We start from the raw sequence: 144,179 nt of genomic DNA, 5'->3' as shown, positions 1-144,179 counted from the left end.
GCACCGATGTAGCTACCACTCGCTTACACGCTAACCCAAGCCTTAACATTCATTACGTAGCTGATTAAAATCATTAACACATAAACAAAGTACTCGAATTTCACTTACCGCAAAACCGCATTCATGCACCGTCTGTTTAGCGAGTCACAATAGTCCGATATATAAGCATGAAGAACAAAAAACCACGGCCGGCTTCAAGTTGTGTTCCCTGGATGAACTGACCAGGCAGAGTCCCTGTAGCTAGCTTCACGGAGCAGCTAGCAGAGAGACAAGAAGCTAGAAGCAGCAGTCACTTGACAGAGCTGTCACTCAATGTGACCACGCCCCAATATATGCATAACTTTAAGGCTTAATATTAATTAAACAGATGAGTTGAGAAAAAAATGCACCCCCCCCGAACCATATTCATGAAGGGGGGATCTAACTATACAGAGAATATGGTTTTTTGAACCACGATGTAAACATGTTTATTTCTGCTGTAAAGTTGGGCATTTTAACATGGGGGTCTATGGAAATTGCTCCCTTCTGCAGACTGCTCCTACTGGCTACTAGATGAACTGCAGTGTGTGGCACTTCCGTATTGGCGTCCTGGCTCTTCCCTAGAGTTTGCCGCTTGTTCTGACGTCAGAAACGGGGAGCTCCGCCTATATGGGCAACTCTCCACCTATCAGGGGAATGAGAGGTTGCAGTGGCCTCGCCCCCCTCCGTTGCAGGGGGGGCGTGGTCAGCTGCAGCTCATTTGCCACAGAATCAGCCCTTGCAAAAACAGGGCTGGAATACAGCAAATAGAGCGAAATGAGGCATGGCTCAAATGCATCCGTTTGGTATTTTGAAAAAAAAACTTCACAGACATGTTTTATATAGGTATGGCCCTACAATATATTATTCAAATATAGCATGATAGGTCCACTTTAAGTTAACATTTCACTGTTTTTATTAAAAAAATGTAGGCGGAGCTTCGGGTTCCAAGAGGATTATTTGTAGAGCAGGTCCACCGCAGAAAAATAATAATACCTAGGATAACAATAGGTTCCTCGAACTTCGTGCTAGGACGCCGTTGGGTCCTAGCGCTCCACGCTCGGGCCCTAATTAAAATTGCGGTCACAAATGTGCACGCAGTTGTGGGCGTCCGAGCGCCAGTCGGGGAGGGTCGCCGGTCATCCCGGCGTCAAGCGGACGCGCGCGAGTCCTCCGAAATGAGCCGTTTGTCATTTCTCAAGTGTTCAAGTCCTGGACTCCTCGGTCCTCTGGCAGCGACCCGGAAACGGATGTGGGCGCGCCGTGTCGAAGGAAAACAAATGTCTCTAAAGGCTCGTCGAGGAACGATTATCGCGGAGGCTGTCTGGAGGAGCAGTAACCGTGGCGTGTGGTGCAGTGGGTTGTGCGTTGGTGGTCGGATCAGGGGGTCACAGGTTCAAACCCCACTGCAGTCAATATGTCGTTGTGTCCCTGGGCAAGACACTTCAACCCAAATGGCTCCTCTGGGGATCGCCCACAGTATTGAGTATGTAAGTCGCTTTGGATAAAAGCGTCTAACAAGCAGTGTTGGGCAAGTTACTTCCAAAATGTAATATATTACATATTACTTATTACTGTCTTTTGAAAGTAATAAGTTACATTACAATATTACTGTCTCTGAAATGTAATGAGTTACACTACTTTTGAGTTACTTTTGAGTTACTTTCACCAAAATAACCGCAAAAGAATGGCTAGGTATTTTAAATGCTAAAATGTAGTTTAGTGCAGCTCATTATACATCCAGTGAAGGGCAATGTGGTAGAGCATAACAACTGTCCCTTAAGGCTACTAGCAACTTGTATTACACGGCTTAGTTGAATACTCGATTATGATTGTAAATTCTTAACATGTGACACGTTGTTAATACAGTAGCACAGACCACTGTCAAGGACTATAATGAAGGTTGCTAAGGAGGATCAAGAAAGAGAAAGGAAAAGAGGTTAAAAGACGGAGCTGGACGTCAGATAAATCACCAGAAGAAGGCAAACAGGAAGTAAACACTAACAGGACACAGAATGGGCTCTGTAGTGTGTTTAGTATATGGCCATGTACAGGCCCGGTTCCAGAACAAAATGACTCAGGGTGCCTCTGAGATTACAGGGGGCGCAGCAGTAGTAGGTTTACATGAGCAATAGTGGCCGGCAACAGCAATGAAAAATCGCATTGATGGTCCCCAATGAACAGATTATGGCATTTGCTGTTTTGAAACCAAACAAGTGAGAACATTTCAAGTGAGTTAAAAGTGCAATCCTGAAATATTTCATATAGTCCAAAGTGGACTATGGCAAGGAAAAGCACAAAAGCTTAAAGCTTCAAAGCTGTAATGATAAAAGAAATGATAACATATTGTAAATCAAGGCAAATATCATTTGAACCAGCTCATGGTTTGAAATGGCAAACATTGAAAGGCAAAAGTATTATTAAAACCATGTAGGCCTACTAAACATCACCTTGGTTCCATCATATACTCTGGGAAGAGAATATGTACTGTGCTTGAAAACTGGTATTACATCATCATGTGAGGTTGACTTTGTGACCTGGAGAACATTTCAGCTGCAACATTAGCTTGTTGATAAGCTTGGGATATGAGATATTTTTGTAGCCATTCGTGATGAAGGCATCTGTGCTATTGTATGCATTATTTTTGACCCAACATTTCTACAGGCATGGCAGAATATGGCACTATTTTCACATGCATATTCCATTGTCTATTTTTATACCACAAGCTGCAAAATGACCGCCTAACCCCACTGTACAGGCGGGTACTTGTTTAGATATACCTGCGCAGGCTCTGTTTTGCCGTGGTATCCTGGCACCTGCGGGCCGCAGAGGGGCGGCGTAGTTTTGGGCGACAAAGACTGCTGGTCCGGGGGCGAGGGCGGCGAGTCAAAGCTAGAGTGTGGGGTATTAAATCCAGTTTTCCACTCATCCCCCTCCCTTATTCTTACCAGATGATAAGCGTTGCGTAAATCCAGTTTTGTGAACACTTTAGCGTTCTGCAATAGGTCAAAAGCAGAGTCAATGAGAGGGAGGGGGTATCTGTTTTTTACCGTGATGTCATTCAGTGGACTGTAATCGATGCAGGGTCGGAGAGAACCATCATTTTTCTTCACAAAGAAGAAGCCCGCTCCGGCAGGAGAGGAAGACGGTCGGACGAGTCCTGCCTTGAGTGAGGTGTCGATGTAATACTTCATGGACCCCTTTTCTGGAGCTGACAGGGAGTACAGACGGCCCTTGGGAATCGTGGATCCTGGCAACAAGTCTATAGCACAATCATAAGGCCGATGGGGTGGTAGTGCACTCGCCCTAGCTTTACTAAAGACTTCCTTTAGATCATGATAACATGTGGGGACCTTTGATAAATCAGGGTAATCAGAAAAATAGTCAGAAAGAGGTTCGTTTTGACAGTCTGCTTTAGAAGTGGAGATCTTCCTCAGTATCAACTTACTCTGATCGTGTACACACTTCTGTTTACACAACATTCCCCAATCTTGTACTTTTCCTGACCGCCAATCGATGACAGGATTGTGCAAAAGTAACCAAGGGTAACCTAAAATGATCGGGTGTTGAGCTGATTTAAACACATGAAAAACTATGTTCTCAACATGAGTGTCATTGATTGTCATTCTTACAGGTGTGGTGCAATGAGTCACTGTGAATAGTAGGCGCCCATCTAACGCGTTCGCTTTTAACGGCGAAGGTAATGGCGTCAACGTCTAAGCCTAAGAGCTAGCTCTTTATCCAAAAAACTCTCATCTGCTCCAGAATCTACAAGTGCCCCCTGTTCAATAACCTGATTACCTTCACATAGCATAACTTGAGTTAATGTGCGTGGAGGAAAGTCAAAAAAGTCAGATTGGCTCACCAGTGTCTTCCCTTTCACCGGCGAGCCTGTTCTTTTACTGGACACATGGCTTGTTGATGACCCTGTTGACCGTAGTAGAAACATCTTGCCTCCACTAGGCGGCGACGTCGTTCCTCCGGTGAGATTCTGGCCCTGCCGAGCTGCATCGGCTCCTCCGAGTCAATGGGGGGCACTGTGGCCTCTGAAGCAGGTGACGAGCCGAATGATGTCCTCCGAACAGGATGAAAAGCTGTTGAGAACCCTCTGGTTCCGCTGGACGAAACGGCAGTCTTCTTTCTTTCTCTATCCCTCTCACAGATGCGATTGTCAATCTTAATAGCAGCCGCTACCATAGTTGCTAAGTCTGTGGGAGGATCCATAAGCATTAAATGATCCTTAATTTTCTCTGATTTTTTCCGAAATATGTCCCTTAACGCTGAATCATTCCAATCGCAATCAATAGCCATAGTGCGGAACTCAATTGCATAATCCGCCACTCGGCGTTGATTTTGCTGAATGTATGTCAAATTCTGTGCGCTCTCTACAGCTGGTGTGTGATGTGCAAACACTCTTTTAAACGAGTGGATGAACTGAGAGACAGAGTTGCAAGTTGCAGAATTTTTCTCCCACTCCGCCGTAGCCCATGCAGCCGCACGGCCGGACAGATGAGAAATGATAAATGCAATCTGAGCATAATCAGAGCTATATATGTAGGGCATTAACTTAAAGTGTAGATCGCACTGAGTCAGAAAGGATCTACAGTCATTGGAATCTCCGGAAAATGTATCTGGAGGGGCCAAGCGAGGCAACGGGACAGCATGAGATCCAGGAAGCGGCGCCGCTGTAGTAGGAGGGGCTGCCAGCTGTTGAGGATGAGCCGCAGCATCAGGTAATGCCGGAGCAGTGGCCCCGGCGTCCAGGCGTGCCAGCATCCGATGCACCGCCTCCGCCATGTCGCTGATTTGGGTGTTGATAGAGGCTTGGAGTCCATGTTGCTGCATGTTGTCATACACTGCCTGGTGTATGACAGAGAACTTCTCCTCATGATGGTGTAGACGTTCGCCCTGAAGTCGTATCGCTGTTTTAACTGGTTCTGCATCTGCTAATTCCATGTTTTGGCCAGATTGTACTGTTAAGGCTGTACAAGGGCGTGGAATCAAATGCACGATGCAGAGACAAACAAAGTATCAAAATAAAGTGTTTTAATGTAGACAGGTCATAACACACTGAATACATAAAGCAACAAAACAAACACTCAATAAACTGTCTAACCTATACTATCAAAAAACGACTTACTTAATCCAACTCTATGGACGATATGGACAATGACAAAATGATCTTACGCTGGAAGGCTTGGAACACGCAAGACAATCTGGCAACGAGACAGGAGAAGACGAGAACTATATATACTAGACAGAAAACACCAGGTGAAGACAATTAGACAATCACAACAGCGGGAAAACAGACAAGGCAGGAAACGTACTTTAGACACATGAGGGTAGACAAGACTATCAAAATAAAACAGGAACCTATCTAAACACATAACATGAAACCTAAACTAGGGAACAATCTTAGCAGAGCCGTCTACGCACAACAATAGTTCAGGCGGGAGATGATGAAGACATGTATAAGGGTTTCTTTCACAGAGTTAGAGAGTTAGGACCGGAGTCTGGAAATGTTTTTGAGATGGTAGAAAGCAGATTTGGTGACAGATTTGAAATGAGCTTGGAAGGAGAGGGTGGTGTCCAAACACCCAGGTTGCAGACTTCAGTGGACGGAGAGATGGAGCAGCCGTCAATGGAGAGAAGCAGATCTCAAACCTTCCAGAGCTGCACCTTGGGAGCCACAACCATCAGCTCTGTTTTATTGCTGTTTAGAGCAGGTTTGATGACATCCAGTTTATATGTCATGTAGGCAGTTGACAATGTATTGAGGGGGGAGCTGAGTGGACGGTTTGGTGCAGAGATAGAGTTGTGTGTCATCAGCGTATGAGTCAGGGTACGGCTTCACGGGCGGTCATTCACGGGCCATGCACCCCCCAAACGAGTCACTGTGCCCCCCCCACACTTTGCCGTTTTTAGGTTTTGCTAGTGAATTGTCAACTATGTACCTCTGTCGCCTTCAATGATGGTGCCGGCCGTCAGCGAACCGAGCCAGAGCCGAGACGACCGACCGTTCTGTGATTCTCCAGATTCTACAGATGGCCAGTCTGCCCTTGGTATAGATAGTTATCTTAAGTTATCTCAGTGGGTCTCAAACGGTTTGGTTACCATTTATGTAAACAAGTATTTCCGAGGAAAACAAGAGACTTTACAGCATGTTTTGAAATTGAAGTTGCGTTGGTGTTTGTGTGTTGGTTGTTGACGGCAGTGTGTGCCCCCCCGTGGTAAATGATTGCCCCCCCATTCGATTTGTTCTAGAGCCGACCCTAGTATGGGTGAAAGATGAGACCATGGTGGCGGATGATTTGATCAAGTGGGAGCATGTAGATGGTGAAAATAAGGGAGCCAAGCACAGAGCCTTGAGGTACTGTCACGGTTTTAAGTTTGTGTGTCTGGTAGTGGGTGTTTTTCTGTTCTCCTTGTCATGTTTTCCTCCCTATGTATTGTCTGGTCTTTCTCCCCATGTTTTTCTGTCTGTCGTTAGTTTCCCTGGTGTGTCTAATTTCCTGATTGTTTTCACCTGTCATCCCTTCTGTGTCTCCTGTGCTCATCAGCGTCAGCCCCTGATTGTTCCCACCTGTGTCTTGTTACCCTGTGTTTAAATTCCCCTGTCTCCCAGTGTTCAGTGTCAGTTTGTTTTCGTCTCTTGTCATGTTCAGGTCTATGTGCTATTGTCTCTTGCTATGGTCAGGTCTATGCTCCTTATGCTCTTGAAAAGTTTGATTCCTCACTACGTGAGCGCTTTCTTTTTTTTGTTCTCTATTTTTGTCATCTCGGCTAGAGATTTGATAGTTACCTTTTTTTGTTGTTCAATGCTGTATTTGGAAAATAAAGTATCTTACAAATACTTTACCTCTGTCTCCCGGGTCGTGCAATTAGGGTCCTACATCCTAAGTGTCTGAGTTCGAAACAGGTACTCCTTGGTTGACTGGGGCTGATGGGGAACGGCAGTCACTGATGGTCACAAAGTGTTTCCGGTTCGAAAGGTAGCACGATGCAATGCTGACCTTTTCTTTAAAAGCCAACTCTTTCTTAAAATAAAGATAAGATAAGATGGAAAAAAGTGAGATTCTTCACATGTAGTTTATTATACATGATGATGAACATTTATACATGAACACATTTTTTTTTTTAACAACTTTATTTTTCAGTTTATACATGAACACATTTGATGATTGTCTCATTGTAGGTCAGCTTTTCCTTGAAAGAAATTCTAGTCTGGGTGGTGTTTTGTCAGGTGGCAGAAGTACCAATCTCTATCAAACAGAACCTAAACATCACACAGATATATATATTTCATAAAAAAAGTTCCAAATAAAGGGGCAGACGTTGTTGCAACAATAGTTACAGCTGTGCAAAAATATTTTCTTTTTCATTTTAGACTCAATTCGTATAGCAATCGTGGTGAGGATCAAGGGTGGGACAGCCGAGAAAACTGCACCATGAACTGGTCACCATGAGCAAAGAGAATCCATATGAAATAAGTTCTCGTACTCATAGCATAGGACTAAGATAACGTTTTGAGGAACATAACCAAGTGGTACAATTATGTCCGAAAGGGCTGAAAAACGTTTGCGTGGGGAAATGATCTGTTCTCAACATTTCATGTGCCAAAACAGCAGACAGGAAGTAGTATGATCCTTTGCCGCTGTTACTGTACCATTGTGTTTACCACAATGTAACCAAACTTGAATGGCAAAGTTTACTTTCACCTTTCATTCCCACACTCTGTATCTTCCACAGACATAATCCTACAAAAACCTGTTGCTTGGAGCAGTTTCCTGTTGTGATTATCTAAATCTTTCAAATTGGCACCATCCCATAAACCCTCGAGCACTTCCATTCACACCCAATTATTTCTGTTATAGCTGGGGATTTCTATAACGCCAAGCCCTTTGTTTTCTGGGAGCATTTTATAGGACTTTGCTAACGTTTTGAGTAACTTTATCAAGGTGTACCATACTGCCCAAAAAGACGGAAGAATACTTAGTGTAATTCGTTTTTTTTAAGGTTTCAAATATTTGCATGGGAAAATTACCTGACCTCCACCACTCGAGTGAGAATATGTCAGCCACAAGAACAAACAGGAAGTGTGTTGATCTTCTGCAGCATTTAGTTCAGATTTAGCATTCAGTGTTCTTTACCACAATGTGCCAGCATGACTCGAGTGGTCAATTACACTTCCACTTTCGTGTTCAAACTTTGGTTCCCTGTAGATGAAGTTGCCCAGGTCTTGGAAATATGCTTCTTTTTTTGGTAAACAAAACCTAAAATGTGTAATGTAATGAAACATTTAGAACGACAATAGCAATGACTTTTATAAACAAGTGAATCCAGCTGTTTCAGTTCCCTCTTACACAGTAAGCCACACTATTCTGCAGGACACTCAGATGTTGTTCTGTTGGCAGATCACCGTGGTATACGATGCTGCACGGCATACCAACTGTAAGAGAGGAGCTTTTTACAATTTATTTTTTGTAGGCCTTTGTGTTTAAAACAGGACTTCAATAGTTGCATTCAGACTGAGAGCCACGTGAATTTTAGCTTTCAAGCAAATTTCAATAATGAACCTTTTCTTTGTCCTTAAAGGCCAACTGTACTCTAGCAACTGTACAACGTAAGCTGTTAGCTCGCCAGCCACCATGAATGTGTGTGTAATGTAATGTCTAGTGTGTGTGTATTGTAATGTGTAATGTGTGTTAATCATGTATGACGTTAGCCCTTTTAGTTTAGCCTGTTAGCACGCCAGCATTTGATTATTAGCACTAAATAAATCAGCCTACATCTGAAGCAGATAATAATTTGCAGGTAAAATGTGGACTTGATGGTGGCGTTGAATAAAAACTTGGGGTCAAAACATATGATCACCAAAGTGGTGAACCGATCAGCTATCACACTGACATTGCTGCTCAGTGAGCTGCTAATCCTAACCTACTGTAACATGAATCACTTTTTTCATTTATATTGAAACAATTTTCTCTCCTTACAAACGCATCTCGTTGTCCCATTATGAGCAATTCTTCCTCATTGGGCTCAGCACATTACACATGCGTACAAATGTACAGAGTTACGTTTATTGTTTAGAAAAATGTATATATTGGTGGGAAAAGGTTTGAATTGAGTAACTGTGTGTGATAATTGCATGATGTTTGCTGTAGAGGACAGGATAGGAACAGTTTTCTCTGTGACTTCAAATGTATTCATATATATATACGTAGGAGAATATTTTTATAAAAATACATATTCCACTGCACAACAATCCAATTGTTGTGCTACAAAAATACTTTCATATCAAATTATAATAATAAAAACTATGAAAGGCAGCCACAGAATGATTTAATGGAAGTGGGAATAGGACTAAGTAAAGCTATCAGTACCATGATGAAATAAAACTGCATTCAGAAGTTGCAAGTAAGAAGTATTAAATGTCAAATATATTTTTCACATTCTTTTTTTTACCGTTGCATCAGTACTCATGTGTTATACTGTAAATATCTAATGTATCCACGTATTGCTGGTGTAAAACCCTTCAAGAAATTGTTCAACATTGAGAAAAACTATTTGCTGAAATGTAAAGAGCCAGGCTAGTTATCCCACCCACCCCCAGTATGCTAAGCTATGCTAAACCTGAGCTCAGTCCCTTTGCTTCATAGAAAAAGTTTAATATTTTTGAAAATACAAGGATTTGACATTCTTTCAGTGTTAGAGATGTTCAGATAGATATCAATCTCATGTCTGTGTGTCAAATACAGAGCTGGAGTGAGGATGTGGTTAGCCTAGCTTAGCATGAAGACTAGAAGGAGCGGAAACAGCTAGCCTGACTTTGTCCAGAGTTAAAAAATACTCCTACCTACTTAACATCTTGTATCTTAGACGAACATGCTAAGAAGAAAACGTCTGGGTTTAAGTTCAATAATGTGCTGGAATTATCTGTTCAGCAGCAGATCTCTATGGATAGTGTGCAGACAGAAATAACTGAGTTATACTCTATTCTTTGCCAGAAAATGTTTCAAGCTAGTAACTTAACCACTAAAACGACAAATCAATTTTTTTTATATTTCGATGTCTAGAAGGATTAAACATGTGTCTAGAAGGATTAAACAGGCCACTGTTAGCGTTAGCATCCCCTTCTTTTCAGTCTTTATTCTAAGCTAGGCTAACCATTTCCTGACTCCGGCTCCATACTCCACACATAAACATAAGATTGATATTAATCTTATCGTGACTCTCTGAATAAAATAGGCATATTTCTCTAAGGCACAGACGTGATACTGATTACATTCTCTGTTAACTCTCGGACAGAAAGCAAATAGGAGTATTTCCTAAAATGTTGAATAATTACTTTAAAAGGGAGAAAAATAACATGAAAGAAAACACAGACTCAGCACTTGTCTTTACTTAAAATACAACAAATGGAGAAGTTTGTTCATGTTCCGCCTTCTGGAGGTTCAAAGCATTACCAATCAAGCCATGATATAGCAATCACTACAAATCAAGCACAGAGATTTAATGTACAGAGATTTGCATCATTGGGTGCATATTAAAATAAAATCTTTGAAGCCTACACATTTCTATCATGACACTGGCTAGTTTAAACTCTAGCAGTGCATCTTGTTTATAATTTGCATTGAACAAAATTAGTAACTAGTAACTACAGGTTAATGTAGTGGAGTAAAAAGGACAATATTTCCTATGAAATGTAAAAGTATAAGGTCTCACAAAATGGAATTACTCACAAAAAGTACTTCAAAACTAGTATACAAAATGTGCATGGTTACCTTTTTATCTTATCTCTTGTCTTTTATCTCTCGCTTAACCAACCCAAACCTGCATTACTTCCCACAACACAGCCATTTGAACCATTGATTGTGTTATTCTGTTGTTAAAATAAAGTCTTATTTTCAATGCCACTGTATTGATGTACAAACTGCTCTACATGTCATTTGTCAAATGATTCAGCTTTGGAGGAACATTATTAAACTGTCAGAAAAAGGCTTATCTCACATGACACTGGATGATTGTTTCTGGACATCAAGATGTTCCACAAGAACAAGAAAGTGATTTTCACTGAAGTTGATACTACTTTACAGGAGAAGGGAGCCTATCTATTATTGCCAAAGACAACTAAAGTGCATGCTGCTTTACCCACTAACTCAATGGCTTGTACAATAAGTATAATACATACATTAATATAACACGTAACCCTATAGTACTTATAGGGCTTGCAGCACAATGTGTTAGCATTTTATTAACTTGTATACAAAGTATACAAGTATCAAATTTTTCAAACAAAGTGCTATGAGTAACCAAAATTACTTCCAATAATTAAATTCAGCATCACATTCAACCAATGATGACATCACTTTTTACTTTTGTTTGTGTGCTATAGGCATTACTTTTCAACGTAAGCTCATGTTGTGAATTAAAACGTTTGTTGCTTTTTCTTAAATTTCATAGGCTAATAGACAAACATGGAAGTTTAGCAGTAATGAAATTTGGCACTTCTTCGAGCTTCCCTCAAGCACACAATGCATCCACATCCAGTGTAGAAATATTATGCATAAAATCCAGTGCATTAACTGAACATATTGTATGTTCAGTTATTTATGTTCAGCTTACTATATTATAAGTAAGCATGGCATCCAGCACTCTGGAAAACTGGAAACTCATCTGAAACTAACAAGGCTGAAGATACTTTCCCTGATTAATGGGATTTTGGGGCGCTACTGGGTTCTATAACCAACATGTTAACCCTTTTTAGCTAACCTTAATTTCCTTATAATCAAATACATCCTCTTTGTTACTATCCATGACACTTACATGCTGGTGTTGTGTGTCTATGCTAGCTGTACGTTAGCATAAACCCTTTATAAATGGTACATTGGTTAATTAGACAGTAGTATGCAGTTTTTCTTGCTGTTACTTTGGTTATGGGTAATACATTTATTTAGTTATGCTTTATTAAGCAGTACTAAAACGAGTTTACAAAGCTTTTGGATTATGAGGTTGTGAACAATCTTTAGGGATCCTCTAACCATTCAAATGACAGCACAAATAGTTTGTTCAAATGCCAAAGTACAACCATTTTCTGGTGAGGACGTCTATTGACCATGTGTATCATGCATGACCTGTCTTGTCAGAGCGTGACAGCTGTAGCAATTACGTTGTTGCTATACAGTTTTAAAAACCTGGATATGTGGCGTTTGTTTCCCATTTCCTATCTATTCTGCTAGTTTCTTTAAACCAATATATCTTGATATAGGTCCTTTAACCTTTAAGAAGTAGTTATTCTTTTAACCTAAACCACAATATACCAAACCTTAACAGTGGTGGCAGATGAGGACACATTAAAGATATCTGCAGATCTAGGCCACTGCCTTCAAAATGGCTAGGTAACAACACTAATGTACCCAAAATCTGTACATGTGGAAAAGAAACAACAACCAAAGCCCAGAAGATATGTGGCCAAGCGCTAAAGAGCAATTTAAAAACCATAAAATGCGCTGTACTCCAAATGGGGTTTTCACAATCTTGTAACCAAAATGTTTTCCATATTACTGACCCATAAAGCATTTTATACTATTGACCATTATTAAACTATAAGTTAGAATGTATAGACCCTTAATTAAAAAAAGACAATAAATGGTATTAAAGAGGTTAATCCAAGACCTCGGTTGGCCTGTGTTAGCTAAATTGAAGGAAAGTGTTAGGCTGAATGATTTTTTCTTTTTAGTTTGCAGTATGAAGAGTTTTAATCACAGAATTTCATGAAAACCACATTTGTTGGATTTATCTCAATCGGTAGAACTCAATGGCAGAAACGTGTTTTTAATATGTGAATGCTTCAGGTTTTACACCTCGGAAGTTCGTAGGAGTCTCTTCACCTTTGGCTCTGATGTTAAATAGTGTTATATAGGCATGTACATTTAGGACTTACAGATGTAATGACCAATTTGGAACATTAACATGCAATGAAACAAACAAATGTACAGCTTCTGCCAAATTCATTTGCATGCCATTGTCAAATTGTTTGGAAGCCATAATAAAAGCATCCCAAAGATGCTTTTTTTCACATGTGATGATGACTGAGTCAACTTTATAGAATAAAGTAGCTTACATTAGAGCTATAGAAACTTTCCTCTTTGTTTTTTTTAGGAGCACAGTAGCAAAACAGTTTGTAGAATTCAAGTAAAAAAAATGACAAAACTCAAATTGGCAGCACAAATTGATTGAAACTGACCAGGCCAATTTATTGACGTTGCCATGACCCTAGCAACTTGAAGGGTAAAAAAATGGTTTGTTTGTACACAAAAATACTTCAAGCAATACAATTCAAACTTTAAGGCCTCAGTATGCTTCAAAGAAACGTATTTTCTAAGTGTCTAGAAGCCCGGGGATCACGGGGAATGTAAAACGTTATCTTTACGATTACTAAAAAGAGAGGCCATGATGGCAGACTTTATAGTGGTCATTTATAACAGGTATAAAAATGTTCCTCCTACATCCTACTTCCTTTGAAGCATACCAAGGCCTTTAGATAGAAGAAAGTTTTTACATGAGTTTGTTGACTTGTAGCTGGGGAAGAAAGCCTACAAAAATGCCCCCTACCCCCCCTTTGAAGAATATAATATCAGGACTCAAGAACGCATAGCATGCTGAAATGGTGCTAAAAGTGAAGTGGTGGTAGAGCACATTAAGTGAACATTGAAAATAGAATGTTTTATTTTTTTGAAAAGGTGAGGTGATCAGTGATGTGTTGACAGGTTCTCAGACGGCTTATTACAGTACCTACAAATGAGGCTTCATAAGCTTTTTGGCCGTTTAAGTGTTAACATTAAGTCTTCATTCTCACAAACTCCAGTGGCTTTCCAGCAAAACGTACCGTATATACATGTATTACATATTATTATGACAAGACAACAACAAATAAATGTATGAGTATATTTATAATAATCTGTCAAAGGATAATCCTACTTGCTATGTTAGGGTTATGTGGAATTTAACAGAGGGTGTATTTGATTGTGGGGAAAACATCTAGCTAATTCTACAGAGTTTCAAAGATTACACAGCTGGTTAACTATACTAAGGGTATGAGATGTGTGTATGTTTGTGTGTTGGGGATGGAGAAGGGCTGCATATGTACATTTCTTCATCACTGCATAAAGGCTTTTCAAATCTTTATCTTCCTAGACATCTTCATACAGAAGCACACAAGGCAGTAGAGGACATGGGTTAAGATGATTGTTATTTCCTTAAAATCAAAAGAAAGATGAACACGCTTTGATTTTGTGTGACAACAAAATGAATGGAACCTGCCAAACTGATTTCTCATGATTGTTTTGAGTTGGGGCTGACAACTTGCCAACAAGAAACCTGAGTATTAGGGTCTTGTGGACAAGTGAGGATTACATGGATTTACTTAACTGTTTTGGTTAAGATGGACCTGAGCCTGGAAGTCACAAACTGGATTTACCAATCAATTAACATTCTGGCCTTCACCTAATATCATGATGGTGAGTAGTCACTTTGGGTTAAGACAGAGTTACTACCTTAAGTAAAGATCTCGTCTTGGTGTGTGATGTGATGAAATGATATCAACAGACAAACTGTTGTGTGCCAACTATTATGTGATAACTGACGGACTAACCCTAACCCGGACTGTCATAGTTGAGGCAAATCTCCTAACCCTAACCAGTCGAGCTACTTTCCAACCCTGAATGAATGGCGAAGATCGAAAGGAATGAGATTGCCGATCCAAGCAGCAAGGGTTTTCGAATCAGTTAACCCGGTTCACCCTGCCTCAAGGACACCTTTCTTTATTCGGGCATGTTTCATTGGTTGGAGACACCAGGTCAGACAAAGGTCATTCTGATTGGAATACAAAGGTTATCACATCAGGGAATACCTTGGAATCCCACAGGATTCCCCAGTGGATGCAGCTAATGGAAGGTATAATTGGACTACCATGCTTAGACCGGAACCAGGATGAATAAATGGAAATGATCAGCTCACACACTAACTAAACTGAAAACTAACTGGTTCCTACCACTGGGATACCATCTCTAGCATTTTAAATGAAACTAGTCTAATTGTCTATTCAAAAGGGAATGCTATACATAATTTACGAATGTTATAGGGAAATATTTGACTAATTTTAATTTTTTAGGGAAATCCAGAATATGAGCTACCAAATCAGAATGTTAGCAAAGGGGTTTTGTCTTAAAGTAGGGCCTCTTTTGGCATCAATATCAATATCATATCCGAATCAGAATCATGAGAACGCAGTTTGGGTTAAGACCAAATAAGGTGATCACAAATTAACAGAGATTTTTATAAATAAATTACAAAAAATAGTTTGTGATCACGTGAAAACAATAATCACACCCATGGTTTCTATCCTTCTATATCCTCACTTCACTCCTGGCAGCAAATGATAGGGCATCTGTATAGATGAGTGGTGACTTTCTTTGGTTACAAACATTACGGTAAAAATATATTATTCCTCCTATTTTGCTATGCTCCCTGGAAAATGTCGAAGATTATGGCCACTCTACTAGCCTTTGCTAAAATATTAATCTTTAATGGATTTTTCCTTCCATACTTTTTGACGATTTGACTCATTATTAGTCTTAGAAAAAGGCCCAGTCATTCTTACACCTATAAAATTGTATACCAGAAGAAGAAAGGGGTCGAAGTCAAGAAAATAGTTGGTCAAGGCAACAGGGAGGTAAAATAGTTGTATACAAACTGAGATGTTTTCCCAACAAGATTCTTCTCTCTGGCTCAGATTAATGGTCGGGTGTCCCACCCTCTAAATGGGCATTTAAAGGGAGATTTAGAGAGTGTAACAAGTGTGTGTTTTCTGCGCTATGGATGCTTGATGTCATTTTAATGCCAAAGGGGCAATTAAGAAAATGTAAAAAAAAATTGTTAAAACATTTAAGGCCTGTTAAGATGCCTTTATAAAGTTGAAAATGTAGTGGCTAATGGACCTCCAACAAGTTCATTATTTTCTCTATGGCGACACACTGGTATTGTGCTTATGGCCACTCACCAAAAAAACAAGTCTACAGCAATGCTAGCAGCTTTGCAAGGCTGCACAGGCACAGCGATGCTTTGAGCTAAATGCTAATGTTAGCATGCTAATATGCTCCCAATGACAGTTAACATGATCATTTTTAGCAGGTATAATATATAACATGTATCCCATTTCAGTGAGGCATGTTATCATGCTAATTTAGCATTTGCTAATAAATAAAAAATAAGAGCTGAGGCTGATGGGAATGTAATTAGTTTTGTAGGTATTTGAGTTTTAAACAAAATGAAAATGGTGATCTGATTTCATCTGCCAGATGAAAAGTCATTCAAAGTTATTACAATCTATCCCGAGGAGACATGCATGTGTGTATTAAAAGTTGGACTAAATTGTCGGCCAATCTGTGTGAAATGCTGAAATATTTCACTGCATAAGTAAAAACCGTATGCCTACTGGTGCCGTTATGAAAAGTCAAGGGATTATAGAATTAGTTAACTCTACCACATTTCAGGGCGATTCATTTAGCAGGCTTATTTGTCAAGATACTTCTGTCTGTAAAAAAGTGATGGACCAACATACAAACCAACATAGCCATGCAGTTAGCATTTCAATAGACACGTGCCAATTGTTCAGAAATGAGTACTGTCCTTGGCCGTGGTATAAACCACAATATTCTGTCTAGACAATAAACTAGAGATTAGTGTGCTCTAACATGTTTGAAGTTGTCCTAACTCTGGTCTTACTCTATAGTCACAGACGACAGTATTTTTCAAAAGGCGTTTGCCAGCTAAAGATGGTTAAAACATCAGTAGATTCCTGTTAATTCAAACAGTTGTTTCAGTTCTCCTCCTCCCTGCATTAGCTGAAGCCAGTAGTAAACTGCACAGTAGTCTGTTAAAAAATGTCAAGCATTAGCATTTTGTTTGGCATTATGCTGGCAAACTACAAAAGTAAGCCTCAACTTCACTTACAGCTTCAGAAGTTATTAATTTCTGTTAAAATTTTATTGCAGCATTTAAGTGAAAATATTAAATTAGTAACATATATATACAGTAAAAGATTTAAAACAATAAAAAAGACAAAAGCTAAGACATAAGCTTGAACATGACGAAGGATAAATTGGCAGCCGTTTTGTGACTGAGCACGTTCATTTAAAATGACAGGCTTTGTTTGTTGTTTCTGCAGAGATTTGTTGTTGTTGTTTACAAGGAATAGCCTACTAGTTGAAAGATGCACCAATCAACAAAAGAGTGATGGGATCTGTTAATTACCCCTATTTGATCCTGAACTATTCCTTTCATTCTAACGTAGACTCAACCTGTCCGTAGTTTTAATAAAGTGCCTTCAGAGTTGTGCAGATTTAGTAACCCAACTCAGCTCGTGTACATATTTAAAGGTTAATATTTACAGAAAGAACATAGATGAAAGGTTTGAGATGCCCTAAGGGTAATAGATTTGTTTTCTTATAAAAGAATAGCATTTGCATGTTGACTGTTTTTAGGTTTCAGGGTACATCACTGCTACCGGTGTGAGAAAGCCTTCCCAAGCTCATCACTCTTATTATACCTTCCCCAGTCATATGACATACAGAGGGTGGACATATTAATAAAAGCCCCTGTAATCATAGTCAGGATAAACTAATAAAGTAATGATTCAACTCCATATTTAAATGTGAGGATTGAGTTTGTAGTGTTGTTGCTTTGGACTGCATCAGTTTCCAATCATTGGATTGTATACATTTAAGCAATGTGTTGGGCCAAACACCCGCCCAATAATCATCTTTCAATTCAAATTGTGTTTGACTACTCTTGGATGCCCTTTAAATTGGGTTGAATAAGAAAAAAAATGTATTTATGCAATTGAAGGTGTTATTTGGACCCATGGAAACATCTACTGTTAATGTTTAAGCCCCTTCTCTTTTTTGGTCACAAAGTATCAACCACACCTCAAAACTATAAGGCCTTACAAATTGTACCTAAAAATATGAGGTTTTATCAACACCTCAAACAACAATTGAATATCATAGCCTTTACAAATGTATTTGTAACAGACTTATTGTATCTGATTACTTCATGTTATTTCATGCCCACCCTCTGTATATATTTAGGTATCGTCAAATGAAACTGCGCTACCAGCAAAAACTTGTTTTGTTTTGTAGAGCCTACATTTTGTTTGCCTGGTTTCTACCTCCTCAATACAAAGGTTTTTTTTGTTTGTGTAATTGAGTTGTGTCCACTCCTTGTTGTTTTGCCCCTTGTCCTTATTCCTTTCTGGCTCCAACGTCTCCTACTCCTCTCCATCCACCTCCCGTAGCTAGATGACGTCTGACTCCACCACGCATTGCTCGGTGTACTCCTTCACCAGCTCCACGTTCAAGATGTTGCGGCAGAATTCCATCATGGGCTTCCAGAGTGGCGGGTCCAGGAACATCTGGCACATCACGTGACCCTTCAGAGTGGCAGTGTGGCGCTGCAGGTGGCACAGGAACTGCTGCCGGACATGATCCAGGTCCTTACCGAACATGTCAATGTTCAGGTAATACCTGTTTTAAAAGAAGTGTGGTCAATTGAGTGAAAATAATTTCTTGTTCTAAAATAACTGGAAATCTTAACCCTCCTGTCGTGTCTGTTTCTCCCCCCTCACTTTGGTGTTCCCGGGAAAATGTGACCGTTCTGTAACTTTAACTTCTCTTACATTGAAACAAGAACCATTCAAAATCACCACATTTTATTTAACACCATTTTAAGATGTAAACAATGTCTCAGACTTCTAGTTTACATTAATGGTTGTGTACTATCTGATGAACAGTCTAGAGTTACCCATTAATTTCCTATGGTGGTCATTTTTGACTGGGAACACCATCATTGTTACAAAGTTGACTAAACCACTCAAAATTCAAAGAAAGTGATGATCAGCAGCTTTATATGTTCAAATGCCGACTGTGGAGGATATCATAAGGCCTGGAGGCAATCAAATATAAAACACAATATTTATGATTGATGAAAGAAGTAATCGGTCCAATTTGATCCGAACACCACAGGAGGGTTAAAACAACTATGTATATAACAAATTAGCAACTTTGGCAACAATGGCATTATTGTAAGACAACATCATTGCATATTTGTCTGCACAGTAGTTGTCCCTGAATTTCAATGATTATAATAAGAAAGAAAGAAGAGTTACCAGTCATCTCCAATGGGCACCCTGAAAGGGAATGTACAGAGGCTGGCCACAGTAGGGTTGGCCACATCATCGACCATCCAGTCAATGTCCTTTTTCAGTACAATAGCCATGTTACTGGGTAGAAGCTTGAATGGCTGCCAATCTTGAATGATGGTGGCGTTAGGAAGGACCCCATGCATCCGATCAGAGGTCAGATACAGCTGGCGGATGGCTGTATTGTCGAGACGCACTGGAGGAGGTTTGAAGGAGGTGGACAAAGAAGATTGAATATCTCCAAGACCAAGATCAGACAGACGCAGCTTGAGTTCTTCAGCCCTGAAGCGCACCAGGAGAATACCCTATAGAGAAGAAAGCCAATGCAGGAGCTGACCATGGACTATATCGTATATATTTACATCAATAGTAAAACCAACTGACTTAAATTGAGGCTTATAAAGCACAGGCCAATACATAGAAAGGCTTGTTGCTTGTACCTGCTTGGTTATGAGGCGATATTTCTGGAAATCCTTGGGTCCGAGCTGATCGTCACGGGTCAAGCGGGTTACTTTGACATCAGGGAACTTGGATTTGACCAGATCAGAGCAAAAGCGCAGCAGAACCCCAGCCACACCCTTACCCCTTTCCTGAGGGGCGACACGTAGACCTTCCACCAGCATCGTCTCCCCATCGTCAATCACAACCACTGACTCCAGAGCAATCTGTTGAGTAGAAGAAGAACATTCAACGTTCAATGTCATTGAGTCGGATAAGACGTAAACACAGAAAGAGGTCTCCCAAAATACTCAAAACTGGTTTAGTATGCAGTGTAGCATAAAGTATCTACTATCAATTGAAAGTGCCACCAAAGAGCTCAAAGTATAGTTTCTAGCCAAACAACATGTCAGCATCCGTGCTTGGCGTGTACAGGTTACGATTTAAAATTCAGTAATTATATAATAGTTCCTAACCCAAGTAACTCCCCTTTACTACGAGGTTTGTCTCGATTGCTGTCAAGTTAGAGGGGTTAATCATATTGGTGGGCTCTACTTTAGAGAGACTGGTCTGGGACATGTTAGCATGGCAGTTAGTCTCCAAATTAGGACAAAGGTGACTCCCAGTAATTCGCAATGGTTTCATTTGAATACTGTGTGTTCTTAGATAGTTGGAGAACAGAAAGTTCCCAGTAGGTTTCTGCTTATTAAACGCAGTTGCTGAGAAATGAAACCAACGAGGAATGGCCTTAATTATGACAAATGTAATTTTTGACTTTTTAATTTTAAGTCATGAAACTCTTACTTTTGCACAGAGAAATGTCTTGGGTAGAAAACTATTTTCCGACTTCTGTAATTCAAGAATTCAGCTTTTTCTACATCCATAAGTTGTTATATTACTTATGATCAAATATTTGTATTGAACTTACCACTTTTCCCTGTTTGCGGGCCAATATGACGGTGCGGTTGGTCTCCTGCAGCCAGTCGGTGTATCTTGTGGGCAGGTAGTCGAGGCCTCCATAGATACCCTGGCTCATGCCCATGATCTCATCAAAGTCCTCCTCAGTGGCAACAGAAAACTGAAGGCCTGCCTGGGACAGGGCCTCTGGGAGCTGGAGCATGCTCAGGCTGGTGTCAATCTTCATCTTGAAATAACTGATGAGATACAAAGTGGGGGAGAGGTTATTATGGATTGTAGTTATTTTCTTAAACAAGGATTTGGAAGAGCCCAAGAGCTGTCCTAACCCTGGTGGAACATTCTGGATGGGGCTAAACAAGCTTCTTCAAAATGTGCCTGCTTGGATAACAGGTGTTTGTGTCAAATCCACACCAAATGAGACTCTTGCTCAATTATAACACATTCAGTAATGTTTCTGCCACTTTAAATAGATGTAATGGAAAGAATAATCACATTAGTAACTCCCGGCACAAATGCTTTACGTGTTATGGCTTGCACAGGGTAAGTGAAACATACTGTAAGCAGCCTGTGAAAGCAGAGTAATAACAGTGGTAAAACACAGACAGACAACATCTATACACATTTATTTTTTCACTTATTACATACTATAGGAATCCAATACAGTGGAAAAATAAATAGGAATTAAATCGATGAGATTGGTGTAGGAATTGACAACTAAAAGCAAAACAATGCCAGTGAAAAACCTTTCATTAAGAGTGAACCAAACACAAATGACTGCCAGGAATGATAATGGCCAGTAACTGAATGAGATTGAGCAACAGATGAGTAGAAAGCAGAATAAAGATTTATACAGGAAAACATGAATGGATGGATCAGAAGGATAGAGAAATGCAAGAAATAGGGAAATAAATTACAGATGAAACCAACTGGAGAGGCAGAAACAGATCAATCACAACAGACACAGGAAGTGTAAGATTGTCACCTATCTTGATCCCTATGTCTTTTATGCTAAGTCTGGTAAATCCATACCCCTCAGCTCTCTAATCCCTACACTAATACCCTCTCCACATTGTAATCACTGGTATTTGTCCAGAACTTGGCTAAAGAATGTACAGAATTAAAAATACAAGATAAAATAGAGAAAGCTTTGAAGACATTTGTTTGGTCACATATATCACACAACCTTGAAGCCTACAATGCTGTTATTTCACCCAGATAAGACACATCAAGACAAAGTCAAGATCGAAGTGTTGTGGGCGCTAACCAAAAAAAATAAAATATTGAATAATATTGAAGTACACCGGTGCCAGGTGTTAAGGCTCTGCACCGAGGAAAACAAAAACAAGATGCTTGCTCTTACGAAGTTTTTTGCATTTAATTAGGTCGAGATACAAGGTATTAACACATGATGTAGTACAGTGTGATCAAATCAAATAAAACAAGCTTGTGCAAAAGAAAGACATGCAACATAAGAAGCCATATAAAAGAAACACAGTTTATTGGACATAAATTCCAAAAGCTGTCAAATTCTGAAAGCTTCTTCCGTTGATTGGATGTTTTGAATAAAACACATTTTAGTGCCGTTAGCAGTTTTGGATGGTGATTCCACCTTTCATAGTAGGCAATAGGTAAGATAACTCCTTCTTAACCTGCAATGTATGTATTTCACTGGGAGGGAATAAAGCATGGAAGATTCACAATAAGTCTCTCCAGTTTTCACCCCCGAAGTAAAGGTGCCATAACCAACCAGCTGGATAACACTGCAATGGTTCTCTGTGAACACAACACATTGTACTGTTGTACTTGATGTCACTCAAGACCAATCTGCAGTTACTGTTACCAAAGTTCAACCACAGGTCTTTGACACAAACTTGAACAGTGCAACCCATGCTCATAAACGTTAATGTTTCGAAATTGGCTGCAACATTGAGTGTTTGCATTTGCACTGATGACAAACAATTATAAATGGTAACTAGCCCTAGCTTTGATAGCTGTACAGAGATTGGAAGAATACCAACAACAAGATTGCAAATTGTAATCCAACAAACAGTTTGCTAAACTACCTCATTCAGGTCCTAGTTACTGAAGCCAAACCATTTATTGTCCATAACTGAGGCTTCTGAGACAAAAAAGACAATAGCAAACAAAGACAACCATCCAACTATCCAACTTCAGATCCCCAACCTGCCTCTCCAGAGCATAGACATACAGTATGTGTCAAAACAGAAAGGAATACCGATAAGAAAAAAGACCGAGCCAAACAGTCCAAGTATTGGCTCAATGGACAACAACAAAGCTTTCAAATAAATGCAACGCTACTCCTAACCAGAAACAGATACAGGACACCAGGCACACACTGTGGAAACACATTCACAATCAAGCCTTTGTTCTATCGTTATATGAACCCTCAAAACAACTTGTGTTTTCACATTTGGACCATCAATGGTAGCATGTACCGAGGCAGTGTACTACCCCCTCTGTTTTTCTACTTTGGCTCCTCCCCTTCCCGGTAGGTTTATTTCCAGCGGTTACTATGATAACAGGTTCAGGAAGAATGGGACCACTATCAACCTCCTCTTCTGCATAGACCTCATCTGAGCATTTGTGAACACATGGTTGCAAAAAGAGAGAGGATTACTGGGACTGAATGGCTTGAACCAACACACAGACACACAGGGCAGCTTTATTCTTAAGGATTTCACAATCACAAAGGGGGCCTAGAACAAGGAAGACATACAGAAAGAGTATGACTGTACTGAAGTGCACCACTAAAAAATGTATACAAGCAAGACACAAAAGTCATTACATATCCATCCGGGTAGTTAAGTTGAACACCCTGACACTGTGCAACCTCAGAAAATAAAACGGCCGGGGTTAAGTGACTACCAAGGCTAGTGTCCTGTGGACCACCTATGAATAAATCGTTATGGTGCCTTCCAAGGACAAACTGTTCCAGAGTGCAGCTGGTAAGGGCTATACTACAGCAAAGAAAATATGACGAGAGAGGAGACTCAAGGATATTTCCTAGTCACCAAAACGAAAGAGCAAGAGGAGTCACTAATCACCAGAATAACAGAAACCCTCTGCCGAATAGGACCCAAGGTGCGGACTGGGTCATTCAGTTGGAGAACAACCATGTAGAGAAACTATGGTGTTGAGAATGCTAGAGAAACAAAGTACTGAAACTCCAAGATGAAACCAAGATCTTTCCACCCCCAGGTTGGATGTGGTTTGGTCGGGCATAATCAAACAAAGCAACCGCAATTGGATGCCGGGCAAAATAAGCTGGCGAGATCACCTGGAAAGGGTGGTCTTGGCTTGTTTAAACTCTGGAACATTTTGCAACAAAACATGCACTTCCTTATATGAAAAACAGCTAAGACAAACATCCCTACGTTTCCGAAGTTAATCAAAGCTTACTTGATGCAAAAGAAAAAAGAGGGAGTGTTTTAAGACAAATCTTCCTTGAAATATTTCCAACCCATGTCGGAAACCTAACCTTGCTTGCACATGGTATTTGTTCACAACTTTTGAAGTGCAAATGTTACTGAATCAGAATAATGCCAACATAGTACAGGTCTGAAAATGCCCTCACTGAAGGGTTGAAGGGTTATAGAGAATACTAATTATGTTTCAAGCCTTCGTTACATTGATACCAATTTGTCCAAAGAAGTGACAAAATGATGAAAGGTTTTTGAAAATGTTATTTATTACAAGATCTAGAATCCTTAACATTTTGAAACACAACTTTTACCTCCTTTTTGAAAATACATGAGACACGTCTACAGTCTACGAGGTGGTAAAGACTGTAGACGTGTCTCATGTATTTTCAAAAAGGTGGTAAAAGTTGAGGTAAAAGCTGCAGCTCAACGTCACTAAAACTAAGGAGCTAGTGGTTGACTTCAGGAAGCAGTGTACCGCCCCAAGCCCAATTACCATCGTGGGCATGGATGTGGACATTGTGGACAGTTACAAATTCCTGGGTGTCCACATAGACAATAAACTGGACTGGAATAAAAACACTGACGCCCTATATAAGAAAGGCCAGAGTCGCCTGTATTTCCTCAGGAGACTCAGGTCCTTTAACGTCTGCAGCACTATGTTGCAGATGTGTTATGACTCGGTGGTCTCCAGTGTCATCTTCTTTGCTATAGTGTGTTGGGGCAGCAGGGTGAAGACAGCTGATGCCAACAGACTCAACAAGCTCATCAGGAGAGCAGGCTCTGTCCTGGGAGTGGATCAGGAGTCGTTGGCAGTGGTGTTGGAGGGGAGAATGTTGAAGAAACTTCTCAACATTCTGGACAACGGGTCTCACCCCCTGCATACCACACTGGTTTCCTACCGGAGCACTTTCAGCCCCAGACTGAGATCACCGAAGACCACCACACAGCGCCAGGAGGCCTTTCCTCCCAGTGGCCATCAAACTCTTTAACTCTTCACCCTTAAGTACAGGGAACTGAGAACTTCCACACCAACACTATATGTGCAATATCAATATAATTACCATCATTACAATACACTCGCTGCTATATAACTATGTGCAATATTAGTATTATAAATAATATGCTATGATAACGTGCAATTACGTAACTGCCACTACGTTTTATTTTTTTGCACTACTAAATACTGCTAATAATTGCATTGATTGCATTTTTAATTGCTCTTTTTACTGCACTTTTAGTGTACAGTTGTGCTGTTGTGCTGCTGTGGTTATTGTATTCTTGTTACTCTGGCACAACAATTTCCTTCGGGATAAATAAAGTATCTTATCTTATCTTATCTAAAACAAAATTTATAAAAATACTAGTTGTTGACGCTAAATGCAACAGGAGCACCATCACCAACAATATTTACATTCTGTATTCAATACAATAATCTACACCTTCCAGAAAATAGCCATTAGTTGGCAATGGTAGACAGCAACAAAGATTAAATGGACGATCTTCTTGAGCAGGACAACTTAATATTTGCCTGACTGGTGTAGACAGAGTGTAACTATCACAGTTTAACAAGAGAAACTGAAGAGTACATAGTGCTCTACAAAAGCTAATTCTTTAGATGTTTTGTAATAATGTCTAAAACCCCACCCAACATTCCCCTTCCTCTAACAAATGGAGGAAAATATAATTCTATGTTCTTTGTTAATTTGCTGAGATTGGTTATTTGTTGCTAATATTATTACCCTTATTTTGTATTTGAGCACTGTCTTTTTGATTCCATTGAGTGGATGTGGTTGGTCCCTTAGGGGTGTTTCTGGTTAGGAGAGGTTAAAACAGAAATGCTAGTAATATTCCAATGATCTATCAATGGGCCATGTGAGCTGTAAGGGCATTTGTAGAGAAAACACTGTCTGGTCACAGCAGACCCACACATACACACTCTGGACTCTGGTATTTTTCCATTATGCTTTGATGATTTGAGATGGGGTGTCAGGCTTAGCTGGGTACTCTGGTACTGCCAATGAGAGCGATGCTGTTTTGTTTTTGTGTTTCTCTCTCACACACTCATTGATTTACTCTTGTCCTATTAACTCTCTTATGCTTTCGCTTCCTCCCTCCCTCTCTTTGGCTGGCGGTGTACTCCAAACTAAATGTAATTTGGCACATTTGCAAGAGACTGTTGAACTGCAATCAAATACGCCACTGCAGGCGATTGCCAGTTTTATTTGCTGCAGATTGGGGTCCGGTCATTTAATGATGCCTGTGCCAGATGGGGGAGCTTTGGAATTGGGTTTGGGAAGGACACAATGGACACAATTGGTCCTTAAACCAAAGGGATGCACACAAATAAGCGCATTCCGTCACATTACTTTGTTGGTGAATTGACCGGCATACCAGTACATTTGGCACCAAATTGTACCAACAATGACAGCAAAGAAGAGCAGAGAATATAGCAATAGATTGATGATTGAGTTTCAGCAATGCCTGATAACCCCAAGTCCCAAAAGTAGCATCAAAGAAGTTATATAACGTAACTCCAAAGAGTTCAAACAATCTGATGGTTTAAGAGCAAAACTCAGAAAACTAAGAGTTACAGCAACAACCAACTGGCGATCAAAATAAAACCAGCCACAAATTCTTGATGAACTTGCCATTGTGTCTCTGTATATACACCAGATTTTATTTATTTGGAGTACGCAGCCAGCTCTCCTCTTTCACTTCTACACAGAAAAAGAACAGGTCTCTTGAACACCTCAAAATACAAAACTCAAAGGAACACACCATGTCTTCAGTAGATTATCCTGTTGGTGTGATGAGAACATGGACACCAAAATCATTCATGTCTCCAGGGTTGATCCTTGGCTCCAGTGCTTCATGCCAGTAGGCTCCATGCGGATGCAAACACATAAGCAAACCACTCTGTTGTGCGATAGCAGGCTCCATGTCATTTTTCCAACGTTGCCCCGCCTATACATGAAACAAACCATTGACACACAGGCACCAGAAAATGATTAGTTGGGGAATCAGTCAATCATAACTCTGTGCTTGTTGCCATAAAAATAAGACAGCTGTGCAATATTTGACACAGTTCAGCTTACACTGGTTGTTTCTGTTTGGGTATTAGTTATCATTAAAATACATATGCAAAGCAATTCAACCTGTTTTAGTACAGTTTGTTTAATGCATTTGCTTTGATTACATAATATCACAACCATCACCATTTCTTGACATTTGATCTTTTATAATATAATATGCTTTTATTATACACTTAGCTTAATTACTCAACAATAAGCTAAACGTAATATCCATGAACAGATAACTTAACCCTAACCCTAACTACAGTTTGCAGCAACTGTTGTAAAACATCATACTTATGTGGTTTTGGACTATATTTATGTAAATATCCTCTCATCTGTGTGACTCTTATTTGGATTTTTTAAATATTAAGGTTGATACTATATAAAGCTTGACACAGTGACTACAAAATAAGACCAGACATCCGAAATGCAAGTAGGTAAAGTTAGATGTGATGGATTAACCATTTCAATATTTTTATATGAGAAATATCTTCTTTTCTTCACTCATAAGATACATTTAATTATATTTAAATAGCTATCAAAATATAAAAATGACCGTAAAGCCATGACTGGAAGCTGACTAGATATAGTTTACTGACCTACAGTATACCTCACATGCTGTAACATTTCCACTTAACTGTGAAAAAATAAAATATGTAAATCAAAAAAGGCCTCTCAAATGACCTTGTACAATGATGCACATAGAAATCTTGTGGGCCATCCATTATATCTGCGAGATGAACGGCTCTACAGCGAAACACTATAAAGACAGAGGTCATGGTTAATGGCAACTTTTAGATGGATTGATATGGAAACAAATCTCTCCCTCCTCTGTAGGGGTGACCCACATTGTTAATGGATTTCTACAAAAGGGAAGCTTAAATATTATTATATTAAAACAAATAGCATTAAAACTCCATGGTTTGAGTTAATTATATGAATTTTTAAAATTCTAAAGGTGCCTGCATCTAATGACTGATTCACAATTGTCATATATTGCTCTTATATGGGGAATATTACATTTTATCCTTAACAATTTTCCCTAATAAGGTTACTTCCAAACATTTTAAGAAAGATATTGTTGATGGAAAAATATGCAGTAAATATAAACCTTATTTAAAATCCAAAGAAAATGACCTTACTGTATTATCTAAAAATCAATACGTTCCATGTTAAGTGAGCCAACAAATACTGGGTCTCATTGTGCAGCAGCTGTTTGATTTAGGTCATTGTGTGGAGAGAGCTATTATTATCAACTATGTTTAACATGTACATGATACAATATTGAATATATTAAACTGTTAAAATGACATGTTTTGGTTATAATATTTACCTTTATTCGTACCCTTACTTTAAGGATAAGAGTTCTTTATTATATATTGTTTGGCATTGATATATGGATATCTTTAAAGTCACTTAATCCAGGATTCAAATTACTGTTTTATTCTGGTGCCATAAAATAATTATCTCAGGCTGTTACAGTCTACCCTTCAACCCTGCCAACCCCCCAGCATTTCCCATCCCCAACCCTGCCCCCCACCACACAAACACACACACACACACACACACACACACACACACACACACACACACACACACACACACACACACACACACACACATTCAAACAAAATAAATACAAATATAGAAACTTTTATGAGAGCTCTAATTAACTTAGTTAGTCGTTGTCTGTTTGGATCAGACTACAAAAATGAACTCATCCAACATGCGAGGGTCAAAGTGGAAGACAACCAATTATACAGCTAAAGGCCGTCACGCAAGTGGCCAATGGAAAGATGATAATGTCCAAAACGTATCAGTGGGTTCCATCTTGCCATGGCAGCTGGCATGCCCAGAAGTATGTCATTTCAGTTATGAAAGACTTCAAGATAATATTGGGCTTTCTCGATGATGGGTTGGAGTTATGGAAGGCAAACGTGCAAATCACAACTTCAAGCGAGGACGAGAAAGTTTCGGTTAACCGCGAGACAAATCACAGCACCAACACATCAAATGTGGCAGATCATCTAATTTCTCTGCAAAGTGTTTTTAGTTAATTCATATTGTTAATTGTTTGCTATAGGTCAATAGTCACCAGTTGAACTTAAGGTGATCTTTTCCCTCTCTTCATCCCCAATAGTTAATAGTTAATTAAGTGTTCCAATTCTAATGGAATTTATTTATGTGCCCGCAGTTTTTGGACGTTTTTTTAAGCTGGGGCAACCAAGCCTTAATGCAGTTGTCTAAGAGGAACTGAAAGCCTAGGTAACAAACGATATTGCCAATTGCATTTGCAGGACCACAGCTGAGAGCCCAGTTATGAGCTGTGGCCCAATGAATTTATAAAAACAAATTACTTTGTTGCAGGTGGTAGGACATGTTCTACGTTCCCCATGGCGAAATGTAACAACAAATATTATAAAATAGTAGAAAGAAGAGTCAAAATTGTTTTAGTGTTTACATGTTTTAATTTTAAGAGCCTAGAATTGCTATTTTAAGTACAAAGTTGTATTGCTTATCCACAGTTCTTCTAATGCTATGGCCTCTGCGTCCATGGCTCCGTTCATCTGTCTTTCCCTGGTAACACACCTGCCACGGGCCAACGAATGGGGAAGGGATGTTTGTCCTAGGAATAAAGATAGGAAAGATATGAATTTTGACATTTGTGCGTAAATAACTCCGAAATGGGGGGAAAACACAATTAATCCATGTTGCCCTTACCTTGGCAAGAACTCTAAAGTCCGTCACCCAGCACCAGAGGAAGCATTTACCCGCTTTTAGAGGCATTACTTTGTCCGAGCTCAACCACCTCAGCACATGTGCTTAATGGTTTAAGACCTCCACCTGTACAACGCAGCATCAGTCATGAATAATGCGTCATCTGAGGCACAATGCATAATTTACAACGGGGTAGCTTACCAGTTGCTGCGGCAGCTTTCTTGTAAGCTGTAATTCACTGATGATCGTTTGACATGAACACTTTTAGCATTTCCTGACTAGAAAAGTTGAATTATTTGCGATTTATTACCAGTTTTCCATTTTATTTAAAGTTTTAAGTCATAAAGCTGGCCCTTGGCTGATCCTTTGACTTCCCCCAATTCTAAACAGAAAAATAATAGGTCTCTTGAACACCTCAAAATACAAAACTCAAAGGAACACACCATATCTTCAGTAGATTATCCTGTTGGTGTGATGAGAACGCAGTGCTTTCTTATGCACTGCGAGAGCAGCTTACTACTCTTCATTAATAGATTAGAATAAGAATAATGCAATATTTCTTTTCAGCACTGTAGCCAGGCTGACAGAGAGCCACAGCTTGATTGAGCCTTCTATTCCCATAGTACTCAGTAGTAATGAATTTATGTGCTTTTTTAACGATAAAACTGTTACTCTTAGAAACAAAATTAATGACTTCTTGCCTTTGACCAGTATAGTGTTATCAACAGCTCCCGGAAACGTAAGTTCTAATATTACACTAGATAGTAAATTAGAAGGCTTTTCAGCCATAAACCTTGAACAATTAAATTCAATGATTCTCTCTTCTAAACCATCAACGTGCATGTTAGACCCAATTCCAACTAAGCTGTTGAAGGAAGTTTTTCCATTAATTAGCACTCCTTTATTAAATATTATGAATATGTCTTTATTATCAGGCTATGTTCCACAATCATTCAAAGTAGCAGTGATAAAACCGCTTCTTAAAAAGCACAACCTCGATCCAGAGGTTTTAGCCAACTATAGACCTATTTCTAATCTTCTGTTCCTCTCAAAAATTCTTGAGAAAGCAGTCGCAAAACAGTTGTGTGATTACTTAAAAAACAATGATTTATTTGAAGATTGTCAGTCTGGGTTTAGAACACATCATAGCACAGAGACAGCTCTGGTTAAAGTCACAAATGACATTCTAAAAGCCTCAGACAAAGGACTTGTCTCTATTCTTGTCTTGCTCGATCTCAGTGCTGCATTTGATACTATCGACCATGATATCCTATTGCAAAGACTAGAGCACTTAGTTGGCATACAGGGAACTGCTTTAGACTGGTTTAGGTCCTATCTATCTGAACGCTCTCAGTTTGTACGTGTTAACGATGAATCTTCCATGCAAACCAAAGTTAGCCATGGAGTGCCACAGGGCTCAGTGCTTGGACCTATTTTGTTCACATTATATATGCTTCCGTTAGGCAATATTATAAGGAATCATTCTGTACATTTTCATTGTTATGCGGATGATACTCAACTATATTTATCAATCAAGCCTGATGAAATTAATCATCTAAATAAAATTCAAGACTGCCTCAAGGACTTAAAAAACGTTGATGACTTTAAACTTTTTGATGTTAAACACGGCCAAAACTGAAGTTATTGTACTCGGCCCAAAGAATCTACGAAACAAATTATCTAAAGATATACTAACTATGGACTCCAGTGAGACTGTAAGGAATCTTGGTGTTATATTTGATCAGGATTTATCCTTTAACACTCACATAAAATCAATTTCAAGGACCGCCTACTTCCATCTACGTAACATTGCAAAAATCAGGCATATCTTGCCTCAAAACGATGCAGAGAAACTAGTCCATACATTTGTTACTTCAAGGCTGGATTATTGTAACTCTTTATTATCAGGGTGTTCCAAGAAGTCAGTTTAGAGATATCCTCGTGGATTCATCTTCTTATTATAGACACATGCATTTCCAAACATTTGGATTACCTATGTTGCAAATGTATTATCTTTTCAATTTACACATGGCATCTATTGCACGTCTGTCCGTCCTGGGAGAGGGATCCCTCCTCTGTTGCTCTCCCTGAGGTTTCTCCCATTTTCCCCTTTAAACTGTGGGTTTTCTCCGGAAGTTTTTCCTTGTACGATGTGAGGGTCTAAGGACAGAGGGTGTCGTATTGTAATACTGATATTCTGTACAAACTGTGAAGTTGTCAGGGTTGAGTTTTGTTGTGTCTAGTTGCGGACCCCCTCCACCCACCCAGTTTGAAATGTTTGACTTTGTGTAGGGACGTCTGGAATCCGTCCCTAGAGGGGGGGGGGGGGTTATGTCAGGGTTTGAGTTTTGTTGTGTCTAGTTGTGGGGTTATTTTGCTGTTCTGTTCTCCTTGTCATGTTTTCCTCCTTGTTTCTTGTCTGGTCCTTCTCCCTGTGTTTTCCTCCCTGTCGTTAGTTTCCCTGGTGTGTCTAATTGTCTGATTGTTTTTCTCCTCCCCTGCCCGGCTGTTTCTCGTCTCGTGATTACCCCTCCCTGTATTTAGTCTTGTCTCTTCCTGTGTTCGGTGTCGGTTCATTGTTTGTTTTTTCCTGTCACCCTCCATGTTGGTCACGACCGTGTTTTGGGTATTGTATTTTCCTCGTGTTACCTCTGTGCTATCCATGCCATGCTATTTTGCTGATCGGCTTTGAATTAAAGCTCGCTTTTGTTTGTAGACCTTGGCCTTTTTTTTGTAATCTGCTTTTGGGTCCTACCTTTCCCAAACCGTAACAGAAGTCCACTGAGACAAATGTAGCATTTGTGATATTGGGCTATATAAATAAACATTGATTGATTGGTTGGTCCCTGTTCTCCTCGTGGTTTGAGATCTCCCGCGATGACGTCGTGAATTCAATTCCGCTTTATATCACCCCTAACCAAACTGCAGAAAGGATCTATCCACCATGAGAAGCAGTGATTATGGAAGCTGAAAGTGTACTGCCATCAGACTGCCACCTGGAATGAGTTTATTTTGCTAATTTTAGGGACCAACATTTGTTGGGACAGGTCCATTTCAATCACAGCAATTTAATCTACAAAGCAGTGAAAAGTACTCTGTGTGAGCACAAAATAAATTGATGCTAATGGCTTTAGTCAAGAGCAACAAACTCTTACTGATATGTGCTGGGTGCAGGCTCAAGGGCGTATGGCACTCTCAACTCTTTCCAGGACATGCCAGGGCCCTGCCTGCCAGTAGCTTTGCCGATATCTGTGTTGATAGGTAATAGATTAAGAGTGATGAATCAGCTTAGAAACAGGAAGTGCTCAAACGTTTGTGTGAGTTTATCAAATTTAGCAGTGATTCCATGTCAGCCACAGCTTGTCACAAAAAATCTTACTGATGGTGTATCTAACAAACTTAAACTAGCTTTATTAAATGTCAGGTCTCTGGCAGGAAAAACATTTTTAATCAATGATTTTATCACTGAGCACAATCTTGATTTTATGTTTTTAACGGAAACTTGGATTGAACAAAATAACAGTGCAGCTGTTCTTATCGAATCAACCCCTCCCAACTTTAGTTTTATGAGTCAGGAAAGAATGCATAAGAAAGGGGGTGGAGTTGCTATTTTGTTCAATGATTCCATTCAATGCAGGAAGACATCTTATGGGAACTTTGCTTCTTTTGAATATGTGGCCCTTCAGCTGAAATGCTCCTCTCGAGCTCTGTTCCTAAATATCTATAGACCACCCAAATACTGTGCAAGCTTTTTTGATGACTTTACTGAACTGCTGTCTATAGTGTGACTATAGTGTGACCGTCTAGTCATTGTTGGTGATTTTAACATCCATGTTGACAACCCCCAGGACAGAGGGGCTAAAGAACTGTTTTGTGTTCTTGATAACTATGGACTGACTCAGCATGTGACGGAGCCCACGCACAGTAAGGGGCACAATCTGGACTTAATTATCTCAAAGTGTATATCTCTAAGGTTGTGGTGACTGATGTTGCACTCTCTGATCATTCCTGTGTTTTCTTTGAGAGCTCTATTTCTGTTCACAATTTTTTTCAAAAAGAGGTAACCACAAAGCGATATTTAACTGAAAATACTAGGGAAATGTTTACTCAGAATTTTTCTTCCACACTTGCCCCTACTAACATCTCAGTAAATGAGTTAGTAGATCATTTTAATTCAAACATTTAAAATTGTATAGATGCCATTGCTCCAACTAAGGTCAAGGAAGTGACTGGGAAGAAAAGATCTCCATGGAGAAAGGCCATGACCGTGAGAGCAGAAAAAAGAGAGTGTCGAAAAGCTGAACGTAGGTGGCGAAAAACAAATCTCCAGGTTCACTTTGAAATCTATAAAGAGAGACTTGGCCTTTATAATTTGGAATTGAAAAACGCACGACAATCTTTCTTCTCTGACATCATTACCAAAAACAAAAACAATGCACGTGCCTTGTTTGCTACCGTCGACAGACTAACTAACCCCCCAGTGTCAGTAGCCTCTGAATTTCTATCCACCAGGGCATGCAATGATTTTGCCTCCCATTTCTAGGTAAAATCATCGAAAAAGTTGTTTTTCAACAGTTGAGTAATTTCTTGCATTTAAATAGTTGTTTCGATGTGTTCCAGTCAGGCTTTCGTCCAAACCACAGCACTGAGACTGCTCTTGTAAAGGTCTTCAATGACATCCACTTAAACACAGACAGTGGTAGAACTTCAGTATTAGTATTATTAGATCTCAGTGCTGCGTTTGACACTGTTGACCACAACATATTACTCGACCGACTAGAAAATTGGGTGGGACTTTCGGAAACAGTTCTAAATTGGTTTGAATCCTACTTAAAGGACAGAAAAAACGTTGTTTCTATAGGTAAATACACATCTGAGTTGACAAATATGACATGTGGGATACCTCAAGGCTCCATCTTGGGGCCTCTTCTCTTTAACATCTACATGCTACCACTGGCTCAGATAATGAAAAACAACAAAATAAGTTACCATAGCTATGCGGATGACACACAAATGTACGTAACCATTTCACCAGGAGACTATTCTCCAGTTAAAACACTGAGTAAGTGCATTGAACAAATCAATGACTGGATGTGTCAGAACTTTCTCCAATTAAACAAAGATAAAACTGAGGTAATGGTTTTTGGAGCCAAGGCAGAACGTATAAAAGTTAGCGCTGAGCTTCAGTCTGCAATGTTCAAAACAACAGATAAAGCCAGAAATCTAGGTGTAGTCATGGACTCTGACCTGAGTTTCAACAGTCACATTAAAACAGTTACTAAATCAGCCTACTATCACCTAAAGAATATATCTAGGATTAAAAGACTAATGTCACAGCAGGATTTGGAAAAACTTGTTCATGCTTTTATCTTCAGTAGACTGGACTACTGTAATGGTGTCTTTGCAGGTCTCACTAAAACATCTATTAGGAAGCTGCAGCTGATTCAGAACGCCGCTGCTCGAGTCCTCACTAACACTAAGAAAGTGGATCACATCACTCCAGTTCTGAAGTCTTTACACTGGCTTCCTGTGTGTCAAAGAATAGATTTCAAAATACTGCTGCTGGTTTATAAAGCATTGAATGGTTTAGGCCCAAAATAAATTTCTGACCTACTGCTAAATTATGAACCATCCAGATCTCTCAGGTCTTCAGGGACTGGTCAGCTTTCTGTCCCGAGAGTCAGAACTAAACGTGGAAAAGCAGCGTTTAGTTAAAATGCTCCAAATATCTGGAACAAACTCCCAGAAACCTGCAGGTCCGCTGCAACTCTGACTACTTTTAAATCCAGACTAAAGACTTTTCTTTTTGCCGCTGCTTTTAATTGAACTATTCACATCTTAAACTGCACTGTATCTTTTATCCATGTATTTTTTTCTTTTAATGTTTATTTTATTAGCTTTTCTTTTTAATGACTGATTTTAAATGCCATTTTCTTAATGTCTTTCGTTTTTTGTAAAGCACTTTGAATTGCCTTGTGTTGAAAGGTGCTATATAAACAAACTTGCCTTGCCTTGCCTTGCCCTTAGTCTGACATCCAGAGGAGGAAGGAGCCAAGAAGTCAGAATGGACATCCTTAGGATAGTCTCTAATGCCTAATTTCCATTGCTTGCCTCAGGCATGGCTCAACTCGACCCGGCTCCTTTTCTCTATTGTGTTTTCATCTGCAGATAGTACCCACCTAGTGTAGATGAGAATCTCAGCTGATCGAAGCAGCTTTGTGCAAAAGTGCATCACATGCTTGATCTTTTTATTTGAAATTGAAGAGAGAAATGTCTGCACCTCGTTAATTGTATCGCGTAGTTCCCGGACTTCCATTTATTTAATGTTTTCTAATCGCTATCGGCAATAGTTTGGTTTGTGACTCTCTGACCAATCAGTTGTCAGCAGCTTTTAGTATCATCCTCTTATTACACTAAGCACAATCTCGACTGAGGTGTTACCAAAAAAGGGCCAGCTACTATCCTCAACATTTGAGTGACCGAGATCATGTAAGTGTATTTCAAGTGTACTATGTATAAATCTATTGAGCTGTACTTAAATAAGGTTTTTAAATTGTTTGACTGATAGAGATCATGCAATGTTATTATTTGTTTATTGATTGTTATGAACCTGCCTGAGGACCACAGATGGAAATGAGCTATTAGCTATAATCTGGCATATTGCATCTCTTCTCTTTGCTGAGATTAATGTATTTGTATGCATGGCCCTTCTATAAATAAATACATACATTTGCTAATTGAAAAAAAAAAAAGGAGAACCATACGTGGAAATGCGACATAAGTGAACACATTTTCACCTTCATTGATCAGTTTACGGGGGAAAGAGGTAAACATGTGTTCCTTCTGCTTTCCTAAAGACTGGCCCAAACAAATGTAAGAACACACACGAAAAAGAAGAATTCCACGAGTGTTTGGTGAATGGAGCTAAAAACCTATTTTGTTATACATGTAGTTAATCGTAGAGGCTGGAAATGGGATTCTAGTGGGCTGGAAGCCAAAGAGACTCCGGTTGGAAATGGCTGAGACAGTAATGGCTTTTAAGAATGAGCAAAGAAAAAAAAGTCATTAATGGGCTTACATTACATCCACATTTACAAATGGCTCTTGCCCTCTGAGCCCTGGTGTGATTATTTAAAGCCCCCTTCACACTGTATATAAGAATTTCAATGTCTGAATCAGGTAAACAGGCATTAAACAGACTTTAAACTTTAAGCTTCCCAGAACAAGGTCGGAATGATGACTATGTGTGAATAGAGCTGCTCATTGTCCAGGCTGAAACATCTTGATGATGGTCCATGGGACTAGCGTATAACCAGAAGTACCAGGAGTCTAACTGGAGATGTCTTGGAGCTTTGGGACATGTAATCAGATGACTGAGAATAATCAGGTTTAGGCAGATTTTTCACACGCATGCCCCTAAAGAATTCTGTTTAACTGATTAAACGCAGTCACCTCACTTCTAGTTCAATATTACTTTGAATAGTGTCTCGTTGAATGTAGGTACCAACAGTGAAATATTTAGATGAAGTGACACCCCTGGGCCCCGAATATCTAAAACGTAATAGATTAAACATTATATTTTCAAGATATTATTTTTGTCCGATCCATGTGGGTGGGTAGTTGGCCCAGCTCAGTCAGGAAAAAGACTAAGAAACGGAGAGTAAAAAATACACATGTTGGTGCATATGGCCTGGGTGAGCAGCTTTTACTGCATGTTTAAGGCGCTATCTAAATATAAATTGTCATTAACAAATCTGCTTAACATCACACCTAAAGCTATCTTATTTTAACATAATACTACTTCCTGTCTGTTTTCACTCTGTATGCTAAGCTAATCAAACTGTTAGCTTAGCATACAGCTTATACGGAGTATTTCCCAAGAAAAATAACTATAAAAACTTAAAATATTAAATAAATAAATACAATTACCCACTTCTATTTTTATGCATAACACAAATATAAAGAAATGTCTTTATTGATCCTCAATAAAACAGCTTGGTGGTTTTTGGTGTTTAGTCCTAAATGCCGGTTTTCACCAGTATCATCTTATGAAAATAAAAAACACAATCGAACACAAAACTGTTGGGCATATTACGTTTATACTAAATATCGAGCATTATCTATGAAATTGTTTTTGTTTGCAAATATCAATATTGGCATTGGCCTGAAACACCACACTAACATAGGCCACAAATGCAATATTCCTTTTTTTCAAAGGATCCACAAAATATCTTAAAAAAGCATGCATTTATATGAAACGATTTTCATCTGCGGATTAATACACATTTTGTTCTTTATGAGTATTTTGGCAGCAGGACGGTGTTTCAGTTTTGATTTAGCGCCAGTTTTTTGACTGATTTATTTGGGGGTCGACACATGATTGATTATTTTTCACCCTGCTGTCCAAGGTCATGAGGTCACCATCATGCAGAAGTGCTCATTAAAAATCCTCGTTAAAATAAACATAAACAAATTGCAAGACTGGCTGTTTAAAGGTAGCTGTGTAAACCAGAATTAGAAGTTCAAACCGGGATTCATGTTAAGATTTTCTGACAAAACACAAATGCACGTAATGGGCAGGGTGGTCCAAACGGCTCCTGCTGTCAAATGAATGAGGATCATCGGGAGGAGAGGAAGTGTGTGTGGGGGATGGGTGGGGATTACGTGTGTGTCATTACACCCAAAGACAGCTGCGGGTGTAATAAATATGATGAAACGAGGGGATGAGAGGACAGCTGAAATTAGGATTTTGGGTTTGTTTATGTTTTTTCTGTCTGCTCTGTACAATATCAGTGAGGCAAAATGAGAGAGGCACTTCTCTCACTAAGCCCTGTTTGACTTAGCAGCAGTTCATCATGAGTCAGGGCGATCTGCAAACAATGAAACTGCTCAGGCAGACGCCATTCTTCTCCACATCTACTTTAAGACTCCACCTAATGGCCTTTCACCGCTCCTTTGCCTCGCTCTATTTAAGTCCTCATCTCTTAACTTCCTCCCAGCCTCATTGATGCATCCTCACCCCCCCACCCTCCTTCTTCCCAGCCTCCCCCACCATCCCCCTCCCCCCGCCTCTCCTAAATCTCTCCCCTCCCTCCCTTCTCTTGTCCTCCTCTCCCCCTGGCCTCCCCTCTGCACTGCAGCACCTATACAGTCATTAATCTCCAAAGTCCCTGTAGTGCGACACACAATACGTTGTGTGTGTGTGTGTGTGTGTGTGTGTGTGTGTGTGTGTGTGTGTGTGTGTGTGTGTGTGTGTGTGTGTGTGTGTGTGTGTGTGTGTGTGTGTGTGTGTGTGTGTGTGTGTGTGTGTGTGTGTGTGTGTGTGTGTGTGTGTGTGTGTGTGTGTGTGTGTGCAGAACAATGTCACACTTAACACTGCCTAAAAAAGTCACATGTTCTATTAGAGACAGATTTATGCTTTGCTCATTAGTGCCCGGTTAGCTGCTGAATTAATGCACAATGAATACATATTTGTATTATTATTTAGTTGCTCTCACAGGGCTTGGATCACACAATTTGACTATTTTCTCTTCAATTTGACACTGACCAAAAGCTGTGCTTCTGATCCACCCTTGGACCCTCTTCTGTTCCTCTTTATCAGTAAATGATTCCCTTGTTTTTGTAGTACTCATACACCAACACGCTCTCCTGTGTGTAGTTAGAATGAATTTCTCTGGCTTTTATAATTGTTCAGACTATCTGATTGAGCTCCTCATCCTGACATACAGTGACAATTCTTAGCAGTTTGACACTAACACATAACAAGGGACATCAGAAACCTCTACTTAAACACTTTTAGGACAGACACACTGTGAAGACACTTGAAGAAAGGACATTGTTAGAGGACAGCAGAGAAGCTGATGTTTAGATGACTTCACAGTAAATCATGAGAGCGACAACCTTAGTCAATTGGTTAAAAACATGTATTTGTGTGTTTTCATGCAAGATTGTCAATTAGCAAACAATGTGATTGAATCCAAATAGTGAAAATGTGGTGCCCCAAGACATTCAGAATGTGTTTTTTACATTCTAATGTCGGAACAACCATCCTGCATTGATGTATTCTGATACATAAACATAGATAGGTTTGCAGCACATGCTTCCTGTAATTATTTGTTATTTACTTAAATGTTTCTCTCTTGAATAAAACTTAAAGCACTTTCTTTGAATTGATACATTAAAAAAATTGAAATGTAAGTAGATCAGTAGGGATCTAAAACAGGGATGCACTGATATAAATATCAGGCCAATACTAACTTAAATAGGTAAATCGAGTATTGGGGACAATAGGACCTATCTATTCAATGTATTTCTATGTTAAAATACTATATACATTATATACTGGAATCAAAACGTTACTATATGTCCTATAGGGTCCTTGTTATGCCATTGTTTTGGTTCATATTTATTAAGTGCCTCTACTGTGAAATGTCTCCATGCTTTAATGTTCAGAAAGCTCTTTATTTTTCTCATACTGCCTGTGCTGCAGCAGTGGCGGCGCCAGGGGGGCAAAAAAGGATTGATTCAAAAATAATATGCTACAGTACAAGTAGCCTACTTCTGGGTCTCTGTGTTTCATGCAAGCTCCGCTCTGTGTGTGTGGCACGAGCCATTTTGTGTTTGTGCGCGAGAGAGAGCGCGCGCACCGGTACTGGAGATCGTTGTGGTTAGCATCTGGTGCTAGCTACGCTAACGGATATAAGGAGCTTTTTCAACAACAAGGTGGAGGGAGAACTCTCTCCTGTCAGACTGAGAGTCTCAGATAACCTCAGCTCAGGAGAGGTAAAGGACTCTCTCAGTGTTAGATAGTTAACTGTAGTCTAAGTTATCGCAGTGGGTCTCAAAACTGTTTGGTCACGATTAATGTAAATAAGTATTTCTGAGGCACACGTTTATTGAAGAAGAAGAAGATTGAACTTATTGTCATTATGTAGTACAGGTAGCCTACTATGTAAGGAAACGGTTTCTCTGTATTTGACCCATCCTAGAGTTACGAGCAGTGGGCTGCCATTATGTACGGCGCCTGGGGGCGAGCAGTGTAGGGAAAGGTGCCTTGCTCAGGGATACCTCGGTAGCACTTGGTCTTTCCGGGACTTGAACTGGTGACCTTCCAGTTGCCAAGCCACGTCCCTATGGATTTCGCCACCACCGCCCACCATTTATATGATCATTATAGGTATAAAAAAATAAGAGCATAAATGAAAAACAGGTATGAAATATTATGACTGTAAAACAAGAATACAGTTTAGAAGGGGAGTGATTTGTAAAATATGCATAAAGCAATAGAAAATCGGTTTACAGTTCTGTTTCATCTGGGTGTTGAGAGATGTATCCATAGATCTCTTAATTTTGCTCTCAAAGTGCACCAGATTGATGCATGTCATTTAAATATTTAAATAAAAATCTTCCCGGGGGCATGCCCCCGGACCACCCTAGAGGATGTTAGGTCCACCCCCCATTTGATTATCGAGCCTTCATTGTAACACTGTGTATGTGTGTGGGGAGTGTTGCAGTAGAACATTCCACTGTAGCGCTCGGTACATTAATGGGAAACCCTAAATGTTTGAGCACCCTCTATGAAACGTCAAGCTACCTCACAGCACCCCCAAAAGAAAATATCTGGCACCGCCACTGTGCTGCAGCACCTCTTTTCACCCTCTTTCTGAAACCAGAGCCCAGTCTGCTGTGATTGGTTAGCTGGCCAGCTCTGTTGTGATTGGTCAACCTCTTATAGATGTCATATAGATCATGTACAATGTGTTGGAGCTTTAGCTAATAGAAGCACAAGTTTTACAACGAGATGTCACCATGTAACGAAAGTAAACAAAGGAGTCCAATGGAAGTGTTTCAGACAGGGGGCGGGACTTCAGGATTTTAGCCTTTGCATTATATGCACAAAAACCTATATAACAAATTACAGGAAAGCGAATAGAGAACCGCAGTGACGCGTCCTAAAACCCGGAAGTAAGTTAGCATTTTTACCACGTCCGGTTCCTTCGATAAAAAGCAATGCAATTTCTCCATAGGATTTTGGAAAATAGCTCCAAATAAGGTCTGTGGTTGACACAAATTGAAGAGACAGATCACGTTTTGTTCTACGACCCCGCTGGTGATTTTTGAAGAGTTTACGTGTCTGAAAAACGATGGTTGTTAACAAGTGGCTGAATAGGACTACAGAAGTTGTCCAGGCCGTTTTACATCATTACACCGAACACGTAAAACACTCCCGCTAAGTTTGTTTGCCCTGTTCTGCTTGAAAGCAAGTACCTGCCTCCTGCAAACTGTTCAAACAAACACTTCAACTTGTACCATTTACAATCTGTATGTTTGAATATGGATCTTAAGTTGGGGTGACGTTGAAGCAGCGACCCTGCTGTAGTTCCTTTATAGCATAACGTTAGCATTTTGCTTCATGCGACTAGATTTATGCTTCGAAAATGATAAAAGTAGGATAGACATGTGGAGATTATCCGGCTGAACAAAACGTGATCCGTCTCTTAAATATGTGTCAACCACAGACCTTATTTCGAGCTATTTTCCAAAATCCTATGGAGAAATTGCATTGCGTTTTTGACGAAGGAACCGGAAGGAGTTTACATCCGGGTTTTAGGACGCGTCACTGCGGTTCTCTATACCCCAAAAGATTAATAAGGCCTCTTTGAATGTCTAATTAGACCATTTGCAGCAATACATGTCAGCAACAGTCATGTGACACACACCCAGGCAGGTGAAGCTGAGCATTTGACATTGTCATCATTTATAACATCAAAATCCAACAAGCTTTAAAACACCAGGCTTTAGATTTTGCATGACAACACACATAACAAACCCAACCCCGTTTGGAATGTACAAAACCATGTCCCCCCCCCCCCCCCCCCCACCCCCCATCCCCTCCACTGCCGCTTTATCGTGCCTCTGTTTGCATGGGGCGATGGAGACAGAGGGCCCGGCCTGTGTGAGTAAATGTGTACAAAAGTGGAAAGAATAGGATGTCCATGTTGTGCTTTCCTATTTTTTCTCTCCCCTTCCATGATTAATACAATAATGCCTCCACGCTTTCAATCCCAAATACCAAACTGTCAAAAGACATCAGATCACATCCTTTCTCTCTTTTCTCTCTCCATCCCTCTTTTTCTCTCTCACCCTCTCTTTTTCTCCCTCCAGCAGCTGTACAGCCTTGCATGACAAGTTGACAACAGAAAGTATTTCATCCGTGAGTCACACAAAAGACAGAGGGATAAAAGTGATGGCGGGAGCAGGATGGAAATGGTGATGATAGGAGAGAGAGGCCGCCAAAACAGCTCACCTGTCCCATGGTTATTTAAAGCTGCACTTATCAATACTTTTATTTAAAAAATGGATCAAGTGACTGCGCGTAATGTGAAGAAAGTGACAAACCAGCAGAGAATTATCATCCTCTCTGAGATTCCTAGCCTATTTGTTTTGGTTTTACAAACACACAACAGGCAGCCATTTTTTAGCAAAAAGGTTAGTTAGTGAACAATGGATAATAGAGGAGTGAATAGTAGACATATAGGTATTACAACCTGTGATTATCCTTGTTAAGAATAGTTAAGTAATCAAACAGTAAAGTAATCCCTATATTCAGAACTAAAGCTTGGTAAGGGCGCTCTTTTAGCTTTGAAACTAATTACAGAATTTAGCTTTAAAATAAGCAAAACATGCTAAAAGAAACCATAATAACAGCATTAATTTGTTAGCAACCCCTAACGGAGCGTCCACACTACAGCTTCAAAAAAAGCTTGGAGCTGGGCGTGTCTGAAGCTTGGGGATTTTATTCAAGCAACGCGACCAACAACCAATCACATGAATCTCCCGCCCCCGACATACAAAGCAAAAACCCCCGGGGATTTTATGGGAGCAATATATATATAAACTCCCCAAACAGGCGAAAACCTACCAGTTTCACCCACTGTCTCTGCCACCTCCCTCCATGCCTGGTTCCTCCGGTTTGTATCCCGGTAGGTGAAGAGGGTCTGGTCATACAAAACCGGGTGATTTGCTACGGCGATAATTAGTTTCTCCTCCATCTTTTTTTGAAATATAGAAATGAACGGCGAGATATCTCTCCCAGCTTAGACGCGGTTTGATTGGCTACGGCTTGAGCTGTCAGATTTTCCGAAACGGGATTTGATTGGCTGGCGCTGGCTACTCCGGCGTCTCCGGCGGAGACGGACCGCTATGCTACCCACAATTCAGTTCGGCGAAAAAGCGAGGCAACGTGACGTCACCCCATTCAAAGTGAATGGGCAGATTGAAGCTGTCGACGCTGTCGACGCTGTAGTGTGGACGGACCGTAAGTGTCACATTTTTCAATAAATGGACCTTTAAGTCTATTTTTGTTTGATTTCTGACAAGGTTCAAGGTTCAAGGTTCTTTATTTGTCATACGAACATAGCTACAGAGTAGTTATGTCGATGAAAATCTTAGGTCACAGGCTTCTCCAACAGTGCAATAATACAGAAAAACAGAAAAATATAGTGCAAGTAAATATTAAAAAGTAAATACAAAAAGAAAAATAGCTTAAAAAAAGTGAAGTAGTGAAATAAGAGTCTATATGCAAGCTATTGGCATGATATATTAGATAAATAGATACATTACTTAAATTACTAAGTAGCAGATGAATGTTATGGATGTTGTTACAACAGTTCAGGTGTTTAACAGTCTTATTGCCTGTGGGATGAAACTGTCTCTGAATCTGGTGTTTTTTGTCCGGATGCTACGGTAACGCCTGCCAGACGGCAGCAGACTGAACAGTTTGTGGCTGGGGTGATGGGGGTCTTTTATAATCCGGAGGAATTTCTTCCTGAGCCGCTGGGAGTATAGGTCCTCCATGGATGGCAGCTCTGTCATGGTAAGGTTCTGTGTAGTTTTCACCACCCTCTGCAAAGCCTTACGATTGAGGGCGGTGCAGCTGCCGTACCAGGCCGTGATGCAGCCAGTCAGGATACTCTCTATGGTGCACCTGTAGAAGTTGCAGAGTATCCTGGAGTCCATGTTGAACCTCCTCAGCCTGCGGAGGAAGAAGAGCCGCTGTCAAGCTGTTTTGGTGATGGTGGTGGTGGTGTGAAGAGTCCATGTCAGGTGCTCAGTGATGTGGACACCGAGGAACCTGAAGCTGCTGACTCTCTCCACCGTAGTCCCATTGATGGCGATGGGGGCGTGTCCCTCTCTCTGCTGCTTCCTGTAATCCACAATCAGCTCCTTTGTTTTGCTGACGTTGAGATGGAGGTTGTTATCCTGGCACCAAGATGTCAGGTTTTCGACCTCCTCTCTGTACGCCGTCTCGTCGCCGTCTGTGATCTGGCCGATGACGGTTGTGTCGTCAGCAAACTTCACGATGGTGTTGGAGCTGTGTATGGCCACGCAGTCGTGAGTGAACGGGGAGTAGAGGAGAGGGCTGAGCATGCAGCTTTGAGGGGCTCCGGTGTTGAGGATCAGGGTGGAGGATGTGATGTTTCCCACCCGCACTGCCTGGGGTCTGCCCGTCAGGAAGTTCAGGATCCAGTCACAGAGGGCACTTTTTTGCCAACATAGTGTTACATGCTAAAACCAAGCAGACATGCAACAAAGGTTTCTAATACCTTTGCATTATTGCCGCATCATGTCAAAGTCATGTCAAATATGCTTGGCATTTTTTTGTACCACTAATTATAATCTAGAAGCAATCTTGGACCTCCATTGTGTGCCCTCACATGTAGCGTGGTGTGTCCCATTTCTGTTCGGGATGAAGGGGTAGCGGCTATCTAAAGTCCAGATCGCCTGCCAAATGGAGAATTTCCACATGCATAGTCAAATCAAGTGAGAGGGATTTTCCCAGAATGCATTGCGACTGGGCCTGAAGAGCGGCAATGTGTAGAAATGTGGCCTTTATGTATTTTTATTATGTCAAATATGTCAAATCTTATTAAATCTGGATCTTCTACAAAGTAAATTGATTACTGTTATTCATTTTCATGATGATTGAATTAGCTGTGTATTAACAACAGCAGATGAATGCACTGGACTACAGAATCTATATGACTCTCATGCCTGTATTTTTCTTTTGTCGACTACTGCAACTCACATAAACCTCCTGGCTTTAATTTCTGAATGACCATTACCCAATCAAAAGCACTTTGAGACAAGCGATAGTGTTACAGCAGAAGTAATGGGATAGGAGCCATGTCTGATAGCTGCACATGAGTCTTTTATATCTACTTACATTCTTATTACAAGGTAAAGCTGCAGAGGTGTCTGGATTCTCCAGTTGCAGAGTCTAATCACTTTGAGTGGATATAGGTTGCATGCTCACTTTAGCATGTGATAGCCAGGGTTTGTACTGATAACCAGGGGTTCAATGGGGCTGCAACAATGTATATGTTTGCATTTTAAATGTGTCCCTGCACTGAAAAAACTGAAATGTTGAATTGAATTAAATGTATTATATCAACAAATGTCACATAACTGTATTATATTAGTTGAAAGCAATAATATTAACTTGAACGTAATATATTTAAACGTAATATTATTTATTTCAAATAACCAAATCAAATACAGTTATGTTGTGAAATCTGTTGATATAGTACATTTAATTAAAGTCAACTGATCAGTTGTTTCAGTGTGCATATTAAATCAAGCGCACCCTAAACATCCAGATACTACCCAGCGTTAGACTACCTTCTTTTTTAATTAAACCGCTCAGAGACTAAACTTTGCTCATTGCCGATTAATAATTAAAGTCTGTACTAAAGTTAAAGCTTTAAGGATAATGAATAAAGCAACTAAACAAACAATAACCAAGCAGAACCATATGGTCAATAAAAGATCCCCCATTGTCATACCACAAACCCCCACATACACCAGGTGCCCAAAATACCATTAACCACACCCATGTGACGATCACCGGAAACAATCAATTACCAATGTGTGTGGTGTTAACAAACCATGAGAATAATAAAACAATAAATGCAGGCTAGCTTAGCATTTTGGCTCCGACACATAATATGAGGTTAGCTCCCCCCTGCTAGTTTGCGCTTCATACGGCTGTTATCTGATTGGTTGCGTGTCAAAAGGTCAGCGGCAATCGAGGTTAAAGTTGAAATAATTTGTATTCTGTCCAGAGGAAAACAACGAGAACGTCAGCCCAGAGATGTTTTACCCCTGGTAATGTGGAGGCAGATTTGGAAAGGTTCTGAATTGACTATTGATGAGATGTCATCCCTTGTCTTTTTGACCAGCTGTAGTTGGTTGGCATGGTGAAGGTGGCGCTTCAATCCAACCACCCAAATCCTTCCCGAAATATGGAGAATATCTTGTTTAACATGCATATCATCAGTAATTTACACCAAATGTTCTCAACAGCACAATATTACATATCATTTTAATCTAGCCTTATCATTTTGATCTCAAAGTGCACCAGATTGTTGCATTAAGCTTTCAAATGAAAGATTCAGGTGGAATTTTTGTGTAAATATTCCTGTGATTTACATTGCAATACATATTGTTCTAAATGTAATATTACAAAGTCATTTTTTTTCTAATATGGTGAACCCGTAATGTGTTAACAAAAGCTGTGCTCTATTGTATATATTTTATATATTATATCTATATATTTTATCACCAATTAATAATGATGAGAAATAATCTTGACCTCCCTCTGTTGAAACAAATCCCAGTTTATACCTATAGAAAGTTATTAATTATTCCTTGTATATAAACTACGTAATAGTTATTATGGACATGCAGGGCAGGCAGCATCTAAGATAATCTGGTAGGTAGTATAAAGAACGACAAAGTCCGCAAAAGTAGGGTGTCACATGTGAAACCAAGTCAACGCAAATGCAAACGAATGAAATGTACAGAATCGTATTGCTGGACATTCTTCGGAAATTACTAAACGTTACCATAAGATATCGTACGAGGTGTAGTACAAGTAACGCTGCATTTGACCTGATTTGCATGTATGCAATCTGTACATGAAAATGTGGCACGTTTGTACGGTTTACAAAAAAAAATCCTAATTTAATTATTGAGTTAATCAATTGGAAATTAATCAATTCATATACTAAATGGTACATATACATAATATTAAGGTATTTGAAACTGACTATATTTTCTCCAGATATGAGCTTGCTAACATCTATGCTACATGCTTAATATAGTCATTATCATCAGCGCTTCAAGCTGCTATTGCTGAACATTAACATATAGTTATCTCAAGTTGAGGTGTCTAGGTTTGTTGTTTTTCAGATGCTTTTGGAACTCTACAAGTCTAAAACTGTAAACTACCACCTATGCCCAGAACAATTGGTTGCCCCTGTTGATTGAAGAATAAGATGAACAGTATTTACTCGTAGAAAATGGTAAATCTAATTTGTCAACAGGTTCAAAAATGAAACCCTGTTGTATGTGGGTGGTGGTGCGAAGTCGATAGGGACTTGGCTTGGCAACTGGAAGGTCACCAGTTCAAGTCCCGGCAAGACCAAGTGCTACCGAGGTGTCCCTGAGCAAGGCACCGTTCCCCACACTGCTCCCCGGGCGCCGTTCAAAATGGCAGCACACTGCTCCTAACACTAGGATGAGTCAAATGCAGAGAAACAATTTCCCCACGAGGTTTTAATAAAAGTCCATCTTATCTTATTTTATGTAGCTGAATAGTTTGGTTTTGATATCCTTGATTGAACAACATATGGATCCTGTTATATTAAGTTGTATTGCACCACATCTAACAATAGCTTTTATAATCAAATGTAATGTGTAATGAATGTTACAGCCTTATCGGTCCATAGATTGTTGTTTTTATCTATCATGACATTGGGTTATCAGTAGAAGTACACAGTACACAAAGATGACCTTGTTTCCTGCTCTTCATGGGCAGCTCCAGTATGCAACAATCCTGTCTAGTAGCAGTAGCGGAAAAAATATGGACCAATTTCTAAATTTGTCTTTATTCCAAATTACACAAAGTAGCATTATAATAAATCATGGGAGGTCAGAGCCCATTAAGATCAATGACACTTCTCGGCTAGGAAAATAATATCGGTGCCCATGCTGCTGCTAAAGACATCCTGTTGTTATAAATAGAGTCTGACTATACTCACTGCCAACTGTGCCAGTTTAAGCTGTTTTGAAGTGGGAAATAATGACTGGCATAACATTTAGAACATTTAGTTTTTATGATAACAAGAGGAAAATCTAACAAATAAAGTACCCAGTCTAAAGATTTTGGATCAGGCAGAAACCGTTCTAAAAGGTTAAATAAGGAGGATCCTGAAAACATCCTTTTTCGCTACCTTAATTGGTTTAAATTGGTAAAAACATGAATCATCAAATGTCAGCTTCAATCTAGATCTGAGTCACTGGATGGGATGTTCTGTAGGTCTCATTGTGTCTGACTAGTTTAATGAACACCATGCAATTATTCGACATAGCAGCAGCCTGCATCCCTGTGATCAGGTGACATCAATAAAAAGGCGTTTCTGCAATTTTCTCCTAAATTGCAAAATCTTCCTTAAACAAATACAGCATCAAAAGAGACCTTTGTTGAATAATAATATATTTCAAAAGTAAAATAAATGTAGTTCATGAAAAAATAATTGTGTCACTTTTCCACCATACAGGGTATTGCATTACAGGGTACTCTGCTGTCATGGGCCGACAAGATGAATCAAGTATTTAAACGGAAAATGAACTGACAATATTTCAAGTCATATATCAAGCAAAGTGTTTGATATCTTTGTAGAGAAATTGAAATATTACTTTGACAGTTCACAGACCAGCTGTTCGATGCAGTAATCTGAATAATATACTACAGACTCATCTGTGGCTGCAACTAATGAATGTATTATTCACATTTCAATAAATTAAATAAAGTTTCATGTTCTAACAAAAATCTAAATTGAGGGGAAATTTCCATCACATTTTTTATATAATTTGTATGTATTTGTTTTATATACAAATTGAAATATTGAATTCACACTGATATTAAATACAATAATTCCATTGAATGTTTAGCTTTTTGAACTAATTGGTAAAATCATTATGAATGAATAGTTGCTGTACTTTATACATCACATTTTAAAACTAATATATTAATGAACTTAGAATTTTCTGAATTAAACAATAAAGACAATAGTTGTTAGTTACAGCTGCCAGGTCCAGGTTTGATCCCACTCTGAGACACTCTGATGTTGAAGCATCCCATAGCTGCAGACTGCATCCTCCTCATCACCTGCTCCTGCATGAGCTCTGATCATTTCCCCTAATTTACCAAAACATGTTATCGGATACAAACTGCAGTCCTCCTCTAACAGCCCAAATGAAATATCATAAACATTATAACCTCTTAAAAGTAGGCCTATATCTTGAATGGTTTTGTATTACAAGTGTTATGTTTTATGTATTTGAAGTTATATGTCTCCATCTCTCATTCTGTCCAGCAACATGGAAGTATAGGATGGATGAATGGGACTACATTGATGACCATGACCTTAATGCCATAATATAAAACAATATATGTCCAGATTTGTTTACAGCTGGGGAGGTGAACCTGTCTCTTACAGGAATATAATACATCTAAAATAATGTCCCAAGGTTTAAGCCACATATTAATCAGTATTGTGTGTCGTCATGAAGCAAGATAACCATGCACGGACAGAGCCCAAATAATCCCACAAGGTCACTATCCCGTGATCACGGAGAATACATTTAAAGAATATTACATAATAGCATAGGAGGTAAAAATCAAACAATACAATAGAAACGTCACGATGTACCCAGAGGGCCTACTAAACACCAGCGAACACCGCTAAATTGGGATGCTGAAGGCTTGTAATTTTCCTATAGGACAGCGCGGAGCCATCCGTTATCTAACCGGTTTGCAGCCGGTATCCAGCCGCGTTCTCTGCGGGTCTTACCGCGGATGATGGCCGGTGGTGGTGTCCTTGGTGTCGGCGGGTCGGAGGATGGCAGGCGGTTATCACGGCTGATGCACGGAGCTGCACAGTTCCGGTGATGAATGAAAGACAGACAGACCGACTCTGTGGGTGATACACTAGAGACACAAGCCCCTCCCCTCCCAGTGCCCTACGTCAAACCACCGTACTGGACTCACTGGAGCTCAGCATCACCGCAGCCCTCCCCCCTCTCTCTCTGTGTGTGTGTGTGTGTGTGTGTGTGTGTGTGTGTGTGTGTTGTGTTGTGTGTGGTGTGTGTGTGTGTGTGTGTGTGGTGTGTGTGTGTTGTGTGTGTGTGTGTGTGTGTGTGTGTGTGTGTGTGTGTGTGTGTGTGTGTGTGTGTGTGTGTGTGTGTGTGTGTGTGTGTGTGTGTGTGTGTGTGTGTGTGTGTGTGTGTGTGTGTGTGTGTGTGTGTGTGTGTGTGTGTGTGTGTGTGTGTGTGTGTGTGTGTGTGTGTGTGTGTGTGTCAGTATGAAAGGGACGTGCAGGGACTTCCAAGGAGCGTGGGCAGTTGCGTAGCGTCACATTCCTCCTTTTTTTTAGGTAATTGTGGGGCAGAAGGAAGTTGTTATAAGAGGTTTATTATTATTTTTCATCAAAAATTGGGGAATAAATTGGAACTTTTGTATCTCTTTTTTCGTTAATTGAGACTGTAGACTACTGTAAGTTTTTAAGAGGAAACAAAAGTGCCTGAAATCAACTTAAAGACAGCCTTGTAAAGATAGATCGAGATAGATAGATATATAGATAGAGATAGATAGATAGATACTACCAATATACTACGGAAACAGAAATGTAACAGTTACAGAGGATAGCAAGTTCGAGTCCCACTGCAGTCAGCATGTCGTTGTGTCCCTGAGACACTTCACCCCAAATTGCTCCTGTGGGGATTGCCCACAGTATTGGCTATGTAAGTCGCTTTGGATAAAAGCGTCTAATATGTAATGCAATGTAATGTAATGTAATATGGAAGTCAGGATGTTATAACCTCCAGCAATAACTTTATGTATTCAGTTCTTTTGTTTGTGTGTCAAGGGGATTATGGAAAATTACTACCACAAATTCCAAGTTGAAAGGATGAAGCACTGGACAAGGAAGAAACCCATGTTATTTTAAGCAGAACCGAATCACAGGGTCGTGAACACATTCTTTTTCACTTTCATAACATTGTGATATAGGGCATGGCCTTGGCAGAGGTCTGTGATTCAGAGCACACTTCTTATATTACTTGTTAACTCTGTTTGACAGTGAGCAATTTGTCCACGCTTCTTCATGGAGTTCCTCAAGGATCTATGCTTGACCCACTGTTTATTTTAAATGTTTATAAATGTCCTGTTTGTTGCTGATGATACCAATATTCTCGCTTCATGTAAAGTTAAAAATACAACAAATCCTATATATTTTTGATTGAACATTTTACAAATATGAATGGATAACTGTACACGTTTTTTTTCTCAGTTAAACGAAGAAAAAAACCCAAACACTTAATAACAAAACCACAGATATTATGCAAGTATTTTTTCTACTGTTAGAACAGTTATGTTGAGTGAATTCTGCAGTACAGCACTGCAGGTAACAATATGAAATAATCTAAAGCAAATTATCAGTTGGTTTTACCATCTAAAATAACCTGCAAAGTACCTTGAAAATAATACTAGGAGCAACAGGCTACAGACATGCTCTAGGTTGTGGAGGGGCCTTTGTGTGTTTATGCAGGGGCCCATTGTTACATAATCAGTCCACGTACAATGGAGTTTCTCTTCTATCAGTAGGAAATAAAAAGCAAGGGATACGGTCTGCTAAGAACTCAGTTCAAAGTGCAGTGGAAACACATGTATTTAAAATGAATCAGCCTGTATCAAAAAAGCTTTGAAAAACTAGCAATTGAGACCACAAACTTGTAAGGAAAAATGTTAATTGGGGTAATAAATCGAGAAGGTCATTTTTGTATAGACTTCTATAGAATGGGACTTTGTTTGCAAGTTGCCCGTTGCCGGCATTTAGAGAGAATGCAAATGTAAGGCACCTCCACATTGGCTTCAATTTCCAGACCTGGAGGTTGCCGCTTCAATTATCCACACATGACCAGGGCCCTTATAACAGCTCAGTGCGTCCAGCAGTGGAACCTTGTATGAGCTAATGTATTGACTAGGAGATATGCCCCCATCTGTGTAATCAATGCCTCTGACCACGACCACACTGCTGATGCCCACATCGCATTGATTAAAAAAGTAATTTAGTTTATTAATGTCCTCCCAATCCCCATCATAGGATGGGCTCTGACCTCCTGGGTAATTACCAGAAATGTGCCTCATACTGTTTCCAAACTCAATGACATCATGGCCTCATTTTATTTATTTACTCGTGTGCCCTTTCATTGTTATGCTCTTTCTCATGTACATTTCAGTATTAAACAGTTGGAAAGGGCCTAGACCTAGACTTCGGGACAACCCGTTTTCCAACTTGTTCACAGTGCATCAACAGAAGTCATTACATCTTTATGTATACAAGTCCTAAAAACACTAGTTATTAATGTTTTAAGATCTCTAAAAAGGAATGAAAGTGCTGCATTTCTATCTATAAGAAACAATAGTGCCTCTTAACACCATTCTCTATGGTCTCTTTTGTCACAATCTCCCCAAAAATCTGAGGCTGCTATTATGTATGAACACTCATAATGCAATGAATGAATGATAAATGAATGAAGCCTTTATTATGGTGTCATGCATAATATATTCTCAGACCACACTGGCTATTAAGACACCAAAGACTCATCCATCTGCACTATTTAAACAATACGACACAAATGTGCTATGAAATACTGAAGAAATCTGAGCTTGTTTAATTTTTTCATTGAGGCTTTTTATTCTTAGTTAATCAGTATCAAGAGTTTACTTAAGAATGAATTACACGTAGCATATTGTAGCACAATGTGAACATGTTTACTTTAACTTCTTATGTTTATATCGATCTCTGTATTTTATTTTTTCATACATTTGTACACATTCTTACTTTAACATCATATGTTTACATTAATCATTTTATACTTTGTGTGTATTTATCTTTTGTTTATTTAATTCTTAAATGGAGGAACTGACCTTAAACCCAATTAACAATGGGATGAATAAAGTATTTTGATTCGGTTTAAATGTATTAAATATGTGTAGCTGCATAGTTCACTTGGGAACTTTGGGGTCACTTGCTAAAGACTGCACAACCATTCATTCTACACAATGTGTGCTTTGTTGTCCTCTATTGTTTCAAATGGGAACTGCAGTTAGTAAAAGTGAAAGGCATCATACCTCTGCTCCTGCTGATGTCACTGTATGTTATGGTTTAGCAGAGATGGCAAAAGTACACACATCCTTTACTCAAGTAGAAGTACAGATACTCGTCTTTAAAAATACTCTGGTAAAAGTAGAAGCAGCCTACTGACTACACTTCTTTACTCAAGTAAAAGTAAAGAAGTATTGGCTTCTAAATGTACTTAAGTAAAAAGTACCCATAACTACCAGCTGTTTTAAAGAGTAACTGACCTCCCTTTATATTAATAGAACAATAATGTCATTGTTAGCTAATGAATGTTTTGATGCTGAACAACGGCAACATGACAACGTTTTCATTGGTCCCTCTTCTTTAGAGAAGACCAGGAAATTATGGATACACGGATCGTGTTCAAATCAATAGACTCTAAATAATAATGATCACGCACCAAACACAGATTAAAATTAAAGCAAAAAGTCTTCACACTTCACAGTTTTACAACACTCATATTACCACGATGGGATCAAGAGAGCTCAAACCATCACTTATATAGAGGACGGAACATGACATATGAATAAATAAATAAATGCATAAATAAATGTATGAATAAAAACATGAATAAATAAATAAGGCAATAAATAAATACAGGAATAAATAAATCGACAAATAAATAAATGTAGAGATAAATACATTTGGAAATAAATACATGAATAAATTAATAAAATAATATTAAATAAATAAATACATAAACGTTGAGAATAAAACAGAACACATATCATTATAAATCTTTAATATATTTCTACATTCTTCAAAATACCAAACAGATCATGCATTTTAGCCATGCCTCATTTCGCTCTATTTGCTCTATTCCAGCCCTGTTTTTGCATGGGCTGATTCTGTGATGTAGCTTTAATGCAAATGAGCTGCAGCTGACCACGCACCCCTGCAGGAGAGGGGAGCGTGCTCAAATATCAGCTGCTGCGCTCTCAGAAGAGGGGGAGGAAAAGAGAGGCTCCGTCCTCCATCTATTATTCTTATATGATTATATAGAGTCGTTACTCATTTGTTTTAAAGCTCAATAAATAACAAAGAACACCTTTGACCGGCACTTTTCTAATTTTGTCCGGAAGATTTAAACTTTAACAGACATGTTGACCGGCGATAAAAAATCTAACTGAAACTCTGCCGCACGGCCCCCTTGGAAGAGGTTTGTCATCTGCTGGTGGACTAGACACACACTAGGGGGGGGGGGGGGAGCGCAACAGCGGTAATTAAAGTTTAAAAGTCTGAAAAATGCTACAACTGCTGTCACAAACTGGATAAATATGAAGTATTTTGTTAAAGGAGGATGAACGCGTAATTAAGGAGCACTATTGGAGTGACTTTGATGGTTATTGGACTCAGGATTAATTCATTTGGATTCCCGCTGTATGAAGAAATTAAAGGACGGCGCAAGTGGAAACAATTCACAAAGAGATTAAACTGTTTAAAACACATGCTCAAAGTAAACCGGATTTTGCCGATGTGTTTGTGGATTAAAAAATCGTAAATAATCTACAAAATGGAGGAGACCGATCTGATCGGAGCAACTGTGACAAATAATCCAACTGAAACCGGCATGGATATGTTTTAAAAATGCGCGTATCCAGAAAAGCCTGGTTTGGACACTTTACGGGCATTTCTGTCTTTTTATGCCTTTAATAGCTACTAACTTGAATTTGTATTCAAAATAATTAATCAATTATTTTGTATATTTTATTGTAATGTAGAGACAAGGCTTTTAGCGACAATCATGTACAACGATACAACAATGTTACAATTATATGTAAAAAAAAAAGTCTAAATATGATATTTGTCCTCAAATCATCTGAGGCCTGGCGCCCCCCCTGCGATCTTTGGCGCACCCCAGGTTGGGAACCACTGTCTTAGAAGGTATTGCATTTCCCTCTAAAATGGAGATATTAATCTCATTGTTTTCCATTCATCATGTTCTGAAACCCCTTATTGGGAGTAAGAGGTAAGGATGTACCTCACTGAAGATATCAGTTCCATGATATGAGAAACAGTAAGATCAGTATGCAGCTGTCTTACTCGCGGTGCACAATCACAAATCTTTCTGTCTATCTCAAATTGGAGTGTTCATATTATACGATCAGATCATCTCGATAGGACATGATTCATAGTGGTTATGAGATAACTAAAGAAAAACACAGTATAACTCATATCACTTTTGAGATATATCTGCCTGTTTGACACACTTTGTGTTCAAATGAAGCCTCATGAGATGAACCCTTTTGCAAACCAATTGGCTGGAAAGCTTCAAAGCTTCATAAGGCTTCATCTCGCCATCACTACTCAGATCCCCCGGAAATATCGAGGCTGGGGGTGCATACATTACAATCATAGTTCAAGTCAGAAGTCAAACTTTAGCTTGAATTACAATTTCCATGTAAGGAAATGTTCATTTTAAATACAGTCTTTCAAAAGAAGATAAACATATTTTGGTGGAAACCCTGAAACCTAAAGTTCTATTTTACACAGGCTCCGCCCTCTACTGGACTCTATGGGTACTACTCTCATCAATGATACGCGAGCGTTCACGCACTGAAGTTGTATAAACGTAGCCGGCCAATCGGGGCGAGCCTACCTAAATGCGTGCGCAGGCCCACAGTATATAAGGCGGCTACGCCTCCTGACTGTCTCTTCAGCGAGCAGGACAACACCGGACAGAGAAAAGTTAAACGTTTGAAAGAAGAAAAAAGAAGTTATCATACCTTCATGGAGTCGCCACTTCTAGAGGCCCGGGCCTGTCCTTCGTGCCCTGGCTTAATAGCGGGCGCCGATCCCCACCACCTCTGCTTCGAGTGTTTGGGGGACCAGGATATGGCCGAGGCGGTGGCATTCACGTTCGCCATTCCAGCGGGGCGGATGGCTCCGTTTGCCGGGAAGGAGGATGACGAGGACTCTCATTGTCGGGCACTTCCGGGTCCGGCATCCATGGAAGTCCACCACCCAGGTCTGTCCGCCAGGACATCCCCCTGGTGATGACCATGGCGGCGGAGCGTGTAGGGCTACCGCCTCAGGGTGCAGGGCCGCACGGACACAGCGTGTCCCGGCGTGGCCCCCCTTGATGAGAGCCTGGCAGCCCTCGCAGCATCGGCCAAATTAATATCCTGGTCCACGGTGTGGGCGCCGCTGCTTGCCGTGTGATGTCCCTGGCCACAGTGGGATCACGCCGCGTGGCACTTTCCAACAAAAAGACTGTGATGATCTCCTGGGAGCCCCCTTGTCTACGGAAGGGCTCTTTGGATCGATTTCCTCGGTCACATGGATGAGGAGAAGTCGCAGCTTGGCCGTATGCTGCTTCTTGCTCATCCTCAGAGGAGAGAACATTGTCCCACACTTGCCGCCCCGCTGTAACTCCAGTAAAGGAGACAGCTTTCTTGTTGAAATCGGCAAGATCCGTTTCATACGATGTTAACTGGGCACCCATTATGAGACACGATTCCCCACTCGCCGCCCCAGTTGTAACTCCAGTAAAGGAGGCAGCTAGTGGGCGCGCGCATATGAGTGTGATAAACTGCAGGAAGTGCTGTCAAAGCGCTATGCGGGTGCAGGGACATTATGGCCGGCGTGTTGTTGTCGGAAAATACACCTCGCCTAGTGTAATAGCTCCGATTAATGCATTTCACCGTCTCTGTGAAGACGGCATTAGGACGCAGCGCGTTCAAGGACCTCAGTAGAAAATCGGCCCTTTCTGTGTCAGCCCCCCATGGGCCAAACTTCCTTTTACGGAAGGTTTGGCGGCAGAGTGGGCCACCATGACCACAGCTTCTTAGCTGCGGCTCCACAGCTGCTTGCATGTCCCCTAACACAGTTTTATGGGGAATGGAAACTCAGCTGTGTACTGACAGAGTGGATGGACAGGACACTGAAACTAGGTTACTCACTCCAGTTTTGCAGGGTCCCCTCCATTCAGGGGCATAAGAGAGGCAAATCTATCATCCCAGGAGGAGATAGGTTTCCTTTCAACAGAGATTCAGGCCCTGTTGCAAAAACAGGCTGTGTCTGTTGTGCACTCTCAGGACAGAGAAAAGGGGCTTTACTCCATGTACTTCCTGGTTCCCAAGAAGACAGGAGAATTAAGACCCATTCTGGATCTTCACAGCCTGAATCAGCACATTGCCTGCAAAAAGTTCCATATGTTAACCATAAAACAATTACTGGAACTAGTGCAGCCGGGCGATTGGTTCACAACCATCGACCTGAAGGATGCTTACTTTCATGTCAAAATTGCTCCAAAGCACAGAAAGTATTGGCGTTTTGTCTTCCAGGGGATAGCCTACGAGTACAACAGACTACCGTTCGGCTACTCCCTATCCCCACGCACGTTCAACAAATGTGTGACCACAGCGTTTCAGCCGCTTCACGACCATGGCGTGAGGGTTTTCTTTTATCTGGACGACCTCATAGTCATGGCCAGGTCCAGGGAATGGGCAATGTTCCACACAGCCCAATTGATCCTACACCTAACCAAGTTGGGTTTTGCGGTCAATTGGAAGAAGAGCAGTCCCATACCTCACCAGCAGGTGGAGCCCTCTACTGGACTCTATCAGGCACCAGCAGGTGGAGTATCTGGGGATTTTGCTCGATGCAGGCAGACTACGTGCCACCCTGTCAGAGGGCAGACAGGCATCCCTGCTTCGGGCAGTTTGCAGACTGCGACAGGGAGCAACGTGGCGGCTTTGACCATCATGCAGACTCTGGGTCTCATGGCGGCTAATCACCTCGTGGTACTGCTGGGGTTACTGCATATGCGCCGCCTGCAGAGGTGGTTTTCCATCTTTGTTTAGATCCCAAGAGGCACAAATGACATCTGGTAACCATCCCCCCTCAGTGGAGGGCAACCTCTGATACTGGGCGTCCCCAAAGCATCTGCGGAGGGGAACTCCACTGGGGCGGTTGACCTCCTACATCACGGTGTTCACAGATGCATCTGTGACAGGATGGGGGGACCTGCCTATAGAGAGCTATAGGTGGTGGCTGGCCTCTGACAGAGACTCGGCACATCAACCTTCTAGAGCTGCGGGCAGTAGTGTTGGTCCTACAGCACTTCAAACCCTTACTACTGGTCAAACATGTGCTGGTGAGGAGCGACAACCGCACCACAGTGGCGTACATCAACAGGCAGGGCGGAGTCCGCTCCGCCGCCTTGTTGAGCACAGTGGAGAACCTATGCTTCACGCGGAGGTGTGCGTTTGCACACGACCCATGGCCGAGAAAGCTGCTCTACGCCTTTCCACCGTTGCGTCTCAGTCTCCTGAAGAGGTTGAGACGAGAACGATAGTCGGTCATCCTGGTAGCCCCAGGTCGCCGCTCGGCGCCGTGGTACGCAGAGGTGACACAGATGATGGTGGGTCAGCCCTGGACTGGGGGGCGTTGTCTCAGGAAGCAGGTGCAATAGGGGCGTTACAACCTCTCCAGGCTTGGCTCCTGAGAGGGACAGGCTGAGACGGGGTGGACTGTCTGACAAGGTTATTCAGACTGTCCAGGCAGCAAGAGCAGGATCCACCACAGCCTGTTACTGGACGAAGTGGTTGGTATTCCAGCGGTGGTGTGAAGAAAGGAGTCTAGAGCCTCTATCCTGTACGTTGGGCTCTATTCTGTCCTATTTACAGATACTGGTGGACAGGGGGCTTGCTCATTCCACAGTTAAAGTGTATGCAGCAGCCATCTCGTCCTGCCATGAGGGATTTGGCGGCAGGTCAGCCTTCAGTCAGCCGCTTTGGCGCGTTTTTTGCAGGGGGTCAGGAGACAGCGCCCAGTGGTGCATGTCTCCACCCCTCAATGGGATCTGCCGTTGGTGCTCGAGGCTTTGGTCACATAACCATTTGAGCCTCTGGAGCTCTCCTCCCTGAAGGCGCTATCATTTTGTGGGTCATTAGGCTGTATCTGACCCCCCCTGGACATAATGCACTTATGTTTTCCCATGCTCCTTAGGGACCCGGGAAACATGGTGGGCAGTATGCCTATGGGCGGGCGGGGAATGGGGGGGGGAATGGCCTTCCCCACTACGGTCCATGCACACTCTACATGAGGTAAGCATGTGTGGGGGACATGGTGCACTTACCTTCTCCCCATGCTCCTAAGGGACCTGGGAAACGTAGTGCGCAGTGTTAGTCACTTGCGCTGGCACCTGCAGGGTGGAGCTATGGGCTTATTCAGACCAATTAGGCACTACCCAGCCAAGTAAGCTGCGGCCCGACTTCTCCACGGTCGCAACCGGATGATGGGAAGTTGGGGTGCGGTGGCTGTTAACCAAAGGCCGGTCAGGGGCAGTGTGGCGGATCGATGTTGTAGGACGACAGGGTGTTTATCCATCGGGGCTCCACCCACTGTACCCATAGAGTCCAGTAGAGGGCGGAGCCTGTGTGAAATAGAACGATAGGTTACGTATTGTAACCCTAGTTCTATAAGCACAGGCGGAGCCCTCTACCTAGGGGCCCTGTCTTTCCTATGCCGCTCGCTGAAGAGGGTGTAGGATGACAGTCAGGAGGCGTAGCCGCCTTATATACTGTGGGCCTGCGCGCACATTCAGGTAGGCTCGCCCCGATTGGCCGGCTACGTTTATACAACTTCAGTGTGTGAACGCTCGCGTATCATTGATGAGAGTAGTACCCATAGAGTCCAGTAGAGGGCTCCGCCTGTGCTTATAGAACTAGGGTTACAATACGTAACCTATCGGTGCAAGCCCTCTGAATTATTCGGATGTGGGGGGCACCATTAACGTTAAAATTAATTTAAAAAAGATCTGCATTTTGACTTAATAAAATACTTCATGTCCACTTCAAATAAAGTCTTATTTAATAAGATTCTCCTCAATCACCAACAATTAAATTGAATATTAAAATGTATTTAAAGACAATTAATATCTAATCATTCCTAATGTAAATCTCTATTTTGTTGGAGTTTAAGTTTCTGCTTTAGCAATACAACTATACAAACTGCAAATTGCATCCTATCATGTAACTACTGAATACAATGAGTATGAGTCACATGGAAAAGGGGAGTCAATTTGGTAAACTGATTTAAAAATATTCTCTTGTGTCTTTAATTAAATACAAAAGAAAAGCAAAATGAGTTTACTTGTTAACACAAAGTTAACACTTTCATTATTATATGATGAGTAATTAAAAAATAAGTTGCTAAATTATTTCTGTTAAAGCATTTGGTTCTTGATTCTTAATAAGTAGTTTTAAGATTAATTTTAAAAGTGTTGTCACATTCAATATAAAATCCTACCAAAACAAACACTTTCAAGTTGTGAGGGACAGTTATAGTATGAAGATGTATTTAAAGTAGAAATAAGCCTGTCATCGTGTCACTATGACCACAGATATGAAGTATTTGTATTTGTTATTATAATATGATTTGAGGAACTGGCTCACAGATAACACTTTACTGAAGGAGATCATGGGGCTTGTGGGTCTGGGGGCTTTTTTCTTTTGAGAGGAAGTAGCTTTTGTCAGTTACTCTTTAGATGCAGGAGCAGCGGGATCCAGGGAAGCCGTTTGAATTGTTGGAGGAGTGCCCTGTTCGGACTGAAGCAGTCTTTTCAGGGTTGCTGCTGGGGTCTAACTGTGACTTATCTTTATTGATGTTTTTACGCAGTTTCATACAGCCTCATCCAGGTCAGGGTGAAAGTCCGGCATGTGATCTCTGTGGCATTTCCAAGGCTGCAATAATACCACTTGTACTGTAAAATACTGACTCATTCTTGAACACTGGAACATACACAATAAACAAAGATTCTTACATTTTGTTATCACATTTCAATAATTCTTGTCAAAAATATTTATTTTATACACATATTTGAGGTCTGCTTTTTTGTTTTGCAACTATAAAATAACTATTAAAACAATGAATAATATAAAATACAGTTAATAAAGAAAAAACTGTTCCAGAACCATTCCAGAATATTTGCATGTAGTGGATACAGTAAAAACCTATTTGAGTCAAATATTATTATTTATTTTTGTAAACCCCAGAAAAATTAGGAATCATTTTTAGAGTAGTCGAACACTTTGTTAAAATAAGTTTCTCAGTATATCTGTTTATAAAATAAAGAAAAAATACATCTTTCATCTATTTTTCACATCATATTTTTGTTATTTATATCAACCTTATCCATAAAAGGGAATATGGAAACCCCTTTGAGAAACTACATTTCCCTGCATGCCTTGTAAACTCCAATTTGACAACCAGCCAATCCGCGCCATGACACGCCGGCACGTGACGTAGGGCAAGTTCCTGCTGTGGCTTGAGGGAAACAGATCGACATTGTGCCACGGGAGAATCGCACTTTGCGGGTAAGTTAAGACATTTGGCCACAACGAGGCCTATTGAGTCCATATTAAGTGTCCTTCGGAGGGGTTTGCCGGAGCTTTCTGTGAACTGGGGGTCAGAAATAGCCTGCATTTCGGATGGAACAAGCTGTCTTACCGTGTAGGCCTTCACTATTTCCTGGTGCAACTCCACAGCTGTGTGTGTTGGAATGGCAGAGTTGGAAAAGTTCAGTTTAGGGGGTTTAGTTTTTTGGAGCTTTGTTCTGTTCCACCCCGATTTTAACTGTTCTGTAAGCTCGCATTCAGCCATGAGCGCTGCCCTGTTATGACACCGAATGCGTTCGCGATAGTGGACATGCCTAAAAGCCTCCCTTTGGCAGTGTGTTCATACCTTGGAGCTGGATACCCACACCGCAAACTACTCCAAAGCTGTCAGGGTCTGTTAGTCCGTGGATAATGCTAGCTAACCGCGCCACCCTGAATTACACTATACCACAAGCATTTTAACTGCTTTGAATGAAAACAAATCTATTCAACTTCAACTCCTCCTTCGTTGTTTCACTACATTATCATTGTATCTCATTGTGCTCACAGTTAAAAGTAAGTATTTGAATAAATAGTCCGTTTTGTCGAAGTGAAAGTGTTAGCTTAGTTGTGAAAACATCCTTTCCAGCTACTGTACTGTACAGGTCAGCAGGTCAGAAGCAGCTCCTGTGCTGAAGGACACAAAACACCTCTAGCATGAGATTAACACTTGTTACAGTGGAATTGGATGGGATATATGCCTTTTTATAATATTTCAATAGTTTCCATTTGAATGTGTTTCTGTTGGAAGCCTGTCAGTGAGTGCACGCTGTGAGTGCAGCTGGCTTATTAATGTGTTCTGGAGTCAGATCAATGCATCAGCATGTGGAGTGTTATTGACACATTTATAGTTAGCAACAGTATGGATCTGCCTTAGAGTTGCATAAGTGTTAATGTTAGAGACTGCTACATCTTTGTCAAAAATCTGTACTAGTTTTAAGTCAAAATTAAATACATGTTAGTGTCATTTCCATTATATATTTTTGATTTAAAGTGCACATCGAAAACGGAAATCTAAAGTGGGGAGATATTTGCTGAATTCTACCCAGCTTGTATTGGATCCAATTTTAATCGAACAGAATACTGTAATATTATTTAATATTTGTAAGTAGTTTGTGTTATACACATTTCAGATGTAACCAAACATGTACAGTAGTGAGTTTAATTCTCAGTCCTAAGATATAGTAGTTTTACTTCGTGGTATTTCTAATTTTCCACAAACTATCAGTTTAACTAAACTAAAGTAACCTCAGTATTTAAACTACACCCTTCTGCCTCTAGCTTTACCACCGAATGAGGAAGCATTCATTGTGTGTAGTTTCATGCACTTAATGCAAGTATTCATGCATATAAATAACAATAACACATAACCAGATTATCCGATTTTAATCATGATGTTTAAATGTCAGTTCATCGACCTCTCTAACTTACTGCTGTCCATCGAACCTCAATGTCCACCCTCTGAAAACATTATACTGTTCCCAACAACACACCTTTGGACACAGGCTTTTCCCAACTCTCAGCCACCAAAACAAATATTGAAGAGATCGGATTTAAAATAACATCCACTTGGTTATGTATCATATATTAAAATACGTACGCCCGGATTTCTGTCTTGATATTTAGTTTTTGGTGGCAATGGCTTAAGAAAATGTTTTTCACATGTCAAGATCTCTAAATAAAATGTTAGTTTCACTTCCTTTATATACTTTCTCTCCATCCGTATTACTCACATCCTCCATGACTCACTAATGTGTTTATTCCCACTTTTCCCTCTCCCTTCCCTCCTTCAGAAGCAGAACACATGCTCAGACAGGCTCACAGTGACAGGTATCAATGGAGCACTGTCCCTAAGCAGAACAGGAATAATCCACCTTTTGTTCTTTCATTCCATGAATTAACCTGTTTTTAACCTTTTTTCAATCTAAAAATTTTTGGATTCAAATAATTCAACATTAGGAAATGTGATGGCATTTTTGAAGCATTGCTTTCTATTGATATTCTGTTTACTGGCTTTTTGAAGTTGTTTCAATTCAGAATGAAGGCTCTTTCTGATGACAGTGTATCTGCCTATGAATACAGTTGTTTAATATCTTCTGTGGTTTATCCTCAATTAATTTTGACATTTCATATGTTTAAAAAGAAATAAGCTTGAGCTCAAACATGTGAGCAGTTTTGCGTAATGCAGGTTGTTATGAAATAATTGTGTTATGTTGCATTATGGGAGATGTAGGATCCAGTGGTTTTGGAACTTTTTGAAAAACCCTTCTTTTGTTACATCTCTCTCTTGTGACACCCCAAAGGGGATACATTGCTGGATTTCCTCTTAATTGGGGTAGTTTCCACAATATCAGCCAAATGGAAAAAACTCTTGTTGCTGCACATTTATAGTATATATATTTACTGAATATATTATGATATCCCCTAACCTTCTTGCTTTAGCTGGAATAATAATATCATACAAATATTGTTCAATTGCTTTGAACAAATATATCGCTCTGTGCTTTTTATTTCTGTTCATATGACCGTAAATGAGAGCCGTACCAGTCTATCCAAATGGTCAATATTAGCTTTTCATCACAGACTTATTCCTATCAGCGTATGTCGCCTCTATGTTTGTGGTTCTTAACAAACCGGTCTTTCTATGACCATTTATGTCAGTGTGAATATGAGACTCGTGCATGTGCGCCCGGTTCCACATTTTAATTCTAAAACGGAAGCAGGCATACACGCAGTTAGCGCTGCATAATGAATTGAAATTAAATCTCAACACTAGAGGACTAGAGTAACACATATATGTCCTGGCATACAAATAGTTTTACACATACTTTATTAAATATCTTTGTTTGGGACAGATGTTCTTAAAAAATTGCACTTTGATCCTATCAAAAATAACTTTAAATGATAATAAACATAACGATTTAAAAAAAAAGATCATTCCGCCTAATATTGTGAATCATATTGCAATTCAACATCAGTTAAAACTAGAGAATGCAATTCATGAAGAAATTGCTAGTGGGAATGCTTTATGCTGAAAAGCTGACGCTAAACTGCTATGCTGAAATGTAATGTGTAAGAAGAAAGTGAATCATTTAGATTAAAATGAAATGTGTAAGAAGAAAGTGAGTAATTTAGATTGAAATGATACATGAACACTGGGGGCTTGAATGTGTGATGAGAGAAGAAAAGAAAGTAAAAAGGCTTGGAAAAGCAGCAGAATATTTGAACCGCAAACTTCTGAACTAAGTTGATGGCGAATGATCTGTCGCCATGGCAAAGGCATTTGATGACACCCCATAATACGCTTAGATGCGTTGATGGCTGCATCGTTACCAAACCTGTGAAGTCCTGGGCTGTTTGGAGTAATTTCACTGAAGTTATGAGAAAACCGTGTTTCAAGGCGAGCATTGTGTTGCCATGGCAACGGCATTTGAAGAAATCTCAAAACTGTCCCGTAGATGTCTTCACGGCTGGACTGTTAGCAAACTTGTGAAGTTTGAGCACTTTTTGAACATTTGCATAGGAGTTAAAGCGACATCATGTTTTATGGCGAGGGATGCGTTTCCATGGAAACGGCATATGGTGAGATCTCAGATTTGACGTAGAGCTGTTGAGGCATGGACCGGTGATATACAAGTGAAGATTGGGGGACGATTGGACTGTGTCCATTGGACTTATAGCGACATCATGTTTTATGGCGAGGGATGCGTTTCCATGGAAACGGCATATGGTGAGATCTCAGATTTGGCGTAGAGCTGTTGAGGCATGGACCGGTGATATACAAGTGAAGATTGGGGGACGATTGGACCGTGTCCATTGGACTTATAGCGACATCATGCAGTGTTTCCCACAGATCTGAAATATACTTGGGCGGGTGGTGGCAGCGGGCGGGGGGGGGGGGGGGGTGGTGAGGTGAGCAAAAAAAAAAAAAAAAGTTTTCATTTTGTATAATCATTTTGCGTAAAGATGGCACTCAAGGGCACACACTAGTGGTGGTGTTCCTGGCGGGATTTGAACTCACAGCCTTCCGATCTTCAGCCCACCTCACTATCCATTAGATCAATCACTACCCTCTCAAATGGAAATATGTGTTTACATAAATGGTGACCACACCGTTTGAGACCCACTGAGAACTTAAACTAAGTTAACTATCTAAACACTCGGAGAGTCCTTTACCTCACCTGAGCTGAGGTTATCCCGAGCTTGAATGACACACAGAGACCAATCAAGGGCTTTGATTTATGATCTCTATGACAGTGGCCATGTTGGCAGGCCACATCATGTAGACCAGAGGTGCCCAGTACGTCGACCGCGGGCGACCGGTCGACCGCGGGGGCAATGCTGGTAGATCGCGAGTCATTCATAAAAAAAAAAATCCTGTTCCGTTAAAATAGACAAAACAGGTTTTGATCCCTCCTCCCTTGGCCTTCCTGCCACTTAATTCAGGAGTTTACTTGATTGACAGAAAAAGCGACCTATCGCTTTCCAGTCTGTTAACCCAGAATGCAAAGCGATACAAAATCAGTCAAGTGCCGGGAAAACTCAAATTAAGTTAAAGAGACAAACAAGAGACAAACAACAAAATGAGTGCGGGACCGAGCAAGAAGCTAAAGACATACCACTTCCACCCAGAATGGGAGGAAGAATATTTGTTTGTGATGTCACATTCAAAGGTTATTTGCCTTATTTGTAAAGCAAGCGTCGCTCTGCCAAAGAAAGGTAACGTGGAGAGGCATTATCGGAGTGTTCACAAGGCATATGACAGCGACTTCCCTCCGAGTAGCGAGTTGAGAAAGAGAAAGGTCATGTATTATTGCTACACAAATATTATCTCGCAATCTTAGTGTCGCCAACTCGTTTCTAACATGCAAAAAGACAAACAAATGTCGGTGTATTTTCGATCTTTCCAATCGAGACGAGATCTCTCTCCCCCGTCTGTGCGCGAGGGGGCGGGGCAGTTTACACACACGCGGCTGCTACATGCAGCAACACACGGAGGAGATGGCGGAGAGAAGCGCTCCAAGGTGTGGTTAAATGTTACACGTCTTGAGGTGGACAATGCTCCTTGCCAAGAGAGTTCAGCATGTGAGGGCGGTAACACGAGCAATGTGTCAAACATTTAGCAAAAGTGCACCACATCCAGACGGAGGAATGTACCGGGTTCGACCGTCTTTCTAGCAGCTCAGCAGCCCCATCCACGAGTAACGTTTCCACGTCAGGTGTTATGTATGCTAGCAGCAACACACGCAGTTAACTCAATGATTCAAACATGGGTTAATGATTAGAGGAAACTGAGTTACTCTTTATTTTGTTAAAGTTTCAGCTATTCTGTTCACAGTTCTGTCATCAGATTATTTAATACGATTTGTTAAAACATTGTTGTTTCTTTTGATGTGAAATATTATTTATTTAATTTAAATAAAAAGCAATGTTAGTTTTGTTCACAATTTGTTAATTTAATAATATATGTATTTTTGAATCAAGTATTCATCTTTATTGTCTTCATTGTTAGTTTCCACATGCCTAAAACAACCTCAAGCTAAATCTAAAAGTTGATGGCTAAATAAGAGCGTTTGAGAAATTGTGCAAGGCATACAGTAATAGTCTGAATAGTCGATTAGTCGTTTCATTAATCGATAGATTAATCGATTATCAAATTAGTCGTTTGTTGCAGCCCTATTATCCCATGTATAAATAAAACGTGTTATTCAGCAACCCTTGCAATTTGGGATTTTATTTTTGGTTGGTAGACCTCGGTGAGCTGGTCATTTCAAAAGTAGCTCACCAGCCCAAAAAGTGTGGGCACCCCTGATGTAGACAGCCAGTCACCCTGTGTGAGGCAGGCCACTTAACGAGGCGAGATCAGAGCGAGGGATCATTGTCCACAAGTTAATCGATCGCAGATGGCGTCGTGGTCACGGACGAATACAAAAAAAAAAATACAAAAAAAACTTATAACATTTTTTTTTTTTAAAATGGGTCGCGAAATATACTTGGGCGGCCGTTAATATACCTGGGCGGCCCGCCCAAGTATAGTCTTTGTGTGGGAAACCCTGTCATGTTTTATGGCGAGGGATGCGTTTCCATGGAAACGGCATATGGTGAGATCTCAGATTTGGCGTGGAGCTGTTGAGGCATGGACCGGTGATATACAAGTGAAGATTGGGGGACGATTGGACCGTGTCCATTGGACTTATAGCGACATCATGTTTTATGTCGAGGGATGCGTTTCCATGGAAACGGCATATGGTGAGATCTCAGATTTGGCGTAGAGCTGTTGAGGCATGGACCGGTGATATACAAGTGAAGATTGGGGGACGATTGGACCGTGTCCATTGGACTTACAGCCTCATCGTGTTTCATGGCGAGTGGTCTGTCGCCATGGCAACGGCATTTCATGACACCCCATACTACGCTTAGATGCGTTGATGGCTGCATCGTTATCAAACCTGTGAAGTTCTGGGCTGTTTGGAGTATTTTCACTGAAGCTATGAGAAAACCGTGTTTCAAGGCGAGCATTGTGTTGCTATGGTAACAGCATTTGGAGAAATCTCAAAACTGTCCAGAAGATGTCTTCACAGCTGGACCGTTGAAGTCTGCTGCATGTCAGTTGGAGTGATGACATCATCGTGTTCCATTACACAGGTGCAGCTGGGTTAAGGTCTCTCCGGTTTGAGAACTGCAGGCAAAATAAGTTGGAGAGACTCTTCCCCCCCCATCAGAGCGGAACACCCGTCGAAAAAGTATGCCATCTTACTCCACCAGGCGGTCCCATTGGCGTAAAATTGCCATGACTGGCCGCTGAAGTTGCCGCTTCTCGGCTGAGGTAGGTGGGGTTTTACGTCACCAAAACCTCCTTTAGGAGGGAATCATTTTCCTGCAATGAACGGAGATCTGGCACAGAGTGGGATGGAAAGACTGAGATCACGGACTAAGACACAGGCACCACAGAACCTGAAGGTGAGTTGTGGTAAAGGCCATCAGGGACGGGAGTACCAGGCACATACTTACGTGAAAGTGCGTCAGCATTTCGGTTGCTTCGACCGGAGCGGTACTTGATATCAAAATCAAGAGGCAAGCTGGGCCGCCCACCGTTGCTCAGTGGCCCCATGTTTTGCAGACTGGATGTAGCTCAATGGATTGTTGTCGGTATAAACGATGCACTTATGCCCCCAATAAGTACTCTCAGAACTTTTCCGTCATGGCCCACTTGAGCCCAAGGAATTCCAGTTTCATGGAGCTATAGTTGGACACATTGCGCTCCGTGGGCCGAAGGCCTCTGCTAGCATAGGCCACTGGTCTCACAGCACTGTCCGTGTCCTGGGAGAGGACAGCCCCAAGGCCACTATGACTAGCGTCAATCTCCAAAATGAAGGGGCGTGAGAAGTCCGCATAATGAGACCAACCTTGACTCAAAGCCTTCCTCACACTGAGGAGTCTATTCGGCAGCCAAAAGCTGACCTGATTTTGTCTTTGCCTTGGTGCCTGCCGGTTTAGCCACTAACTAGTGCAGAGGTCCTGCCAGCTTCGCAAAGCCCTCTACAAAGCGGCGGTAATAGCTGGCGAAACCCAAAAAGGAACGCAGCTCGGAAACATGACAGGGACGCTTCCAATTAGCGACAGCCTCAACTTTCTGAGGGTCTGTTGCAACACCCTGGCTCGAGATGACATGCCCCAAGTATTTAACCTCATGTTGAAGGAAAGCACATTTGTCAAGCTTTACTTTAAGGCCCTCTCTTTCAAGTCGACCAAGCACCAATTCCAACCGTTGCAGATGTTGCTCAACAGAAGATGAAAAGACGATGTCATCAAGGTAGAGCAACAACGACTGGCCCTGTTGGTCGCCAAACATCCTCTGCATCAGCCGCTGGAAGGTACTTGGGGTGTTGCATAAGCCAAAAGGCATCCGATTGAACTCAAAGAGGCCAAAGGGTGTACAGAAGACAGTTTTGGCCCAGTCAGGTTCCAACATCGGAACCTGATTGTAGCCACTGGCAAGGTCAAGGGTGGAGAACCAGCGGGCCCCAGAAAGTGCATCCAGGCTCTCCTCAATGCGGGGCAAGGGGAAAGCATCTTTCCTGGTCTTGCTGTTGAGGAGGCGGTAGTCGACACACAAGCGCAGTCTCCCATCTTTTTTCCTCACCAGCACTATTGGTGATGCGTACGGGCTGCTGCTCTCCCTGATGACCTGGGACTCCAAGATCTGGTTGATATGGGCCTTCACGGCTTCATACTCTGATGGAGGGATGCGTCGGTACCTCTGCCTTACAGGCACATCATCAAGAACAGGAATGTCATGGGAAATGAGTGTAGTGCAGCCCAGGTCTCCATCATGGGTCGAGAAGACAGACTGGTACTGTTGCAACAGGGACTTTAACCTTGTCTGCTCGTGCTCAGGCAAGGCAGACAGATCCAATGACTCTAACTTATCATGCACGGAGGTGACAGCGGTCTGGGAGGAGACAGTTGCAAAGGTTGACCCCACCTCAGTAACACCTGCAGAGAGACTTACAACCTGAGCGTCACTCAGCGTGCCAAGACCAGTCCGTGGGTAAAGGAGAACCTCAGTGGTCCCGACATTGACCACTGGGACGTATGCAGTACCCTGGACTACCTGTACAAGGCAAGGTGACACAAGCAGCCCAGCTGGCAACCCTGCCTCAGGGGGTTCGAACAGAGCACTTTGACCGGAAAACTGTGCAGCAAAGGGCTGGGCGATATGGCCAAAAAAAGAAATCCCCGATTCCATAACATAAAATGTAACATACAATATTTATTTAAACACAAGTTGAACATCTTGCTATTAGTAGATTGGAGGTAGTTCTGATAAAGTGCCAACAAAACATTCAACAGCATTAATTATCAGTGCATGAGAGCATAAGGTGCAGGGCTCGACATTATAAATGGCCCGCTGGCCCGGAAGCACTATTTAGACACCCCGGGCCAGCATAACGTACTTTCCACTTGCCCGCTCGGGCCACTAAAAATATTGCTTTAAACATTTTTTCCTGTGGTATTGGTATTTTGACTAGCAATTTAGTTAAATTGTTTCGTTTATCAACGCTACAACATAGCGTTCCGTGAGTCGGTTGTCGTTGTTGGAGGAAAAGCAAACAGCTGTTTGCTGAGGAGCGCAACGCGAGCAGGCTCCCGTGAGCGGGACCGCGCTCCTTCACTACAGACTATCGCGCCACCTAACCATTCGCCAAAATGTTTTTAATACCAGCGGTAGCCGGGCAAAAAACTTCAATCTTCAAATAAAAGAAAGTCACCGGAGGAGTTAAAGGAGAGTGACAGGGAGCATGAGAAGAAGAGGGAGTGAACGTTTCAGCCAGCTTGATCGATGGAGTTGGCTTCTAGTGGTGCAGTGACGCATCCTAAAACCCTTTTATAATCTATCGATTAGATTTATGATTCGAAAATTATAAAAGTAGGGTAGACATGTGGAGATTATCCGGCTGAACAAAACGTGCATTTGGGTCATTCTACAGAAAAGGTGGAAGTGCTGTCACTTACATTTGCAGACACCAAAATACATGACGTTGACCTAATACTTACATTCATTATATATGTTGAATAAATAGAGATTGTCTTTGCAATGGTACTAAATAAAAAATGGTTTTATACGTAAATTGCAATTTATTAAAATGCCAAGTTCAAGGAACTGCCTTGGAAGTGGAGCCTATAGTTTTAATTTAAAAGATTTTTTTTTCAATAAATACATCTAATTTTTATTTACATAACATTACAAGCATTAAATATAACACTGAAATGGTAAAAAAAAAACGCAAATTATTATTATTAATAATATCAAATAAATGTCAGTCACCCAAAATGACGTCATTGGTGTTACTGCTACACAAAATGCTTTTATTTTTGAAATAATGTACTGTCTCTGAAGTGCCTCCTGTAACAAGAGATCATTTGAGACAGTGGACAAAGACATAAGGAAAGTCAGATACTTCTTACTTTGTTTGTTAAAGGTGTCATTTTATCTTCAAATTTTACATGCGTCTTTCAAGTCTGTCATTAGTGTTACTCATTGCATAGCCCTAGGGGTGAACATTTGAATGGGAAAATGTATTGTATTGAAGAGTTAAACGATTTTGATATTGACTGAAGCCATATTTGGTCTGACACATGGCAGCCATTTTGTTGAAATGGTAGTGTTTTCTCCAAATTGTCACTGGTGTTACTCTTCTTCCTGGTAACACGTAACACCAGTGACATTCCTATACAAATAAGCTTTGTATAAAGTATAAACATTATTAAAAAAATTAAAATACTTTAAGCTCTACTTGTTGTGGATTCATCAAGATAAGAGTTAGTTATTGCTATTTAACAGGTTTTAGATGTTTTTAGAAGGAATATATTTCAGCAGATTTGTATCACCCAGATTCCACCTTTTCTGTAGAATGACCCATTTATCAAACAGGTTTGTTTTCCACAGACCTTATTTCCAGCTATTTTCCAAAACCCTGTGGAGAAATCCCATTGCTTTTTGTCGAGGGAACCAGCAGCTTACTTCCTGGTTTTAGGATGCGTCACTGGCTGCACCTCTCAATATGATGCCAATATAAACAAGGTCTTCTGTCGGCTCTGTACATCAATGCCGACCTATGCTGACAAGTAAGTGAAGAGTAGACAATATAAAAGGTATTGGCGAAATGTCCCAGCAGTTTAGGATAATGAAGGTTCTAATCTAATCTAGAGCCATTACATTTCTAACTCCTAATGACAGGAAGGCAGAAAGTGCATTATACAAATAATAATACTCATAATAATAGCAGAAATGTTTTAACAATGACCACAATATCATTATTTTAATAAACCAAATATGAACAATTGAGGAAAATGAGGAAGAACTAATGATTCAAATGTTGTAGTACAAGTAGTAATGTAGCATAAATTACTATTGCAACAATGTGTTCATTTTCTTCATTATTAGTCGATTTTCTTTTTGGTGGACGAATGCTCCGGGCCAGTGGTTAGTATAATGGTGGGGCCAGTGATAATACAATTCCACCGGCCCGGAGGGCCAGTGGCATTTTACCCTTAATGTCTACCCCTGAGATGTATTTTTGTTGTGCTGTTTTAGTTTGAATATCCTCTTTTCTAAACATTCTTAGCCAGGAAGACAAGCCTGTCTACCACCTCTGGCTTTAGACATGCCCGGTGGCATGTAACAATGCCCCCCCCCCCCCCACACACTGAAAACCCTCTCTGAGGGTGCACTTGTTGCTGGGATTGAGAGGTATTTTTTTGCCAGGACACTTAGCCTAGAAAAATTGGGTTGGTGGCGCTTCCACCACTCAAGAGGATTGGTGTCTGGGTCGACCTCAGGGGTCAATAAGAAAGATTTAAGCTCAGTCTCTATCTTTTCTGCCTCTGACTGGTTGGGAGATGACACTGGATTCTTTTTGAAGAAGGCCGCTAAAGTCATCTTTTTCTTGGTTGGAGGCTGTGCATCTTCTTGGCACACCTGCACAGCCGTGCAAGGCTGCTGTGGTGTACTGTTGTTGGCAGGAGCAGGTAGAGACATCATCTCAGCAACAGCTCTTTTTTTGACTGGTTCCACCTTGTCTGGGTCAATGTAGGTTGTGTGGAACCTTGGGTCAACTAGTGAGGACATGTCCAAGAGTTCATCTTTTACAGGGTCGCTGTATTTGTCGTCAAGGTACCGCATTATTTTTCCTTTTATTGTTTTTCGTGAGCTCTGCGTCTTCCTCTGGCTGTAGGAGACTGGTTTTGAACAGATGGAGCACTGGTTTGATGTATGAAACACTAACATAAGACTCCCTGGAGAGTGCATCAGTGAATTCTTGGAGTGGTTTTACAGCTTTATTTATCGACTCCAACACATCCAGATCTTGCCAAGTGGGCACAAGATGGCGACTTTTCTTGTCCGAACCCAGGACACGGACTAGAGCCTTCTCCTGTTCGAGAAATCTCTCAATCATTCTTTGGCGTGAACCCCATCTGGTCCTGGACTCTGTTATCAGCTGATGAGTGGGTAGACCAAGCTCTGCCTGTACTTCATTCATGTCTCTTCTTTTTTTCCAGCTGTAAGAAAAGGCAGACACAGCCTTTTTACATACCCCAATAGCACGATCGATCCGTGGGTCCTTCACACCATTCTCTGTAGTAAATGAAGAATACATAATCAAAACACATTTTAGTGGAACATACCACTACATTCACAAACTTGTCTTGCTTCAATTTCTGCAAAATATTAATGCACAAAGGACACACACACGGCATGTATACCATTATGATTAGATATTTATTCATACACATTTTGTCAAAATATTGACTTGATATAATGCATTAATTACATGATGCATTAATTAGACTGTCTTGCGAATGGGAAAAATGTCACTTTGTAGTGAATGTGAGATTCATAATTCACAATCATCTTTCAATGTGTTGTGTTTCATGTTTTACATGCACAGTCGTGATGTTGTACGTTTAGCTGTTAAGTGACCACGGCCCCTTTAAGACGAGCGGTATGTCTTTCATGTCATTCACGGAAATAAACGACTCACGCACTTGCGTGGTCAACGTGAGAAATAGTTTTGCCTCATTCTTCACGCAATTTCCACAACTTGATGCATAGCCATTAGACTTACTTACCGATAGCATTGTGCAATCTGTGTCCAAAGCACTGGAGGTTGGGCCACGCATTGTCCTTCAGAGCTTTAATCATGTTGCTGCCGCTGTCAGTCGTCATGCAAATGAGTCGGTCTTCGGCAAGGTTCCATGAGTTTAGGGCATCTTTTAGTCCCTGGGCTATAATTTCACCTGTGTGGTCCTCTGGAAAGCATGCCGTTTGGAGGCAGACACCCCGCAGAGTCCAGTCGTTGTTAATAAAGTGCACAGTAAGACTTATATACGGCTGCATCGTCCGACTCGACCATCAATCTGTGGTGGCAGAATAAAAGGACACCTCTTCAAACTCCTTTGCGACCCGTTGTCTTGTGCTATTATATAGCTGAGGCAAGGCAACTTCGGAGAAGAACTTTCTGCTTGGTAACATATACCTGGGGTCCAAAACTTTAATCATGTTAATAAACCCCGGCTTTTCCACCGTATATATTGGCACCATATCCCTTGCTATATACATACCGACCGCATCTGTAATGGCTTTCCAGCGGGCCGAATTCTTGTCATATGGGATGCAGTTTGAAAATGTTTGTGTTACGGTGGACTGTATTTTTGCGGCTGTGCGTGAGGTGCTTGTAGTGCCACGGTCTTTTTCATTCCGCTGCGCGCAACATTTCTCCCATTCAGCAGGATGCTTTTGTTTGAGGTGCTTCTGTAAATTTGTCATACTGCTGCCTTTGCTAGCAACAGACTTCAAATATACTTTGCAACAGACTTCAAACATACTGACCTCGCGAACGCAAACCAATTCCAAATAACGGATAACACCGTGCCTTTCTTTGGAACAAGTTCTTCCCTGCTCGTTGTCATGTTGTTTGTGTATCACTCTATTTGGTAAATGCGCGCACTGTGCGGGGGAGGGCTGAGCCCATTCCGAACTACGGGAGCCCAGAGGGAAGCGTTGGCGGATGTTGAAGAGAAAACCGATTTTCATTTAAACAAGTCGACGTGAACTACACACTCGAGTTAATCGATAAAATCGATTTATCGCCCAGCCCTAGCACAGGTGCTAGCAACCAGCTTCATCACACCTCCAGGTATGCGCACCGCACGCTTTCCTCGAACCCTCACAGTGCCAGTTGGGTTCCCAAGAACCTGAGCAGAAGACTGGTGGCACTCCTGTAGAGCTGCAATGACTGTGACAGGTGCCTGTGTCACAGTGGGTGAGTCAAAGAGAGAGAGAGAGACCAAAGGTACCAAAGAGTTCTCGATAGCATCGGCGAATCACATTCATCCCCAGGATTCCAGGGACAGAAGACACTGCACCAGGGGGGTCTTTAACAACAAGAATCCCACAGCTGGCCATCTCCTTGCCACACAGTTCGATATCTAGCTCCAAGTAGCCAATATATGGAATGAAGTTGGCTGCTCGCAGCTGTAGCCAGTGACAGGAGCGAAGGCGATCGTTGCCCCAAGGTGCAAAATGCGACAAGAATACACTTTCCGTGAGTATGGACACCATGGAACTAGTGTCCACCAAGCAGGTAACAGTTACACCTCCTATCAAGACATTTATGTTTGGGCAAGGAGCAATCAAGTCGACCGTTGCACTTTCCTGTGAGCCTGTGGTCTCCCCAACTGAGCTGTGACTCGAAAGATCAGAGGGCTCTAGTTTTCCGCCTGGTGGGATGAATGGGATGGCCTAGCAGCACTGGAGTTTACGCCAGCATCAGGAAAAGCACCTGGCCGGGAGGGAACCCGCTCACCTTCACACTCTCAAGCAAAATGGCCAGGCTGCTGACACCTTCTGCAGATCAAAGGACCATTACGGGACGTTTGACCTTGGAAGCGAGGGGCCTGTAGGGAGGCTACAGTCTGGGTGAGTTGGTTAAGGTGTTCTTGCTGACGCTTCAAAAGGTCCATCAGGTCACTCAACCCTGGCTCAGGCGGAGTGACATGAGGAGGGGGTTGGAAGCGTCCCTGCACCCCATACTGAAACCCATAAGCAGATGGCAAAGAAGAGCTGCGCGCCCTGGCATCCCCTGGAAGACCCTCCCTCTCCCACCTAATAGCCTCACCACGAAGGTCCAGCAAGGTGGTATGCTGCTGGCGACGGATAACTTGTTTGAGCTCCCTGCGAAGAGAACTGTCAAGAACGTGCTCAATGAACTGATCACGTAGTAGGATATCTGTGTTGGGCATCCCATCAGGTGCATGTTGCATGACCTGAGCCATTAAAGCCATAAGGGCTAAGGAGTACTCCTGCAGGGTCTGACCTTCGAGTTGGTGACGAGAAAAGAAAGCCTGTTGTAAGGTGACGTAAGACTGAGCACAACCATATAGCTCCTTTTAAGATAGCGAGCACCCGGGTCTCCTCGCTCTGCACTAGTGCAAAACTTGATCTCTTCTTTGGCTTCGCCCTCAAGATGATCAAAGAGGAATAGGGCTTGGACGGCCGCAGAAAGATGGCGGGCACGCGCACAGGCCTGCACCTCCTCTGACCACTCAGCTATGCTTATGCCTGTCTTTCCATTAAACATGGGACATTTACGGTCCCTTGGGATAACAACTAGCCGCTCAGTGACAGCAGCAGCAACACCCGCAGACGGGGCCTGACTAACCGGAGCAGAAGAGGAAGAAGCACCACCAGAGTCCGCCAGGGAAACAGTACGCTCCTGACAAAGTCGCTCGTTGTCTGCGCTAAGCTCATACACTAGGTCCTGGAGCTGCTGCATCTCCTCCTCCATAACGACTGGGGAAAGCTACACCAAAGCTAAGGAAATGGTATGGAGGTGTTAATTTGGGGATTACACACACACACACTGCTGTTTTGGCTCTATAATCAGTGAAAATACAGAAAAAAAATACAATACAACAAGACACACTCACTGCTGAAACTGCTAAACACAATTTAGCAAAAAAAAACTAAAACATGTCTCTGCCCTTTTTATGTGGCTATCCTGCCGACAACGCCAAATGTGACGGTGTGGTGTAGTTAAGGGTTTGTGTTGCCAACAACGCCACCTAAGGGAGTTTCACCCCTAGGAACTAACTATTGATTATAAAAGATTGAACCCACAAGGAACACAGGTTCGTTTTACGTAACGGGCCAGAGACAGTTTCAGTTACAGTTAACACAATTACTTTATTTTATAAAAATCAATTAACTATTCTAAAAACACCAGATACACATAATACAATCAGCTAAAAGTTCATACTGGGGCATAGGAGGTACAAGACAGGGCTGGGGCTTCGAGTTCCCGGAGAGCCCGAACCGCTTCAAAGTCCAGAAGGGGGGGGGGGAGGGGGCACGTCACCAGCCACGGAGCTCGCAAAGCAACAGCAAGTTTATCCCAGCAGTGAGTCACTGCAAAGAGCCAAAACAGCAGGACCAGTTGTCCGAAGGTGGGCCTAACAATTAATAGCACCCCTGAAAAGGGCACAGGTACATATCATATTATTTAGAGGCCAAATAAACACATGGATGTCAATAACTGAATTTACAGGTTCCCATACATACAATCTATTCAGCCACAGCACAGCACCCGAGCCGTCAGGGGAGAGAGGCGCACAGGCCATGGCAAAATCCCGCTGCAGCAATAAATATAAGATAAGCCAAGTGTCAGGTGATAAAGGGAGGCAGACAACGGCAACTCACCAGGTGATAACAACACTGCGCCCAGGGGAGTCTTCAGCGGAGCAATTTCTCCGCCACCGCACCGGCAGTCAGATGCGCTGTCCGGATGAAAGTGTTGCGAAACGGCTGCCACGCCAAACAATTCATTTAGGCCACGCCGTGCTCCAGCCACCAGCGAAGGAGTTGACAGGTGAGTCACGAGCTACGCCACACCCCTGTATTCATACTTCCGGCGCCGCCCAGTAGTGACAAATGCGCGGAGGCGCATGGCACAGTGCCGTGCAGCGGTACGGAGGGAGAAGACCTCCTGTCACATCTGCACTTTACATACATTTGATGAAAAAAATGCGTGTGAATGTTCATCTGTGTGCGTAGGATACTGTTTAGCGTAGCTTACCATAAAGCTACACTACACAGCTATGTGTGCTAGCTACAATAGCTTCAATCCTGAGTTCAGCCTAAAGTTAGCCAGCTAACCTGCTGCTCTAACGTTATGACCCAAATGTATCCGGTTTCCATGAAGAAGAGTTTTCCTGTGGACATCTGGATAGTTCCATATAATGTATTGTTACCTTGATAAATTGTTCAGTGTCTTTTTAGAAGTGTTGCCATGACAACAGTTGAGGGACAGCTGGCATCCAGCATTACTTGGAGATGTGTTGTAAACAGAACACCTATTATCACCTTACTTTTAGCCAACTATTGTGTTTACACTTGGACACGGTAATCCAATCTTTTGAAGGGGGCTAGATCATTCATTATTGATGATGCATATATCGAAGGGGGCTCATTGGTGCTCACAGGGAATATTGAATGATCTGTCACATACATCTACACCAGCATGTCCTTTTTAAAGTGAACATGGTGGTGACTTTGCTCCATCGGTGCAGGATGTAATTGATTTCATTTGCAAAGATATGCGCTCTTGGTGTATATCACCTGTCAAAGTAGTCCTAGGATATTTGATGGTTTTTTGGATGCTTTCCTTAAACTAGAACAAATTATTGAATTACATTGACTTGGTTAAAAGTATTTTAATATAGGGCAATATATTAAATCATAACCTACTGTATCGCCAACATCTTTATTTTAATTTAATGTATTTGTACCTGTAGGTAGATTTGGTTTAATCTTTAAGGGAAAAATGTGAAAATGAAAATCAAATCAAAAACCTTTTTTCTCAGACTGTGTTAATACTGTATAATATTCTTCCTCTGGTTACCACTGGCATTTTGCTGACAGTATCCATGCCAACAGTATAACTGACAACTCCTGTCTTATCTGACATGATGTGTTCTGGCACTGTTATGAAAATGTTCCGGGATCTCTCACATTATCTGCTGATTAATCCTTATAGTCTGGTATTCTCCTGACCCCAGCTTTAGAATTCTATCCTTGCTGCTGACACCACTGACAGTCTCTGTGTGTCTCTCTTCCTCAGCCTGTGGAACCCCCCCTCCCTGAGCGATGGCCTCACCTGTCTCAGTCTACAACTCCAACGCCTTGGACACACACATCTCCAGCGTGAGTGGATTTATGCGTGTCTGTTTGCTATATCTGGTCCGGTGCATCTGCGACGACAATGTGTGCCAGCTTGTTCATGTTTGAAATATTTAAATCTGGAGAAGGATACTCAGCTGGTGAGATCCCTCTTCCTTCACTGCAGAGATATAGGTTACTGTGGCAGTTTTTACATGGAGGGAAGCCAGTGAGGGATCAGATCCTGGTCTCTGTAATAGCTCACCTACTGAATGGTCACGTTTTCTCAACAAGAAAAGTCCAAATTGTTCAATTATATGATCATCGCCATCTAATGAAAACACATACTTTTACCTATTATTTTAAATGTTCACGTCTTTAACCAAAATGTGTGTAAAAGTTGACATAAAAAAAGTAAATGGCTGATGGATTGGTCACATTTTATTACTTCCAAGCAGACCTGGAATGCTGGAGGCTGCAAAAATGGACTAAAAGTCAGTAAATATATTTATTCAGCAAGTGCAGAAAGAATCCTCTGTGAACCGTGTTAGTCAGTTGCTCTATGAATGAATGTCCTATATGTACTATTGTTCATTCTGTTTTAGTGCACAACAAATTAAGAGTCTGCATATGTGATGAATTGCAATCATAAAAACTGACTCCCATTAATGGTTAAAGACTTGCGGCAGTCATTTTGAATCTTAGTCTTTTCATTCTACGATAAGATGTGATTACACTCCATTTTCCAATGAAGTGTAAAACTTTTTTTTACAGCAGCACCAAGGGCAAATATTTAAGACGCGAAACAAAGAAACAGACATTTACCATACCATTAAAATCACTAAAGACAATATGTTCATGACCTTTTAATGTACATTTGATCTAGGATTATTCAAATACAGTATCATTGTAAACAGTCCCCAGCTGGATTAAAACAAGTGTTTAGCTCATGGAGTGCCTTGAATTGAACACATCCTTTCCTTTTTGATCCTTGTTATTTAGAAAGATGAATAAACATTGTATTTAAATCCCAAATTAAATCAATTAAATATAAGGTCCCGAAGAAGAACACTGGGTGTTTCTCAATGTCGAGTACGCTTGCTTGGTAGCACATGTCTTCCGAGCGTCTTGCTTCAGAAGCGAGGCGAGAATACTTCCTGGCATTCGGAAAACGAAGAGTGGAACAGGCTAGCAAGTGTGCAGGTGTGCGTCATATGAGAGGCCCCGCCCTACATTTTCCGCCACAGATTTGGGGAAATTGGTCTGTGCGCAAAGCATTGTGGGGATTTTAAGACCGGAGTCTACACATGTGTAGCCTCGAAATTTCTCCAAACGAAGTACGCCGGGCTCTGTAGAATTCCAAGTATGCTGGACATTGGAACAGTCCTTCGGTGGCACTCGATGATGTAGCATGCTTGAAATAGTGGCTCTGGAGCAGCTTTACTCGACATTGAGAAACACCCCCTAATTAAAATACCAATAGTGAGGCTCTGAAGTAAAAAATAATCATTTATAACTCCAAATATGGATGAGAAGCAGCAGTGTCAAATCCTCTGTCACAGCTTGTCAGCTCGACATCTTAAAAAGGAAGAGTGCTGTGTTCACAGTGTCTCGTCTCACTGAACACTAAGTCCGACCTCACTTGAACTAGCTCAAGCAAATTGCCCTTTCTCCACCATTTGTTCCCTCTGTGGTACTTCAACTGAAAAAAAGGCACTTAATTTTACCGCCTCTTTGAGCTACTGCCATTTATTCTATGAATTTCTCTGAATGCCTGGTCTTCTGTGTGTGTTTGTAGTCCTCCAGAGAGTCTCTGAAGATGGAGTTGTTAGCTGATGTGTCCCTGCTGCCGGGGGAGGAGAGAATTATAGGTGAGTACATATAGCTCAATAAAATGAAAGTGTGAAGGCATGCACATGACTCAGTGGATAAGGCCTTGAAGGTGTGTGTTTGATCTTGGGATCATTTGTGTTTGTTCACTTTACACAGCTTAATTGATGTGGTTTATTACAATGGTATGATCCCAAAATAAAGAAGATGTTGCTATGATAATGTAAACAAATGCTGTCGAATTAACTACACTAATATCTTGATTTTATAAAAAGTATGAATTTGTGCTTTGTCAGGACTTTCCAAAAGACCAGAAACATTTTATTCTGCTTTTTTTTGGGGGGGTTTCCTTCACCTTTAGTGGTTAATGTGCATGTTAATAGTCTGCAAAGGCCAAAATCCCTGTGTTCTCTCAAGATTTTGTTTCTTCTGCACACGTTATTAGTGAAGGTGATGTTATAGTTTTAGCCATTATTGCTAACACCTTGTGTACATCAGCCGCGTAGCCAAATCAGCATACAGTAGTTTGATTATCATCTATCTTCATGAAAGTAAATTATTTAATTAGAATGTGTTGTAGTGAATGTCACCAAGTTCATAGCTCTGACTAATTACATTCTAATTATTATGATTTAGTTGCCTGTTGCCGAGTGGGACGGTCTACAATTATACCCTCAGTGGTCACGCAGAGTGGATGTATTTATAGCCTACCTTAGCTGCACGCTTCTCTTCTCTGTTTTCGCTTCCTCTCCTCCTCAGATGGTTTCTTCCCTCACACTGCCTACCAACTGTATAATGATTTCCAAAGCACAGTGCTAGTGAGGGATCTGTAAGATAAAACATGAGAGAAGGTGGAATGTATAAACAATATTTGTCTCCATCTGTTTCCAGATAAAGAAACCATCTACATCTGTCCGTTCAGTGGAGCGGTGAAGGGAAAGGTGTTGATCACCAACTACAGACTCTACTTCAAGAGCTTAGATCCTGTAAGTCGTTTTAAACTCAAGATTGTGTGTGTGAGTGTCTGTGTGTTTGGCAGATGAAGGTCTTCAACATGTCTCTTTTTTCCATAGAATTTTCGAATATTGCAGAAAATAATCTCTGTGGCAAACGCATATTTGTGATACTTACAAGTTTTGTTCAGCATGGTAATCTCTACATATTTACACCATTTTATGATTTTTGAAGCGTAAGTGCAATGGCCAGAAGTCAAAAGCTAACTCTACGCATTCAAATAACGACATCACGGTCACATGGCTGCCAACGCTAAGTTAACGGTGGACTCGTTTTCAGCTTTATTACTTTTAGTAGTCCAATTTAGTCACTTGTTTGCAATCCCCATTTTTATTACGCGTAAAAGCTTTGGAAATTCATCACTGAGGTATTTACTGATGTATTTTATGTCGTAGAACGAAACATAACATCTCTTCAGCTTGTGTTAGCAACAGATCTAATTTAAGCATCTACAGTACCGCTCAAAAAACGTTGGGGGAAACATTTGAACTCTTTCGGGTTTTAGGACTCATTCCTGCACCACTCTATTGCTCTGGTCTGTTGTTACAGGGGGCGTGTGGCGCAGTGGATAGAGCCTTGGTGTTGGGATCAGGGGGTCACAGGTTCAAACCCCACTGCAGTCAGCACGTTGTGTCCCTGGGCAAGACACTTCACCCCAAATTGCTCCTGTGGGGATTGTCCACAGTATTGAGTATGTAAGTCGCTTTGGATAAAACAAGTAACATGTAATGTAATGTTACAGACTGAAGCCCCATTACAGCAGTTATCTGTTATCCTCACAAGTGTAACTCATCGTTCCAGAAGATATTTGAACTATAGGGAGATTACAGGAAGTGGTGTGACACACAGACATTATTGCCCTACAGACATTTTTTACATAATTATGTCATTTCATACTGAACTGATAAGAAAATAATGGCGGGTCATGCTGCTCTTCCTGTGGGAAAACTAAATCTGAGATCCACTTAAAGCACAGGATTTAAATTAAGGGAAAACCATCAAGTTCACAGAAAACCCAAAGGGAATTGCGGGTCACACTATTACTGGGGTTGTGATCAAAAAGAAAGAGGGTATTAAGTTCCATAACCAGAACAGGTACTTTTAAAATCACCCCACGTCTTCTTTGGAATAATATTCATTCTGAAAGAACCTTATATAACATGGATTTATGTGAAACAGTCAAAAATAATGTCCTGTTCTCCAAAACTTGCACTCTGTATGAGTAGGTAACATTATGGATATGATGATGCTGTGGTATTCAGAATCAGGTTCATTGCAAAGTATGTTTTCATATTTGATACAAGACATTTGCTTCTGTGTATAATGGCTCAAACATAAACATACTGTAATGAGATAAATTAAAATGTAAATTTAAGCAAATAAATAAATATTATAAAAACTTAAAAAAAACAAGTCTGAACATTTGTATACAATAACACATAATACAAATGTACAAAAAGGTGAAGAAGAATAAGGATTTGAGGAGCTTTTTTGCTTTGAAAGTGGTAGTATTGTGCAGAAATGTGCAAAATATACCAATTAATGTGCAGAGGTAAAAAGTATGATTGTTGGACACAGAACAGACACACGGGGTGTTTCTCAATGTCGAGTAAAGCTGCTCCAGAGCCACTATTTCAAGCATACTACGTCATCGAGTGCCACCGAAGGACTGTTCCAATGTCCAGCATACTTGGAATTATACCGAGGCCGGCGTACTTCGTAGCGAGAAATGTCTAGGCTGCACATGTGTAGACTCCGCGGTCTTAAAATCCCCACAATGCTTTGCACACGTACCAATTTCCCCAAATCTGTGGCGGAAAATGTAAGGCGTGGCCTCTCATATGACGCACACTTGCTCGCCTGTTCCACTCTTCGTTTTCCAAATGCCAGGAAGTATTCTTGCCTCGCTTCTGAAGCAAGTGACTCGGAAGACATGTGCTACCAAGCAAGCGTACTCGACATTGAGAAACACCCACAGACTTGGAAGACATATTTTAAGATGAGGAGTGCTTGTCATTAATATATTTTTAATGTTTACATTTTTTACACAGACAAAGCAGGCATAATAGCTTCAGGTTTTCTTAGATCCAGCTGTGCCCTTGTGTGATTTAGAAGAGATACTGAACTGGTTATGAAGGTGCGGAGACACATGATTATCCACTCGCAGACAGAAAGATCTCATCTGGATGCACAGTCTGAAGCAGATTCTTTTAACAATTAAGTTCCTCAATGTCTGCCGTGGATAAAAACCATCAGCAGTTGATTGCCTGCTGCATAGTAATACAATTAGTTAGAGATGAACCTCCATGTGAATTATTTCTAATAAGAAAGTCTGAGTGTAGCTGAGGTCTATCTAAGGTCGCAAGAGTATCTATGTATGTCTAAAGTTTCCTCTCTTTTACATATGTATGGGGTCATGAGAGCATTTGATATATTTCATATATACATATATTTACGTTGTAGGGACTCTGAAACAACTCATATTAATATATAAATAATGCTATTTTCATTCATCATTTGGTGCTTGTGTGTGCTGCTGTTTGTTGTAGGATGTGGCACTGACGCTGGACGTCCCTTTGGGTGCCATCGGTCGGGTGGAGAAGATGGGCGGGGCTTCGAGCAGAGGGGAAAACTCCTACGGCCTGGACATCACCTGCAAGGTGTGTGTGTGTGTGTGTGTGTGTGTGTGTGTGTGTGTGTGTGTGTGTGTGTGTGTGGTGTGTGTGTGTGTGTGTGTGTGTGTGTGTGTGTGTGTGTGTGTGTGTGTGTGTGTGTGTGTGTGTGTGTGTGTGTGTGTGTGTGTGTGTGTGTGTGTGTGTGTGTGTGTGTGTGTGTGTGTGTGTGTGTGTGTGTGTGTGAAAAATAAGGAATGTTATTGACTGCTAGCTAGGCTGCCCTCGACTAACCAGTAGTTCTTTAGTCGACATCTTTTTATGATATATTATGATTTTTAATATACCACATATCTTTTTTTTTTTCTGGTTTCAGTTCCAGGGCTGAGAAATAACATTCTTAGTAACATCATTGTACGTTGTGTCTCTAAAAGATAATAGCCTTTGAAATATATAATAAATGTACACCAGAACAAGCAAACACACTTAACATTTAGTTAATATATTCTCTCAACACAGTATAACATAACCTACATCATCACTCACACAACTTTTGGATGTGTAACTAAGTTGTAACGCCAATAAAATCATTAAAAAATAGGGAAAATGAACATTTAATTTTATATTTAAAGGAAAATAAATATTAAAAAAACTATTAATACCGAGCAAACAGAAACAGTATGCCCATTGCAACAATTCCTCTGCCCATTATGCACTCATTATGGAATACATTTCAATTTTTTCTGAGGCAAGAATTATTAGTCATTATAATGATATAAGCAAGGGTGCACATAACTGGTACGCATGCGCGGCAAAAATCTGAATTGCGTAACGTCACTTGTGTCACTACGCGCCTTTGCGTACCTCAAAACAAAACACATATTTCGTCTACACGTGTTTCTTGTCAACACTCAATGGAGTAAACTACGAGACATGTAAAAAAAACCCAAAGACATTAAGCAGCTACGTTGCAGTTTCGCTCCCTGCACAAACTCTTCGGTATTTCTGTGACTGATTGAACTGGGGCTGGTCGCGCCGCGCAGGGCATAACCGACGGACATGTGAAGCTTTACAAGAGGCAGAGGCTTAGATCACCGGACAACAGAGTTGGTCGCCGTGTGCACAGACGTCGGTATGAACAATAGAATTGTGCCAAAACTCCTTCAACTGGCTGCAGTGGGAGACTCCCCTGTGCACATTCTGTGCCCTGCGCGCACACTGGAGGACTGCGCAATATCAGCTGATCACAACGTTCACGCTCTGTGGTCAAGCTGCTGCAGTTTTATTTACACCAAAGTGGAGTAAAACACACAGTTGCAAACTTCCTCAGGGTGTTATGGAAGAGTTTGAAATCAGACAGAGGTGGAAGAAGTACTCAGATCTTGTACTTGAGTAAAAGTAGAAGTACCAGAGTGTTACTCTGTTACAGTAAAAGTCCTGCATTCAAAATGTTACTCAAGTAAAATTAGAAAAGTATTCTCATCAAAATATAGTTAAAGTACCAAAAGTAAAAGTAGTCATTGTCATTGTCCATTTCAGAATAATATATATGATATGTTTTGTAATGATTGATCATTAAAGTGTTCTCAAAGCTGGTAAAGGTGCAGCTAATTTTACAAATTAGATCAAAGTCAAGTAAAGTACAAATATCTCAAAATTGTACTTAAGTACAGTACTTGAATAAGTGTACTTAGTGACTTCCCACATCTGAAATCAGATGTGACTTCAAGTCATGTGATCATTTCTTAGTATTTGATCCTTCAACTTGGCCTCAGGAAATGCAAGGACTTCACAGTTTTGGCAACAAGTTTTGGAGAAAGCAAATCGGAGGCTTAAAAAGAGACAGGGAGGTGCATCTTCATCATCTATCATGCAAGAAGTGTAAATAGAGGACAGTGAAGGAGACATTGAGGAGGACCACGTTTCGTGTGGGGTGAGTACCAAACGCTGTCTCCTGGTACTCATCTGAGTAACGGCCCGTCTACACTACAGGCGTCAAAAAATGCTTTCAACGCTTCGCCCATTCATTTGAATGGGGTGACGTAGGATATTTTCAAACTTCGCCGAACTGCATTGTGGGTAGCATGGCAAGGCGTTGCAAGCATCGCGAGCGTCTATCGGCGTCAAAAGTTGAACAATGTTCAACTTTTGAGGCTCGATGCTTGCTCGAAGCTGGCGTCAGCCAATGAAATCCCGTTTATGCAAATCTGCCAGTACAAGCTAGCCAATCAAACCGCGTGTATGCTGGGAGAGACTACGCAGGTCATTTCCTCATATTCAAAAAAATGGAGGGAAAATTCATTATAGCGGTAGTGAATCACCCGGTGCTGTATGATCAGTCTCTGTTCATCTACCGGGATACAAACCGGAGGAGCGAGGCATGGAGGGAGGTGGCAGAGACAGTGGGTGAAACTGGTAGGTTTTCGCCTGTTTGGGGATTTTATATCCAGTTTACTTCGTTTTAACATTGCTATTGCTTTGTATGTCGGGGGTGGGAGATTCATGTGATTGGTTGTTGGTCGCGTTGCTCGCAAAAAATCGCCATGCCTCAGACACGCCCAGCTTGAAGCTTTTTCGACGCTTGTAGTGTAGACGGGCCGTTACTCACTCAAAAAGTTATGTGCACCCCTGGATATAAGGCTGGGTTGCTGCCTGACTCACTGCTGCTGTTTTCCTTCGATCATGAGAAAGTAACACATGTTGTCGGATATTTAAACTCTGTGTTTTGCAATGAAGCCAGCTTTTGATAAGATGCGCTTCAGTGGCTTGGATGTGGAAGGCGACTTTTTGTTATCCACACTTTGACATTTCCTACCAGACAAGATCAACTTAATGAGGCACAGCTCAGTATGAAGTTGGAGGGGTTTGCCAGCTGACATGACTGAGCACACTCATCGCACAGGTGGGAGGTTTTCTTTCCTGGGACTTATGGACCAATGAAAAATTACTCGACTAACATTTTTTTTAGCCGACTAACGTTCATTCTACTAGATGAAGGCAGCCCTACTGCTAGCTGATAGTTGGTGCTTGTACTACCTCACAAAATAAAGGAGACATGTAGAGCTTTCTAAACAAACAGGAAGTCAAAACCTCTGCAGGGTACCTTTTTAAGAAATTGCAGCTAGCTGTGGCCGCCGCTCAGCCAGGCATCACTATCCGGATATCTGACTGCTGTGGTAATGAGTTATTTTTAAAGAGTGACAGTGTGGAATACTCTAGTTCTAAATTCAATCACACTTATTTTCTTCTTCTGCAGTACTGTCTTAGATGCTGTGTGTGTTGGTGGTTAAGTGGTTGATCTTCTCTTTCCGCAGGACATGAGGAACTTGAGGTTCGCCCTGAAGCAGGAAGGTCACAGCAGGAGGGATATCTTCGAGCTCATCTTCAAATACGCCTTCCCCCTCTCACACGGTCTGGTAAGGCAGATTCTCACGCTACTGCCCCCTACTGACCGACACACAAAAGGGTGATTGGCTAGCAAATGAATTCAATTAAGATACAGAAGGAACCCCTATTTTCTCAGATGGTTTGATCTACATTGGTTGGATAAGCCTGTGTTCAATACTATACAATCTAGAGCAAAATAAACATTATGTACTGTATGTAGGAATCACTTTAAACAAAACACTCCCCTGCCTTTTAGTTTGAAAACAAGTCCAGTTTTGATCCTTGAGTGCATCAGCTCTTGTGTGTCACAACAAAAAAAGTTTTCGGATGTCTGTGTAAAAAGAAAAACTGCCATAAAATTATTTATTCATATAATTTCCCACTTTCCATTTTTCACCAGCTTCTGTCGTGAACATCACTACCAAATATTCATTTGTTTTAAAGATTTTGTAACTTTTTAAATGCCAATTTGTGTACATAAAGACCACCGATACAGCAACAATGTTCCTAGTGGAAACGAGGCTGCACATAAGGAAGTTGCTCAATTGGAAAGTTGTAAAAACTATTATCGTCAAAGCCAGGGCTTTATATTAAAAGCCTGATATTATTGAATGTATGTTTTCTGCTGTAATGGCCCTGGGATCAAAACTCAAACAAACTGTGCCATATGAATTATCACAGCCAACATGATCCGATATCCAAAAATATCCCTAGTGATACACAGGGGTGAAAGCAGCAAACCATATTCGCTGATAAAGGAGATGTTCATCCAGTCCTCCTGCATTGCTTCAAAGCAAGTGTTGAATGCAGAGATGCAGCCCCCTCAAGCCATCAGCTGCCCACCCACACCACAGCTCCATCAGCTGGGCTAATACTCCTGCATGCTACATGTGTGTCAGAGCTAGCCTCAGCAGAGCTAATGTCTTTATTATGGGCCAGTGGACACATTAAAATCTGTACATTTATTCTGCCAAATACCCCCTGGCTGTACTGGACACCAACCAAGCAGGCAGCGTTTGTATTAAGGATTTTGTATAGCTCATGTTTTACTCACACGAGTGAATTCAGACATTCACTGTTCAATTTCTGAATGAAGAACTGGGGCACATCTTTCTGGCTTAGTAGTGGAAAATAACCCAAACAAGAACAAACGTAAGCCGTGACTCTAAATGGATCATATCAGTAAGAACCATCTTTTTTGACTGTTGGTTAGACAGAAAAAAATCACTTTAAAAGATGTTCAAATACATCACATGTCTCAGTTCTACAATGTTTATAATAAATAAAAGGGGAAAGTAATTTGACAATTGATATTTGAAATAACTTCGACCATCACACCAACCTGAAAACATTGTTACCACACAAAACTTACAAAATTATTTTGTTATCAATTGTTCCTTGTGCGGGAATGCTAATGGGATCATTCAAATAATGCTGTTATTACATGGGGAAACACACCAGTTTCTCCCCAGAATCTGACAAAATATGACCTGTAAATCAGTTCTTCTCATGTTTTAGTCCTGCTGCTAAAACCTTACTATCCTAGCGACTCAGGTTCTGGTCCAGGCTCTCGTCATCTCACGCCTAGACTACTGCAACTCCCTCCTGGCTGGTCTACCTGCATGTGCCATCCGACCTCTGCAGCTCATCCAGAATGCAGCGGCTCGTCTGGTTTTCAACCTTCCTAAATTCTCCCACACCACTCCGCTCCTCCGCTCCCTTCACTGGCTTCCGGTAACTGCTAGAATCCACTTCAAGACACTGGTACTTGCTTACCGTGCTGCGAATGGATCTGGCCCTTCCTACATCCAGGACATGGTTAAACCGTACACCCCAGCGCGTGCACTACGCTCTGCATCAGCCAAACGACTCGTTGCGCCCTCGCTGCGAGGGGGACCCAAGTTCCCATCGGCGAAAACACGTGGGTTTGCTATCCTGGCTCCAAGATGGTGGAATGAGCTCCCCATTGACATCAGGACGGCAGATAGCTTGCACATCTTCCGGCGCAAACTGAAAACTCATCTCTTTCGACTCCACTTCGAGCGTTAGAACGATTAACGAAGCACTTTTATACCAATAAAGGACTGGATTACCTAAAGCCAGTTGAGTAGCACTTGAAATGTTTGGCTCTATGAAACCTGATATACTTATATGATTCTGTTTTCTTCAAGGTTGTGTCTTCCTGGTCGAATGTACTTATTGTAAGTCGCTTTGGACAAAAGCGTCAGCTAAATGCAATGTAATGTAATGTAATCCTAAAATCTTATTCATAAAAATTCTCCGTGTCTCCTCTGGGTGCAGCCACTCTTTGCATATGTGACTCAGGAGAAGTACGGGGAGAACGGCTGGGACATCTACAAACCCATAGAGGAGTTCAGACGGCAGGTAAGGCAGCTTTAGGACTCTACTATTACAGATGTATTACCTACTCCTTATCAAGACTCATTGCTACGAGGCATAGCTCTGTTTTGTTTGTTAGTAAAATACACCCTAAGTTGAGTAGAAAAGGAGCATTTCTGCGTATGAAGTGACCAACTGATCATTTTCCTTCGCAGGGCTTACCCAATAACAAGTGGCGTATCACCTTCATCAATAAGAACTACGAGCTGTGCGACACCTACCCCACCGTGCTGGCCGTACCCTTTAAGAGTAAAGAGGAGGACCTCAGGAGAGTGGCAGCCTTCAGGTCCAGAGGACGCATACCAGTGAGTCCAAACAGATCTGCATTCAACTTATTTCAACCAATCAGCTGTTGGTATGGTACTGCACTGGACCCTGTACTGCACATGCTGCAACTATAACAACAGTTTCCAAGAAAAACAACACAAACCGCTACTAACAGTTTGACTCTTTTCACTTTACTTCTCTATATTTAAGTGTTTCTGTGATAGAGTATGTCATTTAATACGACCATCCATCCATCCATCCATCCATCTTCTCCCGCTTATCCGTGGTCGGGTCGCGGGGGTAGCAGTTCCAGCAGAGCCCCAAACTTTCCTTTCCCTGGCCACATCAACCAGCTCTGACTGGGGGATCCCAAGGCGCTCCCAGGCCAGCGAAGAGATATAATCCCTCCACCTGGTCCTAGGTCCACCCCTTGGTCTCTTCCCAGCTGGACGTGCCTGGAACACCTCCCTAGGGAGGCGCCCAGGTGGCATCCTAACTAGGTGCCCGAACCACCTTAACTGGCTCCTTTCGACGCGAAGGAGGAGCGGTTCAACTCAGAGTCCCTCCCGGATGACCGAACTTCTCACCTTATCCCTAAGGGAGACACCAGCCACCCTGCGGAGAAAACCCATCTCGGCCGCTTGTATCCGCGATTTCGTTCTTTCGGTCATGACCCATCCTTCATGACCATAGGTGAGGGTAGGAAGGAAAATGGCCCGGTAGACGGAGAGCTTTGCCTTCTGGCTCAGCTCCCTTTTCGTCACAACGGTGCGGTAAAGCGACTGCAGTACCGCTCCCGCTGCTCCGATTCTCCGGCCCATCTCACGCTCCATTGTTCCCTCACTCGAGAACAAGACCCCGAGATACTTGAACTCCTTCACTTGGGATAAGGACTCATTCCCTACTTGGAGTGGACAGTCCATCGGTTTCCTGCTGAGAACCATGGCCTCAGATTTGGAGGTGCTGATCCTCATCCCAGCCGCTTCACACTCTGTTGCGAACCGATCCAGTGAGTGCTGAAGGTCGCAGACCGATGAAGCCATTAGAACCACATCATCTGCAAAAAGCAGTGGTGCAATCCTTAGTCCACCGAACTGCAGACCCCCTCCCCCACGACTACGCCTCGAAATCCGACCCATGTATATTACAAACAGGATTGGTGACAAAGCGCAGCCCTGGCGGAGGCCAACCCTCACCGGAGGCCAACCCTCACCGGAAATGGGTCCGACTTACTGCTGAGGACCCGGACACAACTCTCGCTTTGGGAGTACAGAGATTGGATGGCCCTGAGTAGAGACCCCCTCACCCCATACTCCTGCAGCACTTCCCACAGTAACTCCCTGGGAACTCGGTCATACGCCTTCTCCCAGTCTACAAAACACATGTAGACCGGATAAGCGTACTCCCAGGCCCCCTCCAGGATCCTTGCGAGAGTAAAAAGCTGATCCGTCGTTCCACGACCAGGACGGAATCGGCATTGTTCCTCCTCAATCTGAGGTTCGGCAATCGGCCTGACCCTCCTTTCGAGTACCTTAGAGTAAACTTTCCTGGGGAGGCTGAGTAGTGTGATGTCTCTGTAATTGGCACACACCCTCTGATCCCCCTTTTTGAAAAGGGGAACCACCACCCCGGTTGGCCACTCCTTCGGTACTGTTTCTGACTTCCACGCAACGTTGATGAGACGTGTCAACCATGACAGTCCCTCAACACCCAGAGCCTTCAGCATTTCTGGGCGGATCTCATCCACCCCCGGGGCTTTGCCACTGTGGAGTTGTTTGACGACCTCAGTGACCTCCCCCCGGGAGATTGGTGTTGATCCCCTGTGCTCTGCCTCTAACATAGAGGGTGGAGTTGTCGGGTTCAGGAGTTCCTCAAAGTGTTCCTTCCAACGCCCTAACACTCCATCAGTTGAGGTCAACAACGTCCCATCCTTACTGTACACAGCTTAGATGGTTCCCTGCTTCCCCCTCCTGAGGTGTCGGACAGTTTTCCAAAACAACTTTGGTGCCGCCCGAAAGTCCTTTTCCATGTCTTCTCCGAACTTCTCCCACACCCGCTGCTTTGCCTCGGCCACGGCTGAGGCTGCTGCCCTTCGGGCCTATCGGTACCTTGCAACTGCCTCGGGTTTCCCCCGGGAAAACAAATCCCTGAAGGCGTCCTTCTTCAGTCGGACGGCTTCCCTGACCACCGGTGTCCACCAGGAGGTTTGAGGGTTACCGCCCCTTGAGGCACCTAAGACCTTGAGACCACAGCTCCCCGCCGCGGCTTCGGCAATAGAGGCTTTGAACACCGACCACTCTGGTTCAATGTCCCCAACCTCCACAGGAATGTCCGAAAAGCTCCACCGGAGGTGTGAGTTGAAGGCCTCCTGAACTTTGGCCTCCTCCAGACGTTCCCAGTTCACCCGAACTACACGTTTGGGCTTACCAGGTCTATCCAGAGGCTTCCCCCGCCACTCGACCCAACTCACCACCAGATGGTGATCAGTTGACAACTCCGCCCCTCTCTTTACCCGAGTGTCTAAAACATACGGCCTCAGGTCCGATGATACGATAACGAAATCGATCATGGACCTTCTGCCTAGGGTGCTCTTGTACCACGTACACTTATGAGCATCCTTATGTTCGAACATGGTGTTTGTTATGGCCAATCCATGACTAGCACAGAATTCCAGTTACAAACCACCACTCCGGTTCAAATCAGGGGGGCCGTTCCTCCCAATCACGCCCCTCCAAGTGTCTCCATCATTGCCCACATGTGCGTTGAAGTCTCCCAACAAGATTAAAGAGTCCCCTTCAGGAGCCCCATACAGGACTCTTTCCAGGGTCTCCAAGAAGGCCGTATACTCTGAACTGCTGTTTGGTGCATAAGCACACACAACAGTCAGAGTTTCCCCCCCCATAACCCGCAGGCGTAGGGAGGCGACCCTCTCGTCCACTGGGGTAAACTCCAACAACGAAGCACCCAACCGGGGACTTGTGAGTATCCCCACACCCGCCCGGCGCCTCACACCTTGAGCAACTCCGGAGAAGAATATAGTCCAACCACTATCCAGAAGTAAGGTTCCAGAGCCGATGCTGTGCGTAGAGGTGAGCCCAACCAGATCCAACTGGTAACGCTCCACCTCCCGCACAAGCTCCGGCTCCTTCCCCCCCAGAGAGTTCCACGTCCCCAAAGCCAGCTTCTGTCGCCCGGGTCTAGTCCGTCGAGACCCTCTGCTTTCACTGCCACCCTTATGGCAGCGCACCCGACCCCATCGCTGTTTCCCGTAGGTGGTGGGCCCGCGGGACGGAGAAGCGGAGGTGTTGCCCACATTGCCTTTTCGGGCTGTGCCCGGCCGGGCTCCGTGGCAAGCCCGGCCACCAGACGCTCGCAGACGAGTCCTCCTTCTGGGCCTGGCTCCAGAAGGGGACCCTGGGCTTCCTCCGGGCCGGGTATCCTCACTTCTTTGTTGTTCTTTCATGAGGTCTTTTGAACCAATCTTAGTCTGGCCCCTTGCCTGAGACCAATTTGCCATGGGAGACCCTACCAGGAACACAAGGTTCCAGACAACACAGCCCCCAGGTTCATCAGGGCACACAAACCTCTCTACCACGGTAAGGTGCTGGTTCTTCAGAGAGGTTTAATACGACCCACTCCTCCAGATAATAGCTAATTGCGATCTTTTGGTATTTCAATTTTCATATTATGTTGGAGGGATTGTTTTTTTTCCGCCTCTTTATTCTCATAACAAATATATACAATTATTTTGGTGTGATTTATTTATTTCTTCCAAGAAGATCTATACCAAACCAATATGTTTAGTTAATTCTGGAGAATACGGTTTGTAGGCTGGGTTATCTCTGCTTTTCCATAATACTTCATTCAAACTAGTCAAACTACTATAATACTATTTTAACACACATTTAGCCTTTAACAAATATTGTGCTCCCTGCAATCCCTCCCACATTGCGTTTTCGATAAGATTTACAATAATTGTGCACCCAAGTCTAAACTGTGGTTTCATCAGCCTGCTCTCGTGTCCGTTGCAGTAAAACGTTGTGCTTTTATTCAGTCTTTTTTTACTTTTTCAATCCACCTGACTCTGTTGAATGTATTTCAGGTCCTGTCATGGATCCACAGGGAGAACCAGGCGGTGATCGTCCGCTGCAGTCAGCCTCTGGTCGGGATGTCCGGGAAGAGAAACAAAGATGACGAGCGCTACCTGGACGTGATCAGAGAGGCCAACGACACCCCCAAACTCACCATCTTTGACGCGCGGCCCAGCGTTAACGCCGTGGCTAACAAGGTGAGGGGGGGGGGGGGGGAAACTCTCAGGGGTCAAAGGGGTGGTCTGACAGAAAACACTTACCCCCATCAGGCTGTCAGAAACAGCGGTACTGAGGGGGATGGAAAGCAGCAGATGGAGAGGTCACTCCTGAGAAAGCTTACTGTTATTATGGCATGGCGGTTTTCCTTTGAATAGAGTGAGAATAAGTGGGAAATAATAAATAAATGATTATTTGCATTACAAATAAATCTATTAAGATATATTTTCAATTAATTATATAGTATAAAAAATGAAATAGCATCCACTGTTTCAAGATGACAAATTATGTCACGTTTTGTGCGACCAGCAGTCAAAAATCCCAATGTATTCAGTATAAAACAAAATCAGAATTAAATTGTCATTCAACATTTTTTATATATTTTACCGTTATATATTTTTAATGTTGTAAGTCTGTGTTCTCATCCCAGTTTTCTATGCACATAAAGAAAATTATTTATTTTGTATTTCACTAGTGGCTGGGGTAGGAAGTATTTTTCATCAAATGTATTGATTGAAAAAAATGCCAGTTCTTAATGTGCAATGGAAACAGAATTTTTTATGATCAAACATAAAACATGCATCCATAAAACAAACAGAAACGCGATATTTCCATCGTATGGTCCACATTTTCTTTCTCTCTGTTTGAGCTTTGACTCTTTTGACAAAACCTTGTTGCAAAATGTTCTTCTGAAACAGTTGTTTAGCCGGCATCTTTGAGAATTCTGTTACCGACTATTTATCTCATGCATTAATATCGGGATGTTTTCATAACAGTAGAAGGAACTATAACTAGCTTGACTCGTGTCAAGATATTCTATAATCAAGGAGTGCCACAATATCTGTTTTGTTAGTCATGGAGATAATGAAAGAATCAAACTATCTAGGTCACAAACAAAACATATTCAGTCTTTTGAAATCTGACCTGAGGATTAAGGCCTGGGAGTGGAATCTTCAGTATCAACATTTATAAAGATTACATTTCTGATTCATGTTTAACGTGTGTCAGGCTGCTCTGTTATCATGGGGTGTCATACATGGTCATCTCCTGTAGTCCGTATCTGTTTGCAATAGTATATAAACGTCAAAATAATGAAAATATGATGTACTCTTAAAACAAAATCAATTTGTGCCGAACATATTGAACTTTTTTTGTCAATTTCAGAGATTTATTCATCGTATTATTTTGGCATTAGTTAGTATTTTGGATCATGAGCTGCATTGCTTGAAACACAAACATTTTCTTCACAGTTAAACATACTCTCTTTTATGGGTATTTAGTATTTTTCCTAGAGAATCATAATAAATCAGTACTTTATATATTTCGAGGGAAATTGGGTTTTGTGATCGTTGCTCCATTTAAAAAAAATAAAAATAAAATAAAAGGTTAAAAGTGAGTTAAAGTAAGAATATGCAATAAATAAAATAAAATATTTATATACACAGAATAAGTTAAAGTAAGAATGTGCTATTGAAAGATTAAATAAATAACATTAAATAGATTACATATATTTACATAAATATAAGAAATTAAAGATGACTGCAATCAAAAGTAAAAAAATTAATCAAAAAATATATTTATATAAGAAAACATTAAAGTAGGAATGTGTAATAAAACATATTATATGAACAAATTGAATAAATAGATATATATTAGGGCTGTCAGTCGATTCAAATATTTAATCGCGATTAATCGCATGATTGTCCATAGTTAATCGCAAATTAATCGCACATTTTTTATCTGTTCTAAATGTACCTTAGAGGAATATTTTTCAAGTTTTTAATACTCTGATCAACATATGAGTGGACAAATATGCTTTATGCAAATGTTTATTATCATTTGAACAATGACAAATATTCCCATGAATATTAAACACAACAACCTCTGAACATTACAAATATTCGCCTCAATTCAACCTGGAACATCTCTCATTCAATAATACAATACTGTGTGTGTGTGTGTGTGTGTGTGTGTGTGTGTGTGTGTGTGTGTGTGTGTGTGTGTGTGTGTGTGTGTGTGTGTGTGTGTGTGTGTGTGTGTGTGTGTGTGTGTGTGTGTGTGTGTGTGTGTGTGTGTGTGTGTGTGTGTGTGTGTGTGTGTGTGTGTGTGTGTGTGGTGTGTGTGTGTGTGTGTGTGTGTGTGTGTGTGTGTGTGTGTGTGTGTGTGTGTGTGTGTGTGTGTGTGTGTGTGTGTGTGTGTGTGTGTGTGTGTGTGTGTGTGGTGTGTGTGTGTGTGTGTGTGTGTGTGTGTGTTGTGTGTGTGTGTGTGTGTGTGTGTGTGTGTGTGTGTGTGTGTGTGTGTGTGTGTGTGTGTGTGTGTGTGTGTGTGTGTGTGTGTGTGTGTGCAACTCAAGGCATATGCTCGAACGGGAGCTGCCTGGACGCTGCAATCATGTTGCGCACTATCCGTGCTGAGTGTGCTGACTTTTCGTACAATGTCCCACTGTCTGGCTTCCTGCATAAAGTCAAGTGCTCGGCGCAGTTGTGGCGAATTGTCGCTCCTCTGTTTTCATTTAAACAGCTCCATATCCGTTAGCGCAGCTAGCTAGCACCAGATGCTAACAACAACAATGCACGTAAGGTCTCTCTCTCGCTCGCTCGGGCCACACATACACACACCCTCCCGGTCCTCCCAACAGCCAGTCGGTGCCAGCCGGTGAGCGTGGAAGTGTGGTCTGCCACAAGCGGGCGGCAGGAGCGGGGCTGTCAGCATCAGCTTGTAGATGGTATTTTAAACTCGATGCGCTCTGAAACTACGGGGCGGCCGAGGACAAAAAATACACATGCGTTAATCGCGTTAAATAATTAGTGGCGTTAATTTTTTTTGCGTTAACGCGTTATTAACGCGTTAACTTGACAGCCCTAATATATATATTTTTTCACTATATACAGATGTAGCACCTCATTTCAGACTCCAGCTTACAGCTTCCTGCCTACAACCTGCCTAAGACCAGTATCGAGGAATGTTAAGCCCTCCCACTATTTTCTAAGGGGGCGTTGCCAGATTTTCAATTTCAGGTTTTAACCAGGAGATGGCGCTTCATTCACAAATACAGAAAGACAAGTTTCATGGACTTGCAGTTGTGTTTTGAACAGCATTTGAACACATCAATATTTTAGATCAACTAAAGTATATCTAATCTTGTAATTCAATAATATATAGACTTTATATATTAAATAATCATAATAATGTGAATGTTTACATTACACTTCTTTATTTGTTATGCTCATACTTTTACCTTTACAATCGTTTGCTTTAATATGCAGTATATTTTTTGTATATTTTTGTGTTTGCTTCCTCCTGCTCCCTTTCGGACACATACTGTATGATTTATTATTATTATTAATATGAAGATATTATTAAGATAAGATGTTACTTTATTGATTGAACATTTGAGTTTAGAATGTGCTGTCCCACGGTAATTCAGAAGGCTCACAGGTCACATTCCGACCATTATTTAAAACAATAGGTGCTTTCACACCGTCTACAGTTTGATTTGTATAGAGGGAGCTCTGTGGCTGAATGGCCAGCGATTAGGTGTGGCACATTTTATCATAGGTGATCAGAGCTAACTGCCTGCCGTCAGATTTCATTTAAAAAACAGGTCTGATTTTAAGACTATTCCTGCGCTCATAAAGAATGATAAGAATAATGCGTATTGAACTGGTTTCATTCATTAGTGAATTTATTTAACACTAGAACCGCCAATCGGGTCAATTTGTGTGATGTGTCTTGTGTGTGTGCAATGTAACTTTTTTTCAATAAAATAATAAAGTCTCCCAGTCCGTGACTTTTCCTGAAAGTGTGTTATGTAGCACCCTATGTTGTTAAAAATTGCAGTCTAATAGCAGGATTTGACGGTTTTAGGTAGGCCTATACAAAAACCTCTGGCGGTTCTAGTGTTAAGGTAATTAGGTACAGTAGAAGCCCTTTTTTATCAGTAACGAATTTAGCAGTTGAACATAAAAGTCAACTAACTGAGGGACACTTGCAATGACAGTGTTGTGTCTAACTGTAAGCTTGTCACTCAGAGTAACCTACAGTTAATTTAGCTGCTGGAGAAGAAAGATCAGGGGGGGGGGGGGAGAGAGCTGTGGTTGATGGGCCATTAGTTGTGTAAATACACAACTGAGAGCTGCCGTTTCATTCAGACTGTTTACAAAACGGTAACAACGGACTATTTTTCTTAGCGGATGCATGTCAATTTAAATCAATACAACTATTTTTTAAATCAATAAAAACATTTTATAAATCCATAAAAGCATTTCAATTAATATTGGGAGTCATGTCATTACTTTGTTGAAAATGTGGCCATGTAATAAGCGGGATAATTTGCAGCGACTTGATCCTTATGGGGAAAATAACAACATTCATGCTGATCAAGATCCCTCCCCTACGTGTTGGGATCCTGATCTGCCGACGAGGCTCCATTAAAATATAAATATGTTTAGTGAATTACTGAGTTTAGGCACGTTAATAACGTTTTAATGAAGTTGAATACAGTATATTCATATGTGTCAGTGATTTCATGTCAATTCGGCGAACATAAACATAAATGATCGTGGTGAAGATGATGATTAAATTGGGATTAAAAATCGAGAGTCGGGCTGCATTTCCTCCCGTTCATTTTTTTCGACTAAACAACATTATTTTGTTAAATAACAACATGGTGATGTTTTGTAAATGATTACATGTCTCTTATTTAGCACAGAGTATGATATCCGTGACATATGGATCCAAAGTTCCGCTGTACATCCAGCATACTGTATCTGACTTTATTTCACATGAGCTCCAGTGTGGAACCCCACTGCACCCCCTGGTGGATCAATGATCCATTGCAGCTGGCTTCATTATAATTACATTTATTTATCATGGGGGAGGTCTCAAGTCAAGCTGGAGGTTTTCCCTTGAGCGAGGGCAGATCACGTACCAATCACGGCCCTCGCGTTTCAAACTGTCTGAAATGAAGCGCTACATCTGTTGTGAAAATGTACAATAAATTAGACATGATATACATAAATGAGAGGATGATAGCTAATCATATTTAGATTCCCCTGAGCAACTGTCCACCATCATATAGGGGGAAACATCCATTGGACCAACACTTCAATTCGGAAAAAACACACTTTTAATACATTTGTGTAATGAATCCTAATGTTTTTCGGGGGCCCCATGTTGAACACTTCCTGAAACAGAAGGTTTCATTTATTGTTGTATCTTGATGTCCCTCCCCAGGCCACAGGAGGAGGCTACGAGGGTGACGAGTACCAAAACGCAGAGCTGGTCTTCCTGGACATCCAGAACATCCACGTCATGAGGGAGTCCCTGAAGAAGCTCAAAGACATTGTGTACCCCAACGTGGAGGACTCTCATTGGCTGTCCAGTCTAGAGTCCACACATTGGCTAGAACACGTTAAGGTCAGAAAAAGAGTCATCAGCCGCTTTCACACCAAGTACTTTGCCGTACTTAGTGCCGGAACTTAGTACCCCAGGGCACTAAGTACCAATCACGTTCACACCGGAGTACTTTTCCCTGAGGGAAGATTATGCAAATGAGCCGCTGACGTCACTTCGTCTTCTTCTGCTTTGGGTTTACTGGCAGGCCGCAAACAACTTCACGGCGTATACTGCCACCCGAAGTCCCCGAGTTGGGGACTGGCTTCAGTAGAAGCTGCTGGGACTCCCAGCAGCTTCTACTGAAGACTTATGAGTAAATCGCCAGAACGCCGACACCTCCTCATCAGTCCACCACTCCCATGTTTTTTTGTTGTGTTGCCATAAGTGATTCTCTCTCCGTTGGTGCCTGGGGCTAATGCTAATCCTAATCTGCCAGCAAATACAATGGCGACTTCAAAAAACTTTTCAGAGTTTTATGGGGCGTGGTTTGCAATTCGCCCAGCCAATAGAAATTGGTACTTTTTGGTACTCTCTAGCAGGCACTAACAATGGGGGTAAAAGTTCCCGGCACTAAGTACTCTTTTTGGTGTGAACGCGACATAAGGGGTACTAACGGAACTAAACGGGAAAATTATGGGTAAAAGTACTCCGGTGTGAACGCGCCCATCGCTTCATTTAGTGCCTTTTTTATAGCAGGAAAGTCAAACATACTGCGTTGTAAAGGTTAGAAATGACTATGTGCAATTTAATGTCAGTCAGCATCTTCAGTACAAAAGAGTTTGGTTTAACTTAACCTTCCTCCTTAATAGTCCCATGGTAGTTTGTATGGTGGTGTGTCAGGATTACTAACCAGATGTGGAAATTAATGTACAATCATTTCTAGGTCTTGAAGAAAGGTTTTGATCATAAAGTAAAATATTATATTGGTCAGTTCCAGATAACGCTGACTAAATGTTTTCTGCCTTTGTAGATGCACTGTGATCTGAGTTGTAAGACACATGTGTAAATGATAAACTGAGGCGTTTAAATTATAGAATTGGATTTATTTTTCTTAAGAAATGTCAGGTTGTTCATAATATTTTGTTAAAAGATTTGTTAATTAAATGTGAACATTTTCAGAATATGCTAATGCACATTTTGGAGTTCACGTTATTTATAGGTTATTATGCTGTGATTGTACTAGTCCGGCCCCGGGCTGTATGTGGCCCCTAAACTCAAATTATTTATTATAACTACTTTATAGGCTGTAATTTGGATTTTGTGTTTGTTGCGTATTAATAGGTTTTTAAAAAGGGCTTTTAACTGGGCATATGTGCTGCAATCGTGAGTCAATTGTGCTCATGTGCTGTCATTGGGCTCAAGTGTTTTTCTGTAATGATCTGCTCTTGTTTGTTTTTATTTCAATGCCATGCCAGGGAGTGGAGATAAACATTGGCCCCTATGGCTAAATCTGGCACATTTACATGCTGGACTCAAGTGCTCATGTTAATTAATGTGCATTGTCCCCTCTTAAATATATAAATACAAATACTGGTTTCTAAAAGTCCTTTGTGTGTGCAGCTGGTGTTGTCAGGAGCCATCCAGGTAGCAGACAAGGTCTCCAGCGGACAGTCTGTGGTGGTGCACTGCAGCGACGGCTGGGACCGCACCGCTCAGCTCACCTCTCTGGCCATGCTGATGCTGGACAGTCACTACAGAACGCTCCGAGGCATCCAGGTCAGTAACAGCACAGCAGCATAATGACAGGAGAGTGCTCATCCACACCAGAGAGCACCACAGTTACCTTCAATCGCACCAGTGCAGCGCTTTCACTGCACTTAACAGTAATGGAATGTATCTTGTTGAAGCTTTAGTGAGATGAATGGACAGGAAGTGAAGCTCTGTGTTGTTTCAGGTGCTGATTGAGAAGGAGTGGATCAGCTTTGGGCACAAATTTGCTTCGGTAAGTAACTCCTCTCTTTAGAATCAATCGGTTGAGCTTTGTCTTTTTTAATATCCAGGGTTCGTACAGGTGCTGGAAATCCTTGAAAATGATTGAAATTGTACGAGGTGTTTTCAAGGTTTGAAAAGTGCTTGAATTTTAGGAATGGTGCTTGAATTTGGGATAAGTGCTTGAAATTGTAAATGCTTTACTTCGACTTCTATATTTTCTTTTAATCTAAAAAGCGGAGTGCGCTTAATTGCTTCGCTTTTACATAAAACATCCGGCCTTCCCGCTATGCGCGTGACCGGCAAGCATACTTGCCAACCCTTCATAGCCCTCTCCCGGTTTCCTCCCGGGGTCATATTTCTCCCGCATTTCTCCCGATTTCTGACAAAATCAGATTTACACACGACTGTTTCCACTCTGACTTTTATTACAGCTACACCATTGTTTGGTTTCCATGGTAGCGCGTCTCTTTAGCAGTGTTGTGCTAGTTACTGAAAACCAGTAACTAGTTACCATTACTAGTTACTTCATTTCAAAAGTAACTCAGTTACTTTACTGATTACTTACACCAAAAAGTAATGCGTTACTGTGAAAAGTAACTTTTAGTTACTTAAAAAAAGGGCTCCCATTAATGCCCTTATAGCCTTCATTTCAGTACTGTTATTGCATTGGAGAATAATACCATCTGTTGATCAACTTGTGTTGTGGCGGGGGCTCTAAGGCCCCCCCCCTGCCTCTACGCGTCCTTTTGTGAATGGGTCAGATTAACAGAGGAAGAATTCACAGCAACCATTGGTAAGGTTATAACAAATATGCTGATTTAATGGCAAAAGATACAATAACACAACATCACAAAGTAATCCGGATTACCCCGGCTCTTGTTCCTCCCGCCGGGAGATCTAACTTACTTGTCTTGTCAGCCGGAGGAAGAGAGAATGAACCAAAGACAGAACAGGCTTACATGCCAAAAACAAACAGGAGGAGCTGTGGTATGCTCCTCCTTTTTAGTTTAACAAACACATCTGGCTCGTATTCCTGCATCTTCCACACACACACACATTCTTCAGACTTCCCTCTTGGCTCCCCTCCCCCATAGTCTCCTGTCCTGCATAACTGCCCCCCCCCCCCTTTATGTTGTAGCAATTTTAGTCCTCACATTTATGAAAGAATAAAACGGAGAAATCAATATAAAACACAAGTACAGGTATCGTTTTGAGCAGTAATCCCATCTAGCTGCTGCACACACATCTTTATCATTAACATAAGTTTGATTGTTCTTGTAGCCTAAAGGCTTCTGTGAACTTCCCTTCACCTCGGAGTCTGCTTTACTGGACTGAATACATTTATTGATAATTCAGAAGGACTATTGTCTCTCTTAACTGTGTGACTCAATTCTCAAGGCTTTTTATGGGTCTGCCTGTCATGCATCATTAACTACAAGAATGTAACTGCATTAAATCTGAGGAAAATCCCCCCCTGGCTTCCCCTGCTACTTGCACAGACTATTGATAATTAACAGAGAAACTCAAGGGGCCTCCTTCCATATCTGGAAATTGCAACAAGACTTTCTGCCATTCAAACGTAACACTTCTTATATATCAGGTGATAAAATCTTCAATTCTCCACATTCCCCCTTTTTATCTCATTCACAAGAGATAAACTTAAACAAGGCATTTTGAAACATATCCCCTATCATTCTTTTCTACTGTGTCCGTCTCCCAACATTGTATAAATCTATCAGAAACTGAGACCCAAAGTACTTGAAATCTTTGGGAACAGAACACCACTTCCATGGCAGTGAAGGAACCATGAGAGGTGTAACCTGAGTGCTAGAAAGCAGTCTCCTTGTGGTGAATCATCAGCCCCCCCCCCCTCGGAGGAATAGCCAACAAGGACAGCTGATGGGGAGGGGGAGATGCGGCTTTCCCTTCACGGGTGGAACTGATCAGAGAGAAGTAGACTCCTCTGCTGCCTCGACAAGTCCCCCAGCCCGCTGACAGCCGCTTCCAAGTCGTCTGCTGCATGGATGTCTTCGAGGTCCTTCTCCTCCAGTCCGCTGATGACAGCTTCCAAGTCGTCTGCTGCATGGATGTCCTCGAGGTCCTTCTCCTCCAGTCCACTGATGACAGCTTCCAAGTCGTCTGCTGCATGGATGTCCTCGAGGTCCTTCTCCTCCAGTCCGCTGATGACAGCTTCCGAGTCGACCTCCTTGACGAGAGCCAGATCCGTCCTGATGTCGTCCCCTGGTCCTAGCAGGTGGTTTCCCCGCCACACACTGGCTCCCGTGGTACGAGCTGTCCCCCTTTCCTCCTATGCGGACGGCATGAGAGATCCGCTGGGTCACTCGGTCGGGGCCGGAAAGCCTGGGGTTGAGCCACTTTGTCCTGATGACCTTCAGCCAGACGAACTCCGCTGTGTCGGCCTCCTGGTTCCCCCTTTTGGCGCCAGCAACCTGTGTGGAGAAATCTGATACAAATCCCTCAAGCCTACGCTCAGGGCTCCTGGGCCCTCAGCTTTTTGATCCCCCAAGGTCAACTTCTTCAGTATTCCATTCTGGAATTACATCTCTCACAGTAGCCCCTTGGCCACTGATTCTGCATCTGTGTTACCTGTTATAACTCAATCAATATTAGAGACATGTCAACATTCATCAAACAGTATCTTATCCCCAGATATGGAGCAGGTCAATTCTAAAACTGTCAATCAATGGTCAGATTGAACAATCGAGTTGGGGCAGCAGGTTCCTTTCAGTCCCTAAATGAAAAATGTACATTGTGAAGTTTACACTCTCCCTTTTTACACATGAACTCATGTGTAACCAAAATCCTGTATGGGAAGAAAACCTTCAGGTAATAATGGATTATAAGAAAATACCAAACATTTTTCCCAAATGTACATCCATCATTTCCACAGTAAACACTTCAGTGAAATGAAGTGTTTCTCTCCATCTTTCAGTCCTAAAAGAAACAGAATCTTCATGTTTTAGTTTGAGTTTCACATTCTGCAACCTGTGGGAGTGCACAAGTGCGGTTTTCCAATTCTGTGGAATTGTGTTGAGCCCCAGAATAATGTGTTAGTCCAAAAACATGCTTGATTAGTCATTGTTTTAAATCATGCAGTTGCACTGATCACATGCAGACATACACTCACATTCACACTCACACTGTCAGGTTGTAAAGTCAAGTTTGGTCAGGTACACCCCAGAGTCAGTCCTTGACAGTGCCTTCTCAAGTTACACTGTCGGTCAGGGTCAAAGGTCAGTTGGTCTCAGTCTTTTTGGGCCATGTGTCGTGCTCTGCAGAGACTTTGATATTTCAGCATAGGTCAGTATCCTTTGTCTACAAAAATCTGTATATATGGAGCGCCATCATTTATTAATTCACAATTACAACTATAATGTTCAAGATATCTCTAACTTTTCATCGGAACAGCTGTTTCCCATATTCCCTGAAAAGTGTTAGCCAAAAAATGTTCACTTCCTTATTGTACTACTACTGCAGTTTATTAACACCTAATCTATATTAAAATGTCTAATAGATCTATTTCAGAAACTTGTGCATATAATTATTATCTTGAGTCAAACCATTACTAGGACCTGTGTAGCTTTTCATAGGTCATTATACACATTTATCTTCAATTCTGGTCTACCTAAAAACAATGTTAAACTCTTTAGCAGTGTGTGGAACCCCGGGTGTCCGAACATGCAACAATTACTCCCTACTTTATCCTATGGTAATAACTATGGCACAATGGTGAAATCAATACTTTATAGATTGGAATACTATATTTGGCTTGGCACCAGCTCTCCCTTTAGCCTTATCCATACAAATAAAGATTTGTCTTATAGAGTGGTTCCTAACATTACCCTTTTAATGGTGATCAATATTGTAACAAATGAGATCAGTACTTTATTCACAGGTGAATAAAAATCTCTTGAAGAATGATTTGTTAACATGATGAAAAGATTGAAGAATATGGTTCTACTCTGTCATGTCTCCCCCTTTATCCCTCAGTGTGTTTTAGGATGATTCTCATTTTACTTTAATAGTTTCCTCTTTACTGCTATTGTTAATTTACCAATTGATTAATTCATGGTTAATACAACTTCTTATCTTCACTTATTTATCAAGTCAATTCAAGTTCTTTAAATGTGCGCTTATAATAAGTGTGTTTATGTGTAAACTCACTCATACCCGTTGATTCCCTTCCCCTCTCCTCTGGTTTATCTCAAGCCGCGACCCCGGCCACCTCACATTCTGCTCCACCATCTCCTCTGATTCTGACTCCTCCCCCTTTGTCCATCAGCTGTAACTCTTTGAGGCAGCCATCTGCCCAGCTACATCTGCAGCCCCCATCTTGCCGCGTTTTTGCACTGCTTTGCATTTCATCTCCTCCTTCACAGTCTCTCTGCTACTTTATGGAGGGCGGATTCTGCTCTCATGTCCCACACTTTGCTCTTGTGCCAAATCTTGTGGCTCAGCTTGGAACTTCATGCCCTGCTTGAGGGACTGATGCGAGTAGATCTCTGCCTGTCAGCAAGCTGTTTGGTTCTGGATGCCACAGGTGGAGATAGTTCTGGATGCAGTTGTTGGTTCAGCTCTGGTTCTCTGTCTGTCTGGTCTATTGAGAAGGAGCAGTCTCCTGGTTGGGATAGGCCTTTGTTTGCTCAGCGGATCGGGGTCTTAGCCGTCTGACGGGCAGAGAGAGAGAGAGAGTCCAGGTCTCGGGACGCATTACCTATAGAAATTCTAGCACGCTGAGGTTAAATAAATCCAACCCTTTCCACTCTGTCTCTTTCTAATCATACTATTTGTCTTAGTAGTTAACTGCCATCTAAACAACACCATTAATGTCTACTAATGATATTACAAAAACTCCCTCTAATAATCGTTTCGTCCATTGTGACATATTTACCCAAACTAAGTTTTTCAACACCTACATGTTTCCAGCATCGCAGATTTCACACACTATGAAAGAACCTCCCTGTACTTAAAAATCCCACTGCTTGGTCAGAACAATAGTAAACCTGCAGAGCACACTAATTAGATCACAGTAATGTAATTTGACCCAAGTGTAGGCCTATGTCGTTCCTAAAAATGTTAGCAAACACCAAACTCCAACTACAACATTTATAGATAAATTGATTTAGCAAAATGAAATCTTATGTAATTCAAAATGTGACAAAAGAACAATGATTTGTCTTACACAAGATTGTGGTCTAACAGAATGACTCTTGACCTCATGGGGTCAAATAAATTGGATGCTGATCATCCTTAACATGTGGCCTGAAGAACAAAAGGACCTCTTAACATTAACACAATGGACTCTCAGAGATGAGATCTAGCCATGAGGTGGCTGACTTTTAAAATGAACTGTGTCAAATAAACCACATGCGTGTGGGTACATTATAAACATTAACAGCTTCCCTCTGACTGACAAAGTTACACAACCTTAAAAACACAATTGCGGTGAATTGTTTGCGCTCTCAGTTTCCTATCTCACTGTTGTATGATCAATACAACTCCTAAATAACATTACAATATATATTTCTTACAGTGAGTTTGTTATCTAATGTTTAACAAATTATCCTCTTTCTATGTCTAATCTAGGTGGAATAATCCACTATTATATTTTATTTGAATCAAACTTTAACCTACATGTACTTCATATACTCAGTAAACCTCTTTTTACCTTCCCTCAACGTTACAGTATGTAATTAAATTCCTCTGAAATATAATTAAGTACAATTCTCAGTTAATGACGAATACCACGAAATTCACAATGCAATGCAATAGTAACAATCAGTTCTCAAAACTTCTCATAAAAACCACAATGTGACGTAACTATCCCTCAAAAACTATGCTAAAACAACAAATTATAGTTTCTTATTTATTTAAATATCTACCACCTCAAATCACACATTGATCTATTAATTTTCAATGTTATTCACTCCAACTTCAGATCAGTCGTTGATTATTCACTCCTTGTTTTAAATTCAACGCTCGGCAGCCATTTTTCAGGCATTTGAGAAGAGAGCAAGCAGTCTGTCTCCGGGCTGCTGCACAACAATTAGAGCAATGTGGAGAAAGGGGGGCTTTTATTTTATTTTTATTTTTTGTTGGTATCCTTCCATTATGACTTCGCATTTCTTTATCTGACTAAGGCTATTCTATGTTCAATAATATATTGTATTTATTCATAAGCACATCAATATATCCTCCACGCTGTCTGTTCAGCTTTTAAGATGCGATATTTCTTTCAACAGAATGGGCGTTAAACCCAACAGAACAAGCCAGTGAGAAATCCGTTAATTTCAATGGCTTTTGAAGTTTGCGTTTCTGCGCTTGGATCTTTACATATAATACAACTGCAGCGACCTATGACACTGGAAAGCATTATTCTGGTTTGTTCTGGATGGAGTCTTTAGGAAACCACTGAACTTCCCCGATGAGTATGTCGTAATATTGATTTCTGAAAAAATCCACTGGGTTTTTCACCCAGTGTTACACACCTCATCGCTTCACTGGTAGCTAACGAGTTTAGCCGTATGATTCTGAAAAACCTACGGGGCCTTTCACCGTACTCTTAACACCTCGTTGCTTTATTTATTTATAACTTACCTACCTATAGTAAACTATGCATTGCATTCTTTACCGTAAATGACACTTGGAAATATCTTTGACAACTCTAAAATTTAGCTTGAGGCAATTACAGACTTTCGATAGAAACAGGCGTCCGTTTTACCTTTCAGTTGTAGGATCCTTAGTTGTCAGAGATCATTCCAGGCATCTCCCTCCGTCCGCTGGCTGCTAGTGTTTTCCTCTAAACAACCTTTTTCACCCGCGTCGGGGTCACTACTTGTTGTGGCAGAGTCATTCTTTGGCGGGGGCTCTAAGGCCCCCCCCCTGCCTCTACGCGTCCTTTTGTGAATGGGTCAGATTAACAGAGGAAGAATTCACAGCAACCATTGGTAAGGTTATAACAAATATGCTGATTTAATGGCAAAAGATACAATAACACAACATCACAAAGTAATCCGGATTACCCCGGCTCTTGTTCCTCCCGCCGGGAGATCTAACTTACTTGTCTTGTCAGCCGGAGGAAGAGAGAATGAACCAAAGGCAGAACAGGCTTACATGCCAAAAACAAACGGGAGGAGCTGTGGTATGCTCCTCCTTTTTAGTTTAACAAACACATCTGGCTCGTATTCCTGCAGCTTCCACACACACACACACATTCTTCAGACTTCCCTCTTGGCTCCCCTCCCCCATAGTCTCCTGTCCTGCATAACTGCCCCCCCCCCCTTTATGTTGTAGCAATTTTAGTCCTCACAATTATGAAAGAATAAAACAGAGAAATCAATATAAAACACAAGTACAGGTATCGTTTTGAGCAGTAATCCCATCTAGCTGCTGCTAGACCCACTTCTTCCCCAAACATCTTTAACGCAGACACATCTTTATCATTAACAGAAGTTAATTGTTCTTGTAGCCTAAAGGCTTCTGTGAACTTCCCTTCACCTCGGAGTCTGCTTTACTGGACTGAATACATTTATTGATAATTCAGAAGGACTATTGTCTCTCTTAACTGTGTGACTCAATTCTCAAGGCTTTTTATTGGTCTGCCTGTCATGCATCATTAACTACAAGAATGTAACTGCATTAAATCTGAGGATTCCCCTGTTACTTGCCCAGACTATTGATAATTAACAGAGAAACTCAAGGGGCCTCCTTCCATATCTGGAAATTGCAACAAGACTTTCTGCCATTCAAAGGTAACACTTCTTATATATCAGGTGATAAAATCTTCAATTCTCCACACTTGACATGCATTATATGCATTCTGGATTGCATCGATATTAGCTGGCTTTCCATTTTTGTATATTCTTTCTCCAGGTAGTTGGAAAAAGTTTTCCGTCCCATATGCCGTGTGCCGCCCGGACATGGTATCATGCTAACTAGCTCCCTGAAAGCGGGTGACTCCACTGTAGCAATAGCCTGCATGTGTTCTACAACATTATTTGCTGTAAAGTGTCTCTACTATAGGCTAATTTTATTATATGTACAGCACTTTGGCTCGACCAAAAATCGTTTATAAATGTGCTATATAAATAAAACTTGATTTGATTTGAACATACTGTGCAATGGCTTTATCGACTTTTCCCTGGCTAGCAGTCCCTTGGTTAAAATCCAGCCGCTGTTGCTTACGTAGGTGGAGGTGGAGTGGCGTCGGCTGAGTCTGGGTCTGTGCCGGTCTTAGTTACTAGCTTCGTCCCAGCATGTTGTTTTTGCAGATGTTTTAAGAGATTTGAATGACTGTTTTGGGCAGTAGATAGGATCTTTGACCCGCCAGGACACAACTTACATTTAGCAGAAACTTTCTTTTCTTTGTGCTCGACAAAAGTGAAATAGTGAGAATATCTGCAGGTGGAGAAACTAGACTTGAGCTCCGCCGCCGCCATGATAGTCTTGTTAATAAACAACACAAACACGCCCACAGCGCGTCTCCGCATGTGACACAGGAAGTATCTAAGTACATTTACTCAAGTACTGTACTTAAGTACAGTTCTCATTTCTGTTCGCCTGGCTGTTGACTATATAAAAAAACTAACGGAGTAACGCACCATGTAGTAACGGTAACTGAGTTACTGAATTTAAAAAGTAATGCGTTAGAGTACTAGTTACTGCCAAAAATAACGTTACTTACTTTGTAACGCGTTAGTCCCAACAGTGCTCTTTAGTAGCGTGCGCAACTAGATAGTCACAGAAAAACAGAACAAGAATGGACAACTCGACCCTCTGCTCACTCCTTTCCTGGTCCAGCCCACACATATGCTCCATCAAGAGGATGGTGCTACAGGCCGCAAGGCATTTCACTCAGAACTACAATAAGCACGTTAATGTTAATCTAACAGCTCCGGCGATCCACTAGCACCCCCCCGCGGTGGTTTTGAAATGCTCCCGATTTCTGAGGTCTCAAGGTTGGCAAGTATGCCGGCAAGTGTTTTTGTTACGTGTGACCTGGGCATTCTGATGAGAGTGATAGATGACAGTATGCCAGGAGGTTGCCGTTTTCAACGAGCGTTGGCTAGCAGAAGACGAATACAAGCCATGGCTAAGACGAGGGTCAAGCCCACGAGTAGCCTCCTGCAAAGTTTGCAAAAAATAACGATGGGAGAGTATGCGCTGACGACCCACATGAAAGGTACGCCGTAGTAGAGCATTTTAGATTAGGCTAACGTTGCATGTTACGCTTGTTTAAGCTAACGTTAGCAAGCTGAATAGCGAACTCGATGTGGGATAATAATAATTGCAGGGGTCTATCATTTCAGAGGAGCGTACCTATGTTATGTCAGTCGCCATCCTGTGGTGTTCAGAGGATGAAGTGGATGAAGCACTCACGGCATTTCGTGTTATAGTCACGAAATATAATCTATTGATTCGACACAGAGCGATTTTAAAAGCAATGTATTTCTACTGGTAGTATGTTTCGTGCCTAAACCAAATATGACTTGCTCTATGGAAATCAGTCACATTGACCCGAAGACACATTTTTGTTTGTATTACTGGTCTGGGGGAAACTTGCGAGTGTGTTTGTGTATTTTTGCGTTTGTGTACCGGGGAAACACTCACAAGAAACACCGACTGTTGTTATGCTTGCTGTGACGTTAAATTACTCTGTTCTCTGCTTGTAATTATGCCGTTACAAGCTTCAAAGTTGTATTTATCATCTGAATTTGCCGAAACAAGTTTAACATTCTGAAAGCCAATACTTTGTTTATTTGAAAACAGATGAAAACAAACTGTCTTTTATATAAAATTGAAGTAGTATACAAGTAAAACTACATTTTGCTTTAATCCCATGTAATTGTAGAATGAACACAGTCTTCCTTTGAAGATGTATAAGTCAGGTGTCTTGAGTAGTCAAAATTACCTAAAAATCATTGTACACATTTGTAAATATTATTTTCCACTTGTTACCATTGTGAGTCTATTTTTATGCAGCTCTGCATGATTTTGTGGCTACAATTCAGGCTAATACGCTACCAGAGGTGGAATAAGTACTCAGATCTTGTACTTGAGTAAAAGTACAAGTACTCAGATCTTGTACTTAGTAAAAGTAGAAGTACTCAGATCTTGTACTTGAGTAAAAGTACAAGTACCAGAGTGTAGGAATACTCTGTTACAGTAAAAGTCCTACATTCAAAATGTTCCTCAAGTAAAAGTAGAAAAGTGTTATCATCAAAATATAGTTGTGCAGATTGGTCCATCTCAGAATAATATACAGTGGGGCAAAAAAGTATTTAGTCAGCCACCAATTGTGCAAGTTCTCCCACTTAAAAAGATGAGAGGCCTGTAATTTTCATCCTAGGTACACTTCAACGATGAGAGACAGAATGGGGGGAAAGAATCCAGGAAATCACATTGTAGGATTTTTAATGAATTAATTGGTAAATTCCTCGGTAAAATAAGTGTTTGGTCACCTACAAACAAACAAGATTTCTGGCTCTCACAGACCTGTAACTTCTTCTTTAAAGGAAGGCTCCAGTCATTAGATAGTTTTTCAAACTTCAGTATTTAGTGAAACATTATGTTTAAACCATACCCTGAAGAAATCAGCGATATTCCCCAGTAAATAATGATTTTATAGCTCTTTTTTTATCAAAACCTGTATATTCCGTCAGGCAGCTGCCATTTTGGCCATTTTCAGTAGTCACATGATCCGAAAAACTAGGTCGTGACGTCATCTATGCGTTCACTTTGTAAACACACGACGAAAACATGGCGGAGTATTTGAGTTCGGACTCGTCAGCCGAGGAAGAAGTTTAGAAAAATAAAGTCCAGGCGGACTTACTTTGAATTATCACTATAGGCAGGGCTGCACATAACAGGTGCGCATGCGCACCTCCGCCAAAAAAAGAGCACCGTATCATTTGAAAAAAGGCGCATTTGCGTACCAACATTGAGAGAGAGAGAGGGAGAGTGAGAAGGGAAAAGAGAGAAAAGAGAAGAGAGAGAGAGAAATATATTTGCGAGTTGCATATGAACCTATGATATTAACTCAGGGCCGGCCCGTAGCACTGGCGTAATAGATGTTCGCCTAGGGCGCCAGATCTGTGGAGTCGCTGCGCTGACAGCTCTGGGAGGAAAAAAACATTTTTGACCGTTGGTGCTCATCCTAATTTTCGGCCTTGATGTAACGATATTCACAATTAAGTAAATGTAACACCCTTTTCACCCCGGTTACACGTTTCATTTGCCCTGTATGATGGGCGCTGTAAGTGATGAAAATGGGGGATGTTGGCTTATCTGGCGCCCGCAGCTCACAGCCAAAGTGCGAGTGAGCGTGGGAGAGAGGGAGGGTGCACCGGTACCGGCACTGTTGTTATTAGAATCTGGTGCTAGCTGCTCTAACGGATATAAGAAGAAGATGTTTCTACAATAATGTGGAGGGAGAGTCCTCTCCAGTCAGACTGAGGCTGATAACTACAGCTCAGTGAGGTAAAGGACTCTTGAGTGTTTAGATAGTTCACTTTAGTCTAAGTTCAAACGGTTTGGTCACAATTGATGTAAACACATATTTCCAAGGCACTCCTTTATAATTATTGGGATAAACAGGTTTGAAATCATTCCAATGTATACTATAGGACAGTAACCAAAAATATCCTTTAAAACTGGAGAGATTAAAAAAAATGCATAAATAAATAAATGTTAAGGTAAAATAAGATATGAATGAACAACATAAATAAAATAAGTTACATTCATTTCTTATTGGCTATGGTAGGCTATTGGTTATGTTCACATACTTATTTGATTACATCCACTTGTCTAAGATGACAACAGTGACTTTCGACCCAAACCCAGCTGTTGACTTGTGGATGCAAGCAGCTAATCGCAGACTCAACCAGAGAGAAAGTAGTAGGCCTACATCATCAGCTACCATGTCTGACAGAGAGGAAGACAGCGAGGAGAACAGTCAGGAGGGTAGTGATGACAGCTTGTAGGATTACTGGTCGTGCTAATGTTGTTTTGTGTTCACCTCTGCATGTGTGTTCTGTGTTCACCTCTGCATGTGTGTTCTGTGCCATGTGTCTGGCAAATAAAGTCAAGACCCCCTCAAAAGTTACAGTTTATTTCATTTTAAGGATGAGCACCAAGCAACATCTCCAGGTGCTCCTTTGAGAACCAGGGCAAAAAAGTTATGTGCACCCCTGACTATAGGTATTCATTCCATCCAAATACAACTGTAAAAAAAATAATAAACATACTCTGTTATCCTCTTACCGAAATTGCGTCATTTGCAGGAAACAACGTCTAAGGAACCTTAATATTTAATAAACTATGAATATTTGATATCCATATAACGGGAAAAAAACTAATTTAACTGATCTTTTTAATTTTTTTCTTCAAAAAAACCACACAATGCTAACAGTGAGCCTCTGAATTAGCCCAGAGCGAAAAATGCTAACCTATTACTGCACCGAAAATCACTCCTAGCTCCGTTATTACTTATCCTAGCTGCACATCCAACACATAGTTTATGATCGTAAAGACACAGAATCTAACGGTGCTCACCTCAACATTGAAAGATACAAACTCGCGACGTTATCAACAAAAACGTACATCAAAACAAGTGGTGCTAGGTATTAACATGCACTAGGCTAACATGACTTACCTTGGTCTTTGTCTGATCTTCAATGGCATTACAACGATAAAAACGATGATGTAGTTAATCCATAGGTTAATATCCAATGTGACTGTGTCCCCTTTGAAATGTTCTGATCTATAAGCAATACAACTGCAATTCCGTTATCTGCTGTCCGCTCTGTGCTCCGTGCGCTCTGTGTCCTGCAATTCCTACTTCCTTACGTAGTAAACAATAAGTAAAGTCTGCTGAGTAATGTGCTTACGCTGGCTGGCATTGGCAGTGCACTGCATCCCCATTAAGTAATGGTTGATTAATAAATCCCATTTTATGTTTCATCATACTCTCAGAGAGTAGTCATCCGGAAACTTGAAATGTTCGCTGCCTGTGGATCTTTCGGTTCGGGCCGAGCACATTTCGCTAGCCACTACCTCCGAACGTACTTCCTACGCTTACCCGTTGGCAATAGATGGAACCGAGTATTCCGTGGATTGTTCCTCTCCGAATTGTGGCAATGTTTCGCGATACAATGAGGCATATTTCTATAGAATTGAGAGAGTAACTAGAGTAAACAACATGAACAAAGCACATCCGTCAATTTGTCCTCGACACCAAACGCATAGTTCACGTCACTTCCGGTAAAATAAGTCATGTGACTCGTCAAAATAGCGCCGCCCACAGGGTTGATGTTATTTCGGTAATTAATCAGCTTAAAATCACTGATAACGTCATCGGATTAAATTTTTTTTTTAAAAAGACTGGCAGAGACTGGTCTGTTTTATCGGATGATAATTATTTAAACATGCGTGTCATGAGCATTCCCTCTCTTTAAGAGCCTCCTCTGTCCTCCACTCACCTGTTTGAACTCGTTATCAGTATAAAAGACACCTGTCCACAACCTCAAACAGTCACACTCCAAACTCCACTAAAGACCAAAGAGCTGTCAAAGGACACCAGAAACAAAATTGTAGACCTGCACCAGGCTGGGAAGACTGAATTTGCAATAGGTAAGCAGCTTGGTGTGAAGAAATCAACTGTGGGAGCAATTATTAGAAAATGGAAGACATACAAGACCACTGATAATCTCCCTCGATCTGGGGCTCCACGCAAGATCTCACCCCGTGGGGTCAAAATGATCACAAGAACGGTGAGCAAAAATCCCAGAACCAGACGGGGGGACCTAGTCAATGACCTGCAGAGAGCTGGGACCAAAGTAACAAAGGCTACCATCAGTAACACACTACGCCGCCAGGGACTCAAATCCTGCAGTGCCAGACGTGTCCCCCTGCTTAAGCCAGTACATGTCCAGGCCCGTCTGAAGTTTGCTCGAGAGCATTTAGATGATCCAGAAGAGGATTGGGAGAATGTCATATGGTCAGATGAAACCAAAATAGAACTTTTTGGTAAAAACTCAACTAGACGTGTTTGGAGGAGAAAGAATGCTGAGTTGCATCCAAAGAACACCATACCTACTGTGAAACATGGGGGTGGAAACATCATGCTTTGGGGCTGTTTTTCTGCAAAGGGACCAGGACGACTGATCCGTGTAAAGGAAAGAATGAATGGGGCCATGTATCGTGAGATTTTGAGTGACAACCTCCTTCCATCAGCAAGGGCATTGAAGATGAAACGTGGCTGGGTCTTTCAGCATGACAATGATCCCAAACACACCGCCCGGGCAACGAAGGAGTGGCTTCGTAAGAAGCATTTCAAGGTCCTGGGATCTCAACCCCATAGAAAATCTTTGGAGGGAGTTGAAAGTCCGTGTTGCCCAGCGACAGCCCCAAAACATCACTGCTCTAGAGGAGATCTGCATGGAGGAATGGGCCAAAATACCAGCAACAGTGTGTGAAAACCTTGTGAAGACTTACAGAAAACATTTGACCTCTGTCATTGCCAACAAAGGGTATATAACAAAGTATTCAGATGAACTTTTGTTATTGACCAAATACTTATTTTCCACCATAATTTGCAAATAAATTCTTTAAAAATCAGACAATGTGATTTTCTGGATTTGTTTTTTCTCATTTTGTCTCTCATAGTTGAGGTATACCTAGGATGAAAATTACAGGCCTCTCATCTTTTTAAGTGGGAGAACTTTCACAATTGGTGGCTGACTAAATACTTATTTGCCCCACTGTATATGATATGTTGTATAATGATTGATCTTTAAAGTGTTCTCAAAGCTGGTAAAGGTACAGCTAGTTTGAATGACTTTGTATACTGCAGGGTAGCTTGTGGATTTACTCCAGGTGGAACTAAAGTCTGATTTAACACTTGATTATATTTCACATCATTCATCCAGATCTGTCAAGTAACTGAAGGTATTAAATACATGTAGTGGAGTAAAAGTACACCATTTACCTCTGACTTGTGTTTACTGCCAACCTAAAAGTACCTCAAAAATAGTAATCAATAATGTATTGAAAAGTAATTTGGCTAATTGTTTTATATTGGCTCAGCCAGGTTATATGGGATGCCCAGTCTACGTACAGATGGGTCACTCATTTTGAAATATTAAACTTAGTTTTCTTTTCTTTAATTGTTCATCCTCATTTAGAATGCTATCACAAAACACACAGTTGGTTGTTTATAGCATAAAGAACATCTGATTTAATGTGAGGTAGGGAAATAATCATTTGCGTATAAGTATGTGTATATAAATATGTAATTTACAACAGCTGTAAGATGCTTGAAAATGCACCTTGAAAATGCTTGAATTTGACTTTGGAAAAGGTGTAAGAACCCTGAATATCAATAACTGCCATTTAGCAAAGCTGAATGTCTCAGGGTTCTTACGGCCATTAAAAACCCGGAAAAATCATGGAAATTCAAAAAGCTAATTCCAGGCCCTGGAAAAGTTATGGAAAACAATATTTTTCCCAAAGTTTTGGAAAAGTCATGGAAATGTAACTAAAGTTGCATCAAATATAATTTATATTTTATCCATCTAATAAATACTGTATCGTATAGTACTGAAACGTAAAATGGCATTTAACTGACGAGGCATTTTGCTGGTGAGAGATTTTAGTTGCTTTAGCGTGTAGAAGCTAGTAAGCCTATTTGATTTGTTTTAGATAGGCACAACATGTTTCATATGCAGACCTTATTTTCCTGTTTCATGTTAAAATAAACAATTTTCAGTGGTACCACTGAGAGAGTAATTTTTTGGTCATGGACAATTAGGTAAAGTTCATGGAGAAGTCATGGAAAATCATTGGTGAAAAAGTGTATGAACCCTGATGTCTACATATTCATTTATGTTACTACTATATGGTCCTGAAACCCAGAAATAACTAACCATTTGACCACTTCCGGTTGCTTCGTCTCCAAGTCAGAGGTTTTTGTGGTTAGAAGCCTGAAATAAGGTCTGTGGTTAACACAAGTTGCAGAGTTGTTCATGTTTTGTTTTCCGATATAAAATACGTCATTGGTATTTATGTTCAGCCATGCAACCGTGAACTACTAGCTTAGCATTAGCTTTTAAATTCGGGCAATTGTATTTAGGCTTAAGAGTCACAAAGTGGTGTTAATATGTGGAAATTATCCTGCTAAAAGGTTGAATGTGTGAGTGCCACAGATCTTATTTTCTGCAAAATACAAAGGGGAAAACCCATTGCTTTTGTAGAGGGACCCCCTGGTGATGCTACATTCTGGGTCAGCCTACAAAACATTGATCATCACTGCACAATTCTATACGCATTGTTTTATTCCACTGTACAGTATTTAGTTTTACATTTCTAGATTTCATTTTTTATTTATCTGAATTTATTTGAACTTTAGGGTCCCCTGCACCCTTCTCTTGCACTATTTTATTTCTATTTCTTCTTGCACTAGCTTTATTTCTCGGTATGTTGCACTGTAAGAGACTTAAGATTTGTATTGCCAAAACTACAGTTCAGCTGTTACAGTATACATTTCACTATAAAGTATTTGAGCCTCAATCTTGAATGTTGTCCCTATATCTAAAAAACGTGTTAGTTAAGCGTGTGTATGTGTGTAGAGAATAGGTCACGGCGACAAGAACCACGCGGATCAGGACCGATCCCCGATCTTCGTGCAGTTCATCGACTGCGTGTGGCAGATGACTAAACAGGTATGTATCTGAATCATCACGCTGCATATTATCGTGTGGGAATGTACCCTTAAAGGCATTTCTATCATCCGTCACATGGGTGCTATAATAGTCTAATTTAAACCAAGATGAGAGGCTTTTCCATATTTATAGCTAGAGCCGGCAGTTGGGGTTTAATTAGATGAAATTGCCACAAACAGCCTCCTGAAAAGACACCGCTGCACTCTTTAAATCATGGAAGCAGAGTAGAATGTCTGGTGAGCAGAACTCGTGGGAGTCTTATTTTGCTATTTTGGTTTATGTAAGTGCAGCAGCTCAAAGTGCAAAAAGGCGGATTATAAATATATATATTGGAGGTTGTGGTGGTTAATAAACACAGCAGAGAGACTGCACATTTGTAGTTTTATGTGTGTCCTGCTGCCTTTGGAAACATGCTGGGATTTAATGAGCTGAAGGAGAGGTTTTTAATTTCAAATCAAGCAGCTGTGGACAACTCGTACTGGGAGAGTCAGTAGACTGTAGTGAGCTACATTTCCCTACATGTTCCCTGTTACTGTCCTTTGTCGCTGTTTCTAACCTTTTTTAGCATGTTTTACACATTTTAAGGTGTACTGGGGTGCTTTAAAAGGTGCCTCTAAATACATGTTATTATTATTGATTTTCTTTATTACATAGCTTTTTTAATTAATATATCTATTAATTCATTTTTATTTATATTAAGGATTAGCAGATGTTCCTGCTTGAACTGATTCAAACAAATCTACTGGATCTGAGGTTTGATTAACATAGTTTGTCTGAATCTTAGCATTTTTAATCCTGACGTGTGAGCCTCATTATCAACCAAAATATATTTGTTCTGCCTCGTCTGAACAATCCTCCCACATTTTCACGCCTTCCTCTCACCTGAACATGGTGCTCGCTGCAGGAGAACACAGGTTGCTGCTCTGCGTGTGCTGTTAATTGCACCGCAACAAAAAAAAGGACCCTGAGTAGGCGCATTTTATCACTTCATGGCGGTGCTATTCACAGTATAACAAAAACAAGGAATTTATCTTAAAGACCAATCCTACAATCTGCTGAGATGAGGAGGCTGAATTTTCTCTCCTCTCAGTTTCCTACAGCCTTTGAGTTCAATGAGCGCCTCCTGCTGACCATCCTGGATAATCTCTACAGCTGCTGCTTCGGGACTTTCCTCTACAACTGTGAGAGTGCACGAGACCAGCACGTAAGACTTTAACACTCCCGCCCCTCCCTAAAGCTGACTTTAACTTGCAGAGGATTATTTCTAAATGTCTCTCTTTCTCTTCTCTCTGTCCAGGAGGTGAGGCTGAAGACGGTGTCTCTGTGGTCTCTGGTCAACAGTAAGACGGAGATGTCAGAGATGTATTTAAACCCCTTCTACACCCCCGAGTCCGGCAGGGTCCTCTACCCCGTCGCCAGCATGCGCCACCTAGAGCTGTGGGTAACGTACTACATCCGCTGGAACCCCCGCATCCGACAACAGGTAGGAGGGCCTCTGTGTGTTATATTTTACTATGATCTGCACTAGGCCCCAGACCAATTTTGATTTGTATCAGTTTTAAAGGGGTTTGTTTGATACTGTATCTATGGCAGTAATTATCTCTTCTTTGTGAAACTAATTGATCAGAACAAGGGCATGCAGTAGGTGACTACTAGACAACTTTGTAATGTTGTGTCATTATTCCATAACTAAAAGGAATAGACAATTGAGAAGGCATCACCATTTTTATAGCCACTGTATGAAAAGAATAGTTTAAATCAGGGGTTCTCAAAGTTTTGATGAGTGAGGGCCAATTTAGGTACCCAATATTGGATTGAGGGCCGCCCAAGAAAAAACGGAACACAAAATAATTCCAAAACAAATCCTTTCTTTATTGTACTAACCAATTACCGCAACTCGCGAGATGCCTAGTTGCCATGCAAACTTTCCACAAGCTGTCATTCATAATTTAGGAATGACAACCCAGGGGGCGCATTTTTACCATTCTTAACCCTCTGGAGTCTAAGGGTATTTTCTCGATTTTTAGATGTTTTCTTAAATCACCTTTTAAATGTATTTCTTCTAACATGGCACCCCATGTGTTAAATATCAAAATCTCTGGTCTTGCTATATATGCATATTGCTCACCTTAGAGCACTGTTTGATGAGATAAGTAGCTCAAAAGCTTAAAATGTGAAATCTGATTTTTGGAAAATCTTCAAAACACAAATTTACTCATGTGATCGAATTGTTTTGGTGTTTTAGATTTGGTTACCAAAGTCCTAGGATCACAAAAGCAGTGAAATATTTGAATTACACTGTATATAAATGTGTTATTCATGTCTAAAATGAAAAACATTAAATTCAAATTTTGAGTGAAATAGGTGTTTATCACTCTACTTTCACCACAGCAGGGACTGAGATACATCAGGACTGAATAATGACTTCATATTACATACCAAGGTTCATGTGATGTGTACAAATACAAATTGAGCATTCAACCTTTTTTTTCAACCAACAATTTATTATAAATATGTTTTTTTCAACCAACTATTTATATAAATATAGGAAACAGGAAAATCTCACTATTTACAATATTGAACATCAGAACTTTCAACCAACTATTCATTATAAATGTCAAGACAGTGTCAAGGTCTTTGTCTGTCTTCCAAGACAGTGGGTCTGGCTGCTGTGAAGATGGGGGTGATGGTGCATGGGCTGCTGTGTAGGTGGGGTGTACAAGTGCTATACGAGAACTCCACGAGACCTCCTTGCTGGCTGGGTTGTAGGTGATGGCTGTGGTGGAGCCTTTGTGCTGAGGTGTATCTTGACCTGGTGGCAGCCGCAGATGGAGGCAGCTGTAGTGATGATGGTTTGCTGGTCCTTGGTGGTGATGGCTCTGGTGAAGGCCCTTGAGCCACAGTAGATCTTGACCTGGGGGCCGGCACAGATGGATGTTGTGGCTACTGGATAAACGCCGCCTGTGTAGGACAATAATTACAACTAATTGCATTTAAATAAAGTTCAAGTAAAATGTTGCTCAAGCACAAATAACAATGCACACATAAAAATAAAGTTTGGGAGGTTACAGAAGGAGTCTCTCTCGATCTCTCTCTCACACACACACACACACACACACACACACACACACACACACACACACACACACACACACACACACACACACACACACACACACACACACACACACACACACACAGGTATTTCCAGTTACTTTACATTCAGTATAAAATCACAGACACGCATACATAGGCTACATCTGATTACAAAGTCTCATCTGTACAGGACGGTAAAATAATAACAGGCACACATATAAATAAATCTATGACAAAGTCTCATCTGTACAGAACAGTATGATAAAATAATCGATGGCAAAAACATGTCACTGTAAATGTCTCCGTTGTGGGACGAATAAATTATTAATTTAATCATCTACACATGTAATCTCACTTTTACACACCAAAATAACGTTAACACAGAGTAAACGTTTGCTAATGGAGTCTATTTTGTCCCAATAAAAAGTTCATGACTATCGATAAAAAATATATATCAATAAACCTATTGTTCATTTTTGCGGTATTCCCCACACATTGCCAGTACACTATTACTGTAATATTTACACCTACCCATGTCCAAATGGATCCTTGTTGTTGTCTTTGTATTCTTCTTCTTCTTCAGAAGAGTGGAAGACTTCAGGTTCTGAGGCTCTATCTTCACTGCTGCTAGCGAAAAAATTCTCTAGCGAAGTCGGTTTTAGACATTTTCTCTGTCTCTCTCTCTCTCCCCTCACAGACGTAAACTGATGGGAGACACGTGGTTTATGTTTTGTTTACTTGGTGGGTAGGTCCTTAGTGATTTCTCGATGTCCATTGGTCATTTCAGATCATGATGGCTGCCGGCCGAGATTTCCTTGACGGACACACAAATCCACCAATCCCACACAGTGTAAAGTCAAGCTGCTTTGAGCGGCCATATTGGCTGCTGTGCCCTGGTTACAGTCTCACAGGAGATACCGCTGGAAAGCTACTCATTCTAATTCTTACTAGATACAACCATGGAGGATTAAAATATAACGCATGCATTTCAGCGTGTCACATTAACTATCGCGGGCCGCCAGAAACATTTCCGAGGGCCGCCATTGGCCCGCAGGCCGCACTTTGAGAACCCCTGGTTTAAATGATTGGAGAAAAAAGTTCCAATGGTATGGGACATTTCTATTTTTATTGAGACTTGAACAAATATATTTATTTTATTTAGTATAGGTTTTCCCAAGGATATTTATAGACAACCAGGCTGTGCTAAAATGGCATTTCATGTTTTGTTGTTGACATTTAACAACCCTTTTTTCGTAACTGTCCATTGCGTTGTAATCCCTATATACCAGGCATGGGCAAACTAAGGCCCACGGGCCATATACGGCCCGTTGGGCTTTTGAATCCGGCCCCGCCGAATATTGGTACAAAATTGTCCAAATTATAGTAACCGCATTCATTTTGCCTTTTTCCTGCAATACCCGGCATTTCAGTTGATCCCACTAGATGGCGCACTCTAGACACAATTGACCTTTGCTGGAGTCTGGTCTATTCTCTGGCCCCACTCCGCAACCCGGCAAGATCAGAGAACCAAATATTTCACGCTTACATTGGAGGGGGCGAGATTAAACTGAGCAATAACAGTTCATGGCGAGTACGGCGAATACAAGTTGTAACAAGCAGTAGCGCTGAGCAAAGTGACTAGAACGCAACCACACACTTATAAAAAACACTTATATAAAGTAAGGCAACACTAACCAGGCTTAGTGTGATTCTGTTTATTTGACCTTACTTTAATAACCATCCGTTCACTGTTATTGACCATTGTGAAAAGGCAGACGTTTTCCTGTTGTTTTGTATTATTGCAGCTATCGGATGGAATCAATACATGGGCTACATGTGGCCATCACAAGTAAAATCATAATGAAAAATACGCCGGTAAAATATGCGTGTAAAAAACGGCTTATGCCACAATATGATAGTAACAAGTAGTCAAGATAGTAGTCTGATTAGCACTGTAGAATGCCAGAGAAACTTTCATAACAGCGTTGTGATGCCAAACAGCTTTCAAACTAAAACACATTCACTTATGGGGGATATTTATCAGCTGCTTGTGACAGTCAGACAATGAAAACTTTACAGCGGCCGCTGCCGCGAGTTAACGGGAGAGTAACTCCGGTAGACGAGCAGCACTGCAGCGGGCAGTAATGCAGCTGAACCACATTAATAAACAATGCACCACGGCACTCTGGAGAAAGGTATAAGGTTGGAGAAGTAGTTCTTTAATTTAATCTGGCTTCGTATAATTAAAAACTACCAGACGCGGTCTGGTGGTCTCTATTGATGTTGTTGAGAGCGGTGTTGCGGAGAAAATCAGCGACGTAAAACGTTGTGTGGGTCATAAGAAGGCACGTAAACGGTTACGTCATGATGTAAACGATGACGTAATGACGCAATAATTCACCTCTGAACCTGCATCTGTAACAATGAGTGGACCAAAGAAAAGAAAAGTCAACATTGAGTGCCGAGTGTATAATGAGGAGTGGACAGCTAAATATTTTTTCACCGATCTGCTACTGGCCCGGCCCGTCTGGCAAATTTTAAAACTCACAGTGGCCCCTGAGCCAAGAAGTTTGCCCACCCCTGCTATATACCCAGGGACGGACTGGGGGGGATTAATTGACTGACAGGCCCACTTATGGCGCATTTCCACTGCAGCGGGTAGCCCCGTATGAGCGTCCTTAATCGTCCTCAAGCGGCCAGGCCAGTTTTTGGTGGCCTTTCCATATAGCGTAGCACCGGCTAGCGGGTACTTTTTCCGGCCCCATAAAATCGTGGTTCTATCAGGCCAGGGCCAGGGCTGAACTAGTGACGTCAACACTCTCGACTGCTGATTGGTCAGAGAGAATCGTCACAAGATCGTGCGCGAGATCATCCCTAGCGTCGCATATATATCTAGAAGCAAGCTTGCAGCATTTTTATACACAGCATTTTTGTAAACGGAGGAGCTACAAAAATGGCAACGTCAAAGAAAAGCACACCGTGGTCGACCGAGGAGGTGACGACGTTCCTACATCTCATTGGGGATGATCAAATCCAGCGGGAGCTCGACGGAACAACTTTGAAATGTGAAAGTGTTCCAGGATGTCTCTGCACAGATGCCCCGCCTACACTGCGTTGCTACCCCAGGTCCTAAACTGTAATGGAAATGCACCACGGCCTGGGACGGCCAGCGAGGCAGCCCGAGGCCTGAGCGAGGACGCTTAGAGACGCTTAAACGGGGCTACCCCGCTGCAGTGGAAATGTGCCATTAATGCGCGGCATGTATCGGCCGGCCAGCGACGAAAGTATGTTACTTAACAAAAAACCCTATGCATTTTATGTTATTTTGGACCATTATTCATATAGTAATCACATTACCTGAGCCCTTGAGTTGCCTGGAGTAAAATAGTTAAAGCATATATTTAGTGATTTTAATGTTAACAGATCATTGATGCAATAATATTTGGACCCAATATGCCTGACTTGACACATGGAATAAAACATGGGCGTAGGAAGCATCCTCAATGTGGGTGAGACCAATTAACAGGGGGTGTGGGGCAGGTGGTGGACCTGGGGGGGTCAGGGCAGGGGGCATGCTCCCCCAGGAAGATTTTTTTTTTAAATGTTGAAGTTAAATGCATTAATCTGGTGCACTTTGAGAGCAAAATTAGTGACTAAATCTATGGATACATCTCTCAACACCCATATGAAACAGAACTGTAAACAGATTTACTTTTCAACATTTATTTGAACAGCAAGTGGAGGCAAAAGTGACTGCACCCAAAACAATAAACCTGCTAGCTAACTAGCCTAAACTCAGTAACAGAATGTGGGCAACACGTTCTTCTCCACAGCCGCACGATCTCTGAGTCAGACGTCACTTCCCCCTTTTCTATCCTACGGGTACAGCCACTCCCCCTGAACCCTGTTTCCCTGCCAAAAGGCGCATTTGCGCACCAACATTGAGAGAGAGAGAGATATTTGCGAGTTGCATATGAACTGGTAAGATAGCAGGGTTTCCCACACATAGACTTTACCTGGGCGGGCCACCCAGGTATATTAACGGCCGCCAAAGTATAATTCGTAAGCCGTTTAGGTTTGATTTTTTTAATCCGTCCGCGAGCACGACGGCATCTGTCGATCCCTCGCTCTACCCCCTCGCTATCGTGTGAAGGGTCTGCTTTATGCACTCCGCACAGTAACCCTGCTGCGAGGCTCCGGTGAACAGTCCATGAGCGTGCTCACTAGCGCAACTTCCCCCCCCCCCCCCCCCCCCCGTTTATAAAGTCAAGTACCCCTCAAAAGGTCCGGTTTATTTCATTTTTAAGGATGCGCACCAAGCAACATCTCCAGGTGCTCCTTTGAGAACCAGGGCAAAAAGGTTGTGTGCACCCCTGATCATAAGTATCAATCAATCAACAACTTTATTAATCCCGTAAGGGTCAATTGGTTATGAGCAGCTTATGTCAGGATGTATTTATTATCTGTAGCATAAGTCCAAAAGTCAAAAATCTATTTCCAAAGATGGATGCAATCTTTTACATAATTCACAACATATTTATATCACCAAAATATTCAACTATAACTCAATATTTGTTGGTGTTCAGCTTTTAAAAAAGCGCATTTTCATGAAGTATGTACTATTTTGCAAGGGAGACACAAACTGACAGGTTATTTATTAAATCAAATTGATGAATTCCTCATGTATTCTGATGGTGAACTTCATTCAAATCAGGGGTTTTGTTGGTTTTAAAACTATTTTTAGTGTGATTATGTTATAAATGATGACCCATATGTGAAGCTTTAATCGCAAACCTCAACATGGCTTCAATGCATTTTCTTTTTTTAAAGCATCTTTCTGTGACGCCTTAGTAAAGTGTGTGTTGTGTGTGTGTATGTGTGTTGCAGCAGCAGAGCCCGGTGGAGCAGCGCTACAAGGAGCTGCTGGCGCTCAGAGACGAGTACTTGAAGAAGCTGGAGGAGCTGCAGCTGTCCGACTCCTCCCCTTCCTCCCGTCTGGCTAACACCCCCAACTCCTCCTCCTCCACCTCCTCCACACCACCACAGCAATACACACAACTACAAACTCCCCTCTGAGGGCTGGAGACACACACACACACACACACACACACACACACACACACACACACACACTCAGATCTACTTATTGACTTGCACTTATGTCCTCTGATTCCTGTCAGTCTCACATACAGGGAACTAATACGTAAAACAAAGAATGCTTACAAGAGTTTAGATTTTATGGGTTATTCTAACATGTGAGGGTGATTTATGCAATATGTCACAGTACAGCCTTGTCACAAGATGTTTTGTACACACACACACACACACACACACACACACACACTCACCACACAGGGAAGCCTTAAAGACATTCAGTGGCTTTCAGTCCAAGGGCTTTTTACACACAGGGCACATAGTGGATGTGTATAGGCGTTCATTTATTCTCTTCTATAGATAGATCCCTTTAGCTTTCATTTGTTATGCTAGGCTAACCGTGGAGTCTCTCATGCACAGCTCAAGTCAAATTAGTGTTGTTTTTTACATTTTAACTCAAAGTGTGATTATCAATTTAACTTTTTCACAAGATCTTGAACTGCCAACTCCACTCCCCGATGAAAATCCCTGAGATGCACCTCAGATTATTTTTGTCAAGCGTAAGAATAGATTGTTTAAATAATATGAGGTAAACAGAAAAAAAGTTATGAAAAAGGGAGACAATACATTTCTTGGAAACACATTTCACAGTGCGCACAAAGCGAGGTTACACTTTTGTCCCGCCTACGTCCCGCTACACAAGCGTTAGTGTCCTGTGTGAACAAAGCGAAATGCTAATCAAGTTTCTCACACTACTTCCTGCTGCACTGCACCACTCCCTTTGCTTTGAGGAAGTGTTAAGAACGGCTGTATATATCAAGCATTTCAGATTTGGGTGGTTGATGTGGAATTAGTTGCTTATCGACTGACGATGAAAGCTAGCATTGTCACGTTTGGTTAGCCACTGCTAACAGCTAAGCTCGCCTAAGCAGTATTGTTCAGCACTTCCTAAGCTAGAGAGCAAAATTACTTCTAGTCAACTAAAGAGTTTGGCTAGAATCAATCAGTAATATGCTTTAATAAATGCAACTTTGGAAATATTTTCATATGCTCAAGATGATCTTGGGACATGAAGTGGTGCTGGCCCCTGATCCTGGATCCCCTCTAGGGACATGAAGTGGTGCTGGCCCCTGATCCTGGATCCCCTCTTGTGCTTCTGTTCTCAGATCCTGAATGAAAGTCAGCCATGGTCCATGATAGCCTTACCATGCCAAGATGTTTGAAACCAGCCCCAGTTATAGGGACAGGGGGCAGAAATTAACCAGTTACTCTCACTCCCCCCCTTTACTTTTCTTTTTTTTTGTAAACCTGAGTGATTCTAGATATTCTATCCACAACAAAAGTCTCATATGAAACTTAATCTCATAGAACGTGTGCCTTTTGGACAGGTGTTGATATATCCCCTCCTTGTTTCATGTGGGTCAGTTTTTACATTAGAAAGGGAAGTTTAAGTCAGAATTAAGGGTTTATTCTCCATTTGCCAGTTATCTGATTAATTTAGGTAACTGTCATTGGATGGACTTGTTTACAACTGCTTGCTTGGTTGTCTCTCTGCTCATGTTTTTGTCCAATTGGAATCCAGCTTTGAGTAGCAAAGCAAATACTGTTTATCTGAAGATATTAGTTGGAAATTTGTGCAAAACGGGTTATCAAAACCTAACAAAGATGGCGAAAGCTAAAACAAAATAAAAATTGGGGAAATTATCCTTGATTTTAAATGGAAAGTAACATACAAATGTAATAGTAAGAGATAAAAATGTCTTTCACATGGAGAATTTAATGGTAGTCAAAAAATTAAAAAAATACATTAATCGATCGATAGGAATGATAATATAGATATTGATGAAATATTTAAATAATAGGGTTTTAGGTTTAAATTAAATCAGTCAAAGTTTAGAGATTTATTTTTTTAATCAAAGTATTCTTTAAAAATAAGGTTAGTGATATCTCATATTTTTGATATTTTTTGCAAAAAAAAGATATATACTGAAATTATTGACTAATGACTTATTCTGACCTGATAGATCATTATGGACTTACCTAGAGTATTTCCATTTATTTATACTATTTTAGTTCCTGATTGGAATGGGCTTCCATTAAATTCCCCATTAGAACACATGAGAACCAACCTGTGTGTGTGTGTGTGTGTGTGTGTGTGTGGTGTGTGTGTGTGTGTGTGTGTGTGTGTGTGTGTGTGTGTGTGTGTGTGTGTGTGTGTGTGTGTGTGTGTGTGTGTGTGTGTGTGTGTGTGTGTGTGTGTGTGTGTGTGTGTGTGTGTGTGTGTGTGTGTGTGTGTGTGTGTGTGTGTGTGTGTGTGTGTGTGTGTGTGTGTGTGTGTGTGTGTGTGGTGTGTGTGTGTGTGTGTGTGTGGGAATTGTTTGATATGAGGATTTTGCTGCTAACTCTAAGGGCTCCCATTTTGGTTTGTTAAAAATAATGTATGTATCAATCAGTCCGTCATGATGACTAGACTGTTTTTTACAATGTTAAGTAGAACTCAGTCTCCCAACATTGGCCCCTAATAAATACCACAGGCTTGATTTCTGGAGTACTGTCAATAGAGGATTTAAGTGTGATAATTTCTATGGCCAGCACATTGCGATCCCTTCGAGAGGGAAAAAAAAGAAAACTTGTCCAAAGCGGATGTGTTCTTTCGCTGATGCCAGCTGTGGTGTCGGTTACATAAAATGAGAATAAAACCAAGTAAAAGGAGCTGCATTTATACCAAATCAGGCATGACGGTGATTGGCGCAGTCCTATCGCGGTGTAGGATTGGCACTTTGTCGATTTGAGTGACATTCATTGGCTGAAGGCCCATCTGTAACCAATGGCGCGTTGATCACCGGTTATGCGATCGGCCACCGAAGTCTGTCATTGGGTTTTCCAAAAGGTGATTCCAGTTTTACGGAATCCCCTATGGCCTTCCACCAAAACCAACTACCAAGATTGAAATGAATGGGAGAACCTTTTTATTTTCACCGCACTGATTTGTTGTGAATTCGACTTTAATATTTGTTCAAAGTAATGCAGGGTAGACAAACCTGGAAATCTACTTGGACCACCACTGTCGATCATGTCCACCTGACACCATACTTGTATCATTTCATTAAAACCTCTTTCCCAAATGAATATAATGCTAGGGGTCGAACGCTGGGGATTATGTTGCTTACCAAATCGCTTTTTTTGGACTTTTTGTATCCTCCACTTTGTGGGATGAAGAAGAATGGAGCTTTTTACCCCCATTATATTTTCTCTATGGTCACATTGGACTCCTTGAAATAAAACGCCTTCCTGTTGAGAGATCAATTTGAGTTACGAAGGCTCACACCCCAATATATTTACCCCTTGGTTGTTAGGACGTCGGAAGCAACAAATAATTGAGATGATGCATTGTGTGACAATTGTGAATGAGGTGCAATAAGTCATTTTGGGAAGTGTGTCATGTCATGTCCAGATTTGTGCCTTGATTCTTATGTGAATCGCCTCGTCTGAGAGAACCTACTTCAGCTGTCCTGGGTCATGTTTGAGATTGACTGCTCTGTAGCTCAGGGTTCTAAAGGAGGAAAGCTCTGCATCCTTTGCTCTTGGGATGCCATGCTGTTGTTTATGGGTCTGTGCCAGTTTGAAGCGGGAGGAAATGGGCGTTTACTGCCGGCATTCCGCGAGTAAGTACAGAGTTTAGGACAGGGCCGTTTGCCAAGGTACCTAACGCTGAGTTTAAGGAACTCCCGGATCCCCTTTAAGTCCTATGTGACTCCTTAACAGATTGCACGGTAGCAAAATTAAACTCAAAATTATGGTAAAAAAAACGTATAGCCAACGGCCATATATAAATAACAGCAGCGACTTCTATTGGTACAGAGATGCACTAGGTCCAAGAATCATGCACTGATCTTAGATGCATTTTTGAACAATTTAAGTCCCCTCTGGCTTTCTGTTCCATCTTTCAGTATTGATGTTCAGAACAGCTAAAAACTCTTGATTTTCTAACAAGGTTGGACAACACTTTGGTTGAACTAGAGCTGAAGTCAATTAGTCCTTTTTCCTCCGAAGGTTCCGAACTGATGACAGAAGAAAAAGTAGAAGAATTTAATTGTTGGCCAATATGAGAGCTGGTTAAAATGTTCTATATGCTTAGGAAAGTTGCTTTGATGCTTCAATGGCATCCTGCAATTATTTGTCAGCAACACTTATAGCACCATGGCAGATCAACGTCAATAACATCTGTCGTTGCGTAACTACGTTGCCAAATGGGTCAGATTTCTCAAGCCGCATTATTTTTAAGAATCCATACCTTCCAGATATTGGCCACTGGATCTCGTAGTTTCACGAAAGAATAGGACTTTGGCTACCAGCTAGTATTCAAATCTCAAACATGACTCTTTTCTATGTCTGGGTGGGTTACAGAGTGCAACCTGATCCCTATGTTCACAGGGAGGTGAAATAACATAGGGTTTACCAAATGGATACTTTTGACAAGGGGTTGATGTCCTGTATGAAATTCAGGATCTCATTGAGGGTAATAGGTCAAAAAACAGAAGAAGTCACAGCAACATAAAAAGTGTGCATTGGTTCGGTGGTTGTGTTTTTAGGGAAAAACAGATAAAATCTATTTTTATTATTTTTTACTTTGTACAAGCACCATGATGTAATTACCTCAATCAAAACCTATTTTACTGTCTAAAGTTCTATTGTTGTAAAATACAATTATTTTATGTAGTGTAAAATCTTACAGTTTTATAAAAAAGGAAAGTAATGTTGGTTCAGAAATTGTTGGTATAAATTGTGGATTTCTGCTCCATTGGTTAAGTTGGTATGTTTTATTTTTGAGGGCATTTATTTGGTTTGTATTCGCAACCCAGGATTAAAAACTGAAGCTTGTGGATACTGTCCACTCGTCATAACCTGACATCCTCCTCTCAGTTCTCTGGGGGATCTTTAACCTTCGGTTCACACAATGAATCTGAGAACTCTGTCAACGTTCATTTCAAATGTACTCTTTTATTAATGTAGGGGATTGTAGTTGAAAGGGTTTTGTGTATTAATATAGCCTGCTTTTTAATAAATACACATGAAATGTGTTTCAGGATCATTTGTCATCTACAAGGGAAAGTGAAATCAGAATACATTTCAAATGTATTTCTTTGAATCATGTTATATCCTCTCCAGTTTGTTGGATGGATCCTGTTGTGTAAATATTACTGATTAAATTAATTTAAGCATTTCTGACTCTGGCTCTTTGCATATGTTATTTAATGATCAATTTCAGATATTTGATTTCAATCAATCAATGTTTATTTATATAGCCCAATATCACAAATGTTACATTTGTCTCAGTGGTCTTCACAGTTTGTTCAGAATATCAGTATGACAATACGACACCCTCTGTCCTTAGATCCTCTGTCCTTAGACCCTCTGTCCTTAGACCCTCACATCGTACAAGGAAAAACTTCTGGAGAAAACCCACAGCTTAAAGGGAACATGGGAGAAACCTCAGGGAGAGCAACAGAGGAGGGATCCCTCTCCCAGGACGGACAGACGTGCAATAGATGCCGTGTGTAAATCGAAAAGATAATACATTTGCAACATAGGTTGTCCAAATGTTTGGAAATGCATGTGTCTTGCTTTTCAAGGTGGTCCTTGCTTACTGCATCAATCCATTTTGACTGAAGATTCTGAAAACTGTATGCACCTCTTACTTTGGAAATTAATAGAATTAAAACCCTGATCAGCATCAATATGGCAGAGTGCTAATTATGTGATGCTTTTAGTACATTAGGTAGGTGTGTTGGGAACCCTCCCAGCATGCAACATGGATATGGATCATCCACTTTCTTCTCTTTTTATTTGTGTATATTTTCACAGGAAAGTGAATTTGATTGCTTGCTTTATTTCCAAATCCTCTCAAAGTTGTAATTTAAGTTTAAGTGTTGCACCTTTTCTTGTGTTTTAAATGTCTACATTTCAGGAAGGAAAAGCCAGTTATATTTATTGTATCTAAATGGGAGATAATTCAGCAACATCAGAGGCCTGTACTACGAAGCCGGATTTTCGCTTAGCGAGATCATTTTCTGCAGGAAATGCATTTTCTAGTTATAGTTGACTTTTCATTCAGGAAGTATGACGCGCTGCGCTATCAGTACGCTTCCATGTTTGTGATTGGTCGAATGCTCCAAATACCACCACTTTCATGTGAACGCAGACCTAACTGGATAGGGCAAAGCTGGCTTGAGTTAACGAGTTGATAACCAGCGTCGTAGAACAGTTTAGCGAGAGTGCGTTTGTTTTGGATTAGGTAAACCGCGTAACTCAAACATATCCAGGTTAGGTTGAACCGGCTTCGTAGAACAGGCCTCTGGTGGAAAACCTGAAATCTGAAGAATGGGGGCTAATGGCAGCAAATTCATTTAGTGGTTGGTAGTAATGTATTTATGGCCCCTTTTAACATTTCCTTAAATGTAATGATGGTATAGACCACTAGGTACTACCTTATTCCTCTTTATAGGTTATATGTAGTTTTATGTTTTCACATGACATGTTCTTAAAGGAAGTGATCAAAGTGTGGGCTACTATAGCTGCACAAACTATTATAAGCTATTATATGAAGCGTGCTCAGACAGGATAACCAAACGACCTGAACATGTATAACTTCCTAAAGCTTGTCGAATAAACGATGGCATGACCTTTGGTGAAATGTAACTAAATACATTTACTCAAGTACTGTACTAAAGTACACATTTGAGGTACTTTTCTTCTTTTAAGTATTTTCATTCTATACCTTATACTTGCACTCAACTACATTACTTTATGAATTCAGATTTTGGGAAAAACCTTTTAATATATGATTTTTTGATATAGATTACCATTCAACATTATATTTACGTAACTAAAATCCTGAGTGGGTTAACAGATAATGTATTGGAATTAAGATTTGTTTTCAAAAATATTTCCCAATTTCTTAAATGTCACTATTTGCTGCTTTTGCGTTTCATCTTTAAAAATAGTACTTTCACTCTTAATACTTTAAGAACGTTTTCCTTATCATACTTAAATACTTTTACTTAACTACGATTCTCGATGCAGTGCTTTTACTTAAAATTGATTTGTACAGTGTATTAGCAGGCTTGGGGGGTAATGGAGTAAATTTAATGAGATTACGTAATCAGGATACAATAAAAAAAAAAAAAAGGTAACTGTATTCGATTGCAATAACATAACAAATCTAAATGTAACGGAAAGTAATCAGGTTACATTACTTTTTATATTTTGATACTCCGACTAGGTTACTAATTTTTTTTGTTTTACATGTAACTATTTATTGTAACGGATTACATTATTTAAGTGACCCTCCCAACCTTGAGTATTAGTACTTTTACTCAAGTAAAGAATCTGAATATGTTCCCCCCTGTGCCTGACCCAGCTGATGTTTCCTCCTCATCCTCGCATCTCTGTTGTAAGTGGGCGGAGCTACAGCGCGAGGAAGAGATGCGCGAGGTAGAGGCAGTCTGGCAGGAAGCACAAATAACCAAATAACAGGAAGCATTCACAATCACCTCACAGAGCCTGTCCCCTGACAGAACTAACCGGCGGAGGGCGGACATTGGAATCACACCGAGGTTTAATTTCATCCGCATCCTCCTCATATCAGGGGAAACCATCCGCCTCCGCCCCTAGCGACCTCCGGGACAGTAAACAGATGGAGAAACAGGCCGGAGCTGCCGGGGCGGCGGAAGCAGCAGGGCCGAACAGAAAGCCCTGGGGCTTGCCGAGCTCAGGACCAAACACCGGTGAAACCCCGGAGAGGTGAGCAACAGACCTGATATAATAGTTTACACGTAGTGCATTTACTGTTTTCTTGCTCTTCCTTAAATATGTAATTCTCCGTAAAATGTCGCGATATTTCCTTTATCACAGGGTCGTATCTTTAATTCGGGTTGGATACAGTGCAGATGTTAAACCGCTTCTACAACTGTTTCCCAATAAGCCAAGGCTACTGCATATTCATTTACTATATTTATGACCGGAGTTGTAAGTGACGGTTACTGTCACAGTAGCTATTATAGAGTAGCTAATAGCGAGTGAATCTATATGTTCATACTAATAAACAACAACAGGATGCGACAGCCTGACATGTTGGAAAACAGTGATATTGTGTACAGTGGGTTAACAGACAGCTAACGGCTAGCGTTAGCTTAGTAACAGGCTAGCTTACTGTATAGTTAGTAGCTACCGCCAAAACGTTACTGTCTGCGATGCGATTGCTAATATGTTTATTGATGCAGTGACAGTAAAGGTCCAAACTATTAACTATAACAAAACAAAACACACATAGTATTTGTATAGCATTCAATTCAGTCTTTTTTAGTTACCCAAAAATAACAAACCAACGTACAATGAATAAGTAAATAAACTAAACAAAAAACGAAGAAAAAATAAATAGATAATATATTTATCTTAATATTTATCAGAAATAAAAATGTTTAATATATAAATAAAACGGTAGGCATGGGGTGTTTTCTGTGTTAAGGAAAAATCAAATATCCCTGCTGGTTTCTCTTCTTTTTAATTTGTTCCTAAACACATCACTACATTTTTTGTGAAATTGTATTTGTGTAATATTTAGTAATTATCAACTATAATATACACTTTTTTAGCTTAATATAAAATGCAATGTGATGTATAAATGCCCCCTTGCACACCCATGGTCCACCTACACAGGTGTTTTCGCTTCTCAGACTAATTAGGCCCTTGGAGTGGAGGTGTGTATGACATGTGTTTGATTGACACCTCCCTCTCTTTAAATTGTACTTGCTTACTTCATCATTCTTCATCATACATTATCAGAAGAATGGTAACTTTTGCAAAACAGGGCCTCAACGTGAAACCACTGGTTGCCTTTTATATGTAGAAAAAACGTTTCATTATGACATGAAAAAAAAGTCTTAATGTTATGAAATGTCAATGTTCTTGTTACAGTAAAATAAAAAATACTTACAACTTTTTCCTGTGATGGTGAAACTTCATAATGCTAAATTAAAATTAGAAACTGTTCTTGCAGCTGGCTGTTGTATTAACATATTCAAAATACTGGGTGTAAACAAATATACTAGCATCATTTTACAGCCAACATAACAAAGAAGTCTGCTAAATTCATCAGAACAAAACTGTATTTTGTCAGAATTGGAATTTGTTTTTCTCTCTAACCTGAATCTTAACATAATAGGCAGTCATTTAACATATCCCATTATAACAAGACTACTTACAAGTCTCTTTGGACTGTCCAGAACTTGTCACAATATGGATGCAATCAATTATATTATATAATAATTAAATAATTACATGGGGCAGAAACTATCTTTTGGTTGTTCACATGGTAAATTCAATGCTTCAGTACATGTTATAAACACCACTATGTTGCTCTCACTTCCTCTGATTTAACACACACACTGTTTCACACTGTTTAACATTGGGTTTGTTTAATTTTATCCGTTTCATTTAAGCCAACTCAACTCAACACACCCAGCATGTTTCAGAACAGCATTATACCACAAAAGGGAGGGATTTAGATTTTTTTTTAGTTTTTGTGAATATGTTATAAACTCTGTCTTCCTTCAGTCCAACAGGTTCTCACGTAGAGTGGTGTAAACAGCTGATCGCAGCCACCATCTCCAGTCAGATCTCAGGATTGGTCCCGTCAGATATAAACAGGGACAACAAGGTAGCTCTCTCTCACACACACACACACACACACACACACACACACACACACACACACACACACACACACACACACACACACTAAAACATTCTCACTCCCATCCCGTCACATATTGACGGACGGTCAGGGCCCGTCACTCTATTACGTACAGGGTACCCCTTGGAAGTCAGGCTTCTACGGGCAGGGCGTCCCATAGACCTTCATTGCGGACAGCGGACCCCTTGACCGTCAGGCTTCTACGGACAGGGCGTCCCATAGACCTTCATAGACCACGTGATCAACAACAATGGCCGACCTTCGTGTTATTCTCGGTGGAAAATGCCTATTTTAAGGTTCATTTGGCCATTAAAATGCGTTTTGATGTCATTTTCTGCGATTAATATGAGTTGTTATTTCTGATTATTTGTGCAGTAGATGTACATGATGTTTAGTTTGCTAGTTATGACGAAGATTACTTCATGAATGTGTATACATTCCTAAAGTAATTTTTCACAGCAAAGTCACCCTCTGTACTTGGACTTATTGGGAGAATCTAAAGGCAAGAACATCCCAAATATTCATTTAGGTCTTTATTTTAGACCTTTAGTGTTGCCGTCTGTGAGGAAAATAAATGGGGCTCAGAGCCTCAGGATACTGAAATCTGTATTTTTTTAAATCTTTTTTTCCTTCTAATTTGTTATTCTTTTCAAAATAACACACTGTTATTTAATAATAAATAATAATAGATTTAATTTGTTAGCGCTTTTACAGGTGCTCAAAGATGCTTTACAGATATAGTGAAGGGAAAAGGAAGGAACAACAAATACATATATAGTTAAAGTCAAATAATACAAAAACAATCACACATTAAAAGCCAGATTGAAGAGGTGAGTTTTTGTGAGTTTTTTGAAGGTGGTGAGGTCAGTGGTCTGTGAGGTAGGGGGGGGCCTGATTGTTGAGGGCTTTGTGAGTAATGAGGAGGACTTTGAAGTTGATTCTTTGACGGACGGGGAGCCAGTGGAGGTTCTGGAGGACGGGAGTGATGTGGTCTCGGGAGCGGGTGTGGGTGAGGAGGCGGGCAGCAGAGTTCTGGATATGTTGGAGTTTATTAATTAGGTTGGATGGTATGTCGTAGAGGATGCTATTGCAGTAGTCGAGTCGTGAAGTGATGAATGCATGAATCAGGGTTTCAGCAGCAGAGGAGGAGAGTGATGGGCGGAGACGGGCAATGTTTTTGAGGTGGAAAAAGGCGGTCCTGGTGATGTGATTTATGTGGTGGTTGAATTTGAGCTGACTGTCGAAGATGACTCCGAGGTTGCGAATGTGTGGGGGGCAGATAGAGTGTGGCTGTCAATGGTGAAGTTGACATTTTGGATGTCTTTGATATGGGATGGGGGGCCGATGATGATGATGTCTGATTTGGCACTGTTCAGTTGGAGATAGTTTGTTTGCATCCATGCTTTTATTTCTGAGAGACAGTTGGTGAGAGTGGAGTGTGTTGTGGGGGTGATGGTTTTTGTTGAGATATAAAGTTGGATGTCATCGGCATAGCAGTGAAATTGAAGGTTGTGGCGACAAATTATTTTGCCAAGGGGGAGCATGTAGAGGATGAAGAGGAGGGGGCCAAGCACCGAACCCTGGGGGACACCTTGGGACAGAGGAGCAGTGGAGGAGGTGCAGTTGTTGATGTTGATAAACTGATGTCTGTCGGTGAGGTAGGATTTCAGCCAGGAGAGTGCAGTGTCGGTGATGTTGAGTGATGATTCGAGGAGGGACAGCAGGATGGCGTGGTTGATGGTGTCGAATGCTGCGGTGAGGTCGAGGAGGATGAGGATGTTAAGGTTGCCGGAGTCAGAGGAGAGGAGGAGGTCGTTTGTGATTTTGAGAAGAGCTGTTTCGGTGCTGTGTTTTGATCAGAAACCGGATTGAAATGGCTCAAAGAGATCATTGGAGCTGAGGTGGGCTTTAAGTTGTGAGGCAACGACACGTTCAAGTATTTTTGACAGAAAGGGGAGATTTGAGATGGGCCGGAAGTTGGACATGTCAGGTGTGAGTCCAGGTCTTTTGAGAATGGGTGTGACAGCAGCCAGTTTGAGAGAGGGGGGAACTGATCGAGTTTTAAGGGGGAGTTAATGATGGTGGCGATGAGTTGGGAGATGGCAGGGAGGCTCTCTTTAACAAATTTGGAGGGCATTGGGTCAAGTGTGCAGGTGGAGTTAATTCCAGTCATGAAGTCGACAGTTGCATGGGGGTCACATTTACATTTACTCACCAATAACCACCAATTTACTCACCAATAACACACAATTATCCTTGCTTTTATTTATTGGTTTAATTCCATAATCTCGGGCTTTTTTGGCGTCCGTCAGGAACTGAATTTCAAAATGAAAATAACCGGAAACAGACGTAGGCATTTCGAGCGATTACCCAAGATCCTCAGCTATGGTTTAAGCTCTCTGATTGGATGTTTTAGCCGCAATGCATGCTGGGATTTGGTGTTTATATGATATGAAATCCGGAAAACATTTTTAAAAGAATACTTAATTCCGAGTGCTCTTGCTTTTCTCTTTGAAAGTCATCACATAATGGCATTGTAATACACGGTTTGGCTGCATTACATATTACAGATCTGCCGTAGTTCTTTATTTATAGAGCCCTGATGAGAAGACCTTTGGAAAAACTGAAGAAATGCCGCCGAAACTGAATACTTGACGTGGATCATAAATATATCAACAATTAAACAACATCTTCAATTTCTCTTCACACAATACGTCTCCTTGCAGTATCAACACTAATTCGGCTGACTTTTACATTTGATCTAATTCATAGATAGGTTATATTTACACCATAACGGTGCACAGCTGATATAAAAGGTCGTTTTTAAAGATATTACTGATTTGAATTTAATTGAATTTTGAATGTAAGAATGTAAATACTGAGTCTGAAATAGCATAGCAATATGCTGTAAAATTATGTGAAAGCATGAATAAAACTACACATCTTCAGATGTTGTATACATAAGTGTCCTACACTAATAATACAAAGTTATTATGGCTGTGTGTACCTTGTGTGCACCGCCTAGTGGTTAAAGCACATTATTGAATTATTGTTTTTATGTGTTATATTTGATTAAAAAAATATTAAGAGTACATACTTTCATAGGGGGAAAGTAGAAGGTCTGTGATAGAAATATAGAATATAAAAAATCAAGAAGATACTATAAGTGATCTCTACAATAAAACAGTTTAGTGCAGGATGTACAAAGATATTAATATGAGGAGGTGCAAAACAGAAAAACGAATGAACCTTTATTTAAACATTTAATGGCCAAATGAACCTTAAAATAGGCCTTTTCCACCGAGAATAACACGAAGGTCGGCCATTGTTGTTGATCACGTGGTCTGGGAGCTGTTGCAGCGTCCATAGCAACCATGAATGTATACACATTCATGAAGTAATCTTCGTCATAACTAGCAAACTAAACATCATGTACATCTACTGCACAAATAATCAGAAATAACAACTCATATTAATCGCAGAAAATGACATCAAAACGCATTTTAATGGCCAAATGAACCTTAAAATAGGCATTTTCCACCGAGAATAACACGAAGGTCGGCCATTGTTGTTGATCACGTGGTCTATGAAGGTCTATGGGACGCCCTGCCCGTAGAAGCCTGACGGTCAAGGGGTCCGCTGTCCGCAATGAAGGTCTATGGGACGCCCTGCCCGTAGAAGCCTGACGGTCAAGGGGTCCGCTGTCCGCAATGAAGGTCTATGGGACGCCCTGCCCGTAGAAGCCTGACTTCCAAGGGGTACCCTGTACGTAATAGAGTGACGGGCCCTGACCGTCCGTCAATATGTGACGGGATGGGAGTGAGAACGTGTTGCGCACACACACACACACACACACACACACACACACACACACACACACACACACACACACACACACACACACACACACACACACACACACACACACACACACACACACACACACACACACACACACACACACTGTGTCGACTGTATTTCTCATCAGTTTGTGTTTTGATAGGCTAGGAGAAGACCGGATTTCATGGTAAGACCCGCAGAAATGGCAACATGTCTGCACTGTTGTGTGAGCAGTGCTTTGTGTGTGTGGCCTATGTGAATGTACTGTATCACAGCATTGTTCAGAGAAGCTGGGCAGCTTGTTTCTGCTTCCGCCTGTCAGCAGCATACACTTCTCAGCCACAGGACATGTTTGTTTCCCCGCTTTCACTCAGAGTGATAGCTGTTGAATACACTGTAATTACTTATTGTGTTGTGTTCACATACTCATCCCATTTATTTATTTTTGTTATACTCTGTTTTTAAATTATTAACACATTACAAATAAAACTTAACAAACTACATGCAGGTCACCAGAGGCTATACAGCACATCAATATGTCCTCAGCCATTAGTCTTGTGCCATGGGGCACCGTCCCTCAAAACGTGTTCACAACAAATCCATGTCCATCTCAGTCCAGTATTCATTCTCAGAAGATGTATAGCATATGTGTAAACTAGAGTGGTTAAGCAAGAAAATCCCACATCAGGAAGAAGTTTCACATTCATTGTACCAGAACATTCTCCTTGGATTATGTACCAACCCTCTTCATGTGTTGAACCCATATTGACCAGTATTTGTCAAATGTATCACATCAGAGTCTTAAAGAAAAAGTCAGCTTCTCCATATGAAGCAAGTAATTTACAATGTTTGTCCATTCTCCCGTTGTTGGAGCTTCCTTCACAAGACAAATAGCTGTTTTGCTAGCTATCAGTAATATTTTAAGAAGGTCCTTTCACAATCTTTCAATTCAGCTGGTATATTAGCTAAATACTTTCCGGCAAAACTGTTCAATCACAAAGCCCAGTATTTAATTTATTTCTGTTATTATCATTAGCCAATTAAAATTGGATTACCTGACATTTCCAAAATATGTGGAATTGATCAGCCATAATATTACTACACTGTCCAGATTCTGGTTTGCCATTCTGATAATATTTGTTTCTGTTATATTAGAATTCCTAGAGTTAGACAACAATCTAATAATATTCTTCCATGAGAATTCTCTTCAATGGCCAGAGCTGGAGGTAGTGGATTTTATTGCAAAATCCTCTTTAAAGCAATTAATTAGAAGTGTCAAAAGCCTCAGTGGATGGAGAGTTATCTGTTCTCTGAGATGAAGTTTGTAGCGCTTTTTTTGTTGCTTGGTTTTGAACGTGCATTCACAAAACAGTATTTGCTCAGCTGTTCTGCAGCTCTCTTCTCACATCACTGCAGGTTTTAGGTTTTGTATTTGCTTTGAAAATTTGAATCCACTTTGTTGCATTTCCTTTGAGCTCTTGTGTTTGCAGCCGACCGTCACCTCATACAGAATGTAATTACATGTCACAACACAAAGAAGAAATAACCATCACTTTGAAATCAGACAATGGGCGCTTTTACACCAAGTACTTTGCCGTACTTAGTTCCCAGTACTTAGTTCATCAGAACTCTTTAGTTCTGATGAAGATCGCGTTCACACCGGAATAAGTCCCTGAGGGAGGAATAGGCAAATGAAGCCGCTGACGTGACTTCTTCTTCGGGTTTACTGGCAGGCCGCAAACAACTTCACGACGTATACTGCCACCCGGCCGGAAGTCCCCGGAGTTGGGGACTGGCTTCTGTGGAAGCTGCTGGGATTCCCAGCTGCTTCCACAGAAGCCAGTCCCGCCTTCCGAGTAAATCACGAGAACGCCGACACCTCCTCATCTCCACCGCTCCCATGTTTTTTTTTGTGTTGTCATAAGTTAGTCTCTCTCCGTTGGCGCGCGGGGCTAATGCTAATAATGCTAATGCCAGCAAATACAATGGCTGCTTCACAAAACTTTTCCGAGTTTTACGGGGCGTGGTTTGCAATCCGGCCAGCCAATCAGAAATGGGAACCTTTTTCTCCCATGAAAGTACCTGCTCTCTAGCAGGGACTAATAATGGGGTGAAAAGGTTCTCATGAACTAAGTTCTAGTTCCGGCTTTTTTTGGTGTGAACACAACATTTCAAAAACTATCCGAACTATACTGGGAAAAGTACTCCGGTGTGAAAGCGCCTAATGAATACAGTCGTTTCCATTCCATATCAACTACATTTAGAAATGTGTGT

General features: G+C 41.2%; 3 protein-coding genes and 1 non-coding gene across 17 annotated transcripts in view; 2 read left to right on the top strand and 2 right to left on the bottom strand.

Moving 5' to 3' along the window:
• Nucleotides 1-10,400: 10,400 nt before the first annotated feature.
• Nucleotides 10,401-50,922, bottom strand: nat16 (N-acetyltransferase 16). 4 transcript variants are annotated; one of them, XM_034231932.1, is made up of 7 exons: nt 50,786-50,911; nt 29,739-29,775; nt 26,854-27,039; nt 20,643-20,868; nt 19,717-19,941; nt 19,244-19,581; nt 10,401-18,602 (listed from the first exon to the last, which is right to left on the bottom strand). In XM_034231932.1, exons 3-7 carry the CDS (start codon nt 26,907-26,909, stop codon nt 18,374-18,376), a joined length of 1,074 nt encoding a protein of 357 aa, XP_034087823.1. In that variant the 5' UTR covers nt 26,910-27,039; nt 29,739-29,775; nt 50,786-50,911; the 3' UTR covers nt 10,401-18,373. The 4 variants fall into 4 exon arrangements, with proteins under 4 accessions (XP_034087823.1, XP_034087825.1, XP_034087826.1 ...); XM_034231934.1 differs by lacking the exon at nt 29,739-29,775 and having other exon boundaries at nt 50,786-50,922; XM_034231935.1 differs by lacking the exons at nt 29,739-29,775; nt 50,786-50,911 and adding an exon at nt 27,834-28,642.
• A 5,082-nt stretch (nt 50,923-56,004) lies between these two features.
• LOC117556573 lies at nt 56,005-56,128 on the bottom strand. Its single transcript, XR_004570597.1, has one exon. It is a non-coding gene; the product is annotated as a U8 small nucleolar RNA (small nucleolar RNA).
• Nucleotides 56,129-62,349: 6,221 nt separating this feature from the next.
• mtm1 (myotubularin 1) lies at nt 62,350-130,043 on the top strand. The gene is made up of 16 exons (XM_034231954.1): nt 62,350-62,457; nt 80,199-80,281; nt 82,035-82,107; nt 82,958-83,052; nt 85,630-85,740; nt 89,007-89,108; nt 91,381-91,464; nt 91,635-91,784; nt 95,849-96,034; nt 101,289-101,471; nt 103,011-103,166; nt 103,345-103,392; nt 120,029-120,121; nt 121,212-121,325; nt 121,419-121,604; nt 128,105-130,043. Exons 2-16 carry the CDS (start codon nt 80,225-80,227, stop codon nt 128,291-128,293), a joined length of 1,827 nt encoding a protein of 608 aa, XP_034087845.1. The 5' UTR covers nt 62,350-62,457; nt 80,199-80,224; the 3' UTR covers nt 128,294-130,043.
• A 5,734-nt stretch (nt 130,044-135,777) lies between these two features.
• The window catches only part of mtmr1a (myotubularin related protein 1a), a 32,415-nt gene continuing 24,013 nt past the window's right edge, over nt 135,778-144,179 (top strand). For 4 of the 11 annotated variants that reach the window (XM_034231949.1, XM_034231944.1, XM_034231943.1 and 1 more), the window contains exons 1-3: nt 135,779-136,114; nt 137,927-138,029; nt 142,069-142,092. In XM_034231949.1, the coding sequence (XP_034087840.1) occupies nt 136,008-136,114; nt 137,927-138,029; nt 142,069-142,092 (234 nt within the window). In that variant the 5' untranslated portion in view covers nt 135,779-136,007. Of the gene's footprint in view, nt 136,115-137,926; nt 138,030-142,068; nt 142,093-144,179 lie in introns of all 11 variants that reach the window. The other 7 variants (XM_034231947.1, XM_034231946.1, XM_034231945.1 and 4 more) reach the window with 4 other exon arrangements.

Source organism: Gymnodraco acuticeps, unplaced genomic scaffold (assembly GCF_902827175.1).
Source record: "Gymnodraco acuticeps unplaced genomic scaffold, fGymAcu1.1, whole genome shotgun sequence".
Classification (NCBI taxonomy): domain Eukaryota; kingdom Metazoa; phylum Chordata; class Actinopteri; order Perciformes; family Bathydraconidae; genus Gymnodraco; species Gymnodraco acuticeps.
Note: the sequence above shows the minus strand (reverse complement) of the source record. Positions and strands in the feature narration are given on the sequence as shown.

What these genes read in the sequence shown, in the direction of transcription:
- nat16 (XM_034231934.1), bottom strand. Translation starts at nt 26,909, where the DNA reads ATGATTTTGGTGTCCATGTTCTCATCACACCAACAGGATAATCTACTG. An exon ending in ATCGCCTCATAACCAAGCAG is followed by an intron (nt 19,582 to 19,716) that starts GTACAAGCAACA and finishes TCTTCTCTATAG; the next exon opens with GGTATTCTCCTGGTGCGCTT. An exon ending in GTGCCCATTGGAGATGACTG is followed by an intron (nt 18,603 to 19,243) that starts GTAACTCTTCTT and finishes CTTTTAAAACAG; the next exon opens with GTATTACCTGAACATTGACA.
- mtm1 (XM_034231954.1), top strand. Translation starts at nt 80,225, where the DNA reads ATGGCCTCACCTGTCTCAGTCTACAACTCCAACGCCTTGGACACACAC. An exon ending in GGGGGAGGAGAGAATTATAG is followed by an intron (nt 82,108 to 82,957) that starts GTGAGTACATAT and finishes ATCTGTTTCCAG; the next exon opens with ATAAAGAAACCATCTACATC. An exon ending in TTAACGCCGTGGCTAACAAG is followed by an intron (nt 96,035 to 101,288) that starts GTGAGGGGGGGG and finishes GTCCCTCCCCAG; the next exon opens with GCCACAGGAGGAGGCTACGA.